The sequence below is a fragment of the Saccoglossus kowalevskii genome, chromosome 4 (genome assembly GCF_978046115.1).
Source record: "Saccoglossus kowalevskii chromosome 4, keSacKowa6.1, whole genome shotgun sequence".
NCBI classification, from domain to species: Eukaryota; Metazoa; Hemichordata; class Enteropneusta; family Harrimaniidae; genus Saccoglossus; species Saccoglossus kowalevskii.
This window is the reverse complement of record NC_140644.1, coordinates 20,504,102-20,637,848: the sequence shown is the minus strand read 5'-3', so window position 1 is coordinate 20,637,848 and position 133,747 is coordinate 20,504,102. Positions and strand designations below refer to the sequence as shown.

Genomic DNA, 133,747 nt, shown 5'->3' with positions numbered 1-133,747 from the left:
GTACGCCCGATACAAACAGTCCGCCATTAGTACCAGTCATTTGGACAAATTGTTTTATTTGATCCGTGAAATGAGAAATCTCATGAAAAATGTAATGTAATTATTGTAATAATTATTTGTCAGGAATCATAAATTTATTTCTTCGATTTTGCATGTGCAAACGCATACACACATGATTTTCGTTGTGTAGTTCATAATTGGAGGAATGATAAACGAACACATGTATGTTACACCCACCAACGGCAAAACGGCACAATGTACAAATGAAGTGAAATTGTTTTCATTAGTTAGTATTATTGTTCTTGTTGAGGGGATTATTTTTAATTCCCGTCGTTAAGGTTACACATTTAATTAAACTTACTTATCACAATGGCCCAAGGTGAACTGAAGATTACTTTCTGTAAACCCATATTTTGGTAAATCTAATGAACATCAACAAGAAGCATGTATACCTGGTAGTGGTTGATATTGTGTGTGAGGTATTAATCAATATAACATACGTACGAATGGTCAAACATTGTGCGATACACTGCTGAATTAGCGCAGTAATGCTCAGTACTAAGATGGACAGATTGACCAGCTTGAGCAGGATGTACTTGGCGCATCCTTGTTCCCTATACAGCTACCAAGTATAATCAAAGTCTTGGAATTATTATAAATAGCACGCATAATCTATAAAAACCACCATGAAAACTTGTCCAGATTACAACCATGTTCTAGCATATGGTGCATGGGGCAGCAATTTCAAATTGATGCTAGTTGGGTCCTAAAAGCAAATTCAGTAATCAATTTGGCTCTACCGACTTAGTGGACCCCGTGATAACAACATTGAATTAGGGGTCTGGCCATGATATTAATTCAGAAGGATATTTCAAATTCCAAAGTATAGAGTCTACCACTGAATACTTAGGTAGCATGAGCAAGCTTTCAATACGACTCCCCAATGCTTGCGTTTATCGCATACTTGTTATGCTCTCTGGCAAGCAGAGTTTCTGCTGGTCACCCACATTATTTCCTTAGAAAGGTACTGGTTACAGTATCTGTCAATCTGATGAGGAGGGAGATTTTACAGTATTGTGTTCTCGTGTGATTCTAATGATGTTATTGGCCACATTCTGTATCACATAGTTTTGATAAGCCCTGATCCGTTAATCTTACACAGGGTAGAACAATGTTGATGCTATCGGTTAGTACACCAGACTGAATTTTGGGGCATCTGATAAACAGTGTTTCCCTCTGACAGTCACCTCAAGCTTGTATGCACTTCCCATTTAGGAAAACCTGTTGAAGCTTGTTTGCTGATATTCACATATGATGTACAGTTAGCAGTTTTTTGCAAACGGCTAGAACATGATGAAGTTGACTATGCACGATTTCGATTATGAGAATCTGAGATAAATGCACACTGCGTAGTACAGAGCCTGCTACATCAAAGGAGGGGAAGGGAACAAGAATGACATTGATGTAGTATCACCCATAACGCAATGTCAGTCACGTACACACAAACATAGTGGGCAGATAACTCTAAGTTGATTAAAGTTTGGCAGGATAAGATAGACCGATCGAATAAACTGAATCCATAATATGGCTATATAGGTGAACATTCTAGGTCATCCAAGGATGTTGACTCCATTAAGTTACCCTTAAGTTGTCCATTTTTGAAACGTTTTCCTATAATAAGTGATAAATTACCAAATCAGTCGTAATAATTTCACAAATCCCCACACAACGCAGTTGAAATTTTGACAAATTTTTGATTCGTTTTGAAATAAGCATACAGAGCCGCAATGAAGCATTTCATAGTATAGGCGGGCCCCTTGTTTAAATTAATATCCAAATAAAGTGCGGACAGTTTTCACCAATAGAGTAAGTTTGTTGATTGGTTAACCTCACCACGGACAGTGATTGTCGACGTAGGTTTTAACAGCATGGTTGTCTACATGCTTGGGACTATGGCATAGCGACAGCACGAGACCGGTTTCCACTGTGGTGGTTTCTCAAATACCTGTACATATCAACAAACGTTTTGCCACACGTTAAAATGCGTCATTAACACTATGTGACGAAACCACTATAAATAAAGTAAATAAAGTAAAACAGTACTTACTTAGCAACATGGAATTATTATGACCTTTAACAATTCGTTTTACTAGCAACATGTGTACAAATAATCAAAAGAGCAGAATTAGACCAAAAATTAACAAAATATTGAAAACGACTACATATCGGCATAATATTGCCTGTCATTGGGGCTACTGGGCAAATACTATGATCACTCTCACTCTTGGGCCGCTCAAGTATATTATCTCACTCCTTCTTGGGATCACTCAGGGATAATATTATCTTCCTTTTTTGTTCAGACCACTCAGGAATGATATTTTCTCTCTCTTTTGTGGGGACCACTCAGGAATAATATTATCTTCATCTCTTGTTTTGACCAGTCAGGGATAATATTATCTCCCTCACCTGTTGGGACCACTCGTGGATAATATCATCTCCCTGTCTTGTTGGGATCAGTGAGGGGTATTATTATTTCCATCCCTTGTTCGGACCACTCAGAGATAATATTATCTCCCTCCCTTGTTGGGATCACTCATGGATAATATTATTTTCTTTCTCTTGTTCGGTCTAGTCAGGGACTATATTATCTCCCTCTCTTACTGGGACCAATCAGGGATAATATTATCTTCATCTCTTGTTGGGATCACTCAGGGATGGTATTATCTGCATCTCTTGTTTGGTTTAGTCAGGGACAATATTATCTCCATCTCTTGTTGGTACCACTCAGGAATAATATTATTTTCATCGCCTTTTAGTGACAGTCAGAAATAATATTGTCTTCATCTCTTGTTGGTACCACTCAGGGATAATATTATCTTCATCTTTTGTTGGAACCACTCACGGATAGTATTATCTTCATCGCTTGTTGGAACCACTCGGGAATAGTATTATCTTCATCTCGCATTTGAACTAGTCAAAAACAATATTATCTCCATCTCTTGCTGGGACCAATCAGCGATAATATTATCATCATCTCTTGTTGAGACCACTCCGGAATAATATTATTTTGAGACCACTCAGGGATGGTATTATCTTCATCTCTTGTTTGGTTTAGTCAGGGACAATATTATCCCCATCTCTTGTTGGGACCACTCAGGAATAATATTATCTTCCTCTCTTGTTGGTACCACTCAGGAATATTATTATTTTCATCTCTTGTTGGGACCACTCAGGGATAATATTATCTTCATCTTTTGTTGGTACCACTCAAGAATATTATTAGTTTTATCGCTTTTAGTACCAGTCAGGAAAATTGTCTTCATCTCTTGTTGGTACCACTCAGGGATAATATTATTTTCATCTCTTGTTGAGACCACTCAGGGATAATATTATTTTCATCTCTTGTTGGGACCACTCAGGGATAGAATTATCTTCATCGCTTGTTGGAACCACTCGGGGATAGTATTATCTTCATCTCTTGTTTAGACTAGTCAAGGACAATATTATCTCCCTCTCTTGCTGGGACCAATCCGGAATAATATTATTTTGGGACCACTCAGGGATAGTATTATCTTCATCTCTTGTTGGGACCACTCAGGGATGGTATTATCTTCATATCTCTTGTTTGGTTTAGTCAGGGACAATATTATCCCCACCTCTTGTTGGGACCACTCAGGAATAATATTATCTTCCTCTCTTGTTGGTACCACTCAGGGATAATATTATTTTCATCTCTTGTTGAGACCACTCAGGAATAATATTATCTTCCTCTCTTGTTGGTGCCACTCAGGAATATTATTATTTTCATCTTTTGTTGGGACCACTCAGGGATAATATTATTTTCATCTCTTGTTGAGACCACTCAGGGATAGTATTATCATCATCTCTTGTTGGGATCACTCAGGGATGGTATTGTCATCATCTCTTGTTGAGACCACCCAGGGATAGTATTATCATCATCTCTTGTTGGGATCACTCAGGGATGGTATTGTCATCATCTCTTGTTGAGACCACCCAGGGATAGTATTATCATCATCTCTTGTTGGGATCACTCAGGGATGGTATTATCTTCATCTCTTGTTGGGGCTACTCACCTATTGTCACCACTTAAGAATTATATTATCTCCCTCTCTTGTTGGTACTACTCACTAAACACATAATTTACAAATCTGGAAAACCACCACTTGTTACAAATGTGAAAAAGTAACAAAACCCGCATTAGCACAGAATCGTTGCTCAACATCAACGGGGGAGGGTGGAGGGGAGGGTACCCAAAAATATGAAATGAAATATACACTATACATTACGACATTCGAGTCTTGCACTTCGATATTTTTTTCAAATATTTACAGCAAAATGTTTGGAATAATCTGTTTTATTTCCCAAACTATGATTACATATTTGAAACTGTGTATTTTTAAAATAACCAGAACATTAGCATAGCATATGATGGATGATATGCAGTCCAGAAAGTAGACCGTTTTACCAATTTGGTAATTTGACACCTAATATGGTGTTGACAAATATGGTTTAAAGACAGTAAGAGCAGAAATAGAGACCGATTCAGCTCTATAACTATTTAAGAGCAACAATTTCTGAAGAGAGGTTCCCCCAACCCCTCGGGGGTGGGGGTTACTTGTAATATTCATATAATGGTATTCCAGGCACCAACTTTTGGTGAAAATCATGGTTCAGGAGATGACCCCATTGATTCAGAAACGGTTTTACAGGAAAGACACATTCCTTATTATTATATGTTACATCACAATCACGGTAAAATTGGTCTATCATTGCCACATATCAAACAGAGCCAAAATTCGATTTATTTTGAAATGTAAAGAAAAAAAAAACATTTTATCAGCAACTATACACGACAATGTCGTTGCCATTGTAGATAAGCAAAATATGTGTAACCATAAATGTCAATGGAAGGACATATTTTCCCATTACACACTACCAAGCAAACTATGACAATGATAACTAACACAATAATCTACCTCACGTTCTATAATGCCAAGACACTCGCCGCTGTACCATGTATTCCTATGGCCTTTGTGTGAAAATACCCGAATGTTTGCTTCCGAGATTATCGGCGATTAAATAATTACACGAAAACAGGACGGAATTTTGAATAGTGTCTCTCTATCACGTGGGCGTCACATCATTCGTATGACGACACAGGTTAACAGAAGCGTGTTAACATCTTAATTATGTTTCAATTTGTAGCTAGAGTTAACCTTGGCCCATATTTCAATTAATAAAGTTAGTCTGGAAACCATGATTGCTGCAATTGATTGTCCAAATATAACCCACACTGAATGGCTATTATGAGCTACTAAGGTATAATGATATAATATGCTAAATAGGTAAGTCACATTTGGATTGATTACAGACAACTGTATGACTAAGAATTATTGTATGACCTCAATTATCAATATAAGAGTTTTCATGTGACAGTGTTACGATAGAGATCTATTCAAACCGCGTGCTTTGTTCCCACAGGAGTGGCCGATCTGTAACGTGCGTGTATTAAATTATTCATAATATTATTTGCATAAGATCGACTAGATAGGATTTTTGCAGCCCGGGGTTGTGCGTTATTCATTTACTATACTCCAAAAAGGTTTTATCATACACTTTATAGGTTGCATCAAACATAAATGCAATTGCTACTGGATTTTCATTTATTAAAGTTATTATTCTCTTTTCTATCTTTTATTGAAACGTTCTCATTGCTGATTGACATTCAGAGCAAGACATTACAACATCGACAAGACTCCTGAGTGTTATAACATTTTGTTGTTACTATGACTACCCCATCGAACCAGAACACGCTAGTTGTGGCTAATATGATCAATGTGCCTGTAACTGGATAAAACCAGTTTAGAGTGATTTACATATTGAATATGTAATCTAACTCTGAAACGTCATTATATATAATGCATGAGTGTGAAACATACCCCCTGACAAAACTTATACGACCTCGACCTCATGTTGCTATGAATTGTACTCCTGAGCAATATAATAATATCCCGCGGGGGGGGGGGGGGTTACTCAAAGTAAGACCTGGTACCCATGCTGAAGTATAGCTTTTCAAAAAGCCTCTAAACATGAACTTATATCCCATTTTAGAAAGTGAAGAAACTTAAAATAGATACCCTATATGCATACTAAAATCATACTGTTTCCAAAGTAAGGTAACGTGAGTTCATGAGATTTCTTTTTCAAAACACACTTTATTACTATATTCTAAGTTACAGACGGCACACGCGTATACGCGTCAAATAACTCAATGACACCCCTTTGACGCGTTTTTTTTTTACTTCAGCATATTTTATTCAGACACCCCCACCCCCTGGGAATGATATTGACTTTGGGGTTTCCAGCCTAATTTTCGAGCAAATAGTTGTTCTCTTTTAGTTGATAGTGGCCACTTTGTCAACATTATAACGCTTTTACCATAGGTTCCTCTGAGAGAAATATGAGTAAAAGCATTTACCTTAAGTTTTGTGTAATTGCAATTTGTTGTTGCAATGGTTTTAGCTCTTCCTTGTATGTATATACTTCGTAACATAATTGTAACATAATAATATGACGTTGATTCAACAACAGTTCATTATATACTGATGTTGTTGCAATGAGGGAAACTTACTATAGCAGACAATTTAATGGTGTGCTTCCATTATTGGATTAATCGAGAACGAGCATCAAAACAGATACGCCAGGAATGTGTCAATGTATGAAGACCGCGCGCTCAGCCACGAATTTTGTTGAGATGAGTGAGACGTGTCCAGTTAAACAGTGCCACTTAAGCGCATCTTCATCATGTTTTCGTTAAATTTGAACTAATTGATAAACGAATCAAACTTATATTTTATCAGATAATGTTTATTATATACATAATCAATAGTTATTGAAGCCTTGGAGTGTTATTTGTTTAATTACTACAGTAGTTCATAAACTATGAACGCCCTTTTGCTGGAGTAGTTTACTAGTATTCCCTCGTACACGCGTACGACGCAGGCTGAAGATATAGATTATATAGATTTGAAAATTGGGTTTCTTCACTGTCGCCAGGGTATTGGATACATATGTTGTGCTGACGTATAAATATTATATTGGTACCTGGTCCTCCTTGCTTATCTTCTGTGATAGAATTGTGGGAATCTCTGTAAATGGCATGCATGGTGGCCAAGAATCTATCAATTCATCTCCGATATTCGGGACCAGCACGACAACCTGATTATCAAACTTTGAAGTACATCCATGTCAGCCTGTCATAGTCTGTATTGTCAATCCATATCTATAGATTCACAGTGAATCTTCAACTAGAAGCTGTCTGTTGTGATGTTTAGGTCATTGTCATGCCTTAAAGCACTACAGGTAAAAATAGACAAAACGTGTAAGGAAGAGTAGAGGGGGTAAGGCATTTTTGATATGGTATCAACCAAGCTGCCATTAGATATCCCAGAGAATTTATCTCGAGAAGATATCATTCACATACATAATGATTTTTTTTTCAATTTCACTTGTAATGGAAGCTGCATGAGATCCTACTGTCAAGACTGCTGCTAGTGGCAGCAGTAGTATTTCCGTTGTGACCTAGGTTTAACACCTCAAATACCGAAAGCTTCTGCAGAAACATGAAGACCTCATCAGCTTCTCAATCAAGATTGAATGGTGCAAGCTTTGTGTGTTGAGTTTGCAACCGAACATACTTACTTAGATGAGTACACATGTTTTGTGGCATAATAATTTCAAAGATCATTGGCGTGCACACCATCACTGGCAGTTGGATTCATCAATTATTTATTAATTAGTTTTGCTCTAGTTTCCCCCAGTTGAAACAGTTTGAATACCTACGTCCATTTCACCTTCTAAGCAAAAGAATCCTTTCCACTGAGTAAACTGGTGGTGCATGTTGTAGCGCGTCATCATATAATGCTTCTAGAATGTCTTAATTTTTTATCATATATTGTAAATGATGGGGCACTTTTTATTGCACTGAATTATTTCAAAAATCAAAATGCATTTCTTCTTCAACATTGTGGACTTGTTCTAAAGAAAATTTTCTCGCAACACACAAAATGGATGCTGTAAACCATCTTTGTCATATTTATTCGGTGTCCCTAAATATTTTGAGAGGCTCCTATTGACTCCAGCCATTGTCACAATGGACAATATATTCACTGACTGAAAGAACAAATGCCACCTTGGGTTTTTGTTAATTTGTATATGACTATGAACTCATTTCTTCATTAGAATAAATTTTCTTTATTCTTTAATGGCTAAGAACAACTACGTGCATCATGGTTCAGTTAAGAGTAGGATGACATTCTATCCGCGGCTATTTCGTGGGTTGAGCTCATATACATCAACCCTCAAATGTCTAATTTGGCCTGATGGAGGATGCAACTCCTTATAGTTTTTCTTGGACAGGTAATTCAAGTTCAAGCTGCGGTGTAATTAGTTCGCACAAATCAGAGGAGATAGGTCCGTCATTGGGTTCAATTCGCTTTGATGATTGAACCCATGACTATCAAAGAGCGACATCAACTTGTATAATTTGTGTCATTTGTCTAGATTCCTTGTCAATAAACCATCTGGGATTCTTGCTTTTAATGCTGGGGGAGTAGTGAACATAATTTTATAGCTGCCCTCTACCACTGATTAAGTTAACATGAAGGTACAAGTTCAACTCTTAGGTACAGTTGTATATCCAGGAGCAGAATCTTTTTGTTTACAAAATTGTTTTGATCTTGTCAAGACTAGTGGTTTTTAGGGGGCTGATCCCATAGAAGATACCAATTTAGCATTTTGTTGTGTAGTCATTCTATTGTGCTGGCTTAGAGAGACGAAGGGTTATGAAATTATCAACTAGTTGTACGACATCTATATGGATGAACACTGATCTAGGTTCCAAACTAGTTATGAATAGTAAGACAAACTCAATGCAGATTTGTAAAGAATTCGTACCAGCTGTGTGACTGATAGAGAATGTCTTTATGCAATTGTTTTTGAACGCTTATGGGAACCAATTGCAGTAGAATAATAATCAAAACAGCATAATTTAACTCAAAATTACGAATACTTTGAAAATCGTTATATGTCATATCGACACATTTGTAAGGTTCGGGATGAAATCAGTACTCATGCTTGCATCCTTGACTCACTCTTTTTCGTTAAGTTGTTCACCTCTCTAATTGTGCTTTCTCTTAACTTCATTATTGACGTCATTGAATGAGTCTTTGATATTACGTTCATGTTAAAATGTAAGGTGACAGAGATTTGAAGGTATCCTTCATTTTTCCAATAAATAATAATTCTTACTGAACTAACGTTCAGTTTTCAAATACACCCAAACTTTACATTTTGCATTGAAATACCTAATCAGAATGGTAAATGAAGGTATGTATTTTGCATAGAGTGTTATCAATTGCAGAAGTTTAAGTTGAATAGTCGATTCAGGGGATTTTTAATGTGTCTTAGCCACTCGTCATTTTAGAGTTTATGCGAAGTTAACTAGAGAAAACCAATCCCCCTCTGCTTTGTTTTATATTTTCTCTATTTTTTTTTCTACACTGTAATATTTGTATTGTAGAATAGATTTCTCCACTACCACACGTGTACAGAACGGTGTTGGTAGGTTCAGTGTGTTATTTTAGAGGTTAGATGTGGCATGGGGCACCACGTGTATAGCTAGCTCACTTGGCAGTGAATTACTTGTTTGTTCATGGTATTATAATTTAAAGCTGTCTTTATTGAAAACTCGTATTGAAAGAGTAAGTAAAGCCATTGCCCAGAAATAGAGATTATTACGGCACTGTCCATACTTGATACATACTCATATTACTATGCAACTCACTTATTTTAGCACATATAATGGCTAGAAGTCTGAGGGAAACGCCTATAGAGTATCTTTGGAGCCTATTTTGCTCTTACAAAAACAATTGTCAGTTTCACATTCTCAGATTTCTCTTTCACAAACTTGAAATCCCAGCCATCCATCAACTATGCATTATATGAACTTGCCACTTCATATTGACTTGAACTACACTTTGTTTCGCCAATGACATCGATGGATATTTTACAACTATCAAACTCGCCAAGAATTTACTAATTTCCAGACTGAATAATCTCGTCCTTCAGTAAACACAACTTCAAACACACAGCAACTTCTCATTGAAACTCACTACCCGACTGTATTAAATATATCAGACATGCTTCCAAAGATTTTCTAAAACAGTCTTTTAAATAATTGATACCAGTATGACTAGGGGCGGACTGATAATCTATGTGTCTGGAAAAGTCTAGAACGGCCATCCGGTCTACGGCTGTCGGATCCCACTAATTGTTCCAACAATTAATAGCCAACATTGAAAATGATTGTTCAGTGTTATTAATGCTGGCAAAGTCAGTTACAAATAACAGTAGTATAATTTTTTTCTCTTCAAAATGCAAGCATACAAGTGACTGTAATATGGCTGTATAAAAGACAATGTCTAAATGTTCAATTTTGTTTAGGAGATGCAAAATTCTGTTATGACAGACAATATACCACAATACCACTACCCCCCCCCCCTTTTTTTTGGAAACGGGAAAGTCCCAGTCCGTCCCCGAGTATGACTCATCGATTATTATTGTAATTTTAATTATTGTTAATTTATTGCTGATGACATGGTGTGTTGTTTTGCCCAGTGACAAGCACGACTTTGTATTTTTGGAACGATGGCCGATTAGTAAAATTAATTCACCTAGATGACAATTTAACATTATACAAGTAGTCAAACCATGCTTATCTTACAGTCGCATAACAGCTGTTTGTTATCCGCCTGATCTCTTTGGTTCTATATTAATACCTATGCAGTGCTCTGACCAGGCAAAACAATTCAACAAATTGTACGAGAAAGGGTATGCAAATTGCAGTTACGTTAAATCCCACTTTTCCTGTTAACAGTGCCTCTCACGAAGGGTGAACAAGCTCATTTACTTGGCCCTGGAGAAATTCCAGTCGTTTTTGAAATATTTCTGCAATATTGCATCAGCAACACAGATTATGACCTCTGCTAGGTGACATAAGCTGCTACCTTTGAATTGTTGCAGCAGACAAACACTTTCTTGTTCTACACCTCGCTCGGAGGTGTCTAGCGTTCTCTTATAGGCTAATATTTCCAGTTAAATTTCGCTTCTGAAGGAGATGATAAATTAATTTGCAATCCCCGTTGCTGTGTTAGAATATGTAAAAGTTGAAAACAACTTTTGCAGTTTTACTATAAAACCTAAAAAGTGCAAGATGTGTGATATTCTCTGCTTATTTTGTGAGAGCCGATCTAGATACAGGTTTAGCAATGCTACTGGGATTCCCAATTTTGTAAACACACAGGGAGGCAAGCTTCAATTTGAAAGAGAAAATATTAAATTGCTACTTCCCTGAAGGTCAGATATCAGTGATTTCCAGGGTGAATCTTTACATGAAATTATGCGTCTTTTAGATCTAACAGGACTAAGAAAATGTGAAAGTGTACGCAACAGCACACACAAGCTGGAGTTTTCATTCTGAATTGGTCTGTCAGGATGTACTGAATCAGTCTGCTCAGATCTATAGGGCGAAGCAGCTTCTTTCGCAAACAAATCTTGTGCATGTTTTCAGCGAAATTTGCTGGTAGACTCATTGAGGATTGTTCTGTTTCTATATCCATTTCTTGTAGCTATGTTTACCATTTGTGCACGGTAATAAATGTCCAGTTGTAAAAAAATACATTGTGCATGACCACTTCAAGCATATCAGGTACGTGGACTACTTCCTATAATGGGTTGTCCAAGCCTACCAATTCCTCAAAATGTCTGGGTGGTACGAGGTCACTTGATAGAGTACAACTTCACCTCTATTCACCCAGACAGACTCTCCGTGAATTCTCGGCAGCACCAAGACCTACAGCTAGAAAGTGTGAGCCTGATTGAAAAGACCTTGCTCATTTTAATCAGAATTTACAAGCACCAATACACTTGTTGACAGCAGTGATTCTGGCATGTATTTGGTATAATGATCATCTCGAAATTACTTCTCAGTAATCAGTTGTTTTACTAGTACAGGTTGTTTCACAGTTTAACACCCCAGTGCTGCCAAAGGTTAAGTACTCACATTTTGCAAATAAGTGTCCATCAGCTGTACATAGTCTACAGCTTTTGTATCTCCCATAATAAGGTAACGAGATTCTCATTGATATTCCAGCAATGAAATTTGATTTGAACCTGTGAAGGCACTCAGCCTGTTGGAATGGGATCCACTTACCACACACAAATTAAAAAAAATATATATTGAATTTCATGACAAGATGGTTGTTTGTGATGGGGGAATGGAATATTGTGCACACATTCCAACAAGTTCACAATTGTCACAGAGAAATGCTAAACTGGAATACCTGACCACAGTCAGCTAGCGTGTAAGTGATAATAAAATAAATAAGATGAATTTAACGACATTCACTATATGGGGGCAGCCAACTTGAAAATGGCTTGAAAACGAAATAAGCTGTATTCAAGACAGCTGCCCCATATAGTAAATTAATTGCATTTATTTGATTATCACTTGTACGCCAGCTGACTGTGTTTTCGACCACCATAGGTGGCATAAATAATTCCTGCTTATTTGGAGAAGTATTCATCCTGTGTCAATAGTCTTATATGTAGTTTCAAATTTGATTTCTTGGTCAACTAATAATTTGAAAGAAAATTTAAGAACTAAACTCATGAGGCCCATATTCAAGGACACCGTACTCTGTCGGCAAAATAGAGGTGTATTATTTTGGAATAAGAGTTTCAATCACTATCGATTAGATGTAAGGTACATATGGATATGTAGTAGAATGTTCTAGCTTGCTTTCTCGCCAATATAGAAGCACCTGCTTTCTGAGCAACAGAGACATCTTGCCTACATCTGTCTGCATCTAAGTCCCATTGTTTAGAATTTCAGTCAATGCAAACTTCACCGTAAAATACGGTTGTGACCACAAGAATGATATTCCTCATGAAGGTATCGGTATATAGCAAAGAGAAAACTCCTGCCAAACCCTCAATCAGAATTGGGTCAGTCTGCTGCCATCTTTAACTTTTCCCCTCAAAAATAATGAAACAAATTGATAATTGATCGCACAAATTGATAATTGATCGCAATTAACCCATACGAGGCTAATTAGGGGATATAAGACAGTGTTAATAACTAACAATGAACACTCATACTAATATGAATGATACAGCAAATGGCCACAGAATAATTTTAAATTTTGTCCCCCCAAGCCAGATATTAACCTATTCTAATGATCCAGTCCAAAAGAAAAAGGCTCCCTAGGCAGTCTTTCAAAAATATCTTGTATCAGATGAGGCTGACTGTAATTAGAGGAAAGTGAAACTGGTTGGGTGCCCAGTGGTGCTAATGTCTAAAGAACATGCCCAAACAGGATGTAACCATGACTAACATAACCATCACTGACAAACCAAACATGTTTGATAAAAAGAGGTTCTATTGACAAAGAGTGACAAATAATATTAAAGATCATTTTTTCACAATAATTCAAAACCGTATCTGGTATCATCAGCTCTTCTCATCTTTTCCACCAAATATCCATTTTTTCATTTTTTCAGACCTGGAAGACACCAAGGAGATGATATTGTTGTAAAACATAAATCTAGCAGAGATTGCAGTAAAACAGCAGGATACAGATTTAGCAACGCATCAATCTTTTCACAACCAGATTTTCTCTCACTTAAATTTTTCTGCACTTTTTTTCTTGTATTCTTCAATATTTCTGGAAATCAACCCTAATTTTGGAGTCAACAGACAAAATTAAAATCAATTTCCAGTTTTTACTCAAAAAATTTGGCCAATTTTCTTCTGAATCTTCTGAAAGAAAGTGTAGACTATAAATGGGATTATTTTGTGACTAAAAAGAGGGAACTGGTGAGGAAAAGGTTAACCCTGTCATCTAAATGTTATTTATTTATTTAAATTTACCTTGATTCGGGAAAGTCAAATTTATCAAGTTCAACATCTGGTCCTTCAAAACTTTGATCTGAAAATAAATCAATAGTGAAGTTAAAAAGTGTCATATTTTGCCCAGAGCTGTTCTGCAAATTGTTAGTTACATTGCAGATGAAGTGAATATAGGTAACAAGAATTAACACTTTCCAAGGTTTTTTGCCTGAAATGCATTTGATACAGGTGAGAACAAACAAACCATTGAACAAATTTGCATGTGGAGTAACATCATGAGAGTGCAGAAATACAAGAAAAACTATACTACTAAATTCACCTTTTAACTTTGCAACTAATTCTTCTGTATATTTTTCCATTAATGGGCTGATAGGATTTTTCTCCCTTTCTATCTTTCTGACTTTATTAATTGCTTCTTTGTAGCTTAATCCAAGCCATTCAGCTTGTTCTTTCTGTAGAGATAGAATTCACAGCTTATGATAGCAGAGTTCAGGAGAGATGGTGGCTTGTATTGATGGTTGATGCAGCATTATTATCACCAATCCAACTTTCATAAAATAATGTTGTTTTCATATTTTTTTAAAAACCTGTAGGCAATGTGAAATTACCGGTATGCCAATTTTGTCCAAATTTAACGACACCAAATTATGGCCACAAAAATAAAGGCTTTTCAAGGGAGAACAATTGATTATCTCTTATTTGAATATGGATTCCAATTTGCATTCACACTTATGTGAAACATCACTCTCAGAAATAGTTACAAACATAAAATTTGTAAAAAAAAAAAAGAAAAAAAGTTTTTGCTAAAAATATTAAATATTGATAGAAGATATCTTGTCCTGACTATTTCAACCATTTCATTTTGGGAGGTTCTTATCCTGTAGACATACATACAATGTAATTGACCTCAATCCACATAAACTACAAGTATATGATATTTACAATTCTAAATTAATTTAATTGATGTGCTAACATTTATGCAGTCAATTTTAACCTAACCCCAATCAAAACATTTTTGGTGTATAATTTTGGCAACAACTCATTCCTGCAAAAACTTCTTTATAAACATAATTTGAAAAATTGTTTTTAATACGATTTTTAAGACAAAAACAGCATTGTAACAGGAGCTAATAGAAGTGTTACAATACATTATAGTACAGATAATTTAGTAATCATTCAAAATAGTCAGACGTAAGTATTTCTTTGGGAAATTTAACACCAGCACCACCAAATCATGTACAACCTTCCTTAGCATTCCTGTATTAATTGGTATTCTTAATTTCTCTGCCACTTTTTTTTCTGCCAAACAGATGCAAACGGTTTCTTTTTTTCAATACTTGTTTCTAATTTCAGTGTTAATTTTGAACCGAACAGACAGAATATTGCTCATAAATTCAGGTAAATATTACCAGTTTATTTAAACTAGTTTGATGTAAATTTTGAATGAAAGTAGATTGTTGTAGAAAACGAACCATGACAAGAGTGGGGAAATGATGAATATATATTTTATATAAAATTCTGAGTGAACCATGAAAAAATCCTGATTTTAATTTGCAGGAGGAGTGGTAAAAAAACAATCTAAATTAATTTCCCCCAGGATGATGATGCTGCAAGTTGTTTTACTGTTGCCTGTATCAACTGCGTGTGTTTTGTTCAAATATGGATACTTGTATTTTATAGGTCATTGTCAGTATACCAATATTTTTTTCTCACTATGTACCAAAAGACCAATTCGTGGAGAAAGACAAATTCAAATGGTTTTATACACTTACAGGTATTATGAACTGCTTATATCTATTGTAGATTTTCTCCCTTTTTACTTCATCATCTGGATACATTTCATCTTTACTCAACAATTTTAACAACATGTGCCTCTTCAGGTCCAATCCTAATTTGGATTGCAAATCTTCTCTTGGTGTCTGTAACAAGAGCATCAATGCTGGGTCAGAGATTAAAGGTGAGAGGTCAGACTCAGGAACACTAGCCTTAGATAACATTGTAGTGAGTGTGATTCCCCTGATAGTTAAAGTACCGGTACTACAACATATTTTAACCAATGTGGGCAAGATCTTTCCTCACAAATATCACACCAGTTGCATACCTATATCTTATAAATTCTTGCAATTAAACAACTGACAACTTGGATTATGAACAAACATCATAGTGATAATTACAGCCTATGATCAAAACCAGCGATAACCCCGACTCAGTGTACAAGGCAAAGGTAATCAGATTCTGTTTTGTATTTCTCCGAATTGAAGGAAGCTAGAAAATGAGTGTGTATTTTTCTTCATTTGATATTTTCTTTCTACAATGTGACATTGAAAACCCTTATAGAAGTAATAAATAATTGGTACTTAGGTACTACTGACTGCAACCGGACACCATTAATAATTTGTTTACATGTATTTGCAAAATGTGAAAGTATTAGCAAAGACAGGCATCAATTTGTACAGTGCCCACTTATCTATATTTTGCATTGGAATCTTTTTCTGCATACCACAATGTATAACAGAGAATAAAAACACTGTCATCCTTTATTTATTGTTTTTGTCATATTACATCAAATTTTGCAAATAGAAGTGTGCATGGAATCATTAGAAGAAACAGTGTACATTGCCGTGTGATAACTGTCGTGAAGGTGATTGACAGATCATACTTGTTTTCAACTCTAGAAGGACAGTTGGAATCTACCAGGTGTGCTTGTGATTTACATAACAAAGGGTGTTTACAACTTTCTTCGTTGTTGTGTTGCAGAAGCCATTGACTGTCGTCCATTATTACATGCTGGAACTACGAGTTATCACCAATGCACACTTCTCTAAGCAATCCCCTATTTTGGTGACTTTATTCATTGTATTTTTCAGTGTTTTGTTTCTCATAATTATTTTGAGAGGTATTAAAGCCAGGAGCTTTATCTTGATATTTTGGTCTATGTGTATTTCATTTCCAGTACTATTGTCTTGTCTACCCCATACTAGCAGTGAAAGAACGCCCTGTCCAGTGTGAGTTCTGTGGGTGGTCCTCTCAATTGCAATAAGCAGGTCTTACACTGTGACAAACACTGAAAGGCTTGTTTACTGTATAGTTACCACAAAACACAGGAATGTTGATGTACGAGGTCATCACTCCATGACATCATAAAACTATAAGTGGTAGAACTTTCATTCTCAAATCTGCAATTGCCACCCAATTACTTACCTTCAAAATGTAGAAATCAAATCCACAACATTTATCAATCTGATCTAGGGTTGATAATGTCACACCTATTGGACCAATATCACGTTCTAATATCTCACTGTAGAAAGATCTTTGGAACACTTGTGGTTTCCATATTTTTCTGACCCTAAAGGTAAGACATTATTATTTAATATATGTTACTATGCCACAGTGGTTGTACAGCACTTGTGAAAAACAAACAGTGTTTTATATTTTTCACCAAATGAATATTATTGTATGTGATACAAAACAAAACAAAACGAAACAAGTCATTGTTAATGACATAATCCCCGTTGGAATTCATATATGAACCAAAAGCATTGTTAATAATTTAGAGTAAATAATTGGCTGGTCTAGTATCAATAGAAATTAGATGTATTAAATGACTCTTCCAAAATCGTTATTAAACTGGATATACTATTCATGCATCCAAACTGAATTTCATATGTCCAGACTCATGTACAGAAATACAAAACACAAAACGAATCATCATGGACATGTATCTCAACATGTATAATGTTTGTATCAAATTTGAATGAAAATCAACAAATACTGTTCAGGATACCACATTTTCAAAAAAACAAGATGGATGCCAGTCGACCATCTTTGATCTGATTATGGAACAAATTGATACGAACATCATTACATGTATTCCTAAATGTGTATGTGCCAAATATGAATGAAAATGGTCCACAAGCCTTGGAGGTATGGTCAAAAAGCAAGATGGCGGCCTGTCAGCCATCGTTGATCCGATTGTAAAACAAAATTGTCATAGACATGTAATCTAAAATGTACAATGTATGTATAAAATTTGAACAAAAAATGACAAAGCATGCATAAGATGCCACATTTTCAAAAAACAAAATGGCTGCCAGTCAGCTAACTTGGATTAGTAAACCACTGCATGTACTAGGCACATGCAAAGAATGAACAGATTTGGTCCACAGGGTTCTGAAATATGACTCCAGACGGGCGGATGGACAGCCAGAGACCAAATTTTAAATCTTCGTTTCGAACTTCACTCAAACGGAGACTAACAAGCATTGAGATTGCATAGTCATCACAAGCAGTGATCCAGGATTATGGGGATACTTGCATTGTGTATAGTTATGTGATCAGTTGTTGCTGGGAATGTACTGTAATGGACAGAAAATATTTGGTTCAATTGGTGGAAAAAAGGTACGTGCAACCAAATTCTAGTTTGAACAAAATCTCACAAGCCAGATAAATAGATGTTACCAGAGATGTTAGAAATTGACCGAAATGAATAAGGTATACACGAATAACCCAATATGCATGATCCTGATCATAAATTTGAATGAAATCGCTCTTTTTTAATGAATCACAAAATAACACAACATACTGTTTTACCTACGAGTACAAGACAGTCATCAGAGATGGCAGACTCACCTTGGTTTCATCTTTTTGTTGTTTCTTTTTTTATATCCTTTAATCCATCCTTCTCCTCCCCACAATGCTGACTGAGATACTTTTGGGTAGAGTACAGGAATAGGGACATTCTGGATTCTCATCTTCTCACCAGTTCTTGGGTCCTTTTTAAATTTCCCTGTGAAAATTTATGAAAAATGTTATAATATTTGTTTTTGAAAATGTTTATAAATTTGCGAAAAACACTGAACAGACTAAGGTTTGATGTAAAGGCATACATCTGGATTGAGGAGATTCATAACTAGGACCATGAAGTTAAGGGGGCCTTTTGCAATGGATTTCATAGATTCCTTATATCCATGTATCTAATGTATGTACCCCCTACAATGCAGTATTCTCAACAAGCCATTGTAAATTACAATAATCACAATAAAAATAAATGATGACAAAGTCTGCATCAATAATTTTAGTGGATTTCAGTTTAAAACCATATGAATAAGTAAGAGAAATTAAGTTCAAAGGTTTGATCCAGAGACAATGTAAACATGCAGTAAACTAATAATCTTGGACCAGTAACCAATGTACTGTCATATTACTATTACTGGTTGCAAAAACATGCAAATTAGGATTGAGGCTGATTTTTCATCCAAAATGCCTGCTAGTTGGCCATATTTGATTGGATATAGACTTTCGTAAAAAAAAAATAAGGCATGCACCAAGTTGTGAAAAAAAATTGATCTATTCAGTCTAAATGGAGGCTCCTCATTAACATAATAACCTTTGCCTGAATGACCCCCCATGAAGGTCAAAATTCAATATGGCGGACGTCGGAATTTATAGTAACGTCTACTCCACGTTAATGTACAGATATCTAACTATGCGTGCAATTAATACAGTTACTTTGAAGGTAAATACATGTATAACAGTACTATTTTTACTGTAGGTGTGTTTTATTTAGTGAATAAACACGAACATAATTGAAATGAATGTCTCTCTGCTGTGTTACATCGAGGAAAACGTGCAAATGGGTACTAAAGTAAATATTTCGTGACCCCGTTCAGTGAGTTAATAATCTTGAACATTAATGAAACTTACAGGGTTAAAACATAGTTCTATAATCGATAACTGTGTCAAATTTCAGCTTTATAGTTTGATTTCCATATATTTCATGCAGTGTTGAATCAGGCCATGCGACGATGTCAACAGCGTATCAATACCCGGAAGTGTAATAAAGCTGTTGACGTGCGTTCGTTTTTTAGACGCACCGGAGATCTTGGCGAGAATTACAATGTACTCTTTCGAGATTAAAAAAAAAAAAAAGCCATTTGATTGGAGAAAACATGTATACAGTAAAACACCCACAAAACAGTACTTGTGCAGAGTAATATTTGGTGTGGGTACTATCATCCCGAGAATTCCTTTTGTACTCCACCTCTCACTCTAACCCTACCCCTCCATCCCTAATTCAATTGTGTATGCCCCTTCTTTAGGAATGACATATTTATATAAAGTGGTGGAGGGTAGGGATACAGTTAGGAATGTGGGGACATAAAGAATTCGTTTGACTTTGTACATCTCTAAATTAAGGCTACAGAACTTTACAATGTGCATAATAATATTATGAAAATTATATACTAGTAATCTGTGCTGATAATGTTTGTCTTTTCACCAACATATTTTACACTGAAGTACTTGTTGATGTTAGTAACATATACTATGTTATCAGATTTACTGAGATTTATAAATATTGATTACTGTAAAATCTGTATTAGAAGCCGCGATACAATGAAACAAAGGGATGCAGCTTCTATTAGAGCATCTACACATATGAGAAATGGTGAATTTTTGGTTCTCAGTTGTTCAAAAAGAATTAAATTAGAAATGCGACTTTTAATACTGATTTAACGGTACTACAATTTGGCAAACTGGAGAGGAGCACTGCTCAGCATGACTTAGTGTATTGTAACAACATCAATAAAACTGAAAAAAAAATATTGCAGAATGTAATCAACATCTGACAGTATTTCAACATCCAATATGTGGGCTGTAAAATTATTTGTAGTTATGTAATTATTTATTTTTATTGTTCATCCTCGTATTCCTGTTCATAATCTGCTTGGGCTGCCTCCTCATCTTCATCAAGTTCACGCACATTATCCTCTACAAGTTCATATTCTTCTTCCTCTTCTTCTATAATATCCACTTCAAGATTTTCTGTATCTGCTGACTGCATTTCTTCCACTATTAGATTAGATGTATCTTTGCTGTCAACTTCTTGGTTTTGTCCTGTGTTTGTACAATTCTTGCACCTGCATCCAGGTCCACACTCTTTGTTAATTTTAAAACAGCAACATCGACGTGTAGTGCAGCCAGTCTTACATCCACACCCCTTTGTATACTCAAATACAGTGGCTTCTACCATTTCCATATTTTCTTTTGTATCCCAAATAATTTGTAAACTGTTGTTTTGTAAGCTAAAACCATGATCTCCATATTCAGGCAGTACAATTTCACTTTCATGAGCCTGGTTCCAAATTTTTGAAACAAAGCAAGAACGTGACCAGTGAAAATAAAGCGCTGTTGGATTTGGCATCCATTCTTCTTCGCCACGAATTCTACTTTGAATAACATTTCGAATCTTGTGCAACCAAAGGTGATGAAGATGTAATTCATCATTATGTGGTGTATCATGTTTCATTGATTTGTACATATCATCTGGATTAGAATAATCCCCTGAAAATTCACTTAAATAACGTTTGAAATAAAGTGTTCCAATCAATCTGTAAAATGATAAGAGACCTTCATTACAGTCACAATCGCTTAGACTTCCTTTCGCCTGGACAGATTTTCCTGATATGAAACTAGAATGTTGAAAAAATACATTGAGAAAAGCAGCTTTACCAAATCCAACAAAAAAAGAAATATAGTCACAACCTGAAACAATATACATAGATTGGAGGAGTTTGCCTCTTTCATGTGGTTGTATATCCGCCAAATCTGGATCTCTTTGAAGGGCATCATTTAATTTATTTAAAAATAAATAAGATAAATCACCAGACCTGGCACTTAGTTGTATTATCACCTCCTTTGTACCACCGATATCACCATCTAAATAATCTAACTCACCAGATGACATGTAAGGTAAACCTATATGGTAAACGTCTGTATCTGGTGAGTATATCAATATTTTTGAATACTGTGTTTTAATCGCATGTAACCACACCAAAGTGTCAGTCTCTTCATGATTACTATGAAATGCAGAATTTTCATGAATAATGCCATCGCATACGTAAAAAGCTTTACCTCGATTGTTTCCTTCAAACCCACCAGCTACAAGAAATGTCTTACTGGTACCAAGATGGGCAGTTATGAGATGAGGCAATTCATTACAAAGAAGTTTAATTAACAAATTTTTGTTCGTTCTTTCTCCTAGGAACACCATCCAGTGTTCTTTAGGGAGAGGAGTATCTAAACGTATATAATCATAAACTTTACAGTTTGGTTTCTTTAGGTCCCTCCTATCTCTCTCTAATGTTTTAGGACTAGGTTTTTCTGCAGATAAAGAACCTGGATCATCAAATAACAAGTGGACTGCCTGTGTGTAATATGTGAAGTGTGGTATGATCCAGCGGCGGAGGAGATAAAGAAGGTAGTCATGGAATGTTTTATGATATGTACGGATAGGTGCACTTTGTATTACAAACATTCCTTCTAATATTACTAACTGTGGAACCCATCCATTTGGTAAATTATCAGTGACTATTTTTTCTTTCTCATAGCGTGACTTAAATACTTTTGTACTGTTTGATTTTGTTGATTGATGATGCATTGTACCATCTGAATTGCATATGGCCCTAGGAAGAGCAATAAACTGCTTGAAAGAATCTATTGGGGTACCTGTTTTAATTGAGTAAGAGATTTGCTTTTTTAGGCACAAATCAAGCAACTTTTTATCCTGATCACTACTTCGAACCTTTTTCTTTTTGGTTGTTATTGATGTGAATGTTCTTAACCTTTTTTTTCTTACAGGGGCATCTGTACTGGGCAAGTGTAATAACCTGCTATTGATGTAATGTGACAGTGCTGTTTTTCCTGTTTCATAAAAAATTTTCAGGTCTTCATGTACTGAACCTGATGCTATTTCAGTAGTGAAAAGTTTCTGTAAACCTCTGTTACTTTCAGCTACAGTGAAAGCTGAAGACTGACATGCTTTGCTGAAATATTTTTTACAAATTTCATTCTCGGCCTCACACACTGATTTCTGCTCATCTTTGTATTTTTTCAGTTTCATTTCTGATTCTGGTAATAACTGTGCTTCAAGATTATTTTGACAGGCAGCACGGTATGGTAAATACACTGCCATATTATCAAGTAATTCTGGGGATGGCTTGTTGATAGATGTCTTGACATGTCAATTTATTAAAGACTCATGGGCTTCATCCAAAGCCAATTCTCGCCAAGTACACCCACTTAAAGATGCAGAAAATCCACCTGACTTGAGATGCTCTAGAATGTTCTTTGGCATCGTAATAATGTCCATCAGATGTTTAGGTATTAAACGCAAGTAAGTAGGACGATCATAAGCATGGAATAGTGGAGCCAGCATTTTGATGGCTCCAACTCGAAGTAGCCAGTTAGAACTTCTAAATCCCAAAAATAATGAAATATAACCAAAACAATCTCTATGTATGAAATTTGACCAAAACTGGAAGGTATCATCTTTCATATTACATGTTTCCAGAAACTCTGAAAATTCCTCTTCTAAACCAGAAATTTTGATTTCCATTTCTTCCAAAATTTCCAAAATATTTTTTAATTGATTGTCATTATCAAAATCATATGTTCTGAGAGACAATTTACAAACTTGTTTCAAGATCTCATCACAATTCATGTCGCATTTCCAGAGATCTTTGTTGACTGCTTGGCGGTAAGTGAAAAACTCTGATATTTGGTGTCTGTACATTGCCTCCCATGCATGTAATATAAATTTGTGACATCTTTTGAAGTTGTGACATTGCAACAGAGAAGTCAGTAAGCCATCCTCTTTGAAAGTTTCCTTGGCAATATCCTTTAATCCTGCCTCCATGTATATTTTGAATATGACTGGTTGAGTGTTTTTTAACAAATGCCAATCCCCTGGAAATGCTATTAACCAATGAAGTTCAGATGAATATTCATGCCTCAATTTTACCAAAATGTCAAATGTTTTGCCATCTCCAACAACAACTAAATATTTTAATCTTTTCCCTATTTTAAAAATATGGTGTAGTTTTTCAACTACATGCTTTACTGTATCAATATTGTCGCAGGGTTCATTCAAAACCCCAAGGTAGATTGCCTTAGCTTTCTCTGTTATAGGGGGGTGATGATGAGACAACATAGATTTCACATTTGGTAAAACAAATGAAGATTTCAGTTCAAATATGGAATGTTTTTGTAGAATGTAATTAAATAATTCTGTTCTAGTATTGTTAAGAGCACTCTTTTCATTTTCAGAGAGGTTAAAGTCATCAGGAGATATATTCTGAGTAGGAGGTGCACTTTGAAGACTCATATATGGTAAAAAATGGTGTAGACTATCAACATGTGATTTAACAGTCTTTACACTGGTTACTGTTTTCCTTTTTTTAGCATTAGGTGGATCATCATCCCCAGATATACGTGTTGCTGCATTGTATATATTGGGGTCAAAGATGCTAATCATTGATTTGTTAACAATTTCAGGTTCTAATAACTGTACATTGACCACCATCCATGGTTTTAGTATCATGTCAGGCACGGATAAATCAAACAGATCAACATTACTTAGTTTCTCGTTGGATATAAGAAGACTGTAGTTTTCAAGATGATCACAGAGTAGAAATAATGGTTCTACTGTATCATATTTTAATCCAAATACATGTGTTAATTCACCTTTATCAGAATATACTTTTACAGGACATTTTAACAAAAATGATAAACATATCAATTCTGTTTCATTGCCAGGAACATCAGAATTACACAACTGATCAGCTCTTGCAGCAAAAGTAGGAAACCTACTTGTTAGTAAAACAGATTGATCGTGACTTGAAAGGGTTTCTTCAAAAAAGTCATAGCTGTCTGGAGAAAGTAGTACATTAGCAATGGCCTTTCTGACAGCACACACTAGTTCTAATTCAAAGTTACACAGTTCCTCAAGTTCTGGTTGTCCATCATCATTTCTGCTGCACAAACGTAATGCACGAGAAGAACAAATAGCAATACATCTGAATAAGGAATCAGAGTCATTATTCACTTTAATCAATTTTAATTCAGAAAAAATTCTTTCTCTTGTACTGCCAGGCATGAAGTCATCCCCTGAATACTTCAAAGAATTTGGTTTTGGTTCTACAGCCTGATAAGATGTCCCATGAATGCCTCTGTTTTTAAAATCAGCTCTTACAGCTGCATGTGGTTGGCCAACATCAATGTTGTCAACTGAAGTAATGGCAAATGCATCTTGGGTAAACGAGTTTGCGAACTCTTCATCAATGATATCAGTAACGACCCGATTCATATGTTCTCTGCATGTAGTTTTTGAACTGACAAGCCCGAATGAATTAAACAAATTAGCCAACTTAGAGGAACCACTGTACGTGTCAATGCTATCGCTCAATATTAAGTGTAGTGGATAAGAACAATTGCTATTCTTCAGAAATAATAAATGACACACATTAAAGAATAAACGCAAGTATTTTTTGTGTTTAAAAATGGAGGATTCTCTGTAAAATCCCATATAATGTTCCCCCCAAGAAAATTTATTTCTGAACATTTCTACTCGTTCAACATTACTTTTTGTGATAAGAAAAACAAAATTCCACAAAACTGGATCAATATCATTTATGACTTCATTGATTTTAAGTTTAGACAGATTAGGATGACAACTGTGTTTGGCAATGAATCTATTTGCTTGGTTATACAGTCTCTCATTCAGATCTTCAGAAGCTGCATAAAGAATAGACATTGAACTTGGACTTTTTTCTTTTGTGCTCTGCAACAATTGGTTTTCAAGTTTTGTGCATGTTTCCTGTATTTTGACAATTGTACCACGTGTATTGTGATATAGCACATGTAAAATTTCCCTAGTATTTGTACCGTGTCGGAGTATAAGTGTACCATAATAAGGCTTGACAACACCTCCAGATTTTATTGTGGAAAATGTAATGTGATGGCCAAAAATGTTTGTCAATTCATGTTTCAGCTGTGTTGTAGATTTGTTTGTGTAATATTCCAGTGTTTTATCAAGTGTATATTTATTACTCATTTCTGTAATCACTTGTTGATATTTGTCTCGAGCTTCTTGAAGAAGTAGTGGGTCTTTTTTAAGCAGCTTATCTGCTACATAACATGTAACTATGTACATTGCTTCTAACTCTATATCATGGACATTACCCATGCACATTTCTTGTTGTATGTCATCTACAATTTTTTTTAAGGTTGCATTATCCGAGAGGAAACCTTGATTTTGTTTTTTAATACAATCTAACGTTCTATATAAATTCATGTAACATGAACCACACAGAGGACTGTCAGATGTCAACTCAACATTTAGGTAATCTCCCTGATCCCTGCAGTGAGCTAAAATTATTTCAGGGCTTGGGGGGTATCGAACACTACCAACAATAACAATACCACAATCTGGAATAGCACAATGAACTCTATTCCTTTTCCGCCATAAATCATAGTGGTCACTGCACAGAGGAACTAAATCTGGAATGTCATCTGTTAAGTGCACTGCTCGGGAAAAAATGGCTTTAAAAAGTTGTTTATCATTGACAGTAGCTGTAACATTACTACTGTTTTGGCTGTCAGTACAAATGAAGCATGATGACTCAACTCTTTTTCTTTTGTCAACAAGAGCACTGGCAGTGTTTGATGCTTTTTGTTTGAATTCCTGTTCTATTTTTACTTCACAGGATGAACATATACACATATACTGATTAACACCATATTTTGTTCCCATCCAATCTATAAAGTCACTAGATTTATTTATTTTATGGTACCACCGAGAACTAGATTGACAAGAACACATACCACAAGGACCACAGTTTGGTTTACTAGGATGGGCCTGTTTAGCCAAAGATCTAACCCCACCTAATCCAGAAATATTAATGTAAATTTTATTAGGTAAAGGACAAGGTATGACATATTTAAGTGGCCTTCCAGCAGCTATGAGTTTAAATTGTTGTTTATCTATCCCTGTGATTTTCATTACAGTTTGCACCAAGTCACTGACATTAAGAGATGTCAAAGGAACTGTAAATAGTTTGTCATTTAGTGCAATGTTAACACAAGTGCATGACCAGACCTGCAGGAATTTCTTCTTCTTGTTTCTAAGTTTATTAACCCTTGACATTCTCGTCCTAATATCAGTCAATACCAGTTTAATTTTTTTCTCAGATCCATGGTTTCTTTTTAAAGATTCTATTGTACACCATCGTTTGTTAATTATATTAATTTCTTTCACAACAGATGTTTTACAAAGAGAATGTTTTGCAACATTAGAAGGAGGACATCTTTTTTTCAGCTTTATGTATGACTGATAAAGTGACCGGAAATCCTTGGCAGTTTTATCATCACCACATACACTAGACATTTTTTCTACCCAATATTTGTTTATTTCTCTGACAAAATTTGTGTACTGCCTGAAATGCAGTACAGCAAAAGCTTTCACCCTAGTGCTACATTTTTTGGTTACTTTCAATAAAAATTGCTTTCGCTGAGTTATTAAATTTTTAACTCTGCATAAAGTAACGTGAATGGGTGAATCACCCCTTTCAGCCAACCAATAGAGTTTAATAATAAAAAATAAATTACTCCTACTAATACCGTTCAGAGTTGAACTTCGTTTAATCCTTTTAACAAAGGCCATTACAACAGACAAGTGAATTCACCTCTAAAGCAACAAGAAAAAGAGAAATCCAATAGAACAATCTTCACCAAAATACAGCTTTACAATCAGCTACTGGAACACAGTAATCATTTGGGCACTCTGAAAAAAAAAAGAATACATTTTTTTTATTATTAAAATGTTTGGCCTCAAAAATTATACAATTTATTCAGTAATCAATTGAAAGCTTTACCCCCAGGGAATGTAACAAAATTATAGGGTATATGCAGTGTAGGAAATTTGTCCAGATTACATACCAGACATCAGGGCTGGTAACTTTCAAAAGTTACAAGCCCTGCTAAAATGTTACCAGTCCCGCACATTTTTTCAATTATTTTCGCACACACACACACACAAATAAACACAAGTTGTATACAATATACTATGCACGGTTTATTTTAACAACAAAGTAGCTGTAGAGAACATGCATATTCAGAACATGATATATCAGACGTCTGTGTCACTGTTGCTCTCGGCTAGATCAGAAAAATCTGAACCATAGTCAGAATCTAATCCAGCTACCAAATGAGCATCACCATCACCATCTGTTTCAGCTTCTGCAACTTCCTCCTCATCAAGTGCTTCAGCAGCTCTCTGCTGCTCTACTGCTTCATCTACTGCCTGTATAGCACTCAACTTCTTTCTCCTCTGTCCTTCCATAAAACTTGGTTTTTTAAAAAAATTAGTATTTATTGATTTTCAGCCCCCAAGTGACTGTGGGTGGAGCATTCTTTGCGTCGAATATCGATTTGGCTTGTTTATGACCAATTGACATTTCATGGCATGTGAGGGCATCATGTCTTAAATTGGTACAGCCGGTTACAAACGATCCCTTTCCGTACTTACGGAGTTTGTCTGGTATTTTGCGGTTTGATAACGGCCCGTAAATAGCCCAGCAGATACGGCAATACACCGTATGATTACCGGTGTCATCGGTGACTAGCCCTGCGTACAGTGCTGTGTGTACGGGGACGCGTTCGGTTGATAGATGTCCCCACCACAGCCCTGCGTACCTCCATAGACAAAGTCCGGGACTTTGAAAAATATAATTTTTTTAATGAAATAACATGCCCAGGTACCAAAAATGATGATCGATCACCAGATATATCCAGAACTCCCAGTTCGGAGTCCAATTGTGGATGGAATCGGCTACTTTGCCCTAAAAACAAACACATTCTCTTGCGTGAATGAAATTAAAAATGGCGGCGTTTGGTGGATAATTCCTCCGGTATCAACGCGTTTACATTTTGTCCGTCTTTACTAGTCGCTTTTTAAAGACATTTCAAGTTTCAGATAACTTTGTAATGGTTGTTACGGATAACTATCGTCATTTCAACCGATTTCGGCTGGGAAACTACTTATTTTTAACTTGCGCACCAATTACGGTGCGCTCCCCGACTTTGTCTATGGAGGTACGCAGGGCTGTGGTTGGGACATCTATCAACCGAACGCGTCCCCGTAAACACAGCACTGTACGCAGGGCTACATCGGTGACCAGCCATTCTTTGAACTCCGTCTTCCAGCTTGGAACGATTTTGCGAGTACGTTTTGACTGGTCATACTCCTTATTTGCCGCAATTCTATCGATGCTCGACTTCTGTTTCTTTGTTGGAGGGTCTATCCCCAAAAAACGATACATGTTGTACGCGAAATGAAAACTTTGTAAACAAACTACTCAACGATAGAACTGGTCAGGGGTCACCGGAAGTGTCACTGCACCATGGGAGATAGGACCTGACCCGAGGTCACGTACCTATTATTATGTTAATAAGTCAATGGATTCCGTGTTGTGGGTTGAGAATGCGTGTCGGCAAGTCGCGATGTGCGACGGCAATGCAATATTTTCATAGTTTTGGCTGATCACGTTTCTGTTTAAAATGTTTAGAGCACATATAAAGAATGGTAGCTTGTTTTTATTTTAATTTCGGCGGAAGAATGTGGTAACATGTTACCCGACCACCGGACAGGGAAGTTTGAAATTCAACCAGTCCGATACGAAAGTTACCCGTCTCGGGCGTGCGGACGGGCAGGAATTTCCTACACTGGTATATGTATGCCTGAACCATATCCTTGGTAGGTGGGTAGGTTTGATATGCTATGATTCAAGAAGCGAGATGTATTAATTTTGTAATCGTGCAATACAAACATGCCAAAATTTAATAAAATACAGTCTTGGGTCCAGTCTTGTACAACATTATTTTTTTTGCCCAAGGTTTGTGAAGTGATGGGGGGTATAATACCTGACAGGGCTTCCCAGTATAGAGCATTAATGCTCCTACCATATATCCAAAACAATTTTGTGGAAAAAACAGTTAATGAACCAGCTGTGTTGTGCTTACTTACTTATCTTCATAAATTTCACAAATCAAACCCAAAAATTGGTTTCTAATGACATCAATGTGCATTGCACTCATTGATTGGCTGGTTGGTTTCAATTGAACATTGAATTTTTCAAAGAGTGTATTTCTGGTAGTTATTATACACAGTACTGTTAGTAATATGAGGGTATCACGATGATACCGGGTATATGTACGAAGACAGTACAGCGGGAGTATCGACCGACGAACAGCGGAGGTCGATGCAATCACGTAAATTCAAGATATCTAAAATACATATGTTTTTCTAAAAATGACTGGCAAGAGCCTGGGCGCCGCCATTTTGAAAACACCATAGTCGATATAGGCTATATTTGAGCACGATTTAATACTATTAGGGGAGCTTGTGCAAACACTTAATGGTTGTGTCTACCTGCAAAGCATTATATACTCCTTAAGTAAGATCATATTTGACACATTCTTTGCAGGCCATGCTTTTCATGCAGTGTTTTAGTAGGCCTTGAACACCGACAGTCAGATCACGAATTAAACTGCTACGAGGTATCACAATCAATAAAACAATCTAAAAACAAATCAGACGTGCTTACCTTTGTTAGTAACAAAAGCGATCCTCTTCTACGGGAGAAGAATAGGTTTAAGATGCCAAAAATCTACTGAAACTACCTCTGACAAAAATCATAACGGTCACCAAGTAAGCAGTGAGGGCGCTGTTCATTCAAATCACATTTCGTAATATTTTATGTTAATGAGGAGCCGCCTTTTAGACTGTATTAATATCTACATGGTTGTAAATGAATGGACGAATGCAAAACTAAATATAATTCAACGTCACTAACACTATGACACAATAGGAATATATAAATATAACGAAAATATGTTATTGTTCAACAAAAGGATAGTCATTCTCTATAAATTTTTCTGGGTAACAAATGTTAATCAATGTACAATGTGGAAGACCCCTATTCTCTAAGTTGGTGAGATCCCAGAATAAAGTTCTTTTGTACAACAGTGTTGGACACACTCCTAAAATGAGAAAATAACCTCAAAACTACACGTTTTTCGCGCTGTGCATGTTCGACATTTGTGTTGATAAACATTGATTTTTCCACAATCCAATGCACTCTTCAAATGGAAATCACAAGTATGAGGTTTGACCTGGGCGTGACTTGCACTAATTACCGCCGGTGACTCCTTCGATACCTTCCAATCACATGAAAATTACCTAATTACAGCTTGGAAATATGTCAGTTCGTACTCGTTGATCTGCGCAACAGTCAAAGTCGTGCTTTAAACTCAGAAACAACAGTGTGTTGCAAACACTGGGTGATCTCAATAGACTGCAATAACATGAAAGCTCATCACATCTTAAATGCACACATGACAAATTCGAACAATAAAAATTGATGAGAGAAATTTACCTTCCTCTGGTATCCAGTGTATTGGATTTGGGTAAGGTTTAGTCCATCTCTTCAAATCATGCCAGACTTGTGGTATTTTGGTTCCTAAACCAGTCTGGTACCTATGACCAAACTGGTGATAAAAAAAGAAATGTAAAAGACGAAAAATCAACTATTAATGAAAAATGAATTACTACTCTTCAAACATTATTAATATAGTAAGCTATGGACAAAAATCATAATACACAATTTATGAATGAGAACTACACTTACAAAAAAAAGTCTGATGAACTTGATTCAGTTAAATTCATTTGCAGACTCACTTTAATTGTAATTAGGATTTCTAGCGATTTTGTGACCATCACTTGTTACCTATAAAAAGTCTTTTATTAACAATTTGAGGTCCGTGTCGTGGAGGAGGTACGGACCTCCGATTGTTATAGGTAACAAGACTTGTTATAGGTAACAAGTGACTGTGTCATGTGACTTCTTTAATTCATGCATGTTTTTTATTGCATATATCTCACCAGAGGTACACTACTTGGGGTTTGCAACTACAGTGACATGATACCAAGATCCTGTTTCAATCTCACTCTCGCATAAGCGTTGCAACTCAGAAGAATTCGAATGTCCATGCCAGAGGTAATTGGGATACTGGAATGTCCAGGTGGATCAAAATAGCTGCTCATGATATGACGGATTACGATAAAAATATTTTCTGTACATTTTTTCACCATGAATGTGGTAATACATGTTTTATTGTTTTATTACAAACCGCTTGTATCATGTCAGAAGGTCGTAGCATCAGTCTCAATATCTACGAGATGAGACTTGAATGGGATCTTGACATGATGTGACCATACAGCACTATGCGCGTTGCAAACCCCAAGTAATGTACCTCTGCACATACTTATAATTCTTTTTTTGTAATAATAATAATAATAATCATCTTTATTGTTATCGTATCCTCTAATAAAGGTATAGCAATGAAAAAAAAAAATTAAATGAGATTAAAAGAGTATAAAACAAAGGTATTAATAAAATATAATAAATGAAAGTAAATGTTTTTTATTCATTTTGAGGCAGCTGGTAGTACTTTTTTCAGGTTGTTCTCCCTGATTTTAAAACAATCATCTATGTACTTAGCAATTTGAGGAGCTAATTTTTTACTACCATTGTTTAGTATTGCAACTATTTTTTCTTTGTCAGGAAGTTTTGGAGGTAGCATCAAATTTTTGAGAAGCTCATTTCTTTCTTTTTTATAGAGACCGCATTTAAGAAGGAAGTGCTCTTCATTTTCTATTTCGTTTAATTGACAAAACTGACATTTTCTTTTTAAAATGTCAATGTTTTTATGTCTTCCAGTTTCTATTCCTAACACATGAGCACTAATTCTTAGTTTGGACATGGATGACCTGTGGAAGGGATTTTGCACAGTTTCTAAATATTTTTCAAAAGTGAATTTTGTTTTTAGATGTCTGTATGTGCGGAGTTTATTCTGATGTTTTGTTCCCTTATTATCATCATACAATTACATTGAATCTAAACAGTATGTTTGAAGGTTGGCTGCAAGCTTTTCAGAGACTGATTTAGGCAGCTTTTCATCTTTGTAATGGTTTTCTTCCCAAATGTGACTCATGTTTAAATGAGTCAACAGATTCTTTATACCAGATGTCCAATTATAGATGTTTAAATTATCTAAATAAATGCCAAGTCTATAGGCTTCTGAAAGAAGTGTGTTGTTCTTTGTTTGTTTTATTTTACATTTTACATTATATTTAATTTTTTGTTTTATACTAGTAATAGCTAATGGATATCTTCCTAGTTCTAGTAGACAAGCAAGATTGGTAGCTTTGCTGTTTACTCTTAAAAGAGATTTACAGAATTTTACATGCAATTTTTCCATAGGTGTTGTCAAATTAAAGAAATCTTTTGCATGGTTGTTGTAATCAGTTGATTACAAAAGTATAAATAAATACTCTTGACAAGGGTAAAAATATCTTCATATAATATTCCAGATAACATTTGTCAGTGTTTGCATTTACGTATAAAAACAAATATGAGCCGTATTTTAGATGGAAGAAGTGTATATGTCTCACGGTTTCTCGCGCGACTTCAATGTCATCTACAGTGCTTGTCCTGTACACTTATAACTTATCTACCCTGACTGACGTGTATAAAATTGCATCATTAAAAATATTTAAATCCACATTGTATATTACACATTCAAGTGCAATATTTGTTGATTTAACAATCTTCGATATGAATGTAAATAATACTCACTCTTCCAAATCTGTGCACAACTTCTGGTACTTTTTTCGAAGCCATGCTTACTGCATTTGCAGTGCACAGCTGATCTGTACGTTAGTCACGTGACAGAGCTACGTTTCGTTTCGACTCAGATACAAGTCTGAGAATTGGTTCGGATTATTTGAATACTCGTTTGAATCCTTCCGAGTAGAGTCATCAATAAAATCGCCAATTTATATTGAAACTTTGGATATTCGGGTCCTGCTTTGTCGTTCAAAGTTCAAAGTTCAAATGCGAGAAAATGTGAGATTTTGCGAGACTTTCCCTTCTGTGGCGGCGCTATTCACCTATCAACAAAGTGTAAAAATGGCGCTGCACAGTTAGCAACAAGAAATTATCGGTAAGTTGAAGTCGATACAAGGATTTGCCACTGGTTACAAGCGTGCATGCCATGTACTTTAGCGCCATTAAAGTCACTCATTTCCAGATGTCAAGAAATTAACACCTAGGAACATCTAACACAAAGTAACTGCATTCGATTATAAATACACGTCGATCGAAATGCAGCGAGTAAATAAACATATTATATGTAGTGGCAATGACATTCGTGTATTTGAGGAATGTGGCGCAATTTAATCTTTGGACATTTTGCTTAATCTTGGTTAACCCTCAACTACTGATCTTCACTTCACCCATCCCTTCTTTGAAAAGTTCTTCGCTCGTTACTGTATTCTCGATCATTTTGCAGCCGACTAATTATATTGGTGTATTGTGTGAACGCCAGTAATAACATCCAGCCTTTTTGACGATGGCAAAATAAAATATGAATATTATTTATATATATAATATTAAATTAACATGTACTTTTTTTTCATATTAGATAGATTCATATAAATATTGTACATAACAGAATTTCGAAACACAGAAATGGCAGGAAGGTAATAATAATATTAACTTTATTGCATTTTAAGAAATACACAATTTTCTATCAGTATATAACAATGAAATTTATGTAGATCAATTCCTCTGCTCCCAGCTTGAAATCACAAGCTGCATATAATAAAGTTCGTCGGATTACGATAATGGTTCATGTATATCCAGAACATCAAAATAAGACGATATAACTGTGAGACCATGACTCATGCAATACTGGTACTGTAGAATACTTTATTTTTGCTTTGAATTTATCGCTATTTTTGCTGAAGGGAAGATTCCGTGAAAATAAAATCCAGCGAATATACTTTTTTCCCCTATATTTCACATTAAACTCATCAAAAATCAGTGAAAATAAATTCCATACAAAACGCCCAAAAAGCCTTTTCAACGAAAATTAATTCCAGCAAAAATAAAGTATTCCACATTATTATCTCCTTTTGTTTTATTATTTTTTTTGTATGTAAACTTGAAATGTGATTCATGACATTTTGTGGCTTTTCTTTTTATCTAGAGATGTTTTTCCGGCTAACAAACCAGGAATGGGAAATTTCCGATATGGTTTCAGCCATAAGGATGAGATTGCTATTAGACAGGAGATTGACCAGTTGAAACGTGCATCAGAAGAAAAAATGATGGCGATAAAATTGGATAAGAAAAAAATAGTCAGACTGAAAGTGGATGAGGATGATACTATAGCGTAAGTTTTATATGATCAAAATTGAGGGGATAGACTACTGGCGATACACACATGATTCTGTTTTTAAACATGTAGATGTTAAAATGAAGTGATATTCATATGTAAATTGTATATACTCTGTATATATTTGTAAAACACCATACAGAATTATTCAAAAGTGTTACAGACATGTTTGAATTGTGTGTCATGTTTATGCAACATTCAAACACTAGAAGTACTATCTGCATATGATGGAAATAAAATCCTAACACTGAGCGCAAACCTTTGTTGCTATTTCGGGCTGTTATTTCTCATTAAATTATTACTGAAGGCAGTGAAAAGATGTATAATAATCAGGTTATCACGAGAATACTGCAAAGTATACAATCAGGTAGTACAGTAAGTCATCAACCTCCATTACACATTGGTTGATACAGTCACTGTACTGTTTTCATGTACACTTGCGATACTCTCATAAAAAACTCATAATCTGTATTAGAAGCCGCATTTCTAATAATAGAAGCCACACCCATTCTTTTTGAACTATTATTGAATTAAGAACCAAAAATTCATCATTTCTCATGTGTATATGCTTTCATTAAAGCTGCATCCCGTCTCTTGCATTGTACCATTTAAATAGAAGCCACAGCTTCTAATACAGATTATACGGTACATGTATTTGTAATTGAGTGTTCAACTACATTGAGCCAGGAACTTGGTACATCAATATTTTGATCTTTTTTTAAAGGCATACATACATTGGTGGGATTCAAGATAATATTTTTATAGATACGTTTGTCAATTTTTTCAAACTTGCATTGAAGATTTGTATGATAGTTTTACACAGCTGTGTAGCATACTCTTTGCTGTACATGAGTATATTTGGTGTTATTATACATCTGTCACCGTTATGCCTGATTCTTTTCTAAACATTTTAGATTTCAGCATTCCCATGATGTATCCATGGAAGGAAAAGATGTATAATAATAAGGTTATTACGAGAATTCCTCAAAGTATGCACTCAGACAGTACGCCGCGTCGGTCGATACTTCAGCTGTACTGTCTTCGTGCATATTCTCGTAATAACCTCACATTATTTCGATACTGTAATCCTAACAGATATGTGAACACTGCCTTCATAATTTTGTGATCCTTTATAATTATCTTGAGCACCACTAAATCCTTATTTTTGCTTCACCTATTCCTTTATTCTTTGCAGTGATAAAGTTCTGAATGTGTAGGTATATGTAGATAAACACATTTCAATATTAACAGAATTATTACTGTGTTTAATAAATGAATGGAGAAATATACTTTAAACTAATCTCAGAATAAAAGACATTTCACTGTACATATGTACTGTTCACTGGGTTTTTAATATCATTCTATTTCTCTAATTTCTCAAAGAAATGAATCTGTGAATACCTTGATAAAGTTGTATGCAGTCAAACTCATGTGGTACTCAGTGTGTTAAGTCTCTTTATATGCATGAATATTGAAATAGTGAACTTAAACCTAGTGAACATTACCTAGTATGCATTGTTTAACAGACGGGCATTCATATACTGTATTTTCTCAATAAGAACTTTAGAAGTACATCTTCCAGTGTCATTTCATTCCTGTATTAATTGGCTAACATGCATTGTACATTCCTCACTTGAATATCTTATGGAGATGGAAAAGCATGTAAATGCAGTTTAGATAAATGCTCCTTGCTTGTGCACTCAGTGTAGATGCATACACTTTTTAAACAGTATATAGAATTTCTAATTGAGGAAATACAGTTACATGTATACATCATGCATGATTATTTCTAAGGGTTAACTACAGCATTTTAATTGTTTTTTATGACACATAGGAATTATTAATTTGGAGGTATGTTGTGTTCTAATAATAATGTGGCAAAGAGTTAATAAAACTATGGATATAATATTTAGGGTATTATTTTCAATGATTTAATCATTTGAATTTGTGAATATTCAAAACAACATATAAGAGTATATTTTGTTTTGTTATATAACACAGTAATACAGACAATATAGCATAATTTTAAGTTAAAAATATACATGTACGTTAATAAAAAAAATAAAGAATTCAAATAATTGTGATTGCAAACTAAGCAAGTATTTGTATGTTTAAACTTATTGGGTTGAAGGTGATAGATGGTGTATACTCCATGTGGGGGTCAGGAATAAATGGAACATGGTGACTAATATCTGGTACATTTGTAATTTATTGATTGTTAACTACAGTACTATTTTTATTCTATTCAACAGTAAATTATCTCCAGAGTTTGGTAGAAAAAGAATGCCGTATAGGAGAAAACAAGAACCGATATTCCATGAAGACTTGGTCATTGATTCAACTAGGAAAGTACTGGTTGGTGAACTTTCCTTTTTATATACAGTGTATTTATTGGATGCATGATGTCATTTTGCAGTGGAAGTTGTGGAAACCTTATGCCATAAAAGCCATGCTCACGTTACGGGATCTTGGTACCTGCTGAAATTTGTAATCTACATGTGCATGCTGAAATTTGTAATCCTTCTTGTTTGCAAAGGGATTACAGCATTTGGTGCATTCACATTAGTCGAGACCCACTTGGGATCCACGCAGTTTGTCTCAAAACCGTGCTCTTATTCGACGATCTGTTATTTGACCCAAACATGGCAGATGATGTATCTGATGCTATTTGCTGTTATTGCATTTATCATTAACCATCGAGCAAAAAAAAATTCAACTATTCTTTTCATGTTGACATAGCATTGCAAGAAGAACCTGATTGTAGCATAAATACATGTATGTGTCGCCAACAACATTCTGCATTTATTGTGTTCACGACAGGAATTGATATTCATGCCACCTTTATGATTTTTATTGTGTTGGAACAAACACAGAGTAAATGTCTTGGTAGATATTGTAGTTTTACCAACATAGGACAATGGAGCTGTCTTAGCAAACTGCAGGAATCAATATATATTTTCTTAAGTTCACAGCTTAAAGCATGATCTTGGCTAATGCCAAGCATTCAGATAACTGATCTTGGCACATGCTCAGCCGAGATCGTGTTTTTTCTGCAAGTGACGACTTGGTCTTGACTATTCACACACACATTCTGGCTTGTGTTGACCCGGTCCTGATGCTTGGCACATGCTGAGATCTCTAACGTGAACACCACAATTGTTTCTATTGGATGCATCATTGTGCTATGTTATGCAAAGCTTATTTCTGTGTACTATTTGAAGTCATACTTTATTATTTCCATTTATCTATGTTGCTAGGATACCAGCAAAGATGTGTTAACCGTGCCAAACTACAATCCCCTAGACAAATCTGTCATTCCACCATCGACCAGTAAAACCAAGAAGTATCCATTCACTAAAGAGGAACAAGTTACTACACAAGGTTAGTGATCATATCATTGTTACAGTAATGGGAGAGTAGAAATATGAAATGCAAACACTGTTTATTTAATTAATTGTTATGTAATACTAGTACATGTAATAATGGTGATTTAAGCAACAAGTTTTTGTATTATATTCACCATTTAAGAATTCTACTTGTACTATTTATTTCTTCAAAAAAAGATTGCACATTGTAAAATTTTAATTACTGGTATACATCATTTATATTTTTCGTTTCTATGTATGTGGCTAAATGGTATTTCTGATTTGATTCCCCATCTTGTTACAGAGATGCGTAAGCCACATGTGTCAGCTCTGGGTGTACTCCCATCTAGAAGTACAAAAGACATCAAAGGATTGAATGTCATTATGGCTGGTAAACCAGCAGGTGGTAAAGATGATCACAGTATTGCAGCTATTAGAGAGGTATTAACTGCCAAATAATGCTGTACATTTAGTGTAATTAATTATACATGCGATGTACAAATAAATAAATAACTAGCAAAAGTAGTAGATTTTTCAATTTTAGAAAGCATAGTATTCACTGAATATTCAAGTCTGACTTAATCCAGATGAATTTTAACTTTTTGGATTCTGCTTTGGCAAAAAAATAAGATGCTTTTGCTGTAGAATGTATTTATAATCCCCAGATGTGTTTACTCCATTGTATACTACACTAACCAAATCTGGCATGACAAAATTATTCCATTTGAACAGTTTGCGTTTTATTGAACTGATTTAATAGAAAAAAAAAATAAAACAAAACTTGAATAAATGAAATTTTCTCAGATATTTCCCAAATTCAAATTTATTTTTTAAATGACGAATGTTGGAAGAACAGTTTGTTATTTCACCACAAATATAATTTATTATTATTAAGACAAGGGCAATCAGAGAGATATATAAATTTGGTATGTCAGTGTGGTACCATCTGTTTGAATGAGGATGGATTTACATTAAAGATAATCACTTTACATTGCAACTACTTTGAGCATTTTTGTCATGTTGAGTACAGTGTTATTATCGAGAGAGCTGGCTTACATGCTGTAAAGTTATTATGTGCACAGTCCTTACAATCTGCTTCTATTTCAAAAACAGGCAAATACTACTGTGTCTACCAAGGAGAAGTCAAAACTAAACAGAGAACCAAGAAAAGAGACTGAGAAATGTCAAGATACTGCATCACCAAAATCTAAAGTGACAAAACCAGCCATTGTAGGTTCTATTGGTACTCTAGCTCCTGTGTCATTCTCCACCAGAGCTAAGCCTCCCATCAGAACAAGATCAGAGAACATTGACACAGGACCAACCCCTCGTCCTCCTAAAAGTAGAGGTATGATAGTTCTTGTGACTTCTATCAGTAGAATTGATTCAGCTATGTGCATATACATGAGATTGTAAATGACTACATAAGTTGAGTCACTTGGCTACTTGAAGATGTGTGAGATATTTATTTATTTAGATATATGATACTGCCAAATAGAGTCCCTTTTTTGAGTCAAAATTGTCTCACTGGAAGGTTTTTACAATTTCAGTATTTATTATTAAAAAAGATCTATTGAAAATAACCAAAAATCATTGATAAATCTTCAAATTGTGAAATTCCTGAAAAACCAAGACAGCCAAGTCTGGGGTTTATAATCTAATATGTAATCATTTGACAATAAATTATCAACTTTTAACATTTGTAAAATAAACATTACACCCACAGTAGAACCAGAAGTTTTTGAGAACCAAATGTATAATAGCAAAGAAACGAAATATACTGATCATTATGTTGATATTAATTTGTGTGCTTGGTGTGTGTGATTTTTCCCATACATGTGCAGAACAGTGGACTGATTTCATACTGTCATGTTACTTAATATACCCGGTACCAATAGGAGTACTAATTTTACAGAAGCTACTATATTGACATTCAATGCACTTATCATGGCGTTGATTCGTTTCACAGCAAGTTCAAGAGCAAGCAGTAAAGCAACGAGTAAGAAAAGCAAGAGTGCAGACAGCTCTCGAATGAAGGCAGTAAGAAGCCGAGCATCAGCAAAACGCCGTGCAGCCGACTCTGGTTCCAGTAGTGAGGATAGTAGTGATGATGAAAGACACAGATTGAATGCAAGTGGTGTCAGTTTTAGAGATAAGAGTTTGCCGGCATCAGCGAAATCGGTTGCATCACAGAAGTCAATTTCTGAGTTAGTAGCCGAGGCGGAAGCCATTGCTGCTGGTGGAAAACCAGATAAAGATGGCGAGAAAGGAGTAGACGAGGAGAAAGAAGTGGAGGTGGAGACACCTGTCCCTGTTGAGAGATCTGTGGATGATATTATTGCATCTTTGAAAGCTTCTAGAGGAGGAAAGTAAGTAGGAAGTGTTGTGAAGATATTCATTATATAAAATTATCAGAGATTGATATTAAAACAATTAACTGGTTGTCCAGTGGCACAGTTTTGAAAAATGGTTGTCCAACTGACAAAGAAGTTATCCATTCGAAATTGTAAAAATTTTGTAGCCAGAAAGCTTTTGCTAACAATTCATGATCAATTACTAACACACGAAAATCTCATAAAAAGCAAGATTTGAATGAGATAGCGCCCTCAAAGTTCAATCATGAACACATAGAAAGTGAGATTTGAACCAGATCTTGGTAGTTTCATTGTGGAGTCACTATATTTCACAGATCGTTTTTAGTGACATTCTAATGAAAAACTATTTGGAAGTGTTTTTTTTCAGTGAATATATACCGGTAGGTATTAAATTACGGTACATTGAAACAAAAAAAACATGTATTTTTAGTGTTCATGATTTTATTTTCACAGCTAACTCAATATGTGCAGTGCTCAAAATTGATAGTTGTATTTAGCATGAGACAACCACATGTGAAAATGAGTTGTTCATTTGGACAACCGTGAAAATAAATTGGTATTTTCACTATATGATATGTACATGAGCCAAAAACATAATTCCCTCGGTTTATTTCCGTGGATTTAAAATACTTTGTAATTCATATGATATTGCATGTCTCACTGAGCGTTGTATAATTTGTGAAATCGTTGATACCATTATAATTTCAGTGAATCCATATGCAAATGATAAAATTGTGGTAATCATATCACCAAAAATTATAGTTTAATTATACATTAAATTGTCAATGCAGGTTTTTTTGTGTTAATTAAGTCATTCAGTTTGAACAAATAGGTTATAGGTTTTAGCCACAGTCAGCTGGCGCACGTGTGATAATAAAATAAATGTGATATTTACTACATGGAGCCGCCATCTTGAATGCGGCATAAAACTAAATAAGAGACAAGTTGTGAAACGCGTTTTTCAGATTCCTATAAATCAGGATGAAAATGCCAATATTTTTACAGAAATACATGTAAGATTCGTTGTGGTAATATTAAACCAACCGATAACAAAATCCAGCCGAATTCAACGTTTTTCTGTGGAAACATAGAACACTTTCCCGGGGTATTTAAAACCAAAAATTGTCATTCCAGCTCAGCAGCCAATCAGCGACGGCCTTACAGTTAGATGACAAATTTGGTTTTACCAGTGAGTTAAACTTGCTTTTGGTGTCAGAGACATTACAAAATTATTACTTAATCTTTGCACTTTAAGACTAACTCTAATTTGTTTTTTTTCACAGACGAGAAATGTCAGCAGCTGATATTAAAATTCAACAAATTATGCAGAGTGTGATGGTAAGAGCTAAAGCTGTTTTAGGTGATGATATGGAGGAGGAGGTAGCTGAGGAGGAAGAAGAAGAGGAGTCGGAGGAAAAGAAAGAGGAGGAAGAGGATGGATATGAACAAGCTGATATTGTACCAGGGTTACCTGACATTAGTGTTATTATAGAAGCAGCAGAAGAAGATGAGACTACTGATGACCAAGAGTTGCTAGATGATATAAATGAAAATATAGAGGATGTGAGTATATTTCTCATTTCTGATGTCATAAAAACAAAAGATTATTCAAGTATCACCACTTGGTGGAGACATACTGTAAAAGACTTGAATTCTTCATTAGGTCTTTAATTAGTCCCCGTTCGGACGCAGTCCGAAAACGAGGACTTATGTTTTGACTATGTGTGCGTGCGTCCGGACCTGTATCTTGTTACTGTATCTGTAAATGCCTAGACCAATTACAATCAAACATGATATTATATATATGCACATGAATTTGTTTCACGATCTGATTCAAGATGGCCGAGTGGCGGCCATTTTTGTTCTAAAAATCATCAAAATCAAGCATTTCTTGGCTGTTTACAGATGGATTTTATTCAAACTTGGTATATACATTGGACATTGTAGGACCTTGATGCACATCATTTTGTTTTCAGATAAGATTCAAAATGGCCGACTGGCAGCCATCTTGTTTTAATAATACATGTAGTGCCATATCTCTGACTTGTTGTGACTGATTATGTTCAAATTTTAAATATTCATTATACATCATGTCATAGATATACAGATATATTGGTTTGACGAGTCTATTAAAAATGGCCAAATGGTGGCCATTTTTGTGCTAAAAAAATCATCAAAATCAAGCATTTTGTTCAAACTTGTGACATACATTAGACATTACAGGTTCCTGATGCATGTTATTTTATTTTTTAGATCGGATTCAGAATGGCTGACTAGTTTTGCTTATATCACTGTTTTCAAAATTTGCTAAAATAAAACCAAGAATATATTTATAAAACTTACTACCTGCACATATACTTCTGATCTATGTAGTAGTGTAGTCTTGAACTCCTGGGAGCACCCAATTTTAAGGTCAACAATTTCAATAATGTCTGATAATATTGTCTTGCTTGTACTAGTTTGAAAGGTACCATATCAGTGCTATGGAGCATCTAAGGTGTTGTTTCTACTATACCAAGCCCTTTAAGGTAGCGAGACTATTATTTGCATACTTGTTTTCATCTTCTAATTGTGACTAAATGACTACAAATAGACCCAGGAAAGTATATATTTTTAGAATCGTCAGACTTCAAGCTTTTCACAAGTGTATTTTGCATGCCCGTATCTGCATTCTACGACGCGTTACTCAATCAAAGGTGAAAAATTACTTTTTCTGTAAAAAAAATAATTACGCATTTATGCTGGCGATAAGAAGTATTTTTTTCACTTTTCCTAGTTGTTCAATAGTCTGGTAAATTGAATGTGTCTGGTCAGTTTTATTCAAGCAACGCGTTTTAAAAAATAGTGTGCTGAATTTCAATTACTGTTTTAGTCACATTGCCCCCAACTCAAACCACAACTCGTTGGTAAATAATCGATGAAATAGTTTGTCTGGACACATTCAAGTTCCTCTCATTGTCACCTTAAAGCTGTGAAAATTTGGTGTTAATCCGACGACAATAAGTATACGTTATTTTTTGTTAAAGACCTTGTATTTTGAAAAACATAAACTCCTAGAAAACGTCCATGAAGTAACAGCAAAAATTTTCAAGCTTGTTTATCGGCACAATCAATTTGTTTTCCCATCAAGGTCTGTTTTACCATGTGTAGGGGCATCCAAATGTGTAAGGCTATTAGAAACCAAAAAAATAAAGGAATGGGATAGCTATAATTGGATAAATTCGGCATATGAAAACACCAAAATCAATGATTTTTTTCAGTGGCTGTGTGACCTTGTGTCTGACACATTCATATGCAAATGACTAATCTGTGAAACAAACAAGGGCAGAGACAAACCACTCGAATGTTTGGAAACACTCATTGTGTGTCAGATAGCTACTGATAACACATCCTAACATTGCTTTGTCTCGAGTTTATCTTTGAAACTTATAGGCACACAGATTAAACCTGTATTGTTGATTTTGGAAAACACTACTGAGGCTGCCTTGCTTCCCTTCAGAAAATATACATTTTAACCAACTTACATGACATTCTATGTTATGTTGACTTTATCATATGAAAGTTTATAGTGCATTTCATCAATTAATAAATAAATGTGAAAATCGTAATTTTCAACACAAATAATAGTCTCGCTACCTTAAACAATGTGACTTCATGAACACATGTGACCACTGTGCTACATGTACCAGTGATAACCATGATGCAGTGTATGTTTATTTTTATTATAAATTCTAATCTTTATACAAAATTATTATTTTAGGAAGCTGCAGTGACTGATGCGAATGGTGTAGAGATTGTTCAACCCCCCAAGTCAGAAGATGCCCTAGAGGAAGATAAGAAACCAGAGGATGCAGTCACAACAAAGCCATCCCAAGTTGAATTTGATGAAAAGATTGAATTGATACCAGATGAAGGTATTGTTGTTGATTTAGAGCAAGCCTGGCAGGTAAGCATCATTTATAGATGTTCTAACACTACAGTAATGTACTTTATTTTCACTTGGAATTTTATTTTCGCTATTCGCTGAATGAATGATTCAGTAAAGATAAAATCCAGTCAAAATAACTTTTTTTCTATATTCTACATTCAACTCATTAAAAATCAATGTAAATAAACTCCATACAAAATACCCAAAATGTATTTTCAGCAAAAAGTAATTCCAGCTAAAATAAAGTATTTTACAGTATTATTGAATGTGAAATGCAGTGGCATACATTTCACGCCCTGTAAAATTTTCAATACATCAAACTGTGTAAATCATTGTCTCGCATACGGAAAAGTATTTTTATTGAGTTATAATGATTTTTTTCATACTGGCATTATGATAAGAAATAAAAAGTGCCACCTACATGTACCATCTCCATTCATGTTGTATTATTCAGATTCACAAATAAAAATTCATTTTAAATTATAAATTAAATTATAAGTTATTCATCTCAATTTGTGAACAATACTCATTTGAAACAAAAAAAAAATTGTTATTACTATTTTTCAGGATGTCAACGCACCAGAATCAGTTACATATGAAGACATTGTCAATATAGAAGGTGAAATACAGCCACTGGAATCCAGAATAGAAATCTCTAAGACTGACCTACCACGAGCAAAATCCAAAATCCCAATTTTCAGTAGCTCTGTCTCATTCTTGTCTACATGGGCACCAAAGGAGAAACCTAAAACAGAGGTGAGAATTTGTTCAAAGATCATTGATAAACCTTGTGGCTCTTCCACATGGTCAGATTGGATCAGCAGTGTACACCTGACTAAATGAACCTGAGAATGCCTAGGTGAATTGATTGATCCTCATGTACAGTCTGTAAGGATGTTGTAAATGAAGTTTTTGACTAATCAAAATGCAGCTGCCCGGTTAATTTGTAAATCAAAGAAATCGGATCATGTCAGTCCACTTCTAAAATCACTGCACTGGTTACCAATTACATCTCGTATACATTAAAAAGTCAGAACTATTTGTTACAGTTCCATAGCTGTCACCGGTCCATCATACATATCATAACTACTTCAACTATATACTCCTGCCAGATAACTTTGTTCATCCTCAGACACCCGTATTTTCTTGAAACCGTGCGTTTCAACCAAAACATATGGTGAACGCACATTTGCTCATATTGGCCCCACTACATGGAACAATCTACCATATGATGTCCGCCACTCAAGTTCTCATGACTCTTTTTGTAATAGGTTGAAGACTCACCTATTTGATTTGAATTGAAATTTACTTTTTTTTTTTTTATGCGCTTAGAGCTAATTTAGGTTAAGTGGAATATAAATACTCTTCATTATTATTATTATTAATTGATTTTTGCTTTGTTTTCATCATAGAAGAAACAACCCCCTAGAGAACCAGAGAGAATGAGTATTCATCATTTCTGTACACATGCACCAGAGTTACCACTTCCTGGTCATTTACAAGCAGTCAGTAGAACCTACCATACACCAGCCAAGTATGGAATACAACAAAACATGGACAGGGTAAGTTGTCATACAACCATGTACACATACACATTTATAAATATTTTGAAATCTATAATATAATGTTTCTATTGCTATTTATGTTTGGAGGTAGACAACCTGTAATGTCTATTAGTCTGCTAACAGAATATAGATGATAGAAACCAATAACCCCAGCTGGTAAAGTCTTCCAACCATGGCAGATCCATTATGCATTCTAAATGTTTCATTAAGTGATTTAAATAAGTTTGCCTCTGATTGGAGAAAAAGCTCTAACACCTAACCAGAAGACGAATCAGAAAAGGCCTTGCTTGTTCTCTTGGATTAGCCTCATATGAAGTTCTGGTGATAATATTTGTTGGAGTAGTGGAGGTCAGGCTATTTGCTAATTTTGTTAGATAGTTGATTAAACTAAAATTGCTTTGATTGAAATATATTTTTCGTATCTTCTTATCTATGGCATCCCAAAATAACGTGTCAGCTTTGATGGCTATGATGATAATAATGGCAAACAATGTGCACTGACTATTCAATACATTCATCAGATCATGTAAAACATTGGCTGGATCTTGTTGTCTGTAGCTTATTTTTTTATTGAAAGTCTCAGAAAGTCTCTGAGATTGTGACAATTAGTCTAAAAGTTTTCAAGATTGTGGATAATACAAATTTGATTGAGCTTTCTACTTCCGTATTTGTCCTATTAGAAGTGCATATAAACCTAAAATCAAATTTGTTTAATACTGAATAATTAAAAATGTAACTTATTTTGACCATTGAAATGTTTCAGATCTGAAATTTACGTAAGCGTATGCTCTACCGGTACTATTAGAGCAAATATAGGAATATTAATTTTTGAATTACCGACCGACTAATTAAGTAATGTAATTTAAAACTGCTAACAAGTTTGGAGCTATGGAGAAATCACCTTGTAATATGTGTTTGTATTCATTTGATGTAACCAACTGCTCGGTAAAATATCAATAATTTATCATTTTATGTTTTCTCTTTTGAGAGGCATACTCATTTGTTCATCCAAATATTGCCAAAAAAAAAAATTTTAATTGTTGATAAAGTAGTTGACATATGTTACAATCACACTCCATTACCTTTGTTTGACAGCATTCAAGATTCACAACTCAGAGCTACTATTCTCAGCTATCAGACTCCCAGCATACAATGCAGCAACAGATAGACGACTATCAGGACCGGGACCGTCGCATGTCGGCTGCCGCTAAAAGAATACTTGAGGTAGCATCTGATGATTCACTGGATGCATGGCAGCAAAGAGCAGATGAGCTGGTCAGTATAAATCTTCACATTCTCAAAAAAAAAGTGCACATACACTTTGTAAACTATGTATTTATTGTATGCCTGATGATCGAAGTATGACTTAAAGTTCAAAGTGTGCTTCAATGGTCTGCCAGTTTTGAACCTCTCACAAAAACCGCTTTTTGTTGTCAATGTATCTCCAGGGTTGCATTTCTGGTCACACTTTGGGTGGGTACTGGTAAATAATATACAAATATTGACCCTGACCAAGGTTGATATACAGATTTGTCAACCCGGAGAAAACAAACTGAGGCAAAGCAAATTCTGAAATGCCATGTGAATTTCAAGTTTCAATGTTTTGTATGCATTGAAAAGTATGGAAAAAAAAACATGATGAAAAAAGCAGTTGATGACTCTTTCCATGTGTCAAGACAAAACCATGCAAAAATTGAGAGATGTTTACTAACAACTGCCACTGTTTAATTTCAAGTTCAATGGAGAAGATTGCGATAGAGTTGATGGTAAAAAGATGTCAGTAAATACAGACGTGTCCAGGTAAGAAAATTTCTATCTTTATACCAGTATTACATATATGATACAAACATGGTAGAATGACTTTGTATTTCTAACACTGCAAACTATTGTTTTTGACTTGTAGATTTGTGTTCTCAGTAATACATAGTGTACTATAATGCTGATTTAGGATATACTATTTATTTATTCATCAGGCTTTATTGGACTCCAGCTCCTCCCAAGATGGATGTACCACCAGCTTATGTAAAGAGTCACTTGTTTCCTGGTTACCATGGGGCGGCATTAGCTGAGGAAAGCGTACAAGCACCAACAATTGGTGAGGAGTCTGGTGAGAGTGAGGCTGAGTTGGTTAGTATCTATGATGAAGGGGATGTAGAAGAGAAGCTACAAAGGGAAAGGTGAGGGCGCTCTTCTCTAAATGTCTTAGAAAGTAATTCAAAACTGTCCATATTCTTGTTGCCGCTATAAATGATATTTCTTTGCAAATAACGATCTATAAATGTAAAATGTTTTGCTGTTCTTTAAAAAGTTTACTCTAAGCATGTCCATAATCTTCATATATGAACGTTAACTGCGTACAGATGTATGTCAAAATAGGTTTATAAATATGTAGATTTCCTTATGCTAATTGAAATACGCTTCTCAGTTCACATGTATACAATATACATGGGCGACACCCACTCATCCCCCTATATTCGATGCAATGCTTGCATTTAACTTTGGTATCTTGTAATTCCGATTAGGCATGTCATGTTTGAAACAAAATGTGGAAAAATTAAAATCATGACTTTGGTGGAATAATTATGTGATTAGGATTAAGGTAGTTCTCTACCATTAAAATATTACAAACTTTATAATTAAAAAATTGTTGTGTGATGATTCACATACATGCAAGTAATATATGCATACTAATATTCAAAATTTTTAGACAGCCATATGTAGCTTCATAACGCTATATACCGGTAATCATATTTTTAGAATAGGTCACCGAACAAAATTTTGAGATATGATGGAATATTTCTGCCATAGGAACCAATTGTAAACTATTCAAAACATGCATTTTTTAATCAATTTCTGAGGTCGTTTTGTAGAAAACTTTTGGTGACCAAATATTTCTGTTTCAGAATTTTGAATATTACAGTACCCCAACCCCTCTTGCTCGAGTTCAAGGGTTAATGAGTATGTTTTTTAATGTTAGCAAACTACCTTAATGTCTTGTGCTTATATTATGTATAGAACACTGACCAGAGTGTATGGTTCCAATGAAGATGTGAGTAAAGTCCCTAAACCTAGACAATTGAAACCCAAGACACCAGCAAGATCACCATCTGTAAGTTCAAAGTCAACCACTGAGCCTGAAAGAATGAAGAAAAAAGGTAAAGATTTCAACTGTGTTTTACAATAATTGGGTAACACAAACAAGCCTTTAGAAACTGTAGGGGTTGGGGTAGAAACAGATAAGGCAATTCAGTTTGCAGAATGTGTGGATAAAAAGCAATCTCTAACTGTAGTCAGGGTTTCATGTGCAATGAAGATCTCGCAAGAATTGAAGAAGCCACATGGATTGTGAGATGATCGTCAACATTTTATTTAAATCCTTTGATGTGTTTAAGTATTACGTTTACTGTAATTAATAAATACTACAGGTATGGTAAGATATCCGCTATGCCAATAGTCTAGCAATTCAGTTAATATTCAGTGTTAACCATTTTTCATTACGAGTCTTGTTCACTACGGAAATTTTGCTTTGATTCTAAAGTTTTTGAAACTTTTTTTTTTATCTAGGAGCACCTCTGCCAATACGTGTCAGAGTCAAAGACATTGAACTCCCTGAAGACTTACCACTCTCTGTTGCAGCTGACAAACTGTACAACAGTGTACAGAAGTGGGACGATATCCCACAATTCAAAGCATACATAGAAGCCTTATCAGGTAGTGCGAAGTGTTCTAATGTGTCAAAAGGTAGTTTGGTGTTTGAAGTGGACTGTAACAATCCTAAAGCGGCAGATGCTGTCTGGTCAGCTTACCAGAGTGGCCGCTTAGAACAGTTACTTAAGGAAAGTCTGATGAAAAAAACTGGTGCTCACAGACTAGTGCTTGAGATAGTCATTGGTGAGGAGGAGTTCCAAGGGCTGAAAAGAGAACTTTCAGAAGGTGAATTGACTTTTCTTTGCCTCTCTTCTCATCAGTCATGATTCAGATTTGTTGGAATAGCTTTTGCATGCATATGAATACACATGTTTTTTCTCATTCATTCAAATTTTTAGTTTGTTGTTATCACATCTCTTCCTCAAGTTTTCAACACGGAGACTTGTGTTCTCACTGTTTTGCTGCATATTTTCCAACATGTTGACATAAATACATGTTTATTGCACCCAATTGTCAGCACATTTCAATAGTTAAATTATTTCAATCACTATTGCATTCTTCACCCATACTGAACACTGTCTCAGAATGATTTTTTTCCACCATTACCAGTAATGTCAGTTACAAATACCAGTAACTTCACTGTTAATTCATTCATGTTTGATTTGCATATAAGTAAACACAAATGATATCCATCAGATTGCTGTACATCATAGTGGCATTGATATTGAAGAGATTGGCGTCACTTTTGATGTCACAGATCAGATATACAACAACAAAAACGCAGCTGTATTTCATATAAACATTTCTGCTGCACCTGTTGTAAAATTTGTTAATTTGCATGCTTAGTAAATAAGCATGACAGTCACCTGTTTCCTCAATATTAATATATATAAGTTGCAATGTACACGATTTATTTATTCACATAATATTGATAATTGTTTGCACATACACTCTAGCTGAGGAACAAGATGAAGACATAGGTGCCATGGTGACAGGTCAGTCCACTATCAGCACTATCTTTGTTATGCAAATGCACAATGTAAAATATTGCAAGTACATGCATAATAATTTTATCACTTGTTTTGGTCACTTTCAAACTGACCAATAAATGGAAAGAAGTGTGAAAAATGACCCAAAAATTGGTGCCATGATTATTATGTAGTGCCCTCCAATGTCTGTGCTAACTATGTTTGTGCTTTTGTTTTTATTTTTTTAATTCACAGGATATTAACAATTTAATTATTCATTTTAGGAGATAAAGCCCGTCCTTCAAGGACCAGTGTGGCCGAGATGAGACAGATGTTTTCCAAGATGGCTACTATCAATCCGAGTGAAAAACAAAGACCTTTTGAAATACCAGATGAAGACATTTTTCCAGCTGAAGTTCCCATTAGGTACTTAATCAGAAGTTTTAATTTGTATTGAGTCCATTAAAATATATACCGCTAATTATAAATAAATAATATTGACTTTATGTCATTGTACATAGTGGTGTGGTGTGGTAATTTCAGTGTTTAATAAGTAAATTAAAATTATTTTATGAAAAACATTGACCCTTCTTAATGCTAAACTATTCCCTATTTATTTGAGTCAGATATTTCTTATATATTAATCAGAAGATTATTGTACACATTCTGAATATTCACAAATACTTTAGAACAATGTTTGATGAATAAAATAAAATCTATATAGAGATAACATGCATCCTCAATATTAAATAAATCTCATTCTGCTGTGTAGGAGAGCTGTATCCTGTCCTAATTTGCATGAAGAAGAGGAAGAATGGGATATCACATTTCCTGGGGATTTCAACACTTACATGAAAGAGCTACAGATCCAGAAACAACAAATAGAAGACGTGAAATCTGGGAAAATGAAAGAACCGTACAGCAAAGCAGAAGAAGATCCAGCAAGAGAAATTGTATGTATGGAGTATGGGTTTTAATTGTGCTTTAAATCAAATTTATACTTATAATTGTATCCTGATCATATTTTAAATAGCTAAATTGTTAAATGATGATGCATTCACACTAATTCTGAGACTACATTGGATACAGGCTACTTTCACAGTAGTTGAAATGCCAACCTACCTTGCCCTGTTGTTAAAATCACATTTTGTGATGATACTTTTTGTCTTATTGGCATTTGATAATATAAATATTCATGAATTGCCAGACTGGTATTATTTGATGATTTTTCCTGATTCATTGTAAATCAGTGGGAGTTGGAACATGTTTCAAAAGTGTTAGCAAATGGAATTTGAACAAAAAAAATTAAATACCGGTAACAAGCCAAAATGTCAGTACTAATATGAAAACATCTTTGAATTAAAATAGTCTATAATAGTCCTATAAATGTCATCATAATTGTTCTGTTTTATGTAATCTTTACAGGTTTCCAGTCTCTCAAGAAGTATTGAACAGTTGACCCCTGTACAAGTAATCAAGAAAGGTATTGTTAGTAGTAAACTTAGAAGCATGACATATAAGAATCACCTTGCGTGAAATCTACTTGCTTATTTTGGAGCAAGATAAACCAATTAATAATCCAAAACTATGTAGATAAATCTAAATCCCACAATCCCAATTCAATCTCAAAAGAGATGTCCCCAGTACTTACAATTAGTAATTTTCAAACAGGTTATATGATCTTTATTTTCCTTTATTTATTATTTTTTTATTTTACTTTGATTACCTTATTTTGTTTCAGTGGAAAGTCCAACTCCTGCTGAGGTTGCAAGAGAAGCTGGCTTGAAATATGTTATCCTACCAAGTAAACCCAAGTGAGTGAATATGAAAGAGTGTGTCTTTGTGATTTGGGGATAAATCAAAGTACCGGTAAATTAATATATATGGTGTGTCTGTTTACTGTCTCAAATTAAGGCAATATTGGGTTCCATTCCCATTGTAGTATATTAAACTTTGAATAGTTGTGTGAGATGTCATGTAAATTATGGTGAGAACTGGCCATGTGTGCTGTTCTTGGTGCACATTGAAGAAGCCAGGAGAACCGTCTTATAAGTAAATGACCAAGGCTGAATTACCATAAATTAGTATGGCTGCCAATTCATGCATTCTTTTCAACACACTGTTGTTAAAATAGTCATTAATTTATAATAGTAATATTGTGTAATTTATAAATATTTATTACAGAAAAAAGAAAAAAAAGAGGGCTGACCCTGTGAGTATATTTAGAAATATTGTTGATTATAATTAAGATTTTCAAACATAATGTGGCAATATAATTTATTTTCCATGCCCTGTCTTTGTGATATCAAAGTTTTCTTTTAAACTGATAATAGTGTATGACACTTTCTTGGTGTATTGTTTGCAGAGACGCCTTGAACAGATTGATAGATTTTTAAGAGAATCCCCCAAACAGCTAGTAAGGTAATGTGTGAAACTATTCTGTCAGCAATGACTATTTCTACAGCAAAATGAATTTTATTTCTATTTGTCAAATATTATATGCTTTAATAATCAACATAATACCTTGGTTGATGTTGTTGCTTGTCTGATTGTTGATAACAAATGATATGAATCAGATATACATGTATATCTAAAGCTATCATAATTCATTACAGGAGTGAATCCTTACCCAGGGTTACCTTACCAGTAGAACCACAGTTGAGAGTCCCAAGGTAAGACACACCTGTAACTTGATGGAAGTCATCTGTTGTATGAAAGATGGAGTATGTGGTATAAGACTGTGAAATAACTACATGCAATTTTAACAAACTTGGTTTCATGGCTGAGTGAGCAGTGTTTGATTTTAATAGACTGCACCAACAATCAGTTTTTAATAGGCTTGTTGCTGAATTAGCGAAGATACAATATTGCTATTATAGCTTACTGTAAAATACTTTATTTTCTCTTCGATTTAATTTTCGCTGAAGGAATGATTCAGTGAAAATAAAATCCAGCGAATATACCTTTTTTTCTATATTTTACTTTAAACTTGTTAAAAATCAGTGAAAATAAAATCCATACAAAAACACCCAAAATGTTTTTTCAGCGAAAATTAATTCCAGCTAAAATGAAGTATTTTACATGTTTTACAGCCATTTGTTTGAATTGATATATACAAATATACATAAGTATGTGTTTGAGCTGATTGAATAATGTACTTTGTGATTATTGTCATCCTATATAGGCATGTAAGACATGGACGCAGACCAAGCATTCCCAATATTCTGAATTTTGATGAGTATATTGAGAAACATCATGTAGAGTAAGTAATGCAACATGTTATTATTACCTGATATATGAACTGTAAATAGTGTACATCCAGTGATTTGTGAACGAAGACATCTTCTATTTTCTAGAGGAAATGTTTAATACATTGCATGAATAAACTGCAGCCAGGAATGTATATTGTCACCAAAAGTATCGTAAAAGTGTGTGGTACAGTACAAGAGTAGATATAAATATTTAAATAAAGGTTATATTTCAAGAAATACAATAGAGTCAAAGCTATATTACTGACCTCTGATCAGTCCCATCGTAATTACCCCCTGTCACAGACACACTCCGAGATGGAGACTCATGGATTTATTTCCGTCCATTTGTCTGCTCATGAGAGATTATAACTCTGGAATGCATAATCTGATTTGAATTTCTTGGACAAATTGTTGAATGTAATGTACAGCAGCTCAAAAAAGTTTCTTCATGATTTTGTTTAGGGGTATTTTAAAGTAAAAAAGATAATTTTTGGTCAAAAATAAACTGAAAATTATGTTTTGTCATTTCTTAGCTTTGCATTCACCAGTTTTATTCAAACTTGGAGTTTATACCATATTATGAGACACAGCTTCAAGGGACATAGTTTTGCTTTTCAAGCACAATTTTATGCATATTTCAGGGTAAAAAATGGTAATTTCTGATCACAAAAATAGACTGAAAATGATTTGTTTTTTCAATGTTTAAGCTTTGCATGGACCAACTCAAATGACTAACCATGTAGCCATGTCTTCAAAAACAATAGGGTTCTATTTTACTGGCCAAATTGGAATATGACTTGTTCCAATTGATTCACACTCTACTTTGTCTCAAACAGAGACTACGACATGTCTTGTTTACATGTAAAGTGACATGTATACAAAGTCCACCTGTCTAATTTGACTCCAGAAATGATGTAAGATGATATACACTTAGTGATTTACACTATTCTCTCCACTGACTAGGATATTTTGATTTATTCTTCATTCTTTCAAGATTTGTCCTATCATATTTTTAATCATAAATTAATTAATCAACCTCTATATCAAGACCACCTGTCTATAAAGGTCAATTTAAGTACCATGGATGGTTGCCATACATAGGTTTGATTGTATTACTGACAAATTTTGAAGTAGACTTTAAGTAATGTTTTATCTGATGAAGTGATATAATGTAACTGTGTTTCCGAAATGACACGATATCCATGCTAAAGTTTACTTATTTGTCTTATCAGGGAAGGTACGGATCTTCGTGAATGGGCTCGTGATATCTGGAATGACTGGTTTGATGAGGTATTTCCTCCAAGTTATCGAGATACAGAAACACCTGTGACTGATATAGGATCAGATATTGAAGTAACTCCAACTAGAAAGTGGGTCTCTTGTCGAACGTTTACATTCACAATTCAATTATATAGTATTCTAGATACAGTATTCTTTACAGATAAAAGTCTGAAATCTCAGTTTAACAATAGAACAAGTGTAAGAATGAAAGAGGATGGGAAAATAAACAAATAGCATTAGTTAGATTGAATTATTTTGTCATCAAACTTTTCTATGCAATGGAATTTAGTTTTAGACATGCCAGTTGGTGATTGTGTTTACGACTGAAACTGAGACACTCAGTGTCCAAGTTCATAGTGGAGCTGATCTGCTGTTATGAGCAGCAATCCTCTCACAAAATACAGACTATCATTTTTTCATGACACTTCCCACTATATTAAAATGGCAATACACAAACTGTGGTATGATTTTATTTGCATTGAGTCAACATTGTGAGTGAAGAATAATGTTGATAATCTTGATATTGCCACACAATTTTTGTTGGATCTGTACGTTGGGAGTGGGGACAATGCTATGTGAAATCTATCTATATAAAAGCATCCATGGTGTGGTCTGCTAGTGAAGGTTGTATCATCTGTTGTTACTGTGATCAATGATAGTCTAGTTTCTGGTGGATGTCATTGAAATGTTAATATCTGTGATTGGTTTGTATTGTTGTATGATAAACTATTACAGTGCTGTTATAAACGTTTTTGCTCTCCAGAAAAGCAGGATATCATACAAAGTTGTGATTATGTCAAAATAATGGACCTGTATACATACAATGCAATTTTTGGTTCTATTGGAGATGCCCTTTTTATGAAGCGATGCCCTCCTAAAACCATATCTTAAAATGTAATAATAAATATAACCCATTCTAAATATACTCCATGGAACAGAACAAATTGCTACTGTTTTATGAATTAATTTGTGTTATATGTTTTTATTACGATAGGAGAGCATCCATTGCCAGTTCTGTTATGTCTGAACATATAGATGCCATAGATCCATTACCTGAGATCGAAGACGATGAAGAATACTCAGAGGTAAGAATGTAGTCTTCAGCCTACCAAATTCAAACCAGGGAAACTGTGGGTATAATCCCTGTAAGCAGACTCCATCAGCAGTGGAAAAATGTGATTGGACACTGTAAAATCAGGAAGGCTGTGCATTCTGGGGTCAGCACTTTGGTTGTGAGAGCTATGTTTTGTTATTTCCAAGGACATGATTGGCCTTTCTTTCTAAATGGGTCTTCATTTATGTTCATTTAAGTTTCTCGTATAAGGCAATGTCTGCAAACTAATTCTTCACCAGTATTGCAGTCTTCACATCTGACTTTAAATATAAACAGTATTTGTTATGGATACTGAAAATACTGCTATTATCTGGGTAACTATCCTGACACCAGCCAGATAACTCATTTCAACATATTGATGGATAACACTAAAACCTTCTTTTTTATGGGTATTTTTGCCTTAAAATGTAATGATAACTATTACACTGTTGTACTTGTAGGAAGTTGGTGAGGAGATTGAGAGGTTAACCCGATCCATTGACCTTGCTGAAGATCAACCATCACCATTTGATCTATGTAGACGAGGAGCTCTCTATAGAAAGGTTAGTTTTCGTCTCATTTTTTTTTTTCATTTGCCTAAATCACTGCAGTTGATCAATTTTTCATGTAAACAAACAATGTAGTTGAATACATGCCTGCATGTTGCATGGGACTCATATCTAACATAGCACAGTGGAACAACTCTGGCGAGCGGATTTCATTTTGAACTGAATTCCCAAATTGGACCAATCTGTACACATATGACAACTGATAATATTGTCACTGAACTTCAAGATTATTTTGAATTGTAGCATTTACTGTTCTTCTACTACTACTACTACTTCTACTACTACCGGTACTACTGGATATTAAATTATCAAATTATTATATTATAATTATTAAATAAATTATTATATTATTATTATTAAATTGTCGTTTGTGAAATACTTTTTTTTCTTCTATGCTGTGTATACTGTAGGTAGCACTCTTCAATGTACTTGATTACTGATGTTGTCTGTATTTTAGATTGGACAGTTGAGATTAGCCTGGGCAGATCTTGATGAAGCCATTGCTTTAGAACCTCAGTTATTGGATGCTTACTGGCATAGACATCTCCTGTTTTTACTGAAAAATAAACCTAAGAAAGCATTAGATGACTTGAATGCAGTGTTGAAACTCAACAAGCAGCATGCCGGAGCATATAGATCCAGGTAAGTCTTTTTGTCGGCCACTGGTAGCATAGTGCTGATTGCATCAGACTCATGATCAGTAGAGTTCAAATCCTATCTTAGGGTGAATAACAATAAGGGTCGACCCTTACCCTGGGTGAGTGTGCCACAGATCAATGGGAAGGCCAGTTTCCCTGGCTGAGATTCATTCACTAATGAATACGACTTTGGGAGAACCTTGGTTACGGTGCTTGTGTTTTGTTGAGCCAGGATAGCGCATTAAATTTCCATTTAATAGATGGTCGCACAGCCCTGTCATGTAGTTCCAAACATGAATATGCCTGCGTTTAGCACTAACACTTGCAATTTTGAAAAAAATAAAGTCAGGAGAAAAAAATGTCTTTGTGTCATTTACACTAACCTATCTATGGGTGTAATTCAAATTATAAAATCAATAACTTCACTATGTGTGATAGCAGCCAAAATGATGTTCTTTTACCCCATATTCAGGCTTTCAGACAATATATAGTTTGCCTAGAGTTACAGCATGAAATGTATAGAATATTTAATCTGCTATCTTTTGTAAATTTACATATCTCATAATTAGCTATGCCAGCAATAAGATTTACCATGATAGTAAAAACAGCGTTTTGGTGTGTTCAATCACAAGACACTGTGGCTGAAGGTATTTTATTTGCGCTGACTACTGTAAAATCTGTATTAGAAGCTGCACCCATTCTTTTTGAATAATTGAGAATAAAAAATTCATCATTTCTCATATGTGTAGATGCTCTAATAGAAGCTGCACCCCCTGTGTAGCATTGTACCATTTTAATAGAAGCCACGGCTTCTAATACAGATTTTACACTAGTTGGGAGTTTTGTGCAAAATACATGCATAGAAAAAGTTGTACTCTGATCTTTTTTTCTGAACCTAGTCTACCACTTTAGTGAAAAAAAAAAAAATTTTTAAAATAGTAATTTAGATTGATTTACCACTCTTCTTCCTCTCATTTTTAGAGCCGAGATATTTCGAAAACAAGGTGATATAACAATGGCTATTGTCAATTTCACTCAAGCACTTAAACTTGAACCAGATGATTATGAGGCGTATTACAGAAGAGCTGAAATGTATGAAAAGGTAAGAGTGACATTGTTCCAGTACATATGGTTATTTTCCCGTAATAACAAAATATATTCCAAATAGTAAATAAATTATAGAATATTGTGTGTACATGCATATACATGGGTATGTACCCGAATTCACAAGCATTTCTCTACTGATGAACTAAATTGCGATGTTGATTCAAACTTGGTATATACACTTCTAATTTGACAGATCCGCCAAAGATATTATAAAATCCTTAGCATATGTTTGTTATTTGTTTCCTCCAATGCAGAGAGGTGAAATCCTACTGGCGTTAGAAGATTATCGAGAAGCTACTAAACTGATGCCTAGTAAAACTGAAGCCATATACAAACATGGAGAATACCATTTCAACCAAGGGTATGTACCGTATACTAAACATCGTGTTACTCAAAATGTAAATTTGTTTTCCATTGCACATCAATTTCTCAAAAGAGGGAAGTCAGTCATGTCAGTCATGTTTGTGTTTGCTTAGGAACTGGATTGCTGCTGTTAAGGACTTTACTGAGATGTTGATACAGGAACCAAACAATGCGCTAGCTAGGACATTCCGTGGACGAGCGTTGGCGAAGCAGGGATCATTCACTAGCGCTATTCAGGATCTATCCATTGCTATACATCTAGATCCATTTAATGCTGTAGCCTTCTATCATAGAGGATGTCTGCTAAGAAAGTAAGTACAGTTATCTGTGTGTGTATAGTAGTCTGGTGCTGTCAGAAGCCAAAAATAGCATTATTTGTTTGGCAAAGCAACCATATGAATAATATATTCTCCTAGATACACCAAGTCTGAATGATTTAGTTGGGTTTTTTTGGTAAAGAATATGTTGAAATGAAACATTTTGTTTCTTATGATAGTGATCCTATTTTCCTTGACTGGTCGAGTCATCAATACACCTGTCAATTGAATATTCATAATAAGCATACATTATGACAAATAATTGACATACTTAAGCTATATACTGGGAATGAAGGTGCCAGTTGATGTCTCACCAAAGTTTTATATCTTATCTATCTTTGTGATGATTATAGTTTATAGTTTTACAGAGTTGTCAGTCATGGTGGCGATTTCATGATAACTTTTTTCAATTCATTTGAATATACCAAGTATATGTCTTAACAAAACTGGCCTGCACACACCTATGCCAAGCAGCTTGAAAAACACATACCATGCAAGCAGCAATAAAATATGCTTGACTGATAATCCATGCTGTATAGTAATATCAACTACAGCTGGGTGCCAGCATCAAGTACGCCAACTTGAAATAACAATTGCAGTTATCACTACTTTATGATTGCCACTGATATTACTGATATTACACATATTACTGATTTATATCCTTACAGAGCACATCCCAAGAAATCTTTACAAGATTTGAGTGTTTCTATTTTAATTGATGATTCTCAAGACAATGTCTTGGCTTATTTACATCGAGGTATTCTCTACATGGATATGGAGAGGTGAGTGTAGAGTCTTTATATACACAATATAACTGTAGTCTGTTTAACCATGTACACATAAAAGTACTATGGTAGTTCTGAGGTTAGTCAGCTTTTTAGCAACATTGTCTTTAAAGATGACACAGCGTGCTGTTCATATTACTGAATATCAGTCATCCCTCAATAATTACATTGTCATCTTCTTCTTGAAAACCAGTAATCAGAGTGCAGTGATCTTTGGTGTACCTTGGGTGGTTTTCTTTCGGATATGTTCATTTCATGTCAATATCTAAAATCTTGTGTTTTTGGTGAATATATTGGATCATTTTTGGTTAAAATTGATGTTTTTCACTTCTCTGAAACTGCTACCCTGAATGGTTTTAGTATTTTTCAATTTTCATCAGTGATGAGGATAATCATAATTGTCGTCGTAGCTTTCCAGCAATGTGTAACAACACATAATATTGTTCTATGTCATCTTTGAGCTATGACTCAGCATTGGTCTCTCCACATTCTCATTCCACTTAGTTCTTGCCTTCCTCTCGGTTTTCTTCACCACATTTTATCCACTTCTTTAGTAGCCCCTTCTGATACTCAAGTCCCTTTTTAGCTCCGCTGTCGACTTTGTCGAGCGGAGCCTATCATATGAGTGATTGTTCGTCGTCGTCCGTGTCAATGTTTTATTTTTTCGACTTCTTCTTGAAAACTACAAGCCTGAATGCTTTGATACTTGGTGTATATGTACCTTGGGTAGACCTCTCTCAGATTTGTTCATTTCATGATGATATCTTCAATTCTCTAATTTTGGTGAATATTTTTGTCATTTTTGGTAAAAAGTGATATTTTCAACTTCTTGTTGAAAACCGCAAGTCCAATTGCTTTGATATTACATATATAGGTACTACATGTGGACCTCTCTCAGATTTGTTCATTTTGTAATGATATCTTTAATTCTCCGATTTTGGTGAATATTTTTGGTAAAAAGTGATATTTTCGACTTCTTGTTGAAAACAGCAAGTCCAATTGCTTTGATATATTATACATATAGGTACTACATGTGGACCTCTCTCAGATTTGTTCATTTTCTAATGATATCTTCTGTTCTTTAATTGCCATGTGCATCGCTAACAGTGGAGCTATCTCAGCCAACAGGCTGCTTGTCTTAACAAGTGCCAGTACTGATATTGATGTTGAGTGTGTTCTAACTATGCTCAGTAGTTGTGCATTTTATGTTTCCACATAGATATACTGACAATTATTTGTCTTTCAGGTATGAAGATGCTGTAGCTGACTTTGAAGAAGTGATACGGTTAGACAGAAGCATTGCATGTCCGCATCTCAACCTGGGCTTGATCTCTATGATCAGACTCGAAAATTATTTCAAGTAAGTATATGTTCTACTTGAATTGAAAATGTCTTTATATCGTGTTAGTTTTAAATTTTGATTATTGTAGTCAATGCTCTCTCAGTCAGTAGTAAATTGAGTCTTCTTTTTTTTAAATTTACTAAATTACATTGTATGATATATGAGAAATGTTCGCTATCGCATTTACTAACATTATTTTTAAAAGCAGGGCACACCCAAGACTGAGAATTATTTGTGTTTATTGGTGTGTTTTATAGTAGACTACTGGTGTAGGTGATGCTATTATACCAAGGTGTATTCATAACACACACGATGTAACTGATCAGAACTGATGATCCCATTCCGCATGAGTTAATATAATGAATAAATAATAATAAATAATATTAAAAAATAACAGAAATGTGAAAATAATAAACATGCAACTCCCAAATGATTGGTTGAAGCCTCTGGGTCCAAGCAGCTCAAGTGTTTTTTTATTAGGTGGGCACTGATTGCCAGCCAATCACGTTCATTATCTCATCTCACAATTGGGAGTTGTGTATTTGTGTGACATCAGACGATATCCCGATGTTTGATAAAGGTCATAATTAACTTTATGTTACAAGTGACTGTGTACACATTAGTCAAACTTGCTCAGACCAATGGCATCTTGGATTCAGTAGACACGCTAGAAAAAACAGCTTGGAACTCACACTGACTATTTCTTTCACAGATTTTCATATTCACAAATATCATAACTCACATATACATTTGTACATACATGTACAAGTCATGCATTGAGTAGACTACGGACAGGTACTGGTCTCATTGAAAATAACATATGAACATTTTTTTGATCTTCAGAGCTATTACACATTTCACAAATGCCATCAAGGTAGATGCCACATATTGGAGAGCTCTGGTTTGCAGAGCTGAAGCTTATCATAAGCTCCATGAGGTAAGACATCAAATACAGCCTACATGTATACAGGGTGGTTTTCAGTTTAACACCTTTAAGTCAGCCTTCAGTAGCTATAGAATTATTTGTATGCCACAACTTGACCATGGATAACTCCACCCATATGGATAACTCCTCTACTTAACAGTGATAATAAAAAGCAGTGATCCTGAAAAATTATTGATTATAATAATAATAATAATAATAATAATAATCATGGAATTGATAATTTCTTTTATAAAAATGTCAAGCTGTTTTAATGTGGAAGTGTTGCTCATAATGTATTTGAATTTTGAGTTTTCATCCATCAAATGGAAATTAACAGTTTTATTTCTAAATTGAGTCAAACAATTTGCTCCTAATTGTAATATGCTGTGGGCATTTCATAACATAATGGAATTCATCCTCAATTGAATTTGTGTTGCATCTTGTACAGATCCTGTGTTCAACTTTAACCTATGGCCTTATATGCCTGTCTTTCTCAATCATTAAGGGATGGTCACTTATTCTTAGTTTGCATATTCTTTTTCTTATTCCACCATTCTTAATATTATTATATGTAGTACATTTAGTGTCATTTTATGTATCTTGTATCTACCATGTACACATTAACTCAGAAATAATTTATATTATCGTTTATTGAAGTAACCCTTATCAATGCATTGTTTCTTATAGCTAAAGAATTCATTGCTGGACTACACCAGAGCCATTCATCTCAAACCAGATTTGCAGCATCTATATATGAATAGAGTAAGTTATGTATTTGATTATCACTTCCACACATTACATAATGTTTATAATATTGGAACAACCAGCTAATAGGAAACATATACGCAATGGTACAATGTGCTCACCTCACATCAAGGAGGTTCTGGGTCCAATTTCTGGAGCTGACTGTCTACAGTATATTAAAATCAGAGTACAGTCTACTCTCACTGGTTCACATGTACACCTGCAATTAGCACCAAAAATGAAAAACAACTGGGGGGACAGGAGTGACTTCAATGTCCAGAAATGTCACAAAAAATTAAGAAAAAATAATTAATTTAAATAGGAATAACCAGTTAAAGTTATTTATTATTGCAACCCAAATATGGCTTTGTGTACTTGTTTCTAATGTCATTAAAATGATCCTATATGCTCTCTCAGAAATTCATTTACTGGTACTATTGTATATAAAATTGTTATTTTTTTCTTGAATTCAACACCACTTGGTATTTAATTACAAATGTTTATGATAACTTTTTATAATTATATTAAGTACAACACTGATTACAGGAAAGTATGGTGTGCATAGACAGTCAAGTCTCTTGTTTGATCTGTGGGAATTTCTTACAGAAAAAAGCACTTTGTATAACGATTTATTTTTTAACCACTTTTATCGTTTAAAATCAGTGATTTTGTACTGATTGCTGATTTTGCTTATTCTTAGGGCCAAATACTTTTGGAGATGAAGAATTTGGACTTGGCTAGTTTCTGTGTAAGGTGAGAGAAACTATATTTTAAATAATGTTCTGTGTGTGTGTGTTTTACAATTATTTAAAAAACAAAAACGGTGCAATATGCACATTTATCAGCTAATTTGCATAAAACTTTTTTGTTTCACTTGTGACTCAAAATTATCTAACTGGATTACTGACAATAAATAAATTTACAATGAATATTTCAGACAGGTCTCTTAGCTCTAAATCAAAAATGAATAAGATTAGGAAGACAAAAAATAAAGATTTTGGCAATCTAAAAAACTGAGAAAAGCAAGGCTAAAGAACAAGCTATAGATTCTGAATCAAAGTCCATGCCATGTTCAGTCTTCGTTTATATAATAACAATTGAAAATAAGAATTTAGTGGAATTATTCATAATTGTGTTACCATTATAAAAATTATAATTTTTCTGTATTCTGTTTCAGACATGCAGCTGAGTTAAGCAGTGGTCTTGGAGTATCTGCAACACAGCAAGCCGCCGTCTTCTCATTTCTACAGGAATATTCCAAAGCAACAGAATCATTATCTGCAGCATCCCGAGTCAGACCCACCGTCCCCACTTACGTATTACTCGGTAAAACACAGATCAAGGATAAGAAACATGATCAAGCAATAGAGAGTCTAGAAAAAGCCCTGGAATTAATGGTATGTATAGTTTACAATAGTAGTCTTCAATAACCACTGTGGTGCCTACATAGTGTAAATAGTAGATCTGTCTTCAAGATTGTTATGTCCATAGCTGTACATCTGTAAAGCTACAATCTGTAAAGTTTCAATCTGTTAAATAGTATCTTTTGATTACCAGTGTCTGCAAAAAATAGTATTTGAGGAGAGATGGTAGTGAACAAGAACTGACACTCTTGGCTGTAGGAATGAAGGATACATTGACACAAATATTGTTGTCCTCCATTTTTTGAAATTGATTTTATTTTTATTTTTGACCATGACAAATCATTATCTTTAATGGAAACTGGCATTTCCAAATCTATTAAATATCAAATTTAAAGTTAGTAATAATTGCGTTTCAATTACCACTATCATTATATAAAATCTAGCACTACCCTCCCTCTTCAACTTTTCAGCTTGTAATTCCTGTGTCTGGTAACTATCCTTGATAATACAAGATTATTTGTAATTATTTGTATTAATCCAGTGTGCTTGGTGCTGTACATAAGTGCAGAGTATATTAAATAACAGGTGTTTAGTTTTTCCATTGTTATATTTTCAGAAATTATTATTCTGTAATATTTTTCACTCTGGTAGGACTTTTCTTTAGAAGCTGTTGGTTAATGCTTGATGCTGCTTCAATCTACAAATATTATTTTGCAATGTGCAAAATCAGAAATGTGCATTTACCCGGTATATGCCTAAAAACAATGATAAACCACCCACCATTTGTTATCATCTTCTAAAAAAACAATGTGTTTTACAAAATTGTACCCAATATGAGAAATCCTGTTTAGTGTAGTACACCCATGTTTGTCATGGCGCATTACTCTGTATGTAGAATACAGATTCCTGGAAAAGTGAGTTTCATTGTTGTTCTATTGTTGTTGTTCTCCTTACAGAGACAGACAATGCAGACTGCGTTGGATATTAAGGTTACTAGTTAAAAGATTTCTTTCTTTCTATTAACATGGAGGCAACCATTTTTCTACATCTTCATTGCAATGTATTCCTATTTCAGTTGAGTTGGCCTCCTAAGATCACTCATTATCCCTGTCCCTTTCAATTGTAACATGCTATATATATTATTTGTAAGTTATCTTGACACAAGTTTTCAATGAATTGAAATCACTTACAACTTGACTATAAAGACATACATTACATTTACCAGGTATTTGCTAAATGCAAATGTGTCATATCTTGTTCAAAAACGTGCCTGGAATGACAGGAGCACTGAATATTTCTTGCCCTGTCTTTCTGAATAACTTGTTGATTAATTATTAATGAATGAACAATAATGAATGGATATTGTCATGCTAACCAGTGTCTATTCCTGCAAACTTGTGTCAAGTCTGGTTTGTTAAAAATTCTTAGAATCTATTGACAGATATGTGTAGAAAGTAATAAATAAAAATATAATAATGATAATCATAACATATATATAATTGATAAATTGCATGCCTGCTTATTCATAAATCATATTATTATATTCAAATCACATTTCAATATTCACCAATTCATCTTTCATGTTCATTTCATTTCATCAGCGTAAACAGCGACAACATATGGTGATGCCTGCTTGGGTAAGCTTGAAGTGTGCTCGGGTCAAGGGTCAAATATGTGTGTTGGGTCAAGGGTCAAATTATGTATATTAATGTCACAGGTTTAAATGATTTGTAGGGTCATGGGTCAAAACATGTTGGATGTGTATTTCTTAATTATATATCAGTTGCTTTAACTCTTGCTTTTTTGTCTGTGTTCTGCTTTTCAATGTTAGGTACCAACTGCTACTTACTGAATAGTGTCTGTACATATTTTATCAATAATTTGTTCATCTTTGTTACAGGATAACTGCATGCTGCTCTAATTTTCACTGCATTTCACTTCTTGCTTCTAGCTTATGTTGCTGTATCATGTTTTTCTGCTGACATGCATTGTTTTCTCACTTCATTTACATGTGGTAGGACATATTATTTGAGAATTTGAGAACGTTAACATAATTTTCACAAAAACTCCCCTTCTGGCTATATAAAAGATGTACATGTAGAACAAAGCCGATCACAGTGTCTATTGTCAGCATACAGACAACACGTCTGATGAAAGATCAAGTAAACCTGCATGTTTCACCATTACAAGATTGAAAACTTGTTCATTTTTTGGCAATTATTATAATATAACTATGAATATCATAGTATTTATTGTATGCTAAATTTATGATTATTTGAACATTAGTCAAGATTTGCGTAAAAACCTGGTTAGATTCTAGGCCATAGATGAAAAAGTAAAAGTCTGGAAATGGCTATTATGCAACAGTGGCGTTAAATAAGCTAACCTTTATTTGTTGATAAGAAAGTTTTCTGTACATTATATTTACTTATACACTGTCTTAACACTTTAACAGACAATCAGTTAAAACCCTGAATAGCCATACCCCGCCAAGGGCTTTACATCGGTGGTTACACAGTATTTGTTCAGTTACGCTTTATTGTAGCTTCTTCATTCTCAATACTTGCTTGCAATACTTTTTTAAGTTGAATAAAAACATTTTTTTTTTTCATCAAACCATTTCCACTTCCAGGCAAATATGTGACCAGCTGCTGCTCAGGTCAAAGTTCATGATCACTGCAAGAGAATTATACTTCTGATCATGTTGTTGTATGTAATCTTCTGATTTGTCTTTTTTCTATAGAAACCATGGCAGGATAAAGAACCATGGCCAAAGGAAGCTGCTGAGGTCCAGTTCCTGATTGGTATGTGTCAAATGGAGCTAGTTAATTATGTGAAAGCATTTGAGGCTTTTAATAGTGCTATTCGAATCAATCCAGAGTATGCAGAGGTGAGATATGTATGAATTCACAACAGATTATCATGTTTACCGGTATTGATTTTTTTTTAGATATCTAGTATGCACGTCTCATTAGAATATTTAATATTTGCACTTCTCATTAACATATCTAGTATTTGTATATGTCTCATTAACATATCTAGTATTTGCACGTCTCATTAGCATATCTAGTATTTGCACATGTCTCATTAACATATCTTGTATTTGCACGTCTCATTAACATATCTAGTATTTGCACATGTCTCATTAACATATCTAGTATTTGCATGCCTTGTTAATATATCTAGTATTTGCAAGTCTCATTAACATATCTAGTATTTGCACGTCTCATTAACATATCTTGTATTTGCACGTCTCATTAGCATATCTAGTGTTTGCACATGTCTCATTAACATATCTTGTATTTGCACGTCTCATTCGCATATCTTGTATTTCCACATCTCAGTAACATATCTTGTATTTGCACATCTCATTAACATATCTAGTATTCGTATGTCTCATTAACATATCTAGTATTTGCACGTCTCATTAACATAAATAGTATTTGCACATCTCATTAACATATCTAGTATTTGCACATCTCATTAACATATCTAGTATTTGCACATCTCATTAACATATCTAGTATTTGCACATCTCATTAACATATCTAGTATTTGCACATCTCATTAGCATATCTTGTATTTGCACATCTCATTAACATATCTAGTATTTGCACGTCTCATTAACATATCTTGTATTTGCACATCTCATTAACATATCTAGTATTTGCACATCTCATTAACATATCTAGTATTTGCACATCTCATTAACATATCTTGTATTTGCACATGTCTCATTAGCATATCTTGTATTTGCACATCTCATTAACATATCTAGTATTTGCACATCTCATTAACATATCTAATATTTGCACATCTCATTAACATATCTAGTATTTGCACATGTCTCATTAACATATCTTGTATTTGCACATGTCTCATTAGCATATCTTGTATTTGCACATCTCATTAACATATCTAGTATTTGCACATCTCATTAACATATCTAGTATTTGCACATCTCATTAACATATCTAATATTTGCACATCTCATTAGCATATTTTGTATTTGCATATGTCTCATTATCATATCTAATATTTTGTACGTCACATTAACATATCTAGTGTGCACACATTCACCTGCTAAATCTCTTGATCTGTTTACAGGCATATTACCAGCGTGGCTTAGTGAGAATGAGATTGAAACAGTCTAAAGGTGTACAAGATTTCAACAGAGCTCTAGCCATTAACCCAACACTCTACCAGGTAAGTTATTTATTTAATATACTCAATACAATGTATTTGTTCTACATGTACTTCATTTTTGTCAACACACCAGGGTGATTGGATTGCACTTTAATCAGCATCATTAAAATTCTATTATTAGCCACTAATGTTGCAAATTAGTTTAAACTACAAAGCCAGGAGAGGTTTGTAATAAGTACATGTACATAACATTAATTTGAATTTTAAAATTTTCAGCTGGTTCAAAGAAAGATTTCAGAGCTTGTTCTGTATTAAAACAAAATGAATTTATATGGTTTTCATTAATTGGATTTGTCTTTATTTGGCATGACCATAGATGTGATGTTCTGATTGACCATAATTTATCAAAATTGTTGGACTGCATTTAAAATCTCAATAAATGATTTTCTGTTCAAGAAAATTTCCACAATTTTTAGGCAAATTCTGTGTTCAGTTGCCAACTTGTGTCGGCTGAGGGCATGTTGATGGCAGGCTAACTAAGTAATTACATGGCCAGTTTGTATGTGATGTCTAAAGGTTTGACCACAACTAATAACAATCACGCCAATGTTTATACATTCACTAGGAGTAAGCCAACTTTAGAAGTATGTGAATACAATGTATATGGTAGCAGCTACATGTATAAGGGTGCAGTTAGTAATAGGGATAAGGTTAACAATATGACTGTAATGGTATCCTTGCAACAAACAGATTTCAATTAGTTGAGGTCTGTTATTAAGGCTGAACATGCAATGATATTAAAGTCCTTATATGGATTTCTGACTGTTTTACAATGTACTTCCCGTCCTCATTGCAGAGACAATGTATGAGTAATATTAGGCAGTAAATACTGATTGTTGATTGTATTTGTTCCAGGCCTATCTGAGTAGAGCTGCTTTCTATGGTATGAAAGGTAGATACAGCAAGGGTATTATCAATTGTAATGAAGCTATTAAACTACAGCCTCACAGTGTTAGAGCATATATGTATAGGTGAGTAGTACTACTTTCACTGATGATTTAGGAATCAAATTTGTCTGTTCAATCTGGTCTAATTGTTTATTTAGTAAGGACTGAATATGAGGAGAGTAATATTCATCTCCAACAAAAACAAATTGCCAAGATTTTTTAGGGGGCAATAATTCAAGGGATTATCTGTTCTGTCTTCACTGTTTTCCAACTGAGTATTCCATTACTCAGACTGTATTGACTATATTGCTGATTACAGTATGTAACAATATTTTTATGTAGTATACTGTATTAGGACATGCTTGTCAATGATGTATGAATGTTATGTTAATTTAATTTTAAGGTTGCTCAATACAGTTTTCCAAATGTTGTGGGTTCAGAGTGGACGCGCAGGTGTTTTCTTGTGAGAATATGTTTTATTGTCCATGTATATGTATAGGGAAAACCTTTGTGCATCCATGCATCTGTGACACATTGTTCCCTTACCGGTACAAACCTGCCTAAACTGAACCCTGTGTAGTTCACAAACCTGCCTAAACTGAACCCTGTGTAGTTCACAAACCTGTCTAAACTGAACCCAATGTAGTACACAAACCTGTCTAAACTGAACCCTGTGTAGTACACTAACCTGTCTAAACTGAACCCTGTGTAGTACACTAACCTGTCTAAACTGAACCTGTGTAGTACACAAAACTGTCTAAACTGAACCCTGTGTAGTACACAAACCTGTCTAAACTGAACCCTGTGTAGTACACTAACCTGTCTAAACTGAACCTGTGTAGTACACAAACCTGTCTAAACTGAACCCTGTGTAGTACACAAACCTGTCTAAACTGAACCCTGTGTAGTACACTAACCTGTCTAAACTGAACCCTGTGTAGTACACTAACCTGTCTAAACTGAACCTGTGTAGTACACAAACCTGTCTAAACTGAACCCTGTGTAGTTCACAAACCTGTCTAAACTGAACCCTGTGTAGTACACAAACCTGTCTAAACTGAACCCTGTGTAGTACACTAACCTGTCTAAACTGAACCCTGTGTAGTTCACTAACCTGTCTAAACTGAACCCTGTGTAGTTCACAAACCTGTCTAAACTGAACCCTGTGTAGTTCACAAACCTGTCTAAACTGAACCCTGTGTAGTTCACAAACCTGTCTAAACTGAACCATGTGCAGTTCACTAACCTGTCTAAACTGAACCCTGTGTAGTTCACAAACCTGTCTAAACTGAACCCTGTGTAGTTCACAAACCTGTCTAAACTGAACCCTGTGTAATTCACAAACCTTTCTAAACTGAACCCTGTGTAGTTCACAAACCTGTCTAAACTGAACCCTGTGTAATTCACAAACCTTTCTAAACTGAACCCTGTGTAGTTCACAAACCTGTCTAAACTGAACCCTGTGTAGTTCACAAACCTGTCTAAACTGAACCCTGTGTAGTTCACAAACCTGTCTAAACTGAAACCTGTGTAGTTCACAAACCTGTCTAAACTTAACCCTGTGTAGTTCACAAACCTGTCTAAACTGAACCCTGTGTAATTCACAAACCTAGTACACTAACCTGTCTAAACTGAACCCTGTGTAGTACACGAACCTGTCTAAACTGAACCCTGTGTAGTACACGAACCTGTCTAAACTGAACCCTGTGTAGTACACAAACCTGTCTAAACTTAACCCTGTGTAGTACACAAACCTGTCTAAACTGAACTCTGTGTAATTCACAAACCTAGTACACTAACCTGTCTAAACTGAACCCTGTGTAGTACACGAACCTGTCTAAACTGAACCCTGTGTAGTACACAAACCTGTCTAAACTTAACCCTGTGTAGTACACAAACCTGTCTAAACTGAACCCTGTGTAATTCACAAACCTAGTACACAAACCTGTCTAAACTGAAACCTGTGTAGTTCACAAACCTGTCAAAACTGAACCCTGTGTAATTCACAAACCTAATACACTAACCTGTCTAAACTGAACCCTGTGTAGTATACAAACCTGTCTAAACTGAACTCTGTGTAGTACACGAACCTGTCTAAACTGAACCCTGTGTAGTACACAAACCTGTCTAAACTTAGCCCTGTGTAGTACACAAACCTGTCTAAACTGAACCCTGTGTAGTACACTAACCTGTCTAAACTTAACCCTGTGTAGTACACAAACCTGTCTAAACTGAACTCTGTGTAATTCACAAACCTAGTACACTAACCTGTCTAAACTGAACCCTGTGTAGTACACGAACCTGTCTAAACTGAACCCTGTGTAGTACACAAACCTGTCTAAACTTAACCCTGTGTAGTACACAAACCTGTCTAAACTGAACCCTGTGTAATTCACAAACCTAGTACACAAACCTGTCTAAACTGAAACCTGTGTAGTTCACAAACCTGTCAAAACTGAACCCTGTGTAATTCACAAACCTAATACACTAACCTGTCTAAACTGAACCCTGTGTAGTATACAAACCTGTCTAAACTGAACTCTGTGTAGTACACGAACCTGTCTAAACTGAACCCTGTGTAGTACACAAACCTGTCTAAACTTAGCCCTGTGTAGTACACAAACCTGTCTAAACTGAACCCTGTGTAGTACACTAACCTGTCTAAACTGAACCCTGTGTAATACACTAACCTGTCTAAACTGAACCATATTTTCTCATAGGGGTGCATTGAAGTATCATATCCATGCATTTGACCTGGCTATTCGTGATTTAACAAAAGCTATTGATATTGACAACACATGTTCCCTGGCTTATTTCAACCGGGCAGTATGTTATCACACAATGAAACAGTATGATAAGGTGGGTGTCTGCAGAATTACTGATTGATCTTTTATTATCAGATACATGTATTGTTTTCAATCACAATACTCTTATATTGAGTATGAAAGACAAAATACTACTATGATTGATTATGATAATTACTCATGGACGTCTTGAACCTCTGTCTCTGTCTACTGTCACCATATCGATTGTTGGTTCATTATCTTCAGCAAGTATAATGCCCTCACCAAATGTTGGTATTGGTTCTTTTGTTTTTTGCTATTGAAGAATATAGTCATCTAAATCTCAAAATTTAAAAACATGCCTTAGCCACCACTTTGAGAAGCTTGTACCCTATGGTACATTAGGAGGTTCATCAATGTGTCCTGACATTCCTTTGAAAATACATTCAAATTATTTTTAGCATAAATTTTACATAATTCAGTATTAAGAATTCAGAATTTGTTGTGTGTGTGTCGTAATTTATCCCCATGTGGTGTTGTCGTTATGTTTCATCCTTGTTACAAATTGCTGAACCACTGGCTCATATTTTTAACTGTTCTGTGTACACGGGTATATTCCCTGATAAATTAAAAATAGCCCGGGTTTCTCCATTATTTAAAAAAGGTTGTGCATTTGAAGTTGGTAATTATAGGCCGATATCAGTGTTACCCATTATTAGCAAATTGTTTGAATCTTTAGTAAATAAACAGATGTGTGCTTTTCTAGAAAAATTCCAAATTCTTGATGAAAACCAATATGGATTCCGTAAGCATCACAGCACCAAATTAGCTTTAACTGACCTTACTGCTGAGATTTCAAAACAAATAGATGACGGTTTTATCACATTTGGTATTTTTCTAGACCTCAGAAAGGCTTTTGACACCATTAACCAGACCATATTATTGTCTAAATTACATTATTATGGTATAAGAGGGTCTACTTTGAGTTGGTTTGAATCTTATTTAGAAGACCGCCAGCAATATGTTAATTTAAATAATTGTAATTCTGATTATAAAGTAATTTCTTGTGGGGTCCCACAAGGGTCCATTCTTGGACCACTTTTGTTTTTAATTTATATAAATGATATTGTAAAATCATCCAACACTTTCCAGTTTAGGCTTTTTGCTGACGACACAAATCTGTTTCACTCCGTTAAAAATGATTCTATTGATATTGGCCTACTTAATTCAGAATTGAATAAGGTTTGCACATGGTGCAAGGCAAATAAATTAACCATAAATATTGATAAAACAAATTTTATGGTTTTCAAAACAGCTCAAAAGAAGACAAATATGCAAAGTTTATTAAATATTGATAACTCTCCTATTGAACTTGCTTCCTCTGTGCTATATCTTGGTGTCACTCTCGACAGATCACTTACTTGGAGACCTCACATTAATAATATTGTTAAAAAAATTAGTAAAATGATTGGACTCATTTCATATCTGCGTCACTACCTACCCAAATCACTTATAATATTACTATATAATTCACTCATTCTTCCACACATAAGCTATTGTATTGAAATATGGGGCAACACTTTTAGTACCGTTATAGATCCAATTTTAAAATTACAGAAAAAATTTATTCGCTTAGCCACTTTTTCAAATCCCCGTGCAAGTAGCTCACAACTCTTTAAAAGATTGGGCATTCTTGATGTGCATAAATTATGCAAGTTCCAAACGTGCATGTTTATTTATGACCTGAAGGGTGATCGTTATGCTCGTTCTCTGGGTCATTATGCCTCTTCAATCTCTCACTCTTATTTGACACGTTCAGTTATTTCTGACAAACTTGAAATTCCAACAGTAAAACTAAGCTCAACTAAAAACAGTTTAACATATTCATTAGTAAAACACTGGAATGATCTTCCAATTTCCATTAAAACATTAACATCAAGAAATCGCTTCAAGCTTACCCTAAAACAATTTCTTTTAAATAATTGAACATCAATTTTATTGTTATTTCTCTATAATTCAATTTACAGTATTGTCATTTCACTATTACCACCATATTTCATATAATTTTTCTCCTTATGTATTATGTACTCTTAAACAATATATTAATATAATTTATGATTTCACTGTCCTTATCATTTTTTTTCTGCTATCAGTGAATATGCAAGGGCTAGAGACTAGATTAGTTCTACTAGAACTACCTCTCTTGTCCTCGCCGGATAGTTATGTATATCTCTATCTTCGTTTTGTACTTTGTAATGTAATTTATCTGGTGAAATAAAATTGTATTGTATTGTATTGTATTGTTAGGCATTGAGAGATTATGGTATTGTGTTATTGCTTGGAGAAGAGAATGCATTAAAAGTATTAATTAATCGTGGATTGATGTATTTTGAAAGAAAGGATTATAAAAATGCGTTACAAGATTTCTACAATGCTGTCAAGGTAATAGATGTGCACTTCTTCTCTTATTCTGTCCCGCCTTTGCATCTAGTTGTCTCTGGTATTATCTTGCATTATTGAATGTTTTCTCAAAGTTACTGAGATTACAAGATGTACTACAGTAGAATACTTTATTTCCACTGCAGTGAAAATAAAATCCAGCAAATATTTTTTTTTTTTCTATATTTCACATTCAACTCATTAAAAATCAGTGAAAATAAATTCCATACAAAACACACAAAAAGCCTTTTCAGAAAAAATTAATTCCAGCTAAAATAAAGTATTATACAGTAATATTCATATGATTTACAGTTACCTATATTTTTTTCTGTTGTGTACAGCACATACATGAAACTTAGTAAGTTTAGATACTTTGATTTTGTCCAATTTTTGTACTTTGGAGTCTACCATTAGGATATACTTTGTATATATAATTTTCTAATTCAGACACCCCAATCCCAAAAATTTCTAATGGTCATCTTCTTACATCTTGAACAAAATCTAACTCAAAACTAAGGGCGGGAAACAAAATTGTAAATTCTTTTGGCTATAAAAAAAACATGCCGGATGCATATTCAATCTGTATTATTATGGGATATATTTTGTTTGTGGCCTTTGACTTATGAAGTAGCATTTGTTATACACCAAATACAACAATTAATCACTCACGAATGCTGGAACTACTGATTGCAATCCATTGCTCATTATACTACTTTTACTATACTTATACTACAGGTGGAGCCCAATGATCCCAAGATAAGGCATACTTTGGGTCTTTGCTTCCATAAGTAAGTTTAACATTCTATATATGTAATGTTACATTAACATGTTTGAATACATTTTCAGAAATTCAAAAACTTTGTCATGAGCTGATGAAATTAAATCAAACTGTTTAAATCCACATAAATTATTATCAAATATCACTGAAATGATTTATCACTGTTTATAGTATGATATACAAATTTGAATCATTCTCTTACTATCGAAACTTATACAGATCTGCCAGCAAAGCAAATATTTATTGTAAGACCTCTTCACTTTACAAAAGTGGACGTTTTGGGGATGGCATGTTTCAATTTGAAAAGTAAACAAGAGTTAATGAATTCCTGTTTCCCGATTGTTTCTACTTGCACACAGTACTCATTTGTTACATTGCATTTACTATTCATGTCTCTTCTCTAATTTCACTAGGCTTAATAAATTAGAAGAAGCAGTGAAAACATACACTGGGGCATTAGAAGTGGATCGGTATTTCTTAGATGCCTTGATTGGCCGTGGCAATGCTTTTATGGATTATGGACATGACATAGCCACTGTTGCAGCCAGGTGAGCCCAGGGCTGTACTTTTTATGCAAATCTGACATGCTCAATTCTACAAGATTAATCTCATGGTCACATAAATTAAAAAAGGCTGAATTGGTTTATTTGAGCAGATTTGTGTGATTTGTATGAACTGATCTTTAGGTAGCTTTGGATACTTTTAGCATGCTGTTATTGAAGATGTTGGAGTGAAGCTATTATCAATAAAAAAATGAAATTATCGGTATCAACTTTTTTTTGAAAGCTACCAAGTACTGAATCATATAACTTACTGATATTTATTCCAACCTGTACCAACGCAATATCGTACTGTTTTATGTTTTGAGATTGCTTGTAGACGGTTAGATTATGACTTGTTGCATTTATGTGTCAATTATTGGTAAATATGTTATATTGTGTTGTAGACATGACTATGAGACAGCTATCCATACTGATCCACTTTGTCTGCCAGCTAGAGTCAATCTTGGCTATAACCTTCAGGTCACTGGTAAATTCCAACAAGCATGGAATCATTTTACAGCTTGTCTACAAATAGATCCAGGTAAGCAGAAAGCATCATTCTACTCAAATTGTTATAGAGGTTTTTTAACCTACATTTTTTTATTCCAGACATCCTTGAATATATCATTGATTTTGAAAGCTAAGCTTGAGATGTATGTGTAGTATGTGCCGATTAATTATTTTATATATATATTAAGGTAGCGAGAAAGGGAATTTTCATTTTTTTCTTGATTTTTCATCAAAAGATCAAAATTTCAAAAAGACACTGCTCAAATTAGTGTTTTACCGGTAAATGCTAACAAATAACTACAACTGCCGTTTCGTGGATATTTGCATAATGTATATCTTTGTCAACATTAATGTCAGTCAAGACTTCATCGGTGAAACATGATCATAACTTTGCACAACTTTCATTTAATCGTTTTATTTTCCAAGTCAATATTCTATTTTACTAACACTATCTTACTAACGCAATGACAAGGAAAAGAAAGAAAGCGTAGATGCTGATGAAAAATGAGGCAAAGAAAAACCCAGCGATTTAGTCATTTTTACAAGTTTCGCCATTTTTTTTGTCACATGGTAATTATGTAAACAATAACTGTTGAGTTTGTGTGAACTTGTCCCTTTATACTTTTGAATCATAAACACTAAATTATGGTTCTGAATGAGACAGCTCTATTCAAAAACGTCATCAAACTTTTCTCCCTCCCTTAATGCCCTTGCATAATAATTTCTATGGAATCGTTTGTCCTGAGTATAAAAATTCACATAAAACAATTATTAAAAAAATGGCACATGTTACCGTATCAGTCTGTTTTTGTATTGTAATCCAGTCTCCTGTATTGTAATAAAAGATGTATTTTGATGAATATCAATCAATTTATGTTTAGATTACAAACCAGCATTAGAAGGTAGATCCATCGTATGCCTTCAAATGAGAGACACAGCCGCTGCATTTCAGGACATGAATACAGCTATCCAAATCAGCCCATCTGCTGAGATGCTGACAAACAGAGGTGTTATCCATCAATTCATGGGAGATCGTACAAACGCTGTCAAAGATTACCAAGCTGCGATCAAGCTTGATGAAACCTACTCATTAGCATACTTCAACGCCGCTAATTTGTATTTCCATACGCGCCAGTTCAGACAGGTTAGTATAATTATGAAAAGATTATGATAATCAATTTATGTAGTAGTGAGTACAAACATTATTGATGGATTTACTTTGATTTGAATATTAAGACTGAGAGCTTCTACTTCAGACGCCTGTCTGTATAATATTCCTTGTTACATTACAGCTATACTCAGTTCATTTACAAACATATGCCAGCTTAACATATCATAACGTTAGGTTATTATTCAAAAGTTATTTATACAAATAAAGCAGTAAGCATGAACACAAAATTGGCAGACTGACATGAGTCTTGTTTAATTGCCAGTAGTTATTTAATGGAGGATTGTGCTCACAGTGTAAAACCTGTTTCTTTTGTGATTCGGCTATGTGACGAATCATAATAACATACGTAACAAAGTTATTTTTCTCAAATATTCATTTTATATCTTGCATTGCTCAATTGTTTTAAACAAATACTATTCATTTTAAACAAAAACTCACAGTTTGTGATCACAGTTCCTACTTAATACATTTCTTTTTTTTTCCTTTTCAAGGCTAAAGACTACTACAAGAAAGCTTTTGAGAATAACCCCAGGGATGAAGCCGCTGTGCTGAATAGAGCTATCACAAAGGTAGGAGTTGATGATTGGAGTTTAGATACAGAGCAGATTGTTATCCCTACTTCCAAACAAAGGCTTTGTGGCATGTTCACTCAGCTTGTACCACTTCTCCTATCACTTGCCTCTTACCCCAATGTATCCGGTTCACAGTGTGGAGATAATCTTTCTACTGCATACACCATATGTATCACCATATGTAAAATATATAAATGTTCATCTGATAGAAGGTATACATGTAAAGGCTTGTTTTTCAGGTATGATCTGATGAAAAGCTAAAACAAATGAGGTGGTACCTATATCTATACATGATATTTTAATTTGCTCTAGGTTGATAGTGATGTCATTGGTGAATTGTTATTAGTTTTTAATTCTGTGACATTCCTAGTGCACATGGACACTACTAAGGATGATAGTGATACTACCTATTAAATGTTCAAGTGGGATGAATACCATAACATAATAAAAATGTTAAGCATGGTATATTTTATCATCTCGCATAAGAAAGCTTATGGGTGTTCAGTCCTCATAAAGCTGGATATAAAGAGTAAAATATGTACCCATAACTAGTGACATCTACTGCAAGTGAAATGTACTAGCAGAACAAAAATCAGGTTATATTTTGTGGGAAAAGACTATAAAGCTACCAAAAAAAATGTGTTTAAAATGTATGAGAGCTTACAAACAAGTAGACGTTGTTAGACCGACAGTAGCGGTTATACAAGTTCAATTGTTATTTAGGCCCACTACGTGCCCAGTCTTCAGATTTACATGTGAGAAGTTGTTTATACGCAGACCTGAAGTCTCTGTTATGAGCATATAACCATGGATTGATAGCAGAGTTAGCATACCCTAACCATCCAAAGTAATACAACAAATTCTGAACAATTTCATTATCTGGGTAGCACACGTATACAATACTCATACAAAAGTATGGCATCCACATCAGTATGAAGACAACTATTAGGTTAGTTGTGGTCTTAATGGCGTGTCGTTGTCGGCTGCGTACATATTGGCGACTTGTTGAATTGTCCCACACTGAGTTGACTTGCGCTTGGATCTTTTTGTACTGGTTACGAACAACGCATGAAATACTGATGTTAGTGTATAACAGAATAATCAGCGGGATGAAAAATGCGATTATTGCTGCAAAGACAATAAGATTATTGATGGTTTCAACTGAGCATTGTTCATCAGAGACGGTCGTCGTTGTTGCACCACTTGAGATACTTGTCGGCCATGTTACTAGAATCCCCGTTACCCATACTCCAGTAATTACAAGTCGCATCTTGCAGGCGTTCATTTTCTCGAAGTACCAAATTGGCCACATGATACATACGTATTTATCACTGCTTATCACGACTAAGCTGAGTATAGATGTGAAGCATAGCGTAACTGTCATTGTCAACCAAATGATACAAAAAATTTCACCAAAGTGCCATGCCTCAGAAACCGCTCGGAAGATTTCAAATGGGAGGATGAAAACTCCCAGAGTGAAATCGCAGATTGCCAAATTGAGGATGTAGTAGTTTGAATACGGTTTATGTAATTTCTTGAAAATGATGAATGACAGCAACACAATAACATTCCCAAAGATGATGACTGTCATGAGAATTATCAGAAGAACAACTTCAAGAATCTTGTTTCCTGGCATGTCTGTGTTTACAGCATCTCCCATAACTGTACTCTTCACTGTGATTTCTGACTGTTCTGTCGTGACATCTCTGAAACCTGGCTGGATTACAATCATCATGGACCATGCAGTCAGATGGTGTGTGTACCAACAGATTCACTCTATATCACCAACTGATCTAGAATTTTGAATGCAAGGATATGAAAACACGACAGTGCAATAATTTATTATAAACTGACTGTCAACTGTAGCATATCCTCTTTTTATATACTGTTTTGCATCCAACTTCACAGATGTCTGAAATCCCACCCTGGTTTATCTATGTGCTTGCTTTATATAAATGATTTGGTGTTTCCGTCTTGCAATTTGAAATCTGGGGCCAGCTTCACATTATAGTCTATTTTAAAACAACTACAACCTACTTAGTGTTAATAGCTCATTCCTTGAAATCCCAGTGATACAAATATGAGTGGATCTAATTGTGCAATTTTCAGTAATTGAAGTAACTACCAAAATATTTTAAGCTTTCTCAATTTATAACTTACTAGAATCTCTGCTATCTATGTCGTCACTATCTTATCTCTGATGGGTGGGTATTTAGTTGTTATAAACTGTTACCTGGCAACTAATTATGTTACCAAAGCAACGGATTGTGAATTGGAAAATACTGTGCATTTAATATTAGGCTTACAAAGTATATTCTTCATGCAATAAACGTCATCGGTTTGACGTCAGCAGACATTGACGCCAGTTTGTATTTATAAGTATCAATCAGATATTCTGGCAGATATTATTTGCGTCTACTGGTAAAAAATGCATAGGAGAATTACTTTATATTACAAGCCTATTCAGAAATATGAAACTACTGCAAATTGTGATCAAACTAAGATAAAATACAGAGGCATTACACATTTATCACAAGCATTTTATTACAGTTCATAAAAATTAAATGTGCAACTAGTGGTGTTATATTAAATCCAAACAATTCACTGTGGGTGTCACTACTACATCTTCTCTTGTACCGACTATTGAATGATCAGCTTTATATGCTTTTTTTTCAACAAGTGTATGTCTTAGACTGCAAGACAATTTAACATATGTCTTAGATTGAACCGCAAAAGAGATCAATGTTCATTGATGTGTTCAAACACAATTGTATATGAACCAAATCTAGACAGTGTAAATTTAAGAATATAAGCATAATTGTGTGGAAAAACAAACAAACACAAAAAACATGAAAATTGCAGATTTTCATCAAACAAAATGGATACAAGTCAGCCATCTTGGATGGATTTTTGTGTAGGTTGGCTTTTCTTGATGTACTATAGAAGACTTTTGTTTGCATCTAACTGGACAGTAAAAATTAGAAATTTTAGTCAAAAAAATGTGCTATATTGGATGAGATCGTGATCAATATGCATCCTTTGTAACATTGATACATTGCCTTTGTACCAAATTTCATTAAACTTAGTAATTGCATTCTCAAGTTATAAGAAAAAAATGACTAAAAATTAGTATTTTTAATGAACAAAATGACCTTCAGTCAGTAAATTTTCAAAAAATCCTGAAAAAATGTATGTGTCAACAGATACCAATAATTACCAATAATCCAGGTTTGAACAGAATCGGTTAAAATAGTGCAACTTAGAAATAATGCTCTACACTAAACACACATAAAAAGTTTTTTTTATCAAATATTCTCACCAGTTTACAAATTTGAATCTGATCAAGAAGAAGAAAATCAGGAGCTTATATACACTACATTTATACTATGTATCAGCTATGTAAATTGGTCAATGAACCTGTAAGGAAATAAAACAGAAAGACAAAATCCAATCCATAAGGCTCTGGACTTAGTCCAGTTGGGGGCTAACTATGTGTGTATGCTATATTGTACACTTTATGTGTTACTTATACAAGCTAATGATATTTGCTGCTATTCCTAAGGAAATATATGTGATTGAATAATACCGGTACATCTAAAAATAAATTCATGAACTTGACCTTTCTACATACATACAATACAAAAGATGAGATATATGTGGTGTTGTGGATTATTTATCTGAAGTTGTTATAGATCACACTAAAAACATGTACATAATGAATCTAATAAGTAACCATAGCAATAAACAATATTCTGATTAATTTACTTCAGGCAAATATTTATGAATAATGAAAAAGTATTGATTGTGCAGGTAGTTTGCCCAGGCACATAATGTATAATGGTTGATTATTATTTAATAATGTTTGTTACATTCATCCACTCATTTATTAATTTTTAAACTTCTACAAAACCCCCAGTACAATAACAATGAGCTATAATTTATTTATACCATCACTTGCACATTTTGTAACAAAATTAGGCATTGCTACTGACAGTTTGCACCCGTGTGTGTAGTTTGCAAAGACATGGCACTATCTTACTGAAGGCTTTTTTAAATTCTTTGTTACGTGCGTATAGGAATGGGTTGAGAGCCGAATTACTGTACCCAAGCCAGCTAAAATAGTTACAAAGTCTCGCCAACATGTGACAATTGGGATAGAATGCGAAAATAATGTTAGTTATAAAATACGGCAACCACATTAAGCAGAAGAATACTACCAGTAAGACAGTTGTCATGATGGCTCGAGTTTGCTTCTTTCTTGGCGCTGGACTTCGTGACTGTGCCCAGATCTGTCGAGATTGCTTCCTGGCGATGCAGTATATTCGAGTGTTTGTGTAGAAAAGTATGGTGAAAGGTATGATGAATCCAATCATAGCGGCAAACAGTATAAGACCAGCACTCCAGTGTGGCATACAGTGATTTGTCATTTCATCAAAATTTAATGAGGTGGTTACCTCCCCGGCGATTAACGGCACCCATGTCACTACCATTGAGAAGGTCCACACTGTAACTATGGCAACAATCACTTTCGTCTTTGACATTCTCTGACAGTACTGCAATGGCCAAGTGATGCTTAGGTATTTATCCAAACTGATTACTACGAGGTTCATGATTGATGCAAAACACAGAAAGACTGATGTCGTTAACCAGATAGTGCAGAATGTGTTCCCAAATTGCCAGAAGTTCTGTATCAATTGTATCAGTTCAAACGGCAGAATAAATACTCCGAGAATGAAGTCTGCGATAGCGAGGTTGAGAATAAAATAGTTGGTGATAGTTGCTCTAAGATGCTTGCTGAAAATGAATGAAAGCAACACTACAGTATTTCCGCAGATTACAAAAATAGTAATTACAATGAAGATGAAAATTTCCAACAGTGAGGTGACGATCACATCCACGGTATCTGTTCGTGAACAGTTTCCAGGTAGCCATTCTGTACTTGACACCAAGTCATCTGGCTTGCTTTTCCACTCTATCACTGTAATATGTTTCATCATGGTGCCCTGCATTGTCCATGTGTATGATCAGTAGTCTCTCTCAATTGCATCAAAGGTGTGTCCGCAAGAGCAACAAACTGTTTCTTCTTATTCCTCATAAAACTAACGAATAGAAACTTTCAGCGTTCTGGTTCAAGTTCTGCTTTATGCCTTCTGTGATGCAAGCTTACAATGCTTCACAATAGCTTGTTTCCAGCTTTACATTGCGTTGCTACGTGTTGCACCGTTCACAACTGTAAAAACCATGAAGAGTGTCAAAAATGAACTATATTGTAGAAATGATCTCATTCTTATCGAGAATCACACAATATTTAATATGTTCATTCATTTGCATTGCTGTCATTTGATGACAGGTCCTGATTTAATTAATTCTTTGAAAGCAGGAAATATCAGCTCTTCACTGTTGGCAGTGTGAGTAATGGAAAAACTAAGTGCCTGGACGTCAAAACATCATGTTACAGTTACCCATTTAATATTGTCAGCTAATGTTTCGATATAAATGGACAGGTATTAATATGATGAATATTTTCTTGGCACATTGCCACATCTGTCTACATCCCTCTATAATACATGCATGCTTTTTGATGAATCATTGGATGACTGGTTTACAAAATCTGTTAGTCAAGTTTGAAGTGGTAAAACAACACAGTATTGGGGATTAGAGTTCATATCCTAATAATACATGTCTCCATGAATAAAACCAGTTAGTTTGTCTCTGCATTGCATAAATTTTACGTCTTCTTTCAATTTTGTGGTATGGTTGAGAAAATTCTAAATGAGAGTTTAAGCTAGAGCTACGAAAATTTTACAAAGAAGCAGACAAATTGAAAAGCCTCCAAAGACGCACATATGTACATACTCAATGTATATCTACTTTGTTAGCTCCTAATTGAGCATGTGCCATATTTCTGTCATCATTGTATATTACATGTTAACTAAGGAACTATACTCATCCATAGACTATATACACCTGAATGTGATAAATAGGTTTAAAATTGTCTTTTTCTCTGTCATGGAAATCAGCTTCGTGGAATGCTGTCATAACGTTTTTCTTTATATAATTCAACCAGTGAAATTTCCATGCAAGTGTGTTTTACTTGGGATATTATACTGTGTCAAATTATATATATTTGGGGTTGCTCTAACGATATGAATGAATGCTAAAATTGCTGCTGGGAAAATAAAACAAAAATATAAAATCTCATATAGAAGGAGTACATAATACTTATATGCAAATGTCAGAAAAATTTATTTATAAATTATTTGATCTTGACATTAATACTACGTCACCATGTAAAGTATAGAGAGTTAGAGTTTAGTGGTTAAACTTTAAAGATGCATCATACTGTAAGCCTATCACAGCAAATGTTATATTAAATAGTGTAAACAATGCAGATAATGATGTCACTTTACTTCACATTCTGTTGACAGCTGCCTCTTTAACAACATTTTGTACATTTTCATAGATTTTTTCTATAATTTCTTGGTTAATTTAGGACAAACCAAAAAAAAAACTTTTTCCTCAGCTAAGTTTTCTTGCTAATTTGTTAGTTTACAAATTGGATTTAAGATCCATGAAAACAGGAATTTTTTTTTGTTTTCCCTATTGCAATAGGCCTCAAATCAGCAGCCATTCTTTACAAAAACAGAGTCAGATTTTAAGCTTAGGTGGAATACTAGTTTGCTATTAATGCTTGTGACAATGCTGCTGTTTTTTTGATATATATTATTATGGATTGGTGTAAAAAGATGACATGACAAATTTTAGACGTCTATTTCATTTTTTGGTGTCAGGAAGTAGAAAACTGAAGAAGACTGAGGTGATACTTACCATAATGCAATATGATAATAACGTCAGAGATATCTAGTATCGACCCTTGAAAGGGTACTTATGTCTATTAATATTATTCCTAATTATTTGTTCCTGGATGCCATCAAAATGGCATGTTGTTCTATGATAAATAACTGAATCTATTGTCATAAGGTCAATAAATAGCATCCATGGAAAATTATGTGTCATATTCCCTTTACTGTAGCTGGGTATAAGAAATTGAAAAGCACAGTTTCTTTACTGTCGGTTTTATTGTATTTTGCCATCACATTTCCAACATTTTATCCAATAACATAAGGTGAACAAATCTATAATGTTTTTATGACATTTAATTGTGGGCTATAGAAATTGATGTTAATTTTGTGTGTATTTTGATTGTCATAAGCAAAACGATCCACACATTAAAAACTGACTTGTCTCTCTATATAAACATGAAAAATCTCAAGCAGATTTCCACCTTAAAAGAAGTGACAATGTTACATCAGCTTTGCATTGAGGTATAATTAATCATCAACCACTTTAGTTTCACGGGTCAGTAATAACTGCAGAATTTCTAAGAAAATGCGTCACAACAACTTTCACTAAATTCCTGTTACAGGATATTGTACAGACAGACACTTCACTAGGTCATTGGTTGTCTGATTGTTTTTATCTGGGTTAAATATTCGGTCACTCACCTCATTATTATAATGAATCTCTAATTGTCATATTTTCAAAATGAGTCATACTGAATAAGGAAGCTGTTAATCCCATATAGATATTCAAATTCCTGAATGAAATAACCACCTCTTTCTTCCACATATATATTCAAATACCTAATTGATAAATAACCACTAATTGATCCCACATCAATATTACAATAACTAAAGAGACAAATAACTACCAGTTGAGCCCACATAGATATTCTAGTAACTAAGTGAACAAATAACTACCTGATAAATATGGTAAATTAACAAATAACTACCTGTTGAGCCCACATAGATATTCTAGTAACTAAGTGGACAAATAACTACCTGTTGAGCCCACATAGATACTCTAGTAAATAAGTGGACAAATAACTACTTGATAAATACGGTAAATGGACAAATAACTACCTGTTGAGCCCACATATATATTGTAGTAACTAAGTGGACAAATAACTACCTGTTGATCCCACATATATATTCTAGTAACTAAGTGGACAAATAACTACCTGATAAATACAGTAAATGGACAAATAACTACCTGTTGAACACACATAGATGTTCTAATAACTATTTGGACAAATAACTACCTGTTGATCCCGCATACATACTCTAGTAACTAAGTAGACAAATAACTACCTGATAAATACGGTAAATTGACAAATAACTACCTGTTGATCCCACATATATATTCTAGTAACTAAGTGGACAAATAACTACCCGATAAATATGGTAAATGGACAAATAACTACCTGTTGAACACACACAGATGTTCTAATAACTAAGTGGACAAATAACTACCTGTTGAGCCCACATAGATATTCTAGTAACGAAGTGGACAAATAACTACCTGTTGAGCCCACATAGATACTCTAGTAAATAAGTGGACAAATAACTACTTGATAAATACGGTAAATGGACAAATAACTACCTGTTGAGCCCACATAGATATTGTAGAAACTAAGTGGACAAATAACTACCTGTTGAGCCCACATAGATATTCTAGTAACTAAGTAGACAAATAACTACCTGTTGAGCCCACATAGATACTCTAGTAAATAAGTGGAAAAATAACTGCCTGTTGATCCCACATAGATACTCTAGTATCTAAGTAGACAAATAACTACCTGATAAATATGGTAAATAGACAAATAACTACCTGTTGAACACACATAGATGTTATAATAACTAAGTGGACAAATGGCTACCTGATAAATACGGTAAATGGACAAATAACTACCTGTTGAGTCCAGATAAATATTCTAGTAACTAAGTGGACAAATAACTACCTGTTGAGCCCACATAGATGTTCTAGTAACTAAGTGGACAAATAACTACCTGTTGATCCCACATAGATATTGTAGTAACTAAGTGGACAAATAACTACCTGTTGATCCCACATAGATATTGTAGTAACTAAGTGGACAAATAACTACCTGTTGAGCCCACATAGATATTCTAGTAACTAAGTGGACAAATAACTACCTGTTGAGCCCACATAGATATTGTAGTAACTAAGTGGACAAATAACTACCTGATAAATACAGTAAATGGACAAATAACTACATGTTGAACACACATAGATGTTCTAATAACTAAGTGGACAAATAACTACTTGATAAATACGGTAAATGGACAAATAACTACCTGTTGAACACATAGATGTTCTAATAACTAAGTAGACAAATAACTACCTGTTGATCCCGCATACATACTCTAGTAACTAAGTAGACAAATAACTACCTGATAAATACGGTAAATGGACAAATAACTACCTGTTGATCCCACATTTATATTCTAGTAACTAAGTGGACAAATAACTACCTGTTGAACACACATAGATGTTCTAATAACTAAGTGGACAAATAACTACCTGTTGAGCCCACATAGATACTCTAGTAAATAAGTGGACAGATAACTACTTGATAAATACTGTAAATGGACAAATAACTACCTGTTGAGCCCACATATATATTCTAATAACTATGTGGACAAATAACTACCTGTTGAGTCCACATAGATATTGTAGTAACTAAGTGGACAAATAACTACCTGTTGAGCCCGCATATATATTCTTGTAACTAAGTGGATAAATAACTACCTGTTGATCCCACATAGATATTCTAGTAACTAAGTGGACAAATAACTACCTGTTGAGCCCACATAGATATTCTAGTAACTAAGTGAACAAATAACTACCTGTTGAACACACATAGATATTCTAGTAACTAAGTGGACAAATAACTACCTGTTGATCCCACATAGATATTCTAATAACTAAGTGGACAAATAACTACCTGTTGATCCCACATAGATATTCTAGTAACTAAGTGGATAAATAACTACCTGTTGATCCCACATAGATATTCTAGTAACTAAGTGGACAAATAACTACCTGTTGATCCCACATAGATATTCTAGTAACTAAGTGGATAAATAACTACATTTGTACCTGATAATTACGCTGAATGGACAAATAACTATCTGTTGAGCCCACATAGATATTCTAGTAACTAAGTGGACAAATAACTACCTGTTGATCCCACATAGCTATTCTAGTAACTAAGTGGACAAATAACTACCTGTTGATCTCACATAGATATTCTAATAACTTAGTGGACTAATAACTACCTGTTGATCCCACATAGATATTGTAGTAACTAAGTGGACAAATAACTACCTGTTGAGCCCACATAGATATTCTAGTAACTAAGTGGACAAATAACTACCTGTTGATCCCACATAGATATTGTAGTAACTAAGTGGACAAATAACTACCTGTCAAGTCCACATAGATATTGTAGTAACTAAGTGGACAAATAACTACCTGTTGAGCCCACATAGATTTTCTAGTAACTAAGTGGACAAATAACTACCTGTTGATCCCACATAGATATTGTAGTAACTAAGTGGACAAATAACTACCTGTTGATCCCACATAGATATTGTAGTAACTAAGTGGACAAATAACTACCTCTTGATCCCAAATAGATGTTCTAATAACTAAGTGGAAAAATAACTACCTGTTGAGCTCACATAGATGTTCTAATAACTAAGTAGACAAATAACTACCTGATAAATACGATAAATGGAAAAATAACTAGCTGTTAAGCCCACATAGATATTCTAGTAACTATGTGAACAAATAAGCTCCAGTTGATCCCACATGAATATGCTAATACTCAAGTAAACAAATAACCACCAGTTGATCCCACATAGATATTCCAGGGATGTGAGAACACCATATCTAGTGTATATTAACAGAGCCTTCTGCTGATATAATATAATTCTGTGAGTGTTTCCTTCTATTAAACCCTGTATTCAAAACATCTGCTCTGAGTACATCACAAAATCAATATATCCATCAACTTTTCTATTTTATATAATGCTAAATATACATATGAATGAATTTCGTCATTAGTTCATGAGTTGTACATTTAAATGTAATTCTTATAAAAGTTTATATACAGGCAAGCTTTATCTTAACATTACCAAGTTCTGATTTTTATTTTTTCTTACACATAAAATCATTTAATCTTTACAGAGCAATAATCCAATGCAGTGAATAACATGAACTGTCTTGACTCTGGTGATAAAGAAATGTGTTTTCTGAGTGCATAATGCATTTTTTTGCCCCCCCCCCCCCCTTGAGGAGGTCAAGTATAATTGTAAATCGTTATTGATATACCCTTAGCATTAGTTTAAGGTTCTGTACTGTTGCTAAGTACATGATAAGTATCTCATAAAATAATGTAAAATTCCTGGCTAATACAGTAGATATACACTTAACTATGTGATTGTGTTTGCCACTTTTTCACTTTATATCATTTTTAAAAGTCTTCAAGTATATGGAATGCATGCTATTTAATAACCACTCCCAAAGGCGAGTATAGTACATGATTTTGACCAGGTTTAGTGATAGTGAGTGTGTGTATATAAAGTGAACCGGTAAAAATTGAATATTCAGGCAATTGAAATTCTGGTAGAATATAATTGCACTTTCTGAAACCTTGGTTTGTGGTCATCAGTTTGGTCAGTAGTAGTTGTCAGTTTGGTTTTTAGTTGTCATTACTTTAGTTGTTGGTGGTCATCAATTTGGTTGTTAGTGGTTACCAGTTTGGTTGTTACTGGTCATCAGTTTGGTTGTTAGTGGTCACCAATGTGATTGTTAGTGGTTGTCACTTTGGTTGTTAGTGGTCATCAATTTGGTTGTTAGTGGTCACTAGTTTGTTTTTTAGTGATCACCAGTTTGATAGTTAGTGGTCATCAGTTTATTAGTGGTCATCGGTTTTGTTTTGGTTTTCGTGGCCATCAGTTTATTAGTGGATATCATTTTGGCTGTTAATGCCCATCAGTTTGGTTGTTAGTGGTTATCAGTCTGGTTGTTATTAAAGCATGTTTAATTTGTTATGTCCAAATTATAAACCACATTTAGGATGTCATGTGAATTCCTAAACTAGTGATGCCTAAGGAGAATCATTTAAACAAGATGATCACCATTTTGGATTTGATGGTGACAAAAATGCATGTACAATATGATGTATGTATAAAGTTTGAACTTGATTGGTCCAGACATATATGGATCAGGAACTGCATTCTTTAAAACAAAATGGCCATCAGTCGACCATTTTGAACCCAATCCAGAAAGATGTGCATGAAGGTTCTAATATGTTCAACATATGTACCAAGTTTGAACCAAATCTGTACATGTACAACTGAGATTCAGTTTCGGGAAAATGTGCATTTGGTCATTTTGAATCTGATCATAAAAAATGCATGTGCTCATGTCCACTAAAATGTTTGATGTATGTGTGAAGTTTAAACTTGATCAGCCAAGCCATGTTGTATATATGGATCTGAAACTGCATTCTTTGAAACAAAATGTCTGCCATTTTAAACCCAGTTCGAAAAATGAAATGACCTGCATCAAGGTTCCATTGTATTCAATATATGTACCAAGTTTAAACCAAATCTGTCCACACACAGCTGAGATCTAGTTCTGGAATAGTGAAAATGTGTAATTTTGATGCATTTTTAGCATTTGGCCATCATGAAACGTGTGAAGTTTGAACTTGATGGGTCCAAGCATGTTTGAGATGTGTCTGAACATGAACGGAAGCATGTATGCATGCATGGAGATCAATTCATAACAATATTGCTTATAAAAACAGATCTTACCATTTATCACAGAATACATTTAAAGAAACAATAATTTGAATTGGAGTTCATTTATTTTATTTGCTTGTAAATTAACTATAATTTCTGTCAAGAAAATTTGAAAATTTTGAGATTCATTATTTTAGTTTTCATGCATCCATTGGATATATTATCGAATGACAACAGTGTCAGAATAAATGATCGATGATTGTTTCAAATAACCTGCAATTTTTATTTAGACAAAACAAAGACTGCATTTTTATATTTATAAAAATATAGTTAGTTTTTAAACTTACACATCATAAACTTGTTGTATGCCTTCCGAAAGTCCTTGTTGTGGGCATACATAAACGGATTGATTGCAGAGTTACAATACGTCAGTATACTAAAATAATAATACAGTTCCGCAACTATTTCAGAGTTGTATTCCAGTGAGTATAACAGAGTGGTAATATAATATGGCAACCACATCACACAGAATAGTACAACTAATATGACAGTAGTCTTGATAGATTTAAATTGAGACTTTCTTATATTTGCTCGATAAACAGCATTTCCTTGCATCTGGGCACAAATCTGACGTGACTGCTTCTTCACCGTACATGTTATTCTAATGTTGGTGTAAGAAAGAACTATGAATGGTATAACAAAGCCAAGAATAAATGAAATTATTGTCCACCATTCTTCCCACAAAGGCTCACAGATATTATGTTGACTTAACATTATGAACTCATCCACACTTGTTGACCCTGATACACCGGGGATAAACACACATGCCAGTGACAATAACCACACCAGTACAATCTCTATTAAAATAGTTCTGAAGGTTATATAATGGATGTATTGGTAGGGATGCTGTATGTATATATACCTGTCCAGACTGATGACTATTAGACTCAATATTGATGCAAAGTTCAACCAATTCTCCAAACTCAGCCAGATGACGCACCATATGTAACCAAAATACCAGCCGTTCCCTGTTATCATTTCTGTGACATGGAATGGCATGACTAGAATGCTTAATAACCAGTCGGTCACTGCTAAATTCAAGATGAGATAGTTAGTCTGGCGGGATCTCAGCTCTTTGTAGATTATAAACACCAGTATAACAGTCAGATTGCCAACAAACATAATGATAGTAATCAGAAGGACCATGATTATTTCCCAAGGTGATGATTCTGCTTTCGGATCATGTCTTAAGTAATATTGTGTTCCATTGTACGTGTACATTCCTATTGAATTATTGGAGTTCAAAGTCACTAGATTCCCTGGAATAATGGCCGCCACAGTAACTGTTGTAGAGTGACAGAATTCCTGATTCATAACATGCTTTCTGCAGACCATTTCAGTTCTTGTCAAAAAAAATTTGCTTCGCAACACATCACTGACTTCACCCCTAGGTGGTTGCAAATGAACATTGCAAAAGAAAATGATATAGTACTCATCTAAAATTCAAGGTTCTCAATTATTAATGCAAGTTCCTCCAAGGTTAAAAGGTCTGCACTGATGTTCCTCTTCTCAACATTAAAAAGCTTGTCACCCAAACCAACATACTAAAAATAATATTAAACATGCATGAGAGGTTTATTTATTTCTCCTATTGTACTTAGTCGTATCATGGCAACGCAGACAGAGAGATACATTTACAACTTAACAAGGAGCCCTTTTTTCTAATTGGTTTTTGGTTGCTTTACTGTTTTTAAAGCATAGTTTTCTACATGATGAACATGTACAATAAACTGTACATAAGCCATGTGAATAGTTTGGGGAAAGATGCAATATTGTTATCCTTTGTGCAGTGCGAAGTTGCCTCCCCCTAAAATCTGTTGTTAATTATACATATATATCCCACAATGCAAAGCAGTAACGAAATCAGTGTAAAAGTTCACTAACTGAATATCCCGCTTAATGCTTTTTCTGTTTTTATTTTTATTTTTAATGGTGAATACTCAATATACAGTATCCACTTTCTTTGCATTGAATTTCCGGTGTGAATTGACATATACATGTAACCATGCAAGTTGCTGAGTTTCGTATTGCCGATTTGGAAACTATGATATGATTTATATGCCCATTGATTACATATTTCTTGTGTGATCACAGCTGCTTGAGTACATGTAAGATTGTTATTAATTGGATTGTTCCTGTCAATGTAAAGTAGGTACAAACAGCTGTTGTATACCAGTGCATAGACAGGGCAATTACATTTATTACTTTGTTAGTTGCGCACATCATGTGTGTAACCCTGTATCAAAAAATAGAACAGATTAAATATTCATGATGTGCAGTGTTATTGTTACATATTAACCAAGCTTAAATTCAATATATATATTCTCAGATTATGATATCTGCACTGAGCAATTTTGAAACATGAATAAATCTTTTATTTACTGTGGTTGATACTATTGAACTATTAGTTGATACTCTGCAACTTAATGAGTCTTATGTGGGCTTGACACTTGATAAGTCATGTCAGGGTTTGGACAGGAAGGTGACATTGAGTACTGAACACTAAAATAGTGTGACATTTGATAGGTCATGCCAGGGTTTGGACAGGAAGGTGACATTGAATACTGAACACTAAAATAGTGTGACATTTGATAGGTCATGCCAGGGTTTGGACAGGAAGGTGACATTGAATACTGGACACTAAAATAAAGTGACACTTGATAAGTCATGCCAGGGTTTGGACAGGAAGGTGACATTGAATACTGGACACTAAAATAGTGTGACACTTGATAAGTCATGTCAGGGTTTGGACAGGAAGGTGACATTGAGTACTGAACACTAAAATAGTGTGACATTTGATAGGTCATGACAGGGTTTGGACAGGAAGGTGACATTGAATACTGAACACTAAAATAGTGTGACATTTGATAGGTCATGCCAGGGTTTGGACAGGAAGGTGACATTGAATACTGGACACTAAAATAAAGTGACACTTGATAAGTCATGCCAGGGTTTGGACAGGAAGGTGACATTGAATACTGGACACTAAAATAGTGTGACACTTGATAAATCATGCCAGGGTTTGGACAGGAAGGTGACATTGAATACTGGACACTAAAATAGTGTGACACTTGATAAGTCATGCCAGGGTTTGGACAGGAAGGTGACATTGAATACTGGACACTAAAATAATAGGACACTTGATAAATCATGACAGGGTTTGGACAGGAAGGTGACATTGAATACTGGACACTAAAATAGTGTGACATTTCATAAATCATGCCGGGGTTTGGACAGGAAGATGACATTGAATACTGAACACTAAAATAGTGTGATATTTGATAGGTCATGCCAGGGTTTGGACAGGAAGGTGACATTGAATACTGGACACTAAAATAGTGTGACACTTGATAAGTCATGCCAGGGTTTGGACAGGAAGGTGACATTGAATACTGGACACTAAAATAGTAGGACACTTGATAAATCATGACAGGGTTTGGACAGGAAGGTGACATTGAATACTGGACACTAAAATAGTGTGACATTTCATAAATCATGCTGGGGTTTGGACAGGAAGGTGACATTGAATACTGGACACTAAAATAGTGTGACACTTGATAAGTCATGCCAGGGTTTGGACAGGAAGGTGACATTGAATACTGGACACTAAAATAGTGTGACATTTCATAAATCATGCTGGGGTTTGGACAGGAAGGTGACATTGAATACTGGACACTAAAATAGTGTGACACTTGATAAGTCATGCCAGGGTTTGGACAGGAAGGTGACATTGAATACTGGACACTAAAATAGTGTGACATTTGATAGGTCATGCCAGGGTTTGGACAGGAAGGTGACATTGAATACTGAACACTAAAATAGTGTGACACTTGATAAGTCATGCCAGGGTTTGGACAGGAAGGTGACATTGAATACTGGACACTAAAATAGTGTGACACTTGATAAGTCATGCCAGGGTTTGGACAGGAAGGTGACATTGAATACTGGACACTAAAATAGTAGGACACTTGATAAATCATGACAGGGTTTGGACAGGAAGGTGACATTGAATACTGGACACTAAAATAGTGTGACATTTCATAAATCATGCTGGGGTTTGGACAGGAAGGTGACATTGAATACTGGACACTAAAATAGTGTGACACTTGATAAGTCATGCCAGGGTTTGGACAGGAAGGTGACATTGAATACTGGACACTAAAATAAAGTGACACTTGATAAGTCATGCCAGGGTTTGGACAGGAAGGTGACATTGAGTACTGAACACTAAAATAGTGTGACATTTGATAGGTCATGCCAGGGTTTGGACAGGAAGGTGACATTGAATACTGGACACTAAAATAAAGTGACACTTGATAAGTCATGCCAGGGTTTGGACAGGAAGGTGACATTGAATACTGGACACTAAAATAAAGTGACACTTGATAGGTCATGCCAGGGTTTGGACAGGAAGGTGACATTGAATACTGGACACTAAAATAGTAGGACACTTGATAAGTCATGCCAGGGTTTGGACAGGAAGGCGACATTGAGTACTGAACACTAAAATAGTGTGACATTTGATAGGTCATGCCAGGGTTTGGACAGGAAGGTGACATTGAATACTGGACACTAAAATTGTGTGACACTTGATAAATCATGACAGGGTTTGGACAGGAAGGTGACATTGAATACTGGACACTAAAATAAAGTGACACTTGATAAGTCATGCCAGGGTTTGGACAGGAAGGTGACATTGAATAGTGGACACTAAAATAAAGTGACATTTGATAGGTCATGCCAGGGTTTGGACAGGAAGGTGACATTGAATACTGGACACTAAAATAAAGTGACACTTGATAAATCATGACAGGGTTTGGACAGGAAGGCGACATTGAATACTGGACACTAAAATAAAGTGACATTTGATAGGTCATGCCAGGGTTTGGACAGGAAGGTGACATTGAATACTGGACACTAAAATAGTGTGACACTTGATAAATCATGCCGGGGTTTGGACAGGAAGGTGACATTGAATACTGAACACTAAAATAGTGTGATATTTGATAGGTCATGCCAGGGTTTGGACAGGAAGGTGACATTGAATACTGGACACTAAAATAAAGTGACACTTGATAAGTCATGCCAGGGTTTGGACAGGAAGGTGAAATTGAATACTGGACACTAAAATAGTGTGACACTTGATAAGTCATGCCAGGGTTTGGACAGGAAGGTGACATTGAATACTGGACACTAAAATAAAGTGACACTTGATAAGTCATGCCAGGGTTTGGACAGGAAGGTGACATTGAATACTGGACACTAAAATAAAGTGACACTTGATAAGTCATGCCAGGGTTTGGACAGGAAGGTGACATTGAGTACTGGACACTAAAATAAAGTGACACTTGATAAGTCATGCCAGGGTTTGGACAGGAAGGTGACATTGAATACTGGACACTAAAATAAAGTGACACTTGATAAGTCATGCCAGGGTTTGGACAGGAAGGTGAAATTGAATACTGGACACTAAAATAGTAGGACACTTGATAAGTCATGCCAGGGTTTGGACAGGAAGGCGACATTGAGTACTGAACACTAAAATAGTGTGACATTTGATAAATCATGACAGGGTTTGGACAGGAAGGTGACATTGAATACTGGACACTAAAATTGTGTGACATTTGATAGGTCATGCCAGGGTTTGGACAGGAAGGTGACATTGAATACTGGACACTAAAATAAAGTGACACTTGATAAGTCATGCCAGGGTTTGGACAGGAAGGTGACATTGAATACTGGACACTAAAATAAAGTGACATTTGATAGGTCATGCCAGGGTTTGGACAGGAAGGTGACATTGAATACTGGACACTAAAATAAAGTGACACTTGATAAATCATGACAGGGTTTGGACAGGAAGGCGACATTGAATACTGGACACTAAAATAAAGTGACATTTGATAGGTCATGCCAGGGTTTGGACAGGAAGGTGACATTGAATACTGGACACTAAAATAGTGTGACACTTGATAAATCATGACATGGTTTGGACAGGAAGGTCACATTGAATACTGGACACTAAAATAGTGTGACACTTGATAAATCATGCCGGGGTTTGGACAGGAAGGTGACATTGAATACTTACACTAAAATAGTATGATTGTTACAGCATCACTAAACACTAAAATGAAAGGAACTGTTACAGCATAATTTAATCACTGGATACTATATAATACTTTATTTTTGCTTGAAATATATTTTTGCTGAAGGGTGATTCAGTAAAAATGAAATCCAGTGAATATACCTTTTTTCTCTATATTTTACATTGAACTCATCAAAAATCAGTGAAAATAAACTCTGTGAAAAACAACGAAAAAGTGGTTTCAGTGAAAATTAATAACAGCTAGGAATGACAAGAATGTGTTGAGTTCAATTTAATCCCAAGTGTTTCAAGTATTTTTTTTTACATGTGCATATCCATCATTTATAAAGTTTATCATCTGTCAAGTAGTGCATACATATTGTGTATTGTACATATTGGTTTAATTAGACCAGCTGCATCAGACTTTCATGGTTTACTTGACCTTGACCACTTTATTGAGGTGAGATCTCGATTCAATTTGCAATAATAATTTGCTAGTTTTAGGTGAGCATGATGTATGTTATTCTATTACATTATTCTATTAAAAGTAGTTGTCCAAGCACAGTGGTGCAATAAATACGCAAATATATCAGCGGTTGTAAAGGATGGCATAGAATGGAGACTGTCTGTCCAATTTTTTATATCAAATGAATCAATCAAAGGTACAGATGATTCTCCATTTTGTACAGTGCGACGGCACTTACTAGATACTTCACGATCGTCATGCTCTAGGGGACAAACATTTAGTTCATCAGCAAGTTCTACAAGTTCAGTAAGCTTTGCCCTTAATTCGTGCATTACTGCATGTTATACCACACTACTGGAGAAAAAATGTTCTGGAACTTGGAACGTTCAAACCTTGAAATGGTTATGCAAATGAGCAATTTTTAGGAACTCGAAAGTCCCCAATTGCTCATGTATACCTAAAAGTTTAACTGCAGAAATGTTATGCTTAGTTGTTTTACAAAATGGCGGGGATTTATGATATGCTCAAACAAAAATACCATGCGACACTATAAACCTACAAATGATCTATTAAAGTACTGGCATCCGGTATATTGCTTTAATAACCAAGTATGACAGTAGTAAGATCACTCAACATTCGTTCTATTGTAACATAACATGCAATTCAATATTACCTTTTCCATGTTCCGTGTGTTGGCTGTCAATAACCATCTATGATACAACTGAACATGCAAAACATGGTTGTGATGGTCAGTATTGTGTTGTAATGGCTATGGAACATGGTCGAGTAATTTTTTAGTGACAATTTTATCGTCAGTGACATTTACAATGATTATTGTGAATTTTCTCTAAGGACCCAAGACTGGTTATCATAAAATTGCTACTCGCCCACTTTTCCAAAAGGCATGAATTGATTAACGTAAATGTAACTTAAAACGCTTTAGTTGGCACACTGCGTCATTTTCAATATGGAACCCTTAATGACGTATACGACACATGTAAAATACATTGTTTACACAAAATTTGCTATGTGAGCAATGTATGTGACGAACGTAGCGCTTTGTCTAAAAATTAAAATATATTAAAGGGCGACAGTCGTCGCACCGTGTCCTGTTCGATATGGGACTCATAGCAACGTATACAACACGTGTAAAATACATTGTTTATTTACATGAAATTCGGACACGGGCTGCACGACGACTACCGCACTTTAAATTAAAATATATCAAATGTTTATCACTTAGAAAGTCTAAATTGGGCAAAAAATGAAACTAGCAATTTTATGTAAAAATCTTTTACAGAAAACAACCTTTACATCTGGAGTAGCAATTACATGCTGGTTGCCTAGCAACCAAAGAACACCTGACTATCAACATCGTACACTAATATAATCTTTGCTGTCTTTATAGGTAATGATGAAAGATGCACAGGGAGCACTGGAAGATTTCAAACTAGCTGAAAAATTGAGTCCCCATTCTGCACATGTATTCTTCAATCGTGGTAACCTTTTCATGTCACTTGGACAGTTTGATAATGCAGAGAAAGACTACACACTAGGTAAGCCAGCTGTTAACATAATTTTTTAGCAGTATTTCGGTGCAACATTTTCGTCAATTGAGTGAGTCTGTAAAAATTGCAGTGCAAAACTTTGTCTCAACAAAAGCCATAAAATCATGAAATTTAATGGTTTGCATTATTTTTCTTACAATTTCTTTGTTGATTTTGAACCATATGAAAAAAATGGAAAAATTACACCATATTTTTGTTAGAAGTTCCAAAATTGCCATTAAAAGGGTTAAATCTTCTTTACTAAGCATCAAAACATTCTGTGGGATAATTTTTTTCATTTGATCAACTAGAACATAGTAGGGTTTTGCAGAAATGCCTATATGTCAATTAATGATACACTAAAAGAAATAGCTTCAAGTCATATTTACTAATATTTCAAACATCTGATGAATTTCAGTACAATACTAGTTGACTATGTACTGGTTGTACAATTCTGTTCATATTAGAAGCCAAATTTGACAAAATTCTACGGCTTTCTTTACAGCGTTGACACTAAAACCAGACGATGCACTGGTACACAAGCGAAGAGCTGATGTTCTTGGAAAACTTGGACGTAAAGATGAGGCTATTGTTGACTACAAACGAGCCATTGAAATTCAGAGCAAAAAACACATTTGAGAACAAATCATTTTTTTTTTTAATCTTAATTTGTTGGCATATTTTTTAGTATGATATGTAATATTTTACATTTATTGATGAAATTTTTATTATTTTGTAGGATATGATTAAATATGTGATTTAATGTACAAAGTTTTAAACATTACATTTATGTCTAAACTATAAAACAGCAGATAATATTCACTATGCAGTCATAATTCCATCCAACTCTTTCCGTCCATAGATATTTTTGTTTTAATGTATATTGATTGGCATTGTATATATTGTAGAATAATCAACATGCGTGTATGTACAATGTTTAATATCATTTAATAAAATGGTCTTGTTTTCAATTCTGTACTGTCTATATCGTCTTTTATTTGGTCATGGGATTATTGCACAATCTTGCATAACATTATTATTTGAAATTTGGTAATGAAAAATGGCTGGTTTTGACAAATTTATTAAGTTAAAAAAAAAACATGCACATCCAGGATCCAGGGAAGCATTCTATGTTATGTGCCGGTAAGATTAATACTTTACATGTATTTATAGTGTATTATGTGATCAATCTAATGTGTGAGTTGCCAATTAATTAATCTTCCAACGTAGACACTTAAAAGATGTTTTCATCCATCGAAAAATCAATTACACACAGACACATGTAGAAAGAAGAAGAAACAGTTTATTAACATCACTGTAAAAATAGAATAAAAAACAAGTGAAGATATTGTGTTCGCTTCAATGCTCAAACAATGTAATAAATACATAATGACTATTAAAGAAAGTTGCCAGCTCAACAATATTAAAATATATGAAATTAATGAATAATAATTATTAACATGTGGTTGATATGTACACACGAGATGATATAACATGACTAACAAAATGGGAAAATCTGTTTTCTCTGCTGTTTTAAACATCTAGCTTTGACATGAAAATACTATCATGATAATAAATTAAAGAAATGTTTGTTTTAAAATAAGGTTCATGGCTGTTTTAATAAATATGTAACTTTGAAAAAAATGACATAAAAACACTGAAACAAAGACTACTTTCACCACAATCCAGTTCTAACTTGATCGTAAAATAGATCTGCAGTTAATTTTGTGCGAAACCATAAATATGTATTCTGATACATGACTATGTATATTGAAGCGAGCAGTACCGGTAGTAAATATCTTCAGGTTTTATATCAGTTGTTATATCAAGTAGTCTGTCACTTGATTAAAAGTCAACAATATATTTAATGTGTTTTATTATAAAGCATATTTTGTGCTTTGAAACTATATACTGATGTAAACTCAGAGGTCAAATATCCCTTGTATACTACATCTACAAAGCCTTCCTGTCGTGGCTTAACAGCAAACATAAATGTTAAATGAACTACTGTAAAATACTCTATTTTAGCTGAGATTAATTTTCGCATGGAGTTTATTTTGACTGATAATGGATGAGTTGAATGTATAATGTAGGGGAAATGTATATTAATTATCTTAATTTTATTTTCACTGAATTATCCCATGAGTAAAAATTATGTATTTTACAGTATGGGCAGTTAAAACAACTTACCAACAACATTCAAAATTAAAAATAATTTGAAAAAAAATATTTAAAAATTTAGAACTTATTTGTGCATATTGATAGCTTTGTATGTCGCGTTGCACTTGCCATTTTGGGTGCAACTTTACTCAAAACATTCTCTCTCACATCTATCCCTAACTGATAAGCTTAATTAGGAAAATGCAAACTTATTTATTTGATCTGAACAGATGTCTATTTTGAATGGTAGGCTGTTCCAACGATATATTTGTGTGTATGGAGACTTTGTACTTACAACTATTACTGGACCATTACCGTCATCATCAATATCAATAGATGTAACAAAATCTTTGCCAGTATTTATAGTATATATTGGTCTACCTAAACTTATTGTATTTGTAAAAGGTAGAATATCACTTGAACCATCTCCTGCCGCATCACTCCTTGTTTTAACACCAATGTTGTTGCCATGACGACCATGGAGTTTGCAAGGCTGCTCATCAGGCTTGGAAGAGAAGGAAACAGTAGGCATAGCAACCTGACGGCAATTATAGTCTGTCAAACAATTGCATGATGTGGAATGGGTCTCTTCATCAAGAATATTTTCCTTGTGTGATTCAAATTGCTTGTATCTGCGCAGCTTTTCATCTAAGTCCAAATAGTATATGATAACTTGACCAGCGCTGTTGCCAAGGGCCAGGAGATTGCCTCGCAATGCAAACGTATTGTAAGTGGATAAGGAAACCTCATGTAGCATTTCTATTTTGTTGTATATCTGCTTCTCCTGGTTTATCTCATAAAGGTGAATAACACTGTCCCCTGCCAAGCAATAAGTGAAACGATCAAGAATCTTTGTTTTTATCAAATCTATTTATTTAAATGTAGTTCATAACACATGGCTCACTAACATCGTAATTTTTTTCTGTGGCAGCTTCAGCATGTGTTGTGTTAAAACACGCATCAATAGTAGACATGATAACATGCATAGAGTACTGTAAAATACTTTATTTTCACTTGGATTTAATTTTTGCAGAAGAACTGATTCAGTGAAAATAAAATCCAGCGAATATAACTTTTTTCCTATATTTTACATTCAACTCGCCAAAAATCAGTGAAAATAAATTCAATACAAAACACCGGAAAAGTCTTTTCAGCGAAAATTAATTCCAGCTAAACTAAAGTATTTCACAGTACTACATTTGCACATTGTGGGGAAATAATTTTCTTCAAGGCCTGTCCAGGATTTTAAATGATAAACCCCTCAAGATATGATGATACCAAACAAATTAAATAAAATATATTTTTTGATAAACAAGTACAATATGATCAATTTAATTCATCCCAAATAACTATTGTTACTTACCTGAAATACCAAGAGCTATATTGTCTCTCAATACGAGATGATTCAGCCAATGGTTATGTTGGAATGTATACAAGCATTGAGTACTGGAGACACACCACACTTTAACTGTGCAATCATCACTGCCGGATATTATCTGAAAACAATGATTGACCAACCACATGTTCAATAAATAGTGTAAAACACAGAAGCAGTTTTTTGTTTAGATCAACATGAAAATTACGGATGGTGTAATTGGTAATACCGTAAAATCTGTATTATAAGCCGCATCTCTAATAGAAGTCACACCCATTCTTTTTGAACAAATGATAAGCAAACATTCACAATTTTTCATACGTTTAGATGCTCTAATAGAAGCCGCATTCCCTCTGTTGCATTGTACCATTATACTAGAAGCCGCATTCCCTCTGTTGCATTGTACCATTATACTAGAAGCCGCAGCTTCTAATACAGATTTTACAGTAATAAAACAGACAAATTACTTTATAGAAATTTAGGGTTACTGATCACGTTATTCAAGTTGTTCTGAAGACACAGACCAACTTAAACAACTGGATACAGAAAGTATTTACTGGAATGGACTGAATGAATAGCTGAATTAGCTGTTCCCAACTACATGTATTTTACAATATAATGCCACCCCACTGAATCATCACTCAATTCATCATGTTGAGATTGGAAGTTTGAATATCTTAGGAGCATGTACCGTTGCCTTGTATTTTGAAACATTAGCTTGTACTGACACTAGAGAGCAAAACTTACAACTTTTAGACATTTCAGTGTTGGTCACTAGAGGGCGATATTTATCATGAATGTAATGTAACTTACAGTGTTCTTGTATATTGACACACTTTTTATATTCGCTTCGTGACCAATTAACTTAGCTATCAATGACATTTTTGACATATTGCTAAATCTCCATAGTTGCACATTCCTTTGCATGGTGCCAATAACAAGCATATCCTTCCACATGCTGAAAAAAAATTATGGATCTGATGATGGTTATGAATGACAGTAATGATGCAATAGTGAGAAAATGTTAGTATGTAAATGTGTGATCTGAATAATATTGAAATCATAATACCAATATTACTATAAATAACTCTTACTATGGATAACAGAGTATTTAAAAAAAACATACACGTACAATTCTTCTGTTGCATGCAAGATTATTAAAACCCCACTCAATTTATTCAAAGATAAAAACAAATCACAAACTCTTTGATAATAAACCTGTATTGCCTGAAGAAAACAAGTACCATACAAGGTAACAATCCTGATTATAAGTATTTTGTTTTATTCATATTTCGATATATACCGGTATTGTTTAGAATGAGAAAATCTGGTGTATTCTGCATACACATGTACTAGCCAAGCAAACATACATTCAGAGAACACCCGTTAAAGATTATTTTGCCTCTCACTAAAGTTTGGCTTAAAGTCGTGATATGTGTCATTATTTTTAAAAATTCATAAGTAGTGTATTCTATAATTATTATACATCTGTCACCATAACGCCATAAGTTACAGTGTGTCGTAATTTTACAGGGTATTTTCATCCTACCATATTAGGAAATGCGAATTCCAAATATGGAATGATTATGCACGTAAGCTTCCTCTAATAATAAAAATAAACATGGCTGCCACCAGAGTTTGACCTGACTCCACACAAAGAAGTTCGCTGATTTTGTTCTAAACATTTTGGATTTTGGCATTCCCATGGTGTATCCTTGGAAGAAAAAGATGTATAATAATAAGGTTATTACGAGGATACCTCAAAGTATGCACTCAGACAGTACGCCGCGCATTGACCTCCGCTGCGCGTCGGTCGATACTCCAGCTGTACTGTCTGAGTGCATACTTTGAGGTATCCTCGAAATAACCTCATATTACCATTTCGAGACAAATGAAAAAACAAACATGGCCACCAGTCTGCCATTTGCCATCAACTCAAATAACAAAGCTGATATTAATGCGTGATATATATACAAAGTTTGAATAAAATCAATCCAGCATGTCTGAAAAATTTAAAAATAGTTTTTTTAACAACAAAAAAATTCGCCGCCAGTCAAAGGTCATCGAAACTTAAAAGAAATCAAAGTATAATATTACATGTATGTTTTCTCTTTGTACAAACTTTGAACAAAATTGGCCCAGACATATCCAAGAAATGATGAAATGAATGACAGATGGATGGAAAATACAAATCCAACATTGACTAAAAATGAAAAGCATAAATTTACCTTATGGCACATACGTTGACAAATACATGTCTTGAGTTCTGGCCATTCAGTGAAGATAAGTGATTTATGTGTAAGCCACTTTTTGCTATTGATACCATTATGTCATGTTGGTAATCACTATCATGTCTTTTATAATACACATCTAATAGAGAAAAAAACTCAAGTGTCAGATTTACAATTTGTATCATATTCTATAGTTTCAACAAAAATCCATGTTATTGTACAATTCCCAAAAACTGAAGTGATATACCGGTAATACAGAACTATCTGATACTGTAAAATACTTTATTTTAGCTGGAATTAATTTTCGCTGAATAGACTTTTTGGGCGTTTTGCATGGAATTTATTTTTATAGATTTTTGACGAGTTGAATGTAAAAATATAGGAAAAGGGGTATAATTCACTGGTTTTTATTTTCACTGAATCATTCTTTCAGCAAAAATTAATTTGAAGCGAAAATAAAGTATTCCACAGTAGTTAGAGTGTGACTAAGAGTCTGCTATCATTAAATAGACTGTTTTAGGCCTGAGGTCTGGTAAAAATCTGAGATGCATAGTGCAGAGGACTCTTACCTGATAGATTCCAAAAAAGTCTATTAACAAGTCATTGTCAATGACCCTGTGCTAGACTTTTAAAATATGAAACAACACTAACCTGATTTTCTAAGAATGATATCAGTAACTGGGCTCAAATGCATACAAACACTTTTAATAAATTCTCCAGTCATAGAATCCCATTGCACAACTTCACCATTAGTTAATCCAGTAAACAACAAAGTTCCTACAAATAAAAACATTGATTACCAAATATAAAAGAACTTGATTTACCACTTAAAGGCAGCACCCCCCCCCCCCTCCAAAAAAAAAAAAAAAACTTGAAAAGGTTGCTTTAGGATCCAACAAATGTACATGCAAGGTGACCCCTCGCCTCAATAAGTCACAATTTCGGCTAATTCGCAAGTAGTTAGACAGCTCCCAATTTTGAAGTAAAAGAACTATAATTTTTTTTCCTTGCATTGTGTATTTAATTAGCCATTGAAGGGCTGGAGAAGACTACTTGGGACAACACGGGGTGACAATGGTGTCATGTCACAAATTTACGTACTTCTCAGGTGGTCCCCTTTGATATAGCTCTATAAAACTTTCTACAATGAGTTGAATCTATCACTCTCTGATCTCTAGTTCTCAAGTGAACAGAGCAGTATGTCTATGAAAAAACTATCTAAATATCTGTCCGTATGTGAAAAACTCAGTGATCAACCATATTAAGAAAGGTGAAACCAATTCAAGGAATGCACATGATCTATGGACGACACAGAAGATATGATGATATGGACGGATGATGTGGATGATTTTTCAATAAAGAAAATTTACTATAAATGAACCCATGTATGTATGTGTGTGTTTTTTATCCATATTCAATGCATGAAGTCTCTTTTCACGAGGCCTCTTGGTATAATTCATGACCTCCAGATAAATCATGGGTTTTGCTTGGATCCTGACACCCGAGAATTATTATTGAGGGTCACTGTAGTATGTTGATATTAAAGCTAAAACATTTAGCAATACAACCTAGTAATGAAATGACACCCTCTATTAAAGTTACTAATAAATACAGGTACACTAGCTGGGTAAATCAGACTGTATTAAAGACACAAAATAAGACTAGACTTTTTATACAGCTCCCAAATGACTTGAGAAGTTCAAAAGTGCATTTCTGCTTTTAAGTGGCGAAGTACGGGGGAGAGACACACTTCACGTATACGGAGTTAAACATGAAGCTTGCAATACAATGTACCTGTTTTTTTGCCAGAAACCTCCACCAGGGATCCAATAGCTCAGTCAATACCTGCTGCGGTTGATGTTTTGGGTTTGAACCCCTTTCTTTTCTTTGTCAATGATTGAAGAAGAAGTCTCTCTCCTCATAAACTCTAGACACTGCATCTTGACTGAAGCTGCTCAGTTATAGCCAAGATGGAAGTTCTGATTTACAATTACAGTGCTGTTTACAAAATATGCTACAGTTACATACATGTAGCTAAGACAATGCCAGTTACATGTAGTGGCTTACCAAAACACAAGACACATACACAGTACTGTTGGTCATAATGCGCAGCTCAGTCCCTTTAATCAGAAACATATGGGCTGAGAAAGTACAGCCTGGAAAACACATGCACAGACGACATGCATACGTTAATAATCGAAAGATATGTCAACCTGTCACCTAGGGCTGTGAGGGCGCTATATCATGCAAGACAACTTAGGACAATTAGGGTGTTAAGGCCACTAAAGTCCTTTAATTAACACACAGTATAAAACATACATTTACAAAATATGCCAGTTATTTGTGGCAATTACACTCTGCATACCAATACAAGTGTGGCCAGTTTACAATTAGCATAAAGAAGACACGTTTAAATTTTCAAAAATAAACCATGGTCAGAACAATGGATCACATGTGATACAAGCAGCTTTGCATCGACTCAAAGTTGAATAACATTGTTACTACTGTTAATAACATTTGCACTATGTTACCACATTAGACTGCACGCTAATGCTGATCTGTGCACATGCACTAAGTTTTTTCAGATATGATCATGCATATCAGCAAAAATTAAAACAAATGAGGCCACAGAGCACTATTAACCAACAGATGCACATGAGTGTCAAGTATTCCATACCAGGTTTCCATTTTTTCCTGGGTACCTTGCATATGAATACAACAACATAGTATAGCAAGGACTCAAAGTCATAACCTTCTGGTTAGTACAGGGAAATAATCTCAGTACCATGTAATGCCTTCTTAATTGGATGTACCTATACATAGGAAAATATTCCAATTCCTCTCATCATTTCAGACACTAAAACTATCTACCGGTATTACAATTATCAAGTTTTATTGGGACTGTTACCTATTTCTTATTGGCATATTTTACAGTACCTGATACTTTTGCACAAGTAATGTTAGCACGATATTTGCCAGTTTGTTGTTTCCAATAATTCCATTTTCCAATAAATCTGCCACGATACCACTCTGAGTAAATGCATTTCCAGTAGTCTTCCTTTACTATCACACCACCTTCATTCTTTATACTGTTAGATAGTTGCATGAAACTTTCCCGTCCTGTTAACTCAACTATCACTTCCTTGCATATTTCTTCTGAACATTTCTTCTTCCAAATATCTCTATTCTTTCCCAATACTTTGACCAGTTTGTTCCATAGCTGACACACTCTCTGTGTCTGCACTAGAGTGACTCCATCTACATACTGAAGTATCTCAAGTTGCAATTCAAAGGGTAACATCCAAATTTCCATTTCTGTGAAGAAGTATGGAAAATAAACAAAAAAGACTTGACTCCATTTCACTTAGATGCCCAAATCAACGCCTTGAAATCGGAAACCCTGGGAATACTGAACTTCTAGCCATTTTAGCATTCGGCAAAAAAAAAAAAAGGTAGAGCAAAATTAAAAATCAATGAATAATTAATCCATTTACAGTAAATCATCAATATATAATTGTATATACTGCACTGTACATAGTGTTGTTTTTGTTGTTTTGATAATGGTTGTACTCCAGTGAAAGAAATATAAATTTGGGGATGTTTTATAAATAAAAATGTTTATATAAGTATAATTTTTTACAAATCAAAATGAAACAGCAGAATTCAAAACGACCAATTCCGATACGATTGGTGAGTTCCAATTATTAATAAACATTTAGTTCATCATCATAAGGATAATTTGGCGGTCACATTTGTTATCTCAATGTGGCAATGTGGAGGAGCTCTTCAGCCAATCATTATTACTGGTAAATATTTAAATTTGAATGAAAGCTGATTGATGATTGGCACTTACAAACTGTTATACAGGTACAAGTACAGGTTTCTGTCTTTCACTGAATACTGTAAAATGACTAATTTTCACTGGGTTTAAATTTCACTGATTTACCATTTCAGGCATATTCAGTGGGTTTTAAATTCACGGTTTCGTCATTTAGATAATGTGTTCTATGCTAAATTTTACATATTCACTGTGTTTTAATTTAGCGCATGTTTCCAGTCTGCGAAATAAGCTAAATTAAAAGACAGTGAATAATTACCCCCTTTACAGTATTCAAGTTTATTATAAACTGCATCTGAATATAATTGATCATATTTACCGATTGTGTATGATATCCAAATTCCTTGCAGTCAAATAATGCCTTGTGTGTTAATTGTACCATAACACTGTAAAGAATAAAGCATATTATATTCTATTTTTAGACACATGCTTTATGCAAAAAAAAATGATTGTCACTGTGCTCCTTGCAATTAATATATACAACTGTATAAATAAGCTTTGTCATGAGTAGAATTGTTTGCCATATGTCTAATAAGTCAGTTAAGTTGCCAAAGTATTTGTATACAATGTTTTATATCAAGTTTATGATGAAGATAATTGTTTTCTATCCCCGGTGAATGAGTGGTCTAACACACATAGCCTTGTGTTCAGTTTACAAAACTCTAATGTAATTTGAAATGCAATAATAATTTAGCACAATAAGCCATTTTCCACAAGCTGAGATCACGCATGACCACAATTCAAGCACCATAGCAACCAGTTAAGTCATGTGACACAGGTCAAGCTTTCAGATCAATATTCAGATATTCATTTCCTAAGAAACCTATAAACAAAAGAATATGCAATAACTGTTACACAAATTTAATTGAAGATGAAGAACATTTTCTATTGAATTGCCCAAAATATAACACACACAGGGAAAACTTCAGCCAAAAAGTTATGACACTAGTTTCATTTAACAATAAAAATATGCAGTTCATATATATTCTCAAGCAAAGATCCGGGCATAATTATAGAACTTGCCAATTAAATTTACAAAAAGATTTATTTAACATTTAAATACTAGTTACGTTCTTTTGTGTTTTTTTTGTACAATATTTTTACATATACCTTATTATTTTAAAACTCTTTTTAGCTGTACTTATCCTATGTAAATCTTTTAACACAGAAGCAATAAAGTTATTATTATTATTATTATTATTATTATTATTATTATTATATGGTGGTAACAGCAATGCCTGTGTGTTGTAAACCTCATCACAAAACAATTGGAAATTGGAGTTAAACAGTGTGCTTATGATGAATGTAAAAGTGATTCTTGCATTCAGCAAAAATATCATATGAATGGTGGTTCCCTAAGCCAAAAAACACAGTCTGAAAAGTGCGATCGATGGATCAGTGCCTGCTCTCAAACAGACAATTTTGTTCAACACCGAATCACCCAGGACAAGTATGTTTGTTCCCTGCAATTTGTGGAAGGAAATGGTCTTACAGAATTGCATTCAGACCCAATATGGGCGACTGCAAGAGGTGTTGCATGCTGTATATTTTAATCGTGGAAGATAAGGTCATCAACGAACCAAGTAAACTTGTTTTGGAAATCGTTGTGTTCTGCAGGTTTTCCACGTACATGCCCGTCACAGGTTGTAGTTGCCAGACAGTGAAAATGTCTGGATGTTCACTCCCAAGAATACCTGTAGTGCCAATTGATAGGCGTCTTCTAGTGGCAGACAGCACCCTCTGTCCCATTTGGGCCAGCCCTGACACCTAAACCCAGGCATGACTTATTTAGGTTCATAATCTCACACAAAATTTAGCACAGTGTAAAATCTTACAACCTTGGCATGCTAATAAATTTTTACAATAGTTTGAACACTGAAGGAATGGATAGAAACGCAGAAGAAACAGCAGATTAGATAATTAATACCAGTGTGCATGAATTCCAACCCAAAACTAATCAGGTCTATGTGATTGTGAAAAGGTTTTGAGATGGCACAACCATGGAGCTCCATGGCACATACAAAGACTATAGTCTTTAGCACAACAAAGGTCATTAACCTAATTTGCATATTCAGTCAAGGATAATCGATTATGTAATCTTGCACTTGTTCACTCCATTCTCTAAGTCAAGCCTACATCACAAACTGGTCAAAATCCCCCAAACATTGCCAGCAACCAATCACTGACTAGCTTAAACAATAGCTTTCCCTGACGATAATACTTAGTAACATTATTTCCCCTACGCTAACTTGAAAAATCTTTTGTTTTTGTCTCGTTTCCGTTTTCGGTCTGTCTTAGAGAATGGAGGCACAGTTACTAAAAAAGTAACCGTGATGGAGGTATAAACAGACGGAGTCATAACAGGTTTAACTGCGCATCGGTCGATACTCCCACTGTACTGTCTTCGTGCATATATTGAGGTATCTTCGTAATAACCTTATATTAATCAAACAGGGCAGACAAATACAGCGACAATAATTCCAAAATCACAATTAAGCAATATTTATGAAAATTTGAAGCACAACGCTGGACAGAAGAGATGACAATCAAAATGCAAAAAATAAGCTTAGAACGTACAGGTTATTTAAAAAAGAAATCTGCATTGAATGATACCTAATTGATCTGAAAAATGTTTTTCTTTGCGAGTCACAACCTGAAAATTGAATATGCCAGTGGTCGCCATGTAAATGAAAGGATCGGTGATCGGTGTAATGATTTGTATGAAATACCAAATGTACAAAAATAAATTGTTTTCAGACACTAAAAAAATTAATGATAAATTTGAGGCAATGCAAAAAGAATATATATAATGGCATCAATGACATGTCAATACGTGTTTCACAGTACCGGTATGCAACTTAGACAGCAACATGCATATTTGTCTTTGTTTTGTTTTCATTGTTTTTTAATTGTAACCCTTTTCATCTCTTCCGAGATGTTATGTGTAAATAATAAATAAATATTGTTTTCTGGATTAAATTAGTCATTTTGACAATAAAAGACTGTTACGTGAGGCTTATGTAAACAAATGACTACACAGTACAGTATGTTAAAATGTGTCCCTCTATATCCGCCACATCATAATATCATTTATACTTGCTATTATCTGTAATGTATTAGCTTAGCTTGTTTTATTTTATCTATTTACCGTTTTGTAACATTTTATTCCTTCTTAAACTTTTGTAACCATTGCCAATCCCTCCGGTGAATGTGTAAGTGTTAATAAAATTATTACTATTATTAGTATATACTCATAATAATAAACAATAACAGTGAAATAATCCTAACACAGACTAAAAGCTGATTTATCGTGGTAATTTACTAATTATAGATCTCGATGTAGCAACAACTCTTTCACAACAATGACCACAGGCGCTCGGAACGTTTCTTGGCTAATAAAAAACGACCTGAAGTGGGATCGGCATAGTTAGTCAGTCGCCGGTAAATTCCCCTACTACTCACATAATATTATTATATGAGTAGTAGGGAAATTTACCGGCGACTGACTAACTATGCCGATCCCACTTTAGGTCATTTTATATTATCCAGGAAACGTTCCGAGCGCCTGTGCACTGACAAGAAACTTGAATGCGGCTCGCTGCACATATTAACTACTGTTGTGCACATACTACTCTGTATTGTGAACGAGAAGCATAATCTACTTATTTATAAAGTATGTATGACAGTCCTATTGGATTATTACTTACCTGTAATGTACGAGAGCACAAGTTGGCATTCCCGTATAACGTACCCGCGACAAACACAACCAGCAGACGACATAACCCGGAAGTAGTAATAGCGCCATCAAGTGTTAACCTTTAAAACATGGCGTATCGAGATTGAAACGTGTATGAATGTATGACTGAGATTTCTCACTGACACGAAAGTTGGCGATTTTCGTGTCAACAAGACGATTTGTGTATTTTGCTGGCATCATTAAGAGTACTTCTACCCTGTACATACGCTTTTTCATTGAACAATGGGGAGTTTGCGAACAAATTGTCTCTGTACCTTACGGCGAGCGGTGTGGATTTTTGTGTTAGCGTATTTCGTACTGAACGCCGTCTCAGTACAAGCACAGGACAACGTCGTACACAACGAAGAGGAAGTTCCAAATGAGAAAGAAATTGTCGATTTACAAGTTGGAGACGGAGAACAGAAAAATGTGGTGAGAACGTGTATTACATTCCTACTGGAGAATAATTGTGCTCGCTTATATATACTACTAGTAGTAGTAATATGTGTTTTGAAATATTTCGGAAGGGGGTAAAATAAGTAATTGCATTGCATGGTGATTCAGTTTAATCAAGGTTTCGTAGCTTACGGTATAGCCACGTAGATAGCCACAGGCATTTGCACGTATTGCATTTTTTTGGTGGTACATTTGCGTGTTGTGGTGTATAAAACAAATGCGTGGTACCGGTAGTACAAGTACATCACGTTTTAATACTAAAAATAGATTCGATCAGCATACACTGGTGTGATACCTATTGTTAGAAGCAATATGAACTTTGATCAGTTCTGTAGTGTCTTCGTACTTTGCATACACACATGAGATACTATCATGATCTAATTACCAATGGGGATACTTATTTTAGAAAATATATTTATCAAAACAAATATTAGAGAACCCTCCAGTGCCATTCGCACATTCCATGTGAATAGTAAAATTAGCCGAAATAAAATGGCTATGCAAACATACATGTACCTCACATGTGTTGCTTCTAATGTTTTTTTTCTGTACTTTCAATTGCTGGATTTTACTTAAATCAGTAGTAATTACTCTCAAGGTTGTCCTGCATGCTCATACATTGTACGCTGTGTTAAGCTACAAGTATTCAAAAATGATAAATAATAGTCCAGTACATCAAAATAGACTATTTTGGTCCTGCAACAGCATTAGTACAGTGTCTTTGGTACAGCATTATGTAAAGTACATGCTATTAGCTTTTGTCAACATTTCCTATATTCGCATGTAATGTGCAAGAACATGTAAATATTCCATATACAAATGTAAATTTTTAGTTATTATGTACCATGTATTCTGTAAATCATAACATTGGTTGGCCCATAGATTTCAAATTGTTCCTATGTTTGTACAGTACTATCTTATCAAAATTATCTTGCTCTGATTTATTAGTTTTTATGATGATGATTGTACCTTTGGTAGATTAAAAAAAAAATGTATAACTGTGATGTGTAAATAATGAAATAACCTTTTAACTTCATTACACTGGAGTGCTGAGATACATCTACAAAATGTATTCACAAAAAACTTTTTCCATTTTATAATTGGATGTCATTCATGTTATTAATCATAAATATCTCTGATTGTAAATCATTTTCTCACAAAGTTTGCCTTTTACATTATTGCTGTGACTAAAATGTGCAGTACCATGTACATGTATAAAGATAATAACTGTCATGAAAAGTATATTTTATTATTTTCACACAAAAGCAGATAGGAACTTTTGTACGTGATATTACTGTATTACTGTGCCCACACATGCATGTGCAAGACGGTTTATATCAGATACTGTAGAATACTTTATTTTCGCTATTTTCGCTGAAGGGATGATTTCGTGAAAATAAAATCCAGCAAATATACTTTTTTTCCTATAATTCACATTAAACTCATCAAAAATCAGTGAAAATAAAATCCATACAAAACGCCCAAAAAGCCTTTTCAGCGAAAATTAATTCCAGCGAAAATAAAGTATTCTACAGTAACTCAATAGCATGTTTCACCATAATGCATGCCTTCTTTCTCTAATTCTAGATTTATATACAGCATTAGTCATGCATGTTCTCATTTTCACATGAAAATAATATTGAAAGGAAAAGACATTGGTGTAAGATTATATAAAAAAAATTAGGCAAATTCCAACACAGTACAGGAAAATAACAAAAAAATACCATTTTGTAAAATATTGCACAATATGTTTAAAAAAATTTTAACTGGATGAAATGAATAACAGTAACTGTAATACAAATGTATTAGCAATTACATCATCAAAATGAAATTATAATTTATTTAAAAAAAAAATATAGTTATTTCTATTCTCATAAATGATTGTAATTCTGTAATAATTGTGAATCTTGCTTATCTGAACAATAGTGGGGTTAGCTTCCTGCTTAGAAAGACAAAGAAATGATTACATAATAATCATGTCAACTTTCACAAAAAGAAGTTGTGCACATGAGGAGTCAGATGCATCATGGGAGTATCACCATGCATGTAGAAGTGTTTTGTTTCTTTGTGATTCAGATACACTTTCTCCAATTCACTGGATTATGTTTACAACACTGTACTCATCTGACTTAGTGCCCATCCTCAGCTAAGTACCCACCCCCTATTTTTGAGACATTTTTATTTTCAGGGTCACTTTTTCCTTAGCACAAAGCCCCTCCAAAATGCACCAAATTTTACTGTCTATTCATAAAACTTAGTCTTTGATCGTTGTTTTTCTGTTCCGAATACCGATAATCAAATTGATTTAATACATGGTGGTGGATATCGACTGCCATGATTATGTTGTAAATGCATCAACCATGGTAACCATGCATAAACTACCGGTACACTTCAACATTGCTTATTACAATTTTTTTTTTCGCTGAAATATATACCAACAGATCATACTTCGATATCGATAATTCACTTCTGCATTGTGTTACCAAAAATCCTTTCCAGAATTTCTGGAGAAATGTAGCATTGTTGATATCATACTTGACCTGTCAGGTCAAAAGATGTTGTGGCAGATCAAATGATTGAAATCGTACAAGAAAACATCATGACAAAACGTTTTGCATTAGTTGTTTGCATACAATTGAACACATTCGGCAAAAAGATAACGTATTCTGAGAATTTTAACCTTGTATATTCTGGTGTTACATAATTAATATTGTATTAAAATGTGCATTATTTTTGTGTTGATTTCTGTTTCTTCATTGTATGATGTTGTTTAATTCAATAGGGCTGCACCTAATTTCACAATATTATTATAAGACGCAATCTTCACCTCAATCTGTCACACGGTGAACTAACATTGTACATTTCTTTGAGAGGGTGCTCAGTTAAAGCGAGGGAGTCGTCACCTACGCATGCGTCATGTGGCATTGTTTACAAATAACCGTCTACCCATGAGCCTTTGCGTTCTTCGCATGTGGTGTTATCGCTTGGGACTCAATTCCCGTGCATGCGCGGATGACGACCCTACTACTTTAAGTGCCCAACCCCTCTAAAACACATGATTTTTAGAGCCGAATATCCTGGGCACTAAGTCTGACGAGTACATAAACTAAAACTTTTGCATCTTAGCCTGAGGCATTATTAAACTTGCCTTTATACATATAACTTTCTCCATTGCATGGGATTACTTTTTACACTGCATGCCTAGGAGAAATTACTAACATGTTTTTCTCTCTCTGCTCATCATAAAATAAGAATGATGATATTTCTGAAATGCCCACAACTGTTGCCTCCTTTCCTATCGCAACTGAACGTCATCCTGTTCATAAACTACCAGCAATGCATGATGATACGCCTCAAACATCTGACGTTGATTCATCGATATCGAAAACTAGTGCACCTCCGTCTGATAACTCTGCGCCAGTTTCACACAAACACGTAGCTTCATCTTCTGACCATGCTGTGTCTGTGACCAATACTGTCCATGTAACATCATCGCCAGCAGATAAAACACGCTTGATGTCAAAGAGTTCTAAGCATAATACTCATAACGCTTCATCTCACCTGTCATTACAGCCTCTCTTACGGTTCTTCCGAAGGCTACTAATGGTACAGTATGCTGTTTTAAAAAAATTATATAGAACTTAGACATCGTAGAGATTGATAAATTGATCTGCATATGTCACTGAACAGTCAGACTTCAATTATCCAAATTAATCCTAATTTTTTGATTTTTGAGGTTTGACTGTAAATAATAAAAATATGTTCTGTTTAAGTGTTTCACTTGTCACACATTGATACATATACTGTATACATTGTGAAAACTGGTGATTTGACAAATATACCCCCGGTACATATACTGTAAAATAGTTTATTTTCACTTAGAATTAATTTTCGGTATTTTAGCTTAAGGAAAGATTCAGTAAAAATAAAATCTAGCAAATGTACCTTTTTTTCCTATATTTTACATTCAACTTGTCAAAAATCAGTGAAAATAAATTCCATGCAAAACACCCAAAACGTCTTTTTAACAAAAAATTTTTCCAGCTAAAATGAAGTATGTTACACTATGAGGGACTATTGTCTGATATTGTTGTCGTCATGATTTTCTGCGTAAACTTTTCACTTGTGAATTACTATACATGCAATTCAAACAATTGTTATCTAATCATCTTCAAACTAGGAAATCTTATTGTCAAGAGACAAGATTGTATTAGTTATGCTATATTTAATAACTGTGAAATATTTTCCTTGCTATAGTGATATTTTCCCTACTTATGATACTTGTGAAAAAGTTATTTTCTTGAAATTAAATTAGTTGACAATGCACTCGACAGAGTATTTATTCATAAATGTTTTATAGATCATAACAAACTTCTATACAAAGCAATTACAAACATCAATGTACATTACCGTAGTAGTACATGTGTAAAAGACAGAGATTATCTATAATGGCCAATAAAATTATATTTTAATGATCTTGGGAGTGTATACAAAAGATGTGATCATGGATTTGTACGAATTCCCTAAAATGTATTTCAAATTAGCTGTATAATTGCACATAAAATAGCATTGCAAAGGCAGGAAGTGTATGTACTTGTATATACCGGTAATTATGTGTGTATTGTGTGTGCAAGTATACAAATGTTTTATCAAAATTATGTAACAGCTTTTGTTTATTTGCTTATTTTCACAAATGATTTGTGCAATACTTATTCTGATCTATGGTCAAATTGGATTGTTTCAACTATGCCTTCAATCACTAAATAAATCACCTATACACTATTGATCTATTTTAATCACTTGATCAATCACATGTACATGATTGATCTTCCTTGTTTTCATTTACTTCCAGATTGATGATGATGATAATAATAATATTAAAAAAAGTGGTGTTCCAGGAAATCTTGGATTTGTTCATGCATTTATTGCCTCCATATCCGTTATTATAGTTAGTGAGTTAGGTGATAAGACCTTCTTTATAGCAGCTATCATGGCAATGCGTCATTCCAGACTTACAGTCTTCTCCGGTGCAATGTTAGCTCTTGGTGTTATGACCATGCTTTCAGGTAAAGTATTTATGTCAATTATTTTGCATTATTCTTATCTTTGCATTATTCCCCACCATAATATTAGCACAAATGTTTTCACATGTTTTACTGTAGGGTACTTTATTTTAGCTTGGAATTAATTTTCACTGAAAGGAATGTTTCAGTGAAAATAAAATCCAGCGAATATACCTTTTTACGTATATTTTACATTTAACTTGTCAAAAATCAGTGAAAATAAATTCCATACAAAGCACCAAAAATGTCTTTTCAGCGAAAATTAATTCCAGCTAAAATAAAGTATTCTACAGTATGATGATTTTCTATAATTTTTGAAATCTGCTGCTCAGTAATGCATCTGCATAAATTCTCAGCAAGGAATAGCTTATTGTTATAAAAAAATAAAATATAGCTCTTATGTCATTCAATGACCTGTACATCTATATTACCATACTGCTTGCTTAACATTACAAATGTTCAGTTTTTCATTTTGAGATTGGATTGAAAAATATGTTGTAGCATGTGTTATGTGTTTGTGTTTGCAGCATTTTTAGGCTGGGCTACAACAATCATTCCAAGAACCTTCACCTACTATGCGTCTACTGGCTTATTTGCGTTATTCGGATTAAAAATGTTAAAAGAAGGATGGAACATGTCTCCGGATGAGGGACAAGAAGAGTATGAGGAAGTGCAAGCGGAATTAAAAAAAAAAGATGAAGAGGTTATTAAATTCTATGTTCTTTCTTAGTTGTAACGATGGCGGTGGTGTGTACTGTGTTGCAGTGTTGCTACCGTACTGTTCGTATAGTGTCAAATACTTTATTTCCGTTTGCAATTTGTTTTCGCTGAAGGGGTGAACCAGTGAAAATAAAATCCAATGAATATACCCTTTTTATCCTATATTTTACCGGTATGTTCAACTCGACAAAAAAAATCAGTGAAAATAAATTCCATACAAAACACCCTTGAGCTAAAATAAAGTATTTTACTTGAGCTGTCAGAAAAGTGGCACATTCACATTGTGTTTAACTTTGAGATCAACTATCACCCAAAGTTGTATTTACAGATTTATTTGGTTTGTAGATTTTGTATGAACACAGGAAGTTGAAATTTCTTTCTTTTTTTTCTACCCCCCCCCCCCAACTCTTATCAGGGAGTCCCTTAATTCTATGTAACCTAGGCTCATTATTTGACTAATTAAATGAATCCTTCATTGTCTACCTTCTACATATCAAATCTTGCAATCACAGTTTATTCCTTACACCTGACCATGGGGGATTAGTTTACCTCACTCAGATTCTAATCTTTTGCTCACTGTTATGATTTCATTAACACCCTCATATGCTTATCATAATCTCCTTTCTGCATCAATCTACAGTCTTTTGTTTTATTGTCATGTTTTGAACTTGACCAATTTGTAGTTCTGGAGATGGATTATTAGACAGTGAACAGAAAACCTCAACACAAATATAGAAACACATGAGCTCTGCCTACATGCAAAATTTAATATGACAACTAGATGCACTAGATGCACGCATAATTAATAGCAAGGCTGTGCCATCAGCCATGGTTACTAACAAACTTCTTTAGTAACCATGCTTCAGCCTATAACATTCCCTATAACAGTGCAAGGTCAGGAAACGTGCCAATCAATGTGCATACGTGATAATTCATGATTGGCAATGCGTACAACAACTTTCACTGAATCAAAACAATTGTTTCTGTACAAGCAGAAGCTTTAGCATTGCAATGGCCTCAATCACATAGATAAGCAAGACAAAAGAGCGATCAGCAAAAAGAATAGTCTGACATGTAGCCATGAGTGGCGCCCTCACCCGCCAAATCACATCAGACCTCACTAATGACTGACGGAATAGTGTACGTCTCGATAACAAGATCAATACTGTGAATTTGCATAGTTCACACTTTCTTGCAATGAGTTTCAATGAAAATTCATTTTGGTTGTTATGGTAACACCTCGTAGAGAGCGCACGTCACACGACCTTGCCAGACTACAACTAGACTGTGTCTTTCTACGACGTTCAGTCGTAACCAGGGAGACAAAGCATTGTTGGCAAAAACACAAACTGTTTCAACAACAAGATGATATACATTGGGTGGAAATTTGCCAGCACCTTATCACACACTAACTACTCTTTGATGGCTGTCACTGTCTGACGTTCCGGCAATCGATTGGTGGCGACAAAAAATTGTCTGGCTAAGTGAAAAACAACATTGTTCTATCCGGCACGTGTTGGGTTTGGTGCAGCGCGGAGGGCGCAACTCACACGGCCTTGTCAGGCTATACAAGTAGAAGCTTTAACATTGCGGCGGCCTCAATCGCATAACACATTTTTGTTTATCATTACAGAGAGAAAAAAGAACAGTAATCACACAAGATCCAGAGTCAGGCATAATAAGAGGTGGACATTACAATAATAAAAACAAATTTAAATTGTTTTCACCTATTTTTCTAGAAGCTTTCACGCTAACATTTTTAGCCGAGTGGGGAGACAGATCACAAATAACTACAATTATACTAGCTGCTAGAGAGGTGAGTGTGAACTTTCTGTATTTCTGGTTTACGTAGAAAACTTGGGGGAGAGAGAGGGGGGTATTATATAAGTTCCATTGCTCTATTGCTGATCTATTTCGAGAAAACAAGGGTGTGTGATGAATTTCCGTAGATGTAATGCTGCTCTACTATAAAAACTGGGGGATAGGGGGGGTATTCGTTGCTTAGTCTTGTTGAGAAATTGAAAATTTCTACAGCGCATTTTTAAAGATTGAGTTACATCACAATCCCCTAAAAGAAGAACATGCAGTGGTTTTTTAGGTTACTAAGTAACAATCCTGTTTTTCCCCCACTAACCAGTTTCAAAAGAAAAAAATCTCTTGTTTTCCACTGAATTCCTGTTCCAGTCCGTCTTCGAGTTTTTCTGTCACGGATTACTCCCTGATGGTTCTACCCTAATGTTAGTGTTCACATTTAACACAGTCCCTGACCATGACTTTGCTCTCGTCTAGATGCAACTAATAATACAGGATTCGCATTGGACACAATTGCACAACTATTGTAAATTGACTAATGTAGGTGATCTGATACTAGTAGTCAGTATGGAATCCAAAGTAAGATGCTGAACATTCAATGCATCAATGTGCGTGTGTACTTTATTTCTAGATTAGATGCTCCATTTGGTGGTTCCTACATTAAAGCAATAAATGTGATAGAACTCAACCTGCTTAGCAACCAACCAGTTCTGTACATTACCCTGGCCTATTACTGTTTATGTGTCACCTACAAAGCTTACATGATTGCGTGTTTTATCATGATAAGATCATTTATGTGTCTGCATTTTTTACAGAATGTATTTGGTGTCACAATAGGCGGGTGCTTGGGCCATGCATTATGTACTATGTTAGCTGTTGTGGGTGGTAGAATGATAGCACAGAGGATCTCAACAAGAACAGGTATAAGTTTTATTCAACAACATTACATTGTGAAGATGAATGTGTCATCTGTTTGGGACTTGTTTACACTTTAACACCTAGGGGCATTCTCCTAGCATTAGTTGCGTTCACGCACAGCTCCTTAGCACAGACTAAGAGGTCAAATTCCTTAGCCCGTGCTAAGCAAACGTGCGTGAACGCTTAGCACGGGCTAAGGAATGCTAAGTACGGGTTAAATCTGATCCGAATTTAAGATGCGGTCTAGACCTTTAGCACGGGCTAACGAAGTGTGCGCGAACGCTTAGCCCAGGGCTAAGCGCCCTCTGCAGCGACCTTTGGGTGTGAACATTATGCACGTGATCAAATATATCCAACTTTCTCATTCCCAAAATGGCAACCGAGCTCAGTGTACACGCTTCCATACTGATCGAGTCGCTGTAGTAGAGCGTACAGCAGCTCCAATCGTAGACAAAATAAATTTGGTTCGCTGTCAACGACAAGCATTAATACAACTCTGTATTGTGTTACGCCATTGTATACTGTTTCTGTGCATCCAAATAAGTTGGGTCCGTCTTCTCTCGCGTTCCTGTGCACGTCGCTTCAAAATTAGAACGAAACTTGTCAGCAGCAGAAATAGAACCTCGCGCTTGTCATCCATTTTTCGTTCATAAATAGCGGCTTGCCAAAGGTCACCGACTGATGGTGCCCCTTAGCCCGTGCTAACGACTGGCCTTCCCTGTGCGTGGACGCAATTGGGTCTAGCCGAAATGCAAAGATTCTAGATAAGCCTAAATCAGCTTAAATCTTAGCCCGTACTTCGTGTAACGTGAACACAACTATTGGCACCAAATTCTGCAGTATTACTTTTTCAAATATGCTATATTATATAATACAGTGACCTCTCGCTAAGTCGCGCTTCTGTAAGTCACTGTTTCAGCTAAGTCACGGGTAGTTGAATGACTCCCAAAAATTGTATTGTTTTTTGCAAAACAAAAAGTAACGGGTAGGTCTTCTTTTGAGTACAATCCTCGGGGGCGGACATCCGGGCATTTTCTACCGCCTGGCAACCCTTGCGGTGAAAACAAAGACCAAAAACTCGCAGAAAACGGTACTTTGCGATGGTTGATGGGAGTCCCCTGAACAGTGTAACAAGATTAGCCCTACGTGTGTAACATATATGAATTTGGTTGTTCAGGATTACTTCAAAGTTGAGTTTGTGTTGTTTTCTCGAGTTTTCACCGGCTCCACCGGCGTTCCACAGCAGCGCGCACAAAGCCCATAGAAATACATGGTACAGTGGTGCGCGTCTTAGCAACGTAGAACGTCCGTGATGTAGCTCCGCCCCCGAGGATAGCTTTAACTGTGCGATACATTCAGATTTATTTGCTTGTCTTTTCAAATAATGGTAAACTGGAGATACACACGAATTATGAATACACAAATTTTTAAATAATCAAATTCATTATGCACACTCAGTCGATGTTTGGTGGTTGACCTAGAGGTTATTGACATCCTACTGTATTATGAGATGTGAATATTACATAAAGACAGTGATCAAACATTTATAAACAACATAATTTGTCTCCACCATACATCAAGCATTCACATTTTGGTGACAAACCACAGAAATCCAGTATTATACATATAATACTGATAGATTAATTCCAAAATCACTATATTGTCTCACTTTGTAGTAGTACAGATAACTGTAATGGTTTAGTGCCAGAAACATCAAACGTATTTAAAGACGCAATAAGAACGGAAACCTATATTTTCTTAATATTGTTGTTCAGTATTGTGCATTGTGGACTAATTCTGAATAAGACAGTATTTGTTAGATACAAACTCAAAAATACTATAATACGCATGTGCAGTGAATGTTATTTTACGAACCAAAACATCCGGTGTACATTGGAGAATTACATTATTCAATACTCAAATATGTGTAACAAAGACTTCATGATAAATCATCGTCCAATGTATTCATCAACATACATAATAAAAATTACATGTTCGCCTCTGTATTGCATCTTTAACAATATGTACAACTTATGTTGTTTCTTTCTTTTACAGTGACATTACTTGGTGGGGTTGTGTTCCTGATTTTTGCATTCTCAGCCTTTTTCATTGAAGAGCCGTCAGCAAATGTAATGACATAAAAAGAAGACAGCACCATATGGAGGGTTTCATTCCTAATATGGAGGGTACCATTCCTAATATGGATGATACTATAAAGTATTCCTAATATGGAGGGTACTATTCCTAATATGGAGGGTACCGTTCCTAATATGGAGAGTACTATTCCCAGGGTATTTCTTATTTGGACAGTAAATGTGGTGACTGCCAATTATTTCAATGGAATACAAAATTATATGACAACTATTGTTTTAATATTTATATCTTTGAGTTTCTTTTGATTACATATGAAGGTCAAATGTAATTTGTTCATTTCATAGTGTTGAAATACAGAGAGGTGCTCACTTGGATAACTCAAAAAAATGATGTGAATAGGCTAAAAAGCATGTCTGTTGTGCGTTCTTTGATCAAAATGAATTGTTGTTTTATTACTATGTCTGTGTCGTCATAGTTGAAGGTCAGGGTATATGAGGGGAAAATGTATGTCTTTTTTGTTGCTGTGGTCGTCGTTGACTTTTTTTGTGGTTACAATATCTCAAAATAACAAGTTTTTACTCAATTTCTTTCAAACATGAGTATTGTATTAACAAGTTTGTGATCTTGGCCAAGTTTGGCCATGTTCTATGTATATTTTTCAAGATATGAATTAAGTTCAGTTAAAATTGTCTTTTTCTTGTGGTTACAATAACTCAACAATTTTGATCAACTTTGTTAATCTTTTCAATCACTATGAAATGTCAACATTTTTGGTTACATAAGTGGCAATACTACTTTTTAGCTTGTCTTCTTTTCAGTTCACTAACTTCCGATAAGGCACAGTTTTTGTTCCAAACAGTATCTGTTTACATGTTTCTTTGTTCTGAACAATGCCAGTTTACTAGGAAAGTACTAATGAAATTCCAAACAGTATCTGTTTACATGTTTCTTTGTTCTGAACAATGCCAGTTTACTAGGAAAGTACTAATGAAATTCCAAACAGTATCTGTTTACATGTTTCTTTGTTCTCAGCAATGCCAGTTTACTAGGAAAGTACTAATGAAATTCCAAACAGTATCTGTTTACATGTTTCTTTGTTCTGAATAATACAATGTTTTCATTTTGAGAATAAATCAATGTACCCCGATATTTTTCAAATCTGGCTAGTACGGTAATTATTTTGTCTATTACTGCACTATTATTGGGGAACTTTTTTTTATAATTCATGTTACATTATTCTCTAAGGAACACTGATATTAATACAGTACATGTAATATTGCTTGAGAAGCATGTTGGCTTAGATATATTGCTGTACTGTTATATTTTAAAACTTTTATACAATTTGTGTTGTATCATTCTACGTTGAGATTAATACAATGCATTTAGTATTACTGTAAAATCTGTATTAGAAATGGTACAAAGCAACAGAGGGGATGCGGCTTCTATTAGAGCATCTACACATACGAGAAACAATGAATTTTTGCTTCTCAAATGTTTAAAAAGAATGGGTGCGACTTCTATTAGGGATTCGGCTTCTAATACAGATTTTACGGTAGTTGAGGATTATTATTACCGTTATGTGATTTTACTGAATTTTTTGTAATTGTCCATTTATGATCAGAATTGATCACACCTGAATTTTGTCACAAGTTTTGTCACATAAAATATTTAGATATATTATATTGCATTATTTCAGAACTTTTATACTTTCTTTAGCTATGCAAAGAAAAGATTGTGCATAATTAGTTTGTATCCCTTTGTTATTTAATTATAAATTCTCAATTGGCAAGGTTGTAATAGTTAGGCTACTTTAAAGGAAGCCTATAAATGGGTGGTCCAATAGGTAATTCATGTCTCCTACTGGATTGAATCTGATGATAACCATTATAGTCTTTTGGTGTGTCCATTAATTTTTTAGTCCCTGTGCATACGCATTTAAAAAATGGGAACTTATGGATTGATCTCAGAGTGTGTATGTGTATATGAATTCAGACCTATATCTTAGATATGCCTGGCTGAATGGCGGCCATTTTTGTGCTGAAAAATCATCAAAATCAAACATTTCTGGCATTCTGTAACCAGATCTCAACTGTTTACAGATGGGTTTTGTTTAAACTTGGTACATACATTGAACATTATGAGTCCTTGATGCACGTCATTTTGTTTTTCAGATCAGATTCTAAATGGCCAACAGGCGGCCATTTTGTTTTAATGAATGCGGTTTTAGTGCAATATCTCTGACATGCTTTGACTGATTATAATCAAATTTTATAAATTCATTATACATCATGTCATAGATATACAGATGTATTGGTTTGAAGATCTGATTTAAGGTAGCGGGACTATTATTTGCATACTTGTTTTCATCTTCTAATTGTGACTAAATGACTACAAATAGACCCGGGAAAGTATATATTTTTAGAATCGCCAGACTTCAAGCTTTTCACAAGTGTATTTTGCATGCCCGTATCTGCAATCTACGACGCGTTACTCAATCAAAGGTGAAAAATTACTTTTTCTGTAAAAAAAATAATTACGCATTTATGCTGGCGATAAGAAGTATTTTTTTCACTTTTTCTAGTTGTTCAATAGTCTGGTAAATTGAATGTGTCTGGTTAGTTTTATTCAAGCAACGCGTTTTAAAAAATAGTGTCCTGAATTTCAATTACTGTTTTAGTCGCATTGCCCCCAACTCAAACCACAACTCGTTGGTAAATAATCGATGAAATAGTTTGTCTGGACACATTCAAGTTCCTCTCATTGTCACCTTAAAGCTGTGAAAATTTGGTGTTAATCCGACGACAATAAGTATACGTTATTTTTTGTTAAAGACCTTGTATTTTGAAAAACATAAACTCCTAGAAAATGTCCATGAAGTCACAGCAAAGATTTTCAAGCTTGTTTATCGGCACAATCAATTTGTTTTCCCATCAAAGTCTGTTTTACCATGTGTAGGGACATCCAAATGTGTAAGGCTATTGGAAACCAAAAAATAAAGGAATGGGATAGCTATAATTGGATAAATTCGGCATATGAAAACACCAAAATCAATGATTTTTTTTCAGTGGCTGTGTGACCTTGTGTCTGACACATTCATATGCAAATGACTAATCTGTGAAACAAACAGGGGCGGAGACAAACCACTCAAATGTTTGGAAACACTCATTGTGTGTCAGATAGCTACTGATAACACATCCTACCATTGCTTTGTCTTGAGTTTATCTTTGAAACTTATAGGCACACAGATTAAACCTGTGTTGTTGATTTTGGAAAACACTACTGAGGCTGCCTTGCTTCCCTTCAGAAAATCTATATTTTAACCAACTTACATGACATTCTATGTTATATTGACTTTATCATATGAAAGTTTATGGTGCATTTCATCAATTAATAAATAAATGTGAAAATCGTAATTTTCAACACAAATAATAGTCTCGCTACCTTAAAATGGCCAAATGGTGACCATTTTGTTTTAATTAATGCTGTTCCAGAGCAATATCTCTCTATTTTATGGGTGGATTTTGTTTAAACTTGGTACATACACAAGACATTATGGGTCCCTGATACACATCACATCATTTTTGTTTTTCAGATTGGATTCAAAATGGCTGTATGGTGGCCATTTTGTTTTGATGAATTCAGTTCTGGCATGCTTTGACTGTTTATGTTCAAGTTTTATATATTAATTACATAACATGTCATAGATATACAGATGTATTAGTTTGACTATCCAATTCAAAACGGACAACTGGTGGCCATTTTTTTTTAATTAATGCTGTTCCAGAACAATATCTCTCAATATGGACACATTTGACGATCAGATTCCATGCATGGCTTGTTTATATCATTCAATTATGAAAAGAAGTTGCTTTCTTTTACTACATATTACTGTTTTCTGAATTAATTCGATGTATGTATATCTCCATAACGACATATATTAGCAGAAGAAAAAGTACATGCCTTCACTTGATTCACAATGTGTTCAATCAACTATTTATTTTTAATTATTTATTATACATTGTATCTTTATTTTACAATGCTACATATAGTTTTAAGTTTTCACATGCCAACTAAATGTCTAAATGGTATGGATAGAAATGGTCTTAGTTGTCTGGAGTTATACACCACCACTACATCCTATTTTGTTTAGATTACCAGTAAAATGCCACATGAATGTATTTGCATAATAATGCCACACATATCAGCTATTTTGTTTTCGCATTAGGTGGGGGGGGGGCTATTTTCAGCACTGGTATTAGTGATTGATATTGTCACATGTTGTCAATTACAGTTAATTGACCAGAATTATTTCCCATTGCTTGTACAATAGTTGTCACATTATGTACACCTATTCCTCAACTTTGATTGTATCAGATTATATTACAGAGAAAAATGGCTAAAGTGTAACAATGTGTCAAATTTGTTAACAGTAAATATTGGCGAATTGCCATTTGGTCAACACTAATGTGTGGATTAATTTGATTGCAATTAAATGGGTAATTTGAGGATGATTTGATATGTATGATGTAGATAGGGACACATTGTATACTACTTGAATATTCCATGGTTATATTACTTGACTGCCAAGTGGATACGGAGGGTTTCTTTTGTTCTTCACTCGCCTCAGTGTAAAACTAATATCAAGAAATAATATTTGAAATAAAATATGCCAACATATATATTACATTGTGTTGTCTTTTATTTTTATCAGTTTATTGAATCTTCATATATATACTTGTATATATATTGTATATATGTAGCGTATTGTGGTAAAATGACGTAATAGCGAAATCTTGATTTAGCGAATCTCTCTTTTCATTGTTGATTTCCTGTTTTCACAATACTTGTCTGTCACTTGCCAAAACAAATGCGCAGTTATCACCTCCATAAAAACAAAGAAATACTGTCAAGTGTAATTAGGAAGTGCCCCAGATTTTTATATTCCGGATTACTGTATACAAATCCTCAAGCCTTGGCCATTTTGAATTTATAATAAAGTCATTAGCGACATCTTGAATTAGCGAATCAGTTCTCTCGCTAAATTCGCTAAAAAGACATGCTCACGAAAAAGAAATGTTTTACAGTACTTCTTTTAAAATTTATTTTTCGCTGAAAGAATGATCAGTGAAAATAAATTCCATACCAAAAAGTTTTTTCAACGAAAATTAATTCCAGCTATATACCCGGTAATACATGTAATATGTAAGAGTGACTCCCTAGTTATATGAATAACACTTTTAAATAGCTACATTTTGTTTAGGCTCACTGCATGAATTAATGGAACCGATGTATCTTACCGGTATATAAAATCATTTATTTAGCAGTAATGCCTGGAATGTGCTTGTGTATAGCGCTTGGTAGACTGGCCCACCTATGGCAACTTTATGATTCTTTTTCTTAAATCTTGGTCCAATGTGAAATTACCATGAGTGATCTATTCTGAGGCTTTTGCATCAACGTGAATGATTCTACAACATGTTTTTTTAAGGAATTATTTGAAATAATAAAATTGCCACAAATGGGGCAGTCTACCCAGTACTGTACACATTCTCGACATCACTGGTATATAGTGCTAGGGTATACACGTATAACGCTAAATATATATTACGCTGTCTAAATATAGTGGTCCAGCTGTTAGCCTCTTTTTGATGCCTTATGGTAGTGTCATACTAGTACTTGTGTGTAGATGTGGGTCATGGAAAGTGAAATGAACCATTTCTCTGACCCATATTTATCTACATGCCATCAAAACGATTTTATGACAATTATTATGACATGCTTAGTTGTGAAATCGTTTATCTTTACAATATTTTAAATCTTTAAGGGGGCAACATTTTATTGATATGACAGACAGCCATGGATCAAAATGATTTTAATGCTTTGAACATAAATACTGGTAACAATCGTTACACACATTTGTGCCACAGATCAAAATATCAATACACATGTACTTACCTTGAACAAAAGGACCAACGGGGACTATGTCATTTCCCATATGGTGTATATGGTAACGCTATAGACCTTTATTGTTTAAATGAGGTATGTAAATGTGTCGAAATGGACATAGTGCGAGTGGTTAGTGCTAGTAGCACTAATCCGAAACACTACTAGATCTAGTGCAAAAATGGCACTAGATCTAGTGCTAAAACGGCACTAGATCTAGAGCTAAAATGTACATAGTGCGAGTGGCATTGATATCGCGTTGTCAACGACGTCAAGACATCCCGTAATTCTCTGAAAATAAATTAATATTTACGTAAAATTGTTGTATCTTTCATTCATTGGAAATGTGCTACAGTGGGAAAATTGAGAATGTCATTGTCCACGTTTGTCGTAATAGACCGTTGGAACAACGCGATCGGCCGGGAAACTAGCTGAAACAGTGAAACTGCAGGTCGAACTTCGTAATTTTTACAAATTGTGAATAGATATACTGTATGTATGAAATGGTATTGTGAGGAAGTTTGTGTTTTCAACTTTGGCGAATGGAAACTTTATGTAAATGGTGGAATTCAGCGTTGATTTTTTTTTAAATCGCTGATGTGCCGTTTTATTTCTGGTCGGCGCCACACTTAATGGAAATAGATCTTCGAAAATGAAATTATGATGCCATGTGAACTAAATAAAAAATTGGTATACTCCTAGTCTAAGTCCCGGGTCCCTGTAAAGCTTGGTGAATTTTGTGTGTACTGCGACCTGTAAATGGGCATATACATTTTCACGCAATCCTGTTGTTACATTGTATCATGGAGGAACTAACGGAATATGGTGTAACCTCGCCGATTTTTTAACGTGACCATATTATATATGTCTAGACACTTTCTCTGCAATAATATTTTTTAGGAGCCCTTAGGATTTTTTGTTGTAGACTCTCGAAATCTTGTTCTTGTTACAGTTGCTAATAATTAAAACATGTGAAGTAAAAAGTTCGTCTGTTTGAATTTCCGGTTGTGAAATACGTATTTTAACCCTCACAGCTAAACAAACCCAGTGTATGGTCGCGTTAAACAAATGGGACCAAGAAATCGATTTTTCGGCAGTTTTTAAATTTATTTTTTAAAACATTTTGTCGTAATTTATCGGACATTTCAATCGTTCCTGACGCCTAAATCTGTCTATTTAAGTTTTTATTCAAGAGCGTGTTTATTGTGACTAGCGTAGGCTCCGTTTGGACCAATCTGATTAAAATAAGATCCTGGTTGGCTTAATTTTTTTTTAATTTTTTTTTATATAAATACTATAATTATTATTTATTTTATTTATTTACTATTATTATTATTATTTATTTTAATTATTTTTGACGTTACAATTATTTTGCTGCAAGAATGGTTTTGTTCGTGAAAGCCACCAGCCACCAGGTGGCTTTCACGAACAAAACCATTCTTGCAGCAAAATAATTGACACCAGGTGGCTTTCACGAACAAAACCATTCTTGCAGCAAAATAATTGTAACGTTAAAAAATAATTAAAATAAATAAGAATTATAGTAAATAATTAAAATAAATAATAATAATTATATAAAAAAAAAAATTAAAAAAATTAAGCCAACCAGGATCTTATTTTAATCAGATTGCGTTTGGACAAAGAGCTGTTATCACTGTAAACAGTGTTAAATTATTCTTCTTATGCTAAGTTCATCTTTGAAAACAACTATTTTTTTATTTAAAAAAAATCATGCCATTTTCCCATCAAAATCCAAGCCAAAGGAGCGTACTACAACATCGGCAAATCTCTTCCGCGTTGCGTTCAATAACATTAACATATTTAAATGAGCTATGGTGATTTGAACGCGTTGGCATCATCCAGCATTTTGATTGGTTAATTAGCGGTTTGACCTATTAGCTCAACTCACGCAAGAGAAACGTGGCGGGTACCCTACCGCATCGAGCGTTTATATGCGATCGGAACCATTTGCTTACGATGAAACTAAGTTGAATTTTATTTGAATCAACGAATTTATTTTTTGTGCGTTATTTTAATCACAACTGAGTAATATTCAACGTTTGTGAAACGTAGCATGTCCGGATCAAGCATCTGTGATCGCTTGCTGCTACGCAATGCAGTTGTGTTCGTTTTTATTAGAAACGTCGTTTAAAAATATACTTTTGTTACCAATAAAATAAAAACAAATGTATTTGAAAAATGACACTGGACGACACTGTAATGACATTCCAGGTGGCCTACTTTTTAATTCAGCAAGAATTATTAATTATTGTTAATTCTGCAATAGTTTTTTTCGACTTGGGTGGCCCAACTGACGGCGTAGAAAGTCTGTGTAGTTGGGTACAATGAAAATCCCCCCCCCAAATATTTGATAATTATTTTTTGAAATTTTGAACCCCAAATAAGCGGATGGCCGAATTTACGGCAGAATCCGGTATTATATAAAGAATATAACAGAACCTCACACCCTCCCCGTGGCTTTCGTTGTATGGAAGTTATTTTCACGAGTGATGCGGTGTATCCTGCGGCCGTACTTTCACGAGCAAAGCGTATGCGTTTTTGATACGTTTGAAGTATGCGTATTTGGTACGTTTGAAGTATGCGTATTTGGTACGTTTGAAGTATGCGTATTTGGTACGTTTGAAGTATGCGTATTTGGTACGTTTGAAGTATGCATATTTGGTACGTTGAAGTATGCGTATTTGGTACGTTTGAAGTATGCGTATTTGGTACGTTTGAAGTATGCGTATTTGGTACGTTTGAAGTATGCGTATTTGGTACGTTTGAAGTATGCGTATTTGGTACGTTTGAAGTATGCGTATTTGGTAAATTTGAAGTATGCATATTTGGTACGTTTGAAGTATGCGTATTTGGTACGTTTGAAGTATGCGTATTTGGTACGTTTGAAGTATGCATATTTGGTACGTTTGAAGTATGCGTATTTGGTACGTTTGAAGTATGCGTATTTGGTAAATTTGAAGTATGCATATTTGGTACGTTTGAAGTATGCCTATTTGGTAAATTTGAAGTATGCATATTTGGTAAATTTGAAGTATGCATATTTGGTACGTTTGAAGTATGCATATTTGGTACGTTTGAAGTATGCGTATTTGGTACGTTTGAAGTATGCGTATTTGGTACGTTTGAAGTATGCGTATTTGGTAAATTTGAAGTATGCATATTTGGTACGTTTGAAGTATGCGTATTTGGTAAATTTGAAGTATGCATATTTGGTAAATTTGAAGTATGCATATTTGGTACGTTTGAAGTATGCGTATTTGGTACGTTTGAAGTATGCATATTTGGTACGTTTGAAGTATGCGTATTTGGTACGTTTGAAGTATGCGTATTTGGTACGTTTGAAGTATGCGTATTTGGTACGTTTGAAGTATGCGTATTTGGTACGTTTGAAGTATGCGTATTTGGTACGTTTGAAGTATGCATATTTGGTACGTTTGAAGTATGCGTATTTGGTACGTTTGAAGTATGCGTATATGGTACGTTTGAAGTATGCATATTTGGTACGTTTGAAGTATGCGTATTTGGTACGTTTGAAGTATGCGTATTTGGTACGTTTGAAGTATGCGTATTTGGTATGTTTGAACAAAGACATTAGATTGTCTTTGGTTTGAAGTATTAAGTATGCGTATTTGGTTCGCTAAAGCGGAGGACTCGTCACCTGCGCATGCGTCAGATGACCATAGCGTGTCATTGCATTGACGCTGCAGGTCGTCGTCTTCTACACCATTTGTGCTGGGACAGCGCTTCCGGTGACGACACAGCGGTGTCATTGTTTACAAACAAGCGTCTACTCATGAACCTTTGCGTTTTAACCGTGTGTTGTTTTCGTCGCTTGGGACTCAATTCCGCGCGCGTGCGCAGGTGACGACCTTCCCGCTTAAAGTATGCGTATCTGGTACCTTGGAATTATCCATAATTATCATCGGACAAATACAAAATTTGGACACTGGTTTTTATGGTGGGA

General features: G+C 34.5%; 4 protein-coding genes and 1 long non-coding RNA gene across 7 annotated transcripts; 2 read left to right on the top strand and 3 right to left on the bottom strand.

The window, feature by feature from the left end:
* Positions 1–13,502: 13,502 nt before the first annotated feature.
* Positions 13,503–33,785, bottom strand: LOC100369880 (large ribosomal subunit protein bL28m-like). Its single transcript, XM_002739299.4, has 8 exons — positions 33,523–33,785; positions 31,261–31,372; positions 18,620–18,776; positions 17,192–17,336; positions 15,763–15,909; positions 14,310–14,442; positions 14,012–14,069; positions 13,503–13,643 (listed from the first exon to the last, which is right to left on the bottom strand). The coding sequence occupies exons 1-8, from the start codon at positions 33,565–33,567 to the stop codon at positions 13,592–13,594; spliced, it is 849 nt and encodes a 282-aa protein (XP_002739345.1). The 5' UTR covers positions 33,568–33,785; the 3' UTR covers positions 13,503–13,591.
* On the bottom strand, positions 27,448–30,551 carry LOC146746824 (uncharacterized). The gene is made up of 2 exons (XR_014929175.1): positions 30,430–30,551; positions 27,448–27,608 (listed from the first exon to the last, which is right to left on the bottom strand). It is a non-coding gene; the product is annotated as an uncharacterized LOC146746824 (long non-coding RNA).
* A 16-nt stretch (positions 33,786–33,801) lies between the features above and the next one.
* LOC100371376 (uncharacterized) lies at positions 33,802–100,387 on the top strand. The gene is made up of 51 exons (XM_085497940.1): positions 33,802–33,889; positions 34,370–34,427; positions 34,937–35,122; positions 37,378–37,480; positions 38,383–38,506; positions 38,795–38,931; positions 39,604–39,838; positions 40,460–40,859; positions 42,149–42,428; positions 44,626–44,811; positions 45,361–45,549; positions 46,206–46,355; positions 47,454–47,633; positions 48,094–48,158; positions 48,332–48,535; positions 49,374–49,513; positions 49,923–50,291; positions 50,963–51,001; positions 51,259–51,400; positions 51,747–51,927; positions 52,400–52,469; positions 52,716–52,788; positions 53,159–53,186; positions 53,340–53,395; positions 53,590–53,646; positions 54,159–54,236; positions 55,458–55,595; positions 56,501–56,591; positions 57,061–57,162; positions 57,626–57,810; positions 58,788–58,908; positions 59,168–59,274; positions 59,390–59,587; positions 60,262–60,375; positions 61,625–61,738; positions 62,564–62,657; positions 63,333–63,407; positions 64,090–64,142; positions 64,567–64,786; positions 67,497–67,643; positions 68,861–68,959; positions 69,815–69,930; positions 72,567–72,705; positions 74,937–75,071; positions 75,804–75,856; positions 76,260–76,394; positions 76,793–76,929; positions 77,780–78,042; positions 78,561–78,638; positions 99,278–99,425; positions 99,922–100,387. Exons 2-51 carry the CDS (start codon positions 34,417–34,419, stop codon positions 100,053–100,055), a joined length of 6,879 nt encoding a protein of 2,292 aa, XP_085354066.1. The 5' UTR covers positions 33,802–33,889; positions 34,370–34,416; the 3' UTR covers positions 100,056–100,387.
* Positions 100,388–101,769: 1,382 nt separating this feature from the next.
* Positions 101,770–112,820, bottom strand: LOC144363251 (uncharacterized). The gene is made up of 8 exons (XM_085498298.1): positions 112,728–112,820; positions 109,340–109,406; positions 108,120–108,497; positions 105,834–105,959; positions 105,180–105,321; positions 103,765–103,909; positions 102,940–103,072; positions 101,770–102,395 (listed from the first exon to the last, which is right to left on the bottom strand). Exons 3-8 carry the CDS (start codon positions 108,493–108,495, stop codon positions 101,770–101,772), a joined length of 1,548 nt encoding a protein of 515 aa, XP_085354424.1. The 5' UTR covers positions 108,496–108,497; positions 109,340–109,406; positions 112,728–112,820.
* Positions 112,821–112,829: 9 nt separating this feature from the next.
* On the top strand, positions 112,830–128,498 carry LOC102805747 (putative divalent cation/proton antiporter TMEM165). Of its 3 annotated transcripts, XM_085497936.1 has the most exons (7): positions 112,830–113,188; positions 116,786–116,818; positions 118,065–118,278; positions 118,803–118,978; positions 120,629–120,811; positions 121,623–121,728; positions 123,781–128,498. In XM_085497936.1, exons 1-7 carry the CDS (start codon positions 113,000–113,002, stop codon positions 123,864–123,866), a joined length of 987 nt encoding a protein of 328 aa, XP_085354062.1. In that variant the 5' UTR covers positions 112,830–112,999; the 3' UTR covers positions 123,867–128,498. The 3 variants fall into 3 exon arrangements, with proteins under 3 accessions (XP_085354062.1, XP_085354065.1, XP_085354064.1); XM_085497939.1 differs by lacking the exon at positions 116,786–116,818 and having other exon boundaries at positions 112,830–113,185; XM_085497938.1 differs by lacking the exon at positions 116,786–116,818.
* The last annotated feature ends 5,249 nt before the right edge of the window (positions 128,499–133,747 follow it).

Excerpts from the sequence above, each read along its gene's own strand:
- LOC100369880 (XM_002739299.4), bottom strand. The coding sequence starts at position 33,567 with ATGGCTTCGAAAAAAGTACCAGAAGTTGTGCACAGATTTGGAAGA. Across the intron at positions 31,373-33,522 it reads TTGTGCACAGATTTGGAAGA|TTTGGTCATAGGTACCAGAC; the intron begins GTGAGTATTATT and ends TTTTATCACCAG. Across the intron at positions 14,070-14,309 it reads ATTAGTTGCAAAGTTAAAAG|ATCAAAGTTTTGAAGGACCA; the intron begins GTGAATTTAGTA and ends ATTTATTTTCAG.
- LOC102805747 (XM_085497936.1), top strand. The coding sequence starts at position 113,000 with ATGGGGAGTTTGCGAACAAATTGTCTCTGTACCTTACGGCGAGCGGTG. Across the intron at positions 118,979-120,628 it reads TAAAAAAAAAAGATGAAGAG|AGAGAAAAAAGAACAGTAAT; the intron begins GTTATTAAATTC and ends TTATCATTACAG. Across the intron at positions 120,812-121,622 it reads TTATACTAGCTGCTAGAGAG|AATGTATTTGGTGTCACAAT; the intron begins GTGAGTGTGAAC and ends CATTTTTTACAG.
- LOC144363251 (XM_085498298.1), bottom strand. The coding sequence starts at position 108,495 with ATGGAAATTTGGATGTTACCCTTTGAATTGCAACTTGAGATACTTCAG. Across the intron at positions 105,322-105,833 it reads TATCATTCTTAGAAAATCAG|ATGTGTATTATAAAAGACAT; the intron begins GTTAGTGTTGTT and ends TTTCTCTATTAG. Across the intron at positions 103,910-105,179 it reads GTCAACGTATGTGCCATAAG|CATGTGGAAGGATATGCTTG; the intron begins GTAAATTTATGC and ends ATTTTTTTTCAG.
- LOC100371376 (XM_085497940.1), top strand. Across the intron at positions 38,507-38,794 it reads GGAACAAGTTACTACACAAG|AGATGCGTAAGCCACATGTG; the intron begins GTTAGTGATCAT and ends ATCTTGTTACAG. Across the intron at positions 51,401-51,746 it reads CCAGCTGAAGTTCCCATTAG|GAGAGCTGTATCCTGTCCTA; the intron begins GTACTTAATCAG and ends TCTGCTGTGTAG.